The sequence below is a fragment of the Suncus etruscus genome, chromosome X, assembly GCF_024139225.1.
Source record: "Suncus etruscus isolate mSunEtr1 chromosome X, mSunEtr1.pri.cur, whole genome shotgun sequence".
In the NCBI taxonomy this organism is placed as follows: Eukaryota; Metazoa; Chordata; class Mammalia; order Eulipotyphla; family Soricidae; genus Suncus; species Suncus etruscus.
In genome coordinates this window covers 42,979,968-43,121,627 of record NC_064868.1, presented here as the reverse complement: position 1 = coordinate 43,121,627, position 141,660 = coordinate 42,979,968, and the positions used below count along the sequence as shown (strand labels likewise).

The window sequence follows — 141,660 nt, the reverse complement described above, 5'->3', positions numbered from 1 at the left end:
ATTGTTATCCTAGTGATTTGGAAAGGTTCGTTTTATTAAAGTATTCATCACTTAAATAGCTTTACACACTAGTATCCTAGGCAACAAAGGGTCAGATTTTATATTGGGATGGGTATCCTAGGGAGTGGATCCTGTAAGTGGGGTTCTGCATTAGAAAGGAAATGTGGCTATCTCTTTTTCTTGATTTGATTTTTGGTCCACACCCGACTATGCTCAGGGCTTAGGGCTTATTCCTGGCTCTGCACTCTGGGATCACTCCTACCAGGTTTGGGGGACCATACTGGGCCTGGGGGTTGAATCCAGGTCAGATGCATGCAAGGCAAGCACCTTAACAACTGTATTATCACTCCAGCTCAATCTTTTCTTGAATAATTTGCCCTCTGAACTACAAATACAGAAATCACCAGGAAACATTACCTCCTTTCCCTTACCAACTCTGCAATGCCATATATAGACAATTGCCTTTCACTGAAATACAATACTCAAACAAAGAAAACACTCTTAAGACAAGCCAATTTTTTTTTGTTTGGGGGCACACCCAGCATTGCTCAGGGTGTCTGGCTCTGCACTCTGGAATAACTCCTGGAAGGCTCTGCAGACCATATGGGATGTTTGGGATGAAACTTGGGTCAGCCACATGCAAGGTAAACGCCCTACCAAATGTGCTATCGCTCTGATCCTGGCCTAAAATTTTTATTTCTACTCATATAATCACAATGGAAGGAGGAAATATCCCTTCGTTTTCGTTATGATCTTGAGAGAAAATTATGGTTCATTTTATTTTTTAAACATTTATTTTGGTTTTGGGGGCCACATCTGGCAGTGCTCAAGGGTTAGTCCTGGCTCTGTACTCAGAAATCTCTCCTGGCAGGATTAGGGTTATGGGATTCTGGGAATCCAATCTGGGTCCATCCCAGGTTGGCCACATGTGAGGCAAACGCCCTACTGCTGTGCTATCTCTTGGGCCCCAATTATGGTTTATTTTAGAACCTGAGGTATAAGGCACTTGACCTGCATACAGTTGACCCTGGTTTGAGTACAGAGCCAGGAGTAGTCCCTGAACAGTGCTGCATGGCCCAACCCCTACCCCACTAAAAAAGACTTTTAAAAAAAAATTAGTTCTTTTTTTAAATTTTATTTTATTGACCCCATTGTGACTCACAAAGTCCTTCATAGTTGGGTATCAGACATACAATGTATCAGGGCCAGTCCCACCACCAGTGTCAACCTCCCTCCACCAATGTTCCCAGAGCATATCCCATACCATCACCGTCTGCCCTCCAGTCTGCCAGTGTAATAGGCCCATTTTAAGTTTAGATTGTTAAAATGTGGGTCTCTTGATTCCAATGTTGTTGCATTTGGCTTGGATATTTAGTTCTGTCCCTTTTTAACACTACCAGTGCACCTGAGACCACTTGTCTCCTGATCCCCATCCTTGCATATATATGTTTCTAATCTTCCACTTAGTTTCTTTCCTTCTCCTTGGTGTGGATCAATAGTTTCGTGATAACTCCCATTTAGACCATTGTGTTTCTTCATGCAGTTGTTCTAAACACCACATGTAAGTGATATTCTGTATTTAACATATCTTCCAGTTCTATCCATGTTGTAGCAGGTTGCATGATTGTATCATTCTTTACAGCTATGTAGTATTCCATTTTATGTATGTACCACATCTTCATGATCCACTTGTCTGTTGTTGGACATCTCAACTGATTTCAAGTCTTAGCTATTGTACTGAATGCTGCGATGAATAGTGGTGCGCATACATCCTATTGAATGAATATTTTTCTGTCTAAGGGATAGATACCCAGCAGTGGGATTGCTGGGCCTTATGGCAGCTTAATTTTGAGTTTGCTGAGAACCTTCATACTGTTTTCCATAGGATTGGATCAGGCAGCATTCCCACTAGCAGTGGATGAGAGTTCCTTTCTCACCACAGCCCACCAACACAGATGGTTTCCAGTAGGCTTTTTAAAACCGCTTTGGGTCCGAAGCAATAGCAAAGTGGATAGGGCACTTGTCTTGCTCACAGCCAACCCATGTTCTATACTCAGCATCCCATATGGTTTCCTGAGCCCACCAGAAGTGATTCCTGAGTGCAAAGCCAGGAATAACCCCTGAGCACTGTCAGGTGTGACCCCAAAATCAAAAACTGACTTAGCTGGAGAAATAGTGTAGCAGGCAGGGAGCTTGCTTTGTGGTGATGACCCAAGTTTGATCCCTGGCTCCCTGTATGGTCCCATAAGTACCACCAGGAATAATCCCTGAACACCCCCAGCTGTGAACCCCAAACAAATAAATAAACAAAAATCAGATTTAGAGCTGCTCTGGTACAACAAAATCCCTTTATAACACATTTGCAGTTTGGGCAGGACATAATGGAGACAGTTATGCTCAGAACTGGAAGATTCACTTTCCAGATGGCTCTAACGTGGTTGCCAGTTGATCCTGCTTGTTGGCTGGAAGCTTGGCTGGGACTGTGGGCTCTACTCTTCAGAAGCGCTTGGGCTTCCTCCCAGCATGGCAGCCCAGCTCGTGACCCAGCACAAGAGATTCAAACAGAAGCTCTGTGGGAGGCAGAATTTTAAGACACTTGCATGAGTGTGATTGGGGAGCTCTGAACGTGATAAGATTGTTGCTCTGATGGTCATATGACAAAAGAGATTTTGTTGGAGTTTTTCTTGTTTGTTTACTTATTTTTGGGTCACGTCCAACAGTGCTTACTCCTCAGGGCTTCTCACTCAGGGCTCACTCCTGAGGGTGCGCAGAGGACCCCAGGTGAGATCAAATGTAAGCCAGCCACATGCGAGGCAAGCCTCCTGCGTGCTATACTATCTCTCCAGCCCACAAAAGGGATTTTGAGGCTGTAATTAAGGTTCTAAAAACAGTTGGCCTTCAGTTCAGGGGATTCTCCAAGCAGCCCTAGACATGAGCTGTGGCAATCTGGATATAGGAAGCACTCAAGCATAGGCAGTCTGAGATTCAACACCAGGGGGAGTTTTTTGTTTGGAGGTCATACCCATCAGTTGTCTGGGCTTACTTCTAGCTCTGTGCTCAGAGTATCCTGTGGGGTGTCAGAGGTCAAACTTGGGTCAGCTGTGTACGAAGCAAGTGTGCTACCTGCTGTACTGTCTCTCCAGTCCCCACACAAGAGGGGAATTATGAGGGAATTGCCACACAGTAATGAGCTCAGGGAGTCTCCACCTGCCAGCCTGCAAGGAGTGACTTCCTTAACAGAACTGAATTCTGCCACCAGTGTGAGTGAAGTAGAGTTGGAAGTAGAGTTCCCCTGGACCCTCTGAGAGTCCGGTCTGTTCAGTCCCTTCAATACCTTGAAGTTACACCCCAAGCAAAAAGACCCCAGCCAAGTTGAACCCAGAATCTAGGCTGTGGACTGTGCTAATATGGGATACTGACTCAAACCACTGCTTTGGTGATGAGATATTGTGTAGCCAAAGTAATAGCATCTCAGTTGGCTTTTCTGATCTCATCTCGGGGGACACAGGGTATCTCATTTACCCAAAGGAATGACAGGACACAACATTTGTCCAAGCCACATATAAGATGGAAAACACTACAGTGACTTTTGGAAAATACCTTCTATAGATCATGGTAACTTTACTACAGAACATGGGAGTTGAAAGGCTAGAGAGATGGTCCAGTGTGTAGTGTTTGCCTTGCACACAGCTAACCCAGGTTCAATCCCTGGCACCTCATCACTATGCCCAAGCTCCATGAAATCTGATCCCTGAGTGCAGAGCCAATCGGTACTGAGCACCAATGGGTGTGGCCCCAAAACAAAACAGAACAAAACTGTAGCTAATCACCTTAAGCACACACCCTGTTATAACATGCAGAGCACATACCTTCTTTTTCTAATCCCCTCACCCTGTTTTCCTTAAACACAGAAACACACACCCTGTTTTAATTCCCTCTCATGTCCTGCCTGATTGGCTGCCACAAAGCCCACACCCTACTCTTCCCTAATATAAATATCCCCTTCAAACATGAAATAAAAGGAGTTACTCCCCCGAAAATGGCTGACAGATGCTCCTTTGTGACTTCTTCTATATCCAGTGTCTCTGACCTCACCAGTGACCTCTACATCTTGGGATCTGACCTTACCTGCCTCATTTACACAAAATCAAAAAAAATTCAGAAACTGGGGCTGGAGCAGTAGTACAGTGGGTAGGGTATTTACCTTGCATGCAATCAACCTGGGTTTGATCCCTGAGCACCGCCAGGAGTGATTCCTGAGTGCAGAGTCATCATCAAGTGAGGCCCCTAAACAAATAAACAAAAATTCATAAATTTCTTTCATTGAACTTGTCCCAGAATGTGGACTAGCATTTTCAAAACGCCTGTTCCAACTCTGGGCTATGCAAGCTAAACATTCAAGATTGGGGTATTTTATGAAGAAAAAATTGCCACATCCTCTGCCGTTGTCCTTGGAATATTGTTCCTAAATTCTACCAAAGGGAATAAATAGCATAATGCCTCAAGAGAAACTGGATGAATAAAACAGGAGGCAGATACATGGCTCAGCTCTTTTCAGTTACTGCTGAAAGTAATTTTAAAGCCATCTGGGGCCCTGATTGGAATCTTTTGCGTCCTCAGCTGGTTTTTCCTTTTATTTCTCTTGCTTATTGGTTTTTGGGCCACACCTGTTAGTACTCAGGGATTGTGCCTGACTGTTCTGTGGTGTCAGGGATTGAATTTTGGTCTCCAGCACACAAAGCCTGAGCTCAGCCTGTTCAGGCCCCTCTCTGGCCCACTCTTTTGGTTTTATTTCGGGGGATGAGGCTGGGCCACACCCAGTGGCTCCCGGGTGTTACACTTGGCTCTGCGATCAGAAATCGCTCTTGGGGGGCCGGAGAGATAGCACAGCACTAGGGCATTTGCCTTGCAAGTGGCCAACCTAGGACCGATGGTGGTTCGAATCCAGGCATCCCATATGGTACCCTGAGCCTGCCAAGGGTGATTTCTGAGTGCAGAGCCAGGAGTAACCCCTGACCGTTGCCAGGTGTGACCCCCCCCTCAAAAAAAGAAGAAAAGAAATTGCTCTTGGCAAGCTCGGTGGAGCATATGGGATGGTGGGAACAGAACCAGGGTCAACTGGGTCAGATGTATGCAAGGCAAACGCCCTACTTGCTGTGTTATCACTCTTGACCTCTTTTGGGTTTTGTTTTGTTTGGGGGCCACATACAGCAATGCTCAGGGATTACTCCTGGCTCTACACTCAGGAATTACTCCTGAAGTTGCTTAGGGGACAAATGGGATGGCATGGGCCAACCTAGGTCGGCCACATGCAAACCAAGTGTGTTACCTGCTATACCTCTCCAACCTCCATTTTTTATTTAAATACTATATTTAAACAGTGTGGTTACAAAATTGTTCATGACTGAGTTTGAATCATACACTGTACACCACCAGTGCACATTTCCCACCACTGATATGCCCAGTTTTCCTCCCACCCTTCCCCCTGCCTTCCTTTGTGGCAGATTTACTTCTCGCTCCCTTTTTTCCCTTTAGATACAGTAGTTTTCACTATCGTTAATGAAGAGGTACCATGCATATCACTTTATCCCCTTTCAGCACCCAGTTCTTGTCCACGGTGATCAGTTCCAACTATCATTGCCATAATGGTCTCTTCTCTACTCTTAACTGCACTCACTGCTCTTTGTGGTGAGCTTTCTACCTTGGACTGGTCCTCCTGGCCCTCATCTCTATTGTCTATGGATATTATTACCATACCATCTTTTATTTTTTATATCCCACAAATGAATGAGATTGTTCTAAGTCTATCCCTCTCCCTCTGACTCATTTCACTCAGCATAATTTTCTCCATATCTACTCATGGATAAGCAAATTTCATTATTTCATTTTTCCTAACAGTTGCATAGTATTCCATTGTGTATCACAGTTTTTTTAGTCATTCATTTGTCCTTGGACACTTGCGTTGTTTCCATATTCTAGCTATTGTAAATAGTGCTGCGATGAACATCAGAATGCAGAGAGCTTTACTGCATGGTGGTTGGGGTTCTCTAGGTATATCCTCAGGGTGTATCCTAAGAGTGGTATTGCTGGATCATATGGAAGCTCAATTTCTAGTTGTTTTTTTTTAAATATCCATATTATTTTCCAAAAAGGCTGGACCAGTCTGCATTCTCACCAGCAGTAAATAAGAGTTCCTTTCTCCCCACTTCTGCACCAGGACTGGCTGTTCTTGCTCTTTGTAATGTGTGCCATCTTTGTGGTGTGAGATCTTACCTCGTTGTTTTGATTTTCATCGCCCTGATGATTAGTGATTATTATTTTTTCATGTGCCTTTTGACCATCTGTATTTCTTCTTTGAGAAAATGTCTTTTCATTTCTTCTCATTTTTGCTGGGGTTAAATATTTTTCCCTCTTTGGGGTTTTTTGGTTTTGTTTTTTTCTGCCACACCCAACTGTGCTCAGGACTTCTATGTTTAGGGAGAATTCTTGGTGCTGCTTCGGGAACCGACTGTGGGGCCAGGTAATCCAGGGTTGGCCACATGCAAAGAAAAGCACCTTAACCCTGTACTCTAGCTCTCTCCAGCTCCTCTTTTATTGGTTTTTATAATGAAACATCTGTTGGTGTTTGGGGGCATTGCACTGCCAAGGACTGAACTTAGCGCCTTCCCTATTTGAGGTCTATCCTTTAATGCTTAAGCCATATCCCTGACCCCTGGTACTATTTTTTGTTTTATCTTGCTTTTATTTTATCTGTGACTAGTATCCCACTATCTTTCAGAAGCTACAAGAGCATCAGCTGAAGTGTATTATTCCTTTCACTCAGCAGTAGACACTTAGCTTGCTTGTATATCACCCTGGATTCAGTCCTCAGAACTTTCCAAAATAATACATGATAAAGGGTCTCGGATATGGCTCAATAAGACAAGCCTGAGGGCCTGGGAAACACACACAGCTTTATTTCAAACCCTCTTTGTAAAGATCCAAGAGAGCTCAATGAACTGAGTGTCAGCTTTGCATGCAGGAGCCCAGGGTTTGCTCCTGCACATCACTTGTTCCTCTCCAAGCATTGCTGATGTAGCACAAACCAAAGCATCCCTGATTCAGGACCAGTAATGTAATCAAGTGGCAGGTTAGAATTGACATGCAGGGGACTGACAGAAGTAACTATGGGCCATGGATGAGGTCACTTTGGGTCTGTAAGCCCAGACACCAGGAAGCTGGCTGGGATCAGAAAGAAGTTGCTAGAACCTGCCAGCTATCAGTGCTTGCTGCATTTGCTTGTTCCAGGAGATGGAGGCTTTTCCAAGGGGTGCCTAGGCCAGTCCTGATGAGACTTGGTCAACCAGGCCAGGTGCCACGGGCCATAAAATGGGCTCCAAAATACTACTGTGGCATGGGACTTAATGAAGGCACTCACCTATGCCTTCCAGATTCATGCAGATCAGAAAGCCCTGAGCAAAGAAGAGGGGGGACTCTTTATATTCAAAAAGGGGAACTAGGGAGTGACCTAACACTGTTACTAAGTTACACAAATCATATATTTAAAAGCGGGTGATTTTCCAGGGTGTCACAAGGTTGGGTCACAGAGGTATGGTGGTCTACACATCAAGGTCAGATCGCAGGAGCCACCCATCATGTGGAGGGTCCGGCGATTGGCACATCCTGTTCAAAGTACATTCTGTTGTACTTGCTTAAAAGATGGGGAAATTCCAGGGTGGGGTGGAGGACAAGAGTCCAGAAACAAGAACCAGAGACTTATATTTGATCATTAACTGAATTATAGCTATTGTCCTTATATCCCTTATCACTAGACACCTGTTAATTCTACTCCGACTTATAGTGGGTAAGAAGCTTACCTTGCATGTGGCCAATCTAGGTTTGATCCACAGCATTTCATACGGTCCCTCAAGCCATGAGCTTTGCAAAGTATGACCCAAAAACCAAAGTGCTACTTGCAGCAAGCGCACAGTGCTCCCAGAAAATGTTGCTACTTGGGGCCCAGGGGAGAGAACATTGCCTAACTGCACCAAAATGCAGCTGTGCCATCTCTACAAGCCACCTGGCAGCAGTGGCGCTATCTGTTGCTCTAAGCTTATATAATGCCTTGCCTTCACCCCAGTGCTCTCAGTCTTGCCTCAAGAAATGTTTCCTTCTTGCTTCTGCTTTAACTTAGCACATGAATCCCCTCTCCTGCCCTTCCTCTATCCACTGGTACCTAGATACCAGCAAGGCACAACCTTTGCTGCTGGGGGCTTCAGGGTCATGTGGTGCTGGGGATCAAACCTGGGTTCTCGCACATGTACTTTGACTCCTGAGCTAACTCTCCTGCTCTGTTCCCCACTGCTGGGTCAGATCTTATTTCCAGATGCCAAATCTCTTGAACCATGTCCAAGAAACTCTGACCTGGAATCCTCTGGGCAGCAGCTGCGGGGCTTCAGCTCAAAGCTCTGCAACCAGTTTTATACTTTTTCATGAGAGTTTCATCATTCTTTTTTTTTTTTTTTGGTTTTTGGGCCACACCCAGTGACGCTCAGGGGTTACTCCTGGCTATGCACTCAGAAATCGCCCCTGGCTTGGGGGGACCATATGGGACACCGGGGGATCGAACCGTGGTCCATCCTACACTAGCACTTGCAAGGCAGACACCTTACCTCTAGCGCCACCTTCCCAGCCCCGTAAGGAAGGAGCGCACTCCTTAGAGCAAGTGGTGTCTCAAAAGAACCTCTTAGACCATCATTCTTTATAGATGTGAATGCATGTGAATGTGTATGCATGTACAAATATATATATTTCTAAATTGTAATAAGTATTATGTATAGATGTTCATAGTTAATATATATCCAAATACACATAACTTTTCTTTTTCCATTTTGGGAGAGGGTTTGCCCCATACCTCAGGGGTTAGTCCTGGCTCTGCACTCAGGAATTACTTCTGTCAGGGTTCAGGAATGCTATGGAATCAAATCTGAGTCTGGTATGTGCAAAGCAAACACCCTTCATGCTGCATTATTGCTCTGGCCCTTACACTTAACTTATTTGGGGGGTGTGCATACCCAGTAGTGCTCATGAGCTATTCCTGACTTGAGACTTGAGGTTTACTCCTGGTGTTGCTCAGAGGGCTATATGGTGTCAGGGATTGAACCTGGGCATCCTATATGCAAAGCCCGTGTTCAACCCATCTCTGGCCTATTTCTTTTTGTTTGTTTGTTTGTTTGTTTGTTTGGGGAGCACACCATGGTTATCTTGGCTCTGCACTCAAGAGAAACACATAGGGTGTCAGGAATCAAACCCAGGTCAACATGCTTCAACCCTAAGAGGGACATTTTGCTCTCCTATATGCTAAGGCTAACTACCTCTTGCAATTTTTTTTCTTTTCTGTGTTTTCCCCTATAAAATTTAGTATCAACTTGTTTAGCTCCATAAAAATACTTTACTTTTTAGGGGCATCTCATGCAATTTGCAAGTTAGGAAGAAGTGACATTTTGTTAATGTGAAATAGTAGCTACTTTCCACCAAAAAGCCCCATTGACGTTTGACTCTCAGTGTATTGGGATGTGACCTGATTTGGAAATAGCATCTCTACAGATATCATCAGTTAAGATAATGTGAGCCCTTACTCCAATGCCAGTTCTTGGGAGAAGAAACACTGTAGCCTGCTCCCATGATCAAGAGTCCATTCTTCCACTATCCAGAGCACGCTGACACAGACATGTTTTTCCACTTAAAAAAAGTTTTCTCATTTGTGAAGTAGATATTTTTATGTCCTTTAGTATTTCAAAATGAAAACTCATTTTCTCTATACATGATTTTTAAAAGGGCAGCCAGATTAGATGTAAAATTCTTGGCTTCTCTTTCCTTTGGATTTCTTGAAACAGCACTTCCTTTCCAGCATAGCAGGCAAATCTTATTCGTGGAGCTTGACCTTTCACCTGGAATCCCTTAAAAGCTCTCTTTAAAGTCTACAATTTGTGGGTCAGAGCAATAGTACAGCATGTAGAGTGTTTGCCTTGCATGTGGCTGACCCAGGTTTGATCCCTGGCGTCCCATATGTTCCCCAAAGCAGTGTTGGGTATGATCCTCCAGAATAAAGTCTAGAACTTGGGTCACGGAGACAGCTCAACAGGCTGTCAGCTTTGCTGCAGAAGACGATTTTTTTTTGATTTTTGGGTCACACCTGGCAGTGCTCAGGGGTTACTCCTGGCTCTATGCTCAGAAATCACTCCTGGCAGGCTCAGGGGACCATATGGGATGCTGGGATTTAAACCACCCAACCTCCATGCTATCTCTCCGGCCCCAGGAGACGATGGTTTGATCCCTGGCACTGAATGGTCCCCTGAGCATCACCAGTAATGACACTTGAGTACAAAATAAGGAATAGAAAGGTTCTCAACACTGCTAAATGTATCCCAAAATAATTTGGGGGGGGGGGCCTCACCTGGAATTGCTCAGGAATTACTCCTGATGGTGTTCAGGGGACTATATGGAATGAAAGGGATCAAATCTGGGTTAGCCGTGTGCAAAGCAAACATTCTACCCACTGTATTGGCTCTCTGGCCCTCTATTCTAGTTTTTTTTTTTTGCTTCATTGTTGGCTTTGTTTTTTGTTCTTGGGCCAAACCCAGCAGTGTTCCAGGACCGCTCAGTGTTCAGGGGTTGCTCCCAGCAATATTTGGGGTACCTTGCAATACGAAGGATTGAATCTGAGTCTCTTGCATTCAAAGCCTGTGCTCAGTCTGCTGAACTATCATTCTGGCACTCAGGGTTGGCTTTTTTTGGGGGGGGGGGACTTTTCATCAGTTTTTCATATTGTTCTTGACATAGGGCCACAACCAGCAGTTCTGAGGTCTTACCCCTGACTTTGAGCTCAGGGATCATTCTTGGTTGCGCTAGGGGGACTATATGGGTGCTAGGGATCAAACTCGGGTCAGCATCATGCAAGGCAAGTAAGTGCCTTACCCGCTGTGTTATCTATTTTCTTCTTAAAGGTTTTGTTTCTTTGTTTCTGGGTCACACCCCGCAGTGCTCAGGGGTTACTCCTGACTTTGTGCTCAGAAATCGCTCCTGGCAGGCTCGGGGGATCACATGGGATGCTGGGATTTGAACCACCGTCCGTCCTGGGTTGGCTGTGTGCAAGGCAAATGTCCTACTGCTATGCTATCTCTCCATTCCCCCAAGATATGTTTTTTCTTATACCTGGTGACACTCAGAGGTTACTCTTGGCTCTGCGATGAGAAATTGCTCTGGGCAGGCTTGAGGGACCATATGGGATGCCAGGGTTCAAACCTAGGTTTGTCCTGGGTCTGCCACATGCAAGGCAAATGTCCTACCACTGTGCTATCACTCCAACCCCATGGTTTGAATTTTTATTTTATTTTTTTGGCTTGGGGGCCATGCCCAAAGGCACTCAGGAACTACTCATGGTCCTGTATTCAAATCATTACTGGCAGGCTCAGGGGACCATATGGGATGCCAAGGATTGAACCCGGGTTGGCCGGGTGCAAGGTAAAGCTCTACCAGCTGTACTATCGCCCCAGTCCCTGGTTTTAATTTTTAAATGCGAATCTGTGTGGACCAATATGTTTTCTTTCCTTTTTTAAATATAGGTCCTGTTATTTTACCAGTATGTTTTCTAAAAGGCCATGAAAAGGACTTGTTCTGAAAATGAAGATTCCAAATGACAAAATAAATACACACAACACACACTCAATTATGTTATTATGTTTAACTGATTGCATTTTATTTTGGAGGGTCAATCCCAGCAGTGCTTAAGGAACCATGTGGTACTAGGGATCAAACCCAGAGGCTCCTGAGCACAAAGCCAGTGAGCTGCCCACCCTCTGAGTGTCTCTCCAGCCCCACAGACTCCTTCCTTCTGTCCTTCCCATATTTTAGGCCTCATTCAGGGGTGTACAGAGCTTAACTCTTGACTCTCTGCTCAGAGATAACTTCTATTTTATTTATTTACCCATCATTCTATTTATTTGTTTGTTTTGTTTTGGGACCACACCCGGAGGTGCTTAGGGGTTACTTCTGACTTTGTGCTCAGAAATCACTCCTGGCAGACTCGGGGACCATATGGGATGCCAAAGATTGAACCCAGGTTGACCGCGTGCAAGGCAAACACCCTACCTCTGTACTATTGCTCCAACCCCAGGGATAACTTCTAGTGAGGATTGGGGGGCATAGGTAGTGCTAGGTCTTAAACCTGGGTTGGCTGCTTGCAAGGTTAAGCTCTTTCTCTGCTGTCCTATATCTGTAATCTTGATAGTTAATGTTTAGAATATGAATGAGCTCAGTTACTAACTTGTCTCATTGAATGAGTTTGGATTGTTAACAATGCTACATGGAGATTATAGCAAGTGTTTGTTTTTATTTACTTTTTGTTTTGGGGGCACACCCAGAAATGCTCAGGAATTGCTCGTGGCTGTACTTGGGGCACCATGAGGATACCAGAGAATTGAACCTGAGTCAGTGTCATGCAAGGCCAACATTTTACCTGCTGGGTTCAGAAAATCTAGTCTCACAGAGCTATGTTCACAGACACACACAGAGTAGTTAGTTTTGGGGGACACACTTGGCTGTGCTCAGGGCTTATTCCTGACTCTATGCTCAGGTTTCACTCCTGGCAGGCTCTGGGGACCATATGTTGGTGTTGGGGATTGAAACCTGGTTGACCACATGCAAGGCAGGCATCCTACCCACTGTGCTATCACTCTGATACAGAAGAGAAATATTTTTTAATTTTTTTTTGTTTTGGGGCCACACCTTCTGATGCTCGAAGTTTATTCCTTCCTCTGTACTCAGGAATTACTCCTATTGGTGCTGAGCATGCCATAGGTGGTTCCATGTAAAAGGCAAGTGCCCTACCCACTTAACTATCTCTCTGGCCCTAGAAGATATTTTTTGGGGGTCACACCTGGCTTTTGCTCAGGGGTTACTCTGGGCTCTGAGCTCCGAAATCGCCCCTGGCAGGTACAGGGAACCATATGGGATGCCAGGATTCGAACCACCGTCCTGCATGGAAGGCAAATGCCTTACCTCCATGCTATCTCTCCGGCCCCCCTAGAAGATATTTTAAAGTGATCTAGTAAACACAATGTATTCATGTTTTTTTGGGGTGGAGGCCACACCCAGCAGTGCTCAGAGTGCTCCTGGCTCTGCATTCAGGAATTACTCCTGGCAGTCTTGGGGGACCATATAGGTTGTCAGGGATCAAACCCAGGTGCCTCATGCAAGACAAACGCCCTACCTACTGTACTATTGCTCCAGCCCTTCAAGGCATTCATTTTTAATTTCAACCTTCCTCAAAGGCAATGATTTATTTATCCCTCATATGTCTAAATCTCATATAGTATATATATATGTATACATATTATACATATATATGTTTTTGAGTAATGCTCATCAGTGCTCAGGGCTTTCTCCTACTGCTGCATTCAGGGATTATTCCTAGTGGATTCAGGGGACCATATGGGATGCTGGAGATTAAACCTAGGTCAGCCATGTGCAAAGCAAGTGTCCTACCCACTGTACCATCACTCTGGCCCCAAATAGTTTGTGTGTGTGTGTGTGTGCTTACAGATGAAGTTTATTTTTTTGCAGATAAGGGTGGTTTTTTTTGCAGATGAAGCCCACAGTTCCAGTCACTTTGATATAAAAGTTGAGTTAAATAAATTCTGAGTTTTGTATACTTCTGGGTAACAGTTGGTCAACCTAAAAATATCCCCCGCTGTGCCGTAGTTCTGCAGTGTCTGTCTGAGGCGGATGCAGCCTGCTTGAGCCTGGACTGACTCACCCCGAAGGCTCAACAACAGCCACACAGGCTTGGTTAGATGTGCCTAATGAGCATGTGTCTGGCTCTCCCAGAATGTCAGACTGCTATAAAAATGTCCATACTGATCTCAATTTTTGTACATCTCCCATTACACACTGGGAACAGCCCACAGGCCAGCACTGTGCCAGGGACCACTTTCAGCAGCCTACTGGTCTGTTGGTGAGAGACTGCAAGATCCTTTCCTTCCTCAGCATTAGCTGGAGCTAAAGGAACACCATTGACAAAAAAGGTCACAAAGTCCAACTCAAATCTTGTTATTTTTGGAAGCCATCAACATATCTATCCTGAATTCCTTCTTCATTTGGTTTTGTTGGGATCTCCAAACCAGTACCACCTTATCTTGCATTGCTCTAGTCCATTCTAGCTCATCTTTCTCCCCATCATTTTTTGGGCAGGATGGAATTTGTGCCACATGGGCAATGTTCAGGGATAACTCCTGACTCTGCACTCAGGAATTACACCTGGCAGTGCTTGAGGTTCCACATGGGATGTCAGGGATCAATCCTGGGTTGACCATGCACAAGCAAGAGCCTTAGCACTGTATTATGGTTCTAGCCCCACAACACATAGTTTTACAAGTCAGCAGGTATTCAAAACATGTTATAGACATGTCACAAAAAAAACAGGAGCCAACAGGGTTATCAATGGCCAAATCTGAACAAAAATACATTTGAATAATGGATTGTCGCAAGATTAAAATATCCATGAGTTCATGCAGAAATAATAGTGGAATAAACTAATGAGGGGTGAGAGCTTTTCTTTATAGGATTCTAATTAATATAAAGAACAATGGAAATAAAAGACTATCATCTGACAATGATCACATTACTATTTCAGGCAAGAATCATCAATGGATACTAAAATTAATTGGATGAATGTGAGATGAAAATTGGGATAGTTATAAAGTATCTAAGGAAAAAAAGTAACTGGATAGAGAATAAATGTGTCAGATAACCCCTAACTAGAATTAAGATTTCCAAAAGTGGAGCCCGAGTCATAGCACAGTGGTAGGGCATTTGCTTGCATTCGGCCGATTCGGGACAGACCAGGGTTCGATTCCAGGCATCCCATATGGTCCCTGAGCCTGCCAGGAGTGATCCCTGAGCGCTGCTGGGTGTCGCCCCCCCAAAAAAAAAACAAGAAAAAAAAGACTACCAAAGTGAGACATATTGGGACCAGAGAAACTGATACTAGTGGGCGAGGTACTTGCCTTACATATGGCCAACCAGGCTTCAATCCCCAATACATCATGCCCCACATCAAAAGACTGCCTGAAGTGACTCATTAGTGCAGAGCCAGGAGTTAGCCCTAAGCGCTGCCAGGTGTGGTATCAAAGCCAGATGTCTTAAGATTACCAAGATGACGGAACTGGAGAGGTGGCGATAGAGGTAGCGCCTTGCAAGCGCTAGCCAAGGAAGGACCGCGGTTCAATCCAGGGGCGATTTCTGAGCGCTTAGCCAGGAGTAACCCCTGAGCATCAAACGGGTGTGGCCAAAAAAAAAAAAGATTACCAAGATGAAATCCAGCTGTCTTCTGATAGGGATGTGTAACAGGGACAGGCCTTTCTGTGGTCTTCTTTCCCCAAAATGTGTAACTGACTTTCACCAGGAGCCTTTATCAAACAAATCCCAATTAGGGACAATACATAGAAGATATAAGGAGGGACCAGAGCGGTGGCACAAGCGATAGGGCTTTTGCCTTGCACATGCTAGCCGAGGACACACTGCAGTTCCATCCCCCAGGCATCCCATATGATCCCCCAAGCCAGGAGTGATTTCTTTTTTTTTTTTTTTTTTTGTGGTTTTTGGGTCACACCCGGCAGTGCTCAGGGGTTTTTCCTGGCTCCGTGCTCAGAAATTGCTCCTGGCATGCACGGGGGACCATATGGGATGCCGGGATTCGAACCGATGACCTTCTGCATGAAAGGTAAATGCCTTACCTCCATGCTATCTCTCCGGCCCCCAGGAGTGATTTCTGAGCGCATAGCCAGGAATAACCCCTGAGCATCACCGGGTGTGGTTCAAAAACCAAAAATAAAAAAAAGATATAAGGAACAGTGCCTACTGAATGCCAATCTTCATAAACTTGGAATAATACCACCCCCCAATATATTAAAACTGATCCAGGGTGAGAGAGAGAGCACAAGGAATAAGGCACTTGCTTTGTCTATACTAACCCTGGATCAGTGCACAGCACCATGTATGCTTCCCCTGACCACCACCAAAGGCCACTCCTGGGCACACCACTGGGTATGGCCCCTCCTCCTCCTCTAAGCAAACCACCCCCCAACTCTGAAATTGAAGGATTTGTCCAAGAATATTCAGCTGGTAAGCACCTCACAGTGAAGTGAATCCATCTGGCTTTTTCTAGGCATTTTAATCACAATACTTCTATCTCTGTAGGGCCTTCTCTCCCAAGAAATGATGGCCTAGAAAATAATTCTGTCACGAAAAGCTAGATAGAGGCAACTTTACCTCACACAGTGGAAGACAATGTTACTGCATGACCCAAAAGATCTGACATTGACTCACTTCCCTAATCCCTTACGAATTGATCCTCCATTAAAAAGTAGGGGCTAGTTCAAAGCCACAGCACAGCGGGTTGGGCATTTGTTTTTGCAAGCCCACCCAGGTTCAATCCCTAGCACCACACGTGGTTCTTCAAGGCTCATCAGAAGTGATCCCTGAGCAGTCAGGAGTAAGCCCTAAGCACCTCCAGGTGTAACTCCAAAACCAAAATAATAAAGACTATTTTTCATCAAAAAAGAAAAATCAAAGTATAATTTTATATTGTTATTGCTAGTAATAATGAGCTTGTTCTAAGTATCGACCCTGGGTAGAATCTCAGATATTTCACAAACCTGAACTATCCCAGCAATGACATAGAAAGTAATTGAGCTCTATCCCTCAATGTCGGTGAACTAGCCTGCCACAAGGCTAGCTTTTCTGCCTCTCATGCAAATCTCGACATTGTGATTTATGTTCCTGAACAAATTAGACTTCATTTAAGAGCAAATCATGAGCAACAGGTATAATAATCTTGGCAGAACATTTATTTTAATTAATTGCTTTCTGGCTAACACAGCTAGAAGGGGACTGATGCCATTTACCCTATAAGGATTAGTGCTGTCATGTAATTAACTTTTTCCCTTCCCCTAGAAGTTAAAAGTCTCATCAGTTTTAAATTACAAAGACACTGGTTTATTTCGTATTTAATCATAACAATCTAACTGGTATGGTAATGTTTACATAAGAAACATATAAAGGAAAAATGCATTTGAATTCCTTTGTAGCATTATAGATTTTGCTCCCCAAATTCAGCCTGCTCTTTTGGATAAGGCAACTGATAAGTCTTTACCCTCAGAACCTCAGCAGGAGGGAGCAGTGGAGTTCAGGCCGTGATGGTAGAACTTGTTCTTCCCAACAAAGGTAAGTGGGGCCGGAGAGATAGCACAGCAGTAAGGCATTTGCCTTAGACACAGGAGGACGGTGGTTAGAATCCTGGCATCCCATATGGTCCCCCGAGCCTGCCAGGAGCGATTTCTGAGCATAGAGCCAGGAGGAACCCCTGAGTGCTGCTGGGTGTGACCCAAAAACCACCCACCCCCCCCCCCACACACACACACACACAACAAAGTTAAGTGGATGATCAACTTTATGATTATACTTTACTGAGAGGCAAAGAAAAAAAACACACAATCGCCTCCATTTCCAAGAAGGGCTACATTTAACACTAACTGATACAGGGAAGTGGTAGAAAACAACCCAAAAGTCCAGATACTTTCATTAACAGCGTTGCTTTGGTGGGGGGTGTCACACTTGTAACAGGAGTAACTCCTGTTACTCTTGCCTCTGCACCCAGGAATTACTTCTGGTAGTGCTTCAGGGAACATATGGGATGCTGGGAACCAAAGTCAAGTCAGATATGTCTTGTAAGGCAAGTGCCTGACCCACTATACACCAGTGGTCCTCAAACATTTTAAACAGGGGGCCAGTTCACTGTCCCTCAGACCGTTGAAGGACCGGACTATAGTGAAAATAAAAACTATGAACAAATTCCTATGCACACTGCATATATCTTATTTTGAAGTGAAGAAACAAAATGGGAACAAATACAATATGTGGCCCGCGGGCCGTAGTTTGAAGACCCTTGCACTATACTATCTCTCCAGCCCCAGTAACAGCATTGCAAACCATAATGGCTAAAGGGGAAAAAGGGAAGAGAAAGAATCCTGTCTGCCATAGAAGAAGGCTGGGGTGGGTGGAATGTGTGAGGGACACTGATAGTAGGAAGTGTACATTGGTGAAAGGATGGAACACTGTATGACTGAAACTCAACAATCAACAACTTGGTGTATCTCCCGGTGATTCAATAACAAATTAAAAAAAATTAAATTCATCTGTTCAATCCTGCCAACTCCAAAGTTCCTTAGAAATAACAAATACAGAAATGCAAAGAAATAATAGTGTGCCCTTTACACTGCCAACCTAGGCTCGATCCTCAGCATCCCAAATGGGCCCAGTGCACCACAAGAAATTCCTGAGCATTACTGAGTATGACCCCAAACCAAAACCAAAGGAAAGGACTGTATGATCTTTGCTGGGAAGAAGTAAAAATTAGTATTAAACTGAGTATGGTTGCCAGGGAACCAGACAGCGTAACGCTCATGCTACAATCACTTTGGTACATATACATGAAATTCTTTTGGTTTTTGGGTCACACCCAGCAGCGCTCAGAAGTCACTCCTGGCAGGCACAGGGGACCATATGGGATGCTGGGATTCAAACCATCGTCTGTCCTGAATCAGCTGTGTGCAAGACAAACACCCTACCACTGTGCTAAAACATGAAATTCTTATACTTTTTTATTTTTTGGTTTTTGGGTCACACCTGGCGGCCCTCGGGGGTTACTCCTGGCTCTGCATTCAGAAATTGCTCCTGGAAGGTGCGGGGGGGGGGGGGACCATATGGGATGGTGGGAATTGAACTGGGGTCTGTCCTGTGTTGGCCATGTGCAAGGAATAACGCCCTACTGCTGTGCTATTGCTCCACCCTCATAGATACTTTTGTTTTGTTTTGTTTTGGTCACACCCAACAGCACTTAGAAGTTGCTCCTGGCTCTATGCTCAGAAATCACTCCTGGCAGGCTCAGGGGACCATATGGGATACCAGAATTCGAACTACAGTCCTTCTGCATGCAAGACAAATGCACTACCTCCATGCTATCTCTCCAGCCTCTCTTATAGGTACTTTTAAAAAAAGGCGAAAGATTTATGCAATCTGGAGAGAAAACAAAGTAGGTACTTTTAAAAAAAATTTTAATGTTGGGGCCAGCGGTAGGGTGTTTGCCTTACATGCAGCAGATCCAGGACAGAAGGCAGTACGAATCCCGGCGTCCCATAAGGTCCTCCAAGCCAGGAGCGATTTCTGAGGTATGCAAAGCCAGGAGTAACCCTTGAGTGTCACCAGGTATGGCCCAAACACCCCTCCCCCCAATTTTTAATGTTTAAGCCTTTACCTTAGATAGTTCCTCATAGTCTACACAATTAGTTGCTTGCCTACCTTTTAAAATGTTATAGGGAGGCTGGAGTGATAGTATATGGGAAGGCACTTGTAGTCAATTCAGGTTCAATCCCCAGCATCCCATAAGGTTCCCCCAAGCACTGCCAGGAATAATTCCTGAGTGCAAAGCCAGGAGTAACCCCTGAGCATTGTTGACCAGATGTGGCCCAAAAAGCAAAAGCAAAAGTAAAATAAAATAAATTATAATGTTATAGGAAAACGTAAACATTTCTTTCCAACCTAAAGTCCAATGTGATCCTATTCTATAGCCCATATAAATTCATAACCAGACAAGCAGCAGAAATGTCTTATTAGGGTGGCACCAAGTCTCAGGAGGCAGTAAGAAGAAACAAATGGTGTGTATATGTTACTTAAAAAAAAAAAAGCATGATATCGGGACCGGAGTGAAAGCACAGCAGTAGGGCATTTGCCTTGTACGCAGCCAACACAGAACAGACGGTGGTTTGAATCCCGGCATCCCATATGGTCCCCTGAGCCTGCCAGGTGCGGTTTCTGAGTGCAGAGCCAGGAGTAACTCCTGAGCACCATCGGGTGTTATTCCCCCCACAAACAAAGCATATCATCTACAGTGTAATAGCCAATTCTCATAAAATGAAGCTGCCTGTAGGTTTTGACAATAGAAAATGGAGTTAAGATGTAAAGGACACAATTTAAAATCACAATTAACTTTATTTGTCACTCTTGACAGACATTGGTCCACTTCTACATGAAAAGTAGGGAGCATTGGCTTCCACTTAATATCTTAAAGCGCAAGGTTGTACCACAAATCAGCATAACTGATACAGGGGAAAAACTGCTGAAAGAAAACGATTTTATTCTCATGCCCTAATATTATGCCCCCATACTTGTCTTGTATATATAATTACAAGCATATGTATATATATGTGAGTGTATATATGTATATATAGAGTTCTGTAAAGCTAGTTGCTCTTAGATTTATGTAGTATTTTTCATCTCTACACCAGAGCAAGTGGATCACCAAACTTTCAAAGTAAACTAAAAAACAGCTCTCTTCTCTGTCAATTAGAAATTCAAATTAATTAGAAATCCAAATTGGCAAATCAAAATCTAAGCAACAAGATAATAAGCATTTCATCATTTAAAGCTACTCCAAGTTAAAAACATGTTCTCCTTTTTCAGAGATATTTACATCAAATTATGACAAACATAAATGGTTTGTAGAAGATAACTGCCCAAATATTTTCACCTAGCCTGTGTAAGGAAGTCATTATTCACAAGTTTCTCTAACAAATTCAGTGCATTTTCCCAACATAAATAACATGAGCTACTCTAAATATCTTATATTTATTTCAGTGCATCCAAATAGTAAATGGAATGAAATGATATCAAATGGTTATCATAAGATTCAAGCATATTATGGAATCTATTATCACATACACCAGTTTACATCAATACTCTAATCCACTCTAAAAAACAGCACAGGCACACACAAAATAGAGAACAAATTTTTCCTTTTTTATATAAATTTAAAGTATGTTACCTACTTTAAACAACACGAGATTAATTTTTAACAAAATAGCAAATTCCAAACTTTTTCTGAGTTTGGTGTGTGGAAAGTTCAATCCATTCGAATCTTCTGGTTTGTCATCCTATAAATGATGCTTTCATATCCAGGATCCATGTTCCAAATGTTGTAGGAGGTAATAATCACGGCCAAGGCCAGGGCTATCATTATCCACAGGACCATATTGAAAATCACTGCGTATTCAATGTTATACTTATATGCAAAGTTGTAAGAAACTTCATTTTTCTACAGCAAATAAAAAGAAGAGAAAGAGACATTAATCCAATTTTGTCACCATGATTCATTTATCTAACACTAAAGCGCATCTTGTATGACTACCTTCATATAAAATTCAAAGACAAGCAAAACGCAACAACATTGTTTAACAAGAAGTAGTCAAAGTAAACAGAGGCAGCCAAATAACTAGAGTAATAATGTTCAGGATAGCAATTATCTCTAGCTGTGAGGAGAGAACTAAGCTAGAGGGAGTGCAAGAGAAACAACAGAGAAACGGCATTGAAATGATGTTTTCTTCTTTAAACAAATCATATAAATTATATATTATCCATACAGGCACAATCCACTCAAGAGTTACTTAATCCCTTCTGGCAAAGGCAATGTTCAGGAAATTTGGTTCATCCTTTCTGTCCAGAGGATGTAAAAGAAAATAAGAGGAGATGATAATGTGTAAGACCCTGGGTTCGATCCTTGGTATTAAAAGACAACAACCAGGGGCCAGAGAGATAGCATGGAGGTAAGGCATTTGCCTTGCATGCAGAAGGACAGTGGTTCGAATACTGGCATCCCATATGGTCCCCTGAGCATAGAACCAGGAGTAACCCCTGAGTGCTGCTGGGTGTGACCCAAAAACCAAAAAAAAAAACCCAACAACCACCACCCCCCCCAACTGGGTAAAGTGAGAGGTGGGGGAGGGGTGGGGGAAGCTACGGGGAATATGGAGTCTCTAGGCCATGGAGAGTGACTGCCTGACAAGTTTCAGGCAGGAAGTTCTGTCTTGTTTTGGTCTTTCTGGCCAACTTGTTCTTTTTCCACTCATTCTAAGTGTACGACAGTACACATTTTAGCACAGTTCTCAAGTTGCACCGTCATCACCACTTTCTAATATTAGAACAATTTCCTCGCCCTAGAAAAAAGTACAAGCTGAAGGCCTATTTTACTCAGCGAAGTGGGACAGCCAACGGGTGCAGAGGAGCAGACACTGGCTGGAAGAGTCTAGGAGAGCAGCCAGACAGTGGAGGGACAGGCCAAAGACAGCTCCTGAAATACCTGGTACCAACCGCCTATCTCCTGCTGCAGTTAACAGCAACTCATGAGGCTGGAGACAGTACAGTGGTTAGGTAGTGCTTTGCACATGGCCTCCAAATCCATATGTATTAAAGTGATTTCTGATCAAATCTGGGTGTGACCCAAGAACAAAATAAAAAACACAATAGCAGGGGCCGGGCGGTGGCGCTGGAGGTAAGGTGCCTGCCTTGCCTGCGCTAGCCTAGGACGGACCGCGGTTCGATCCCCCGGCGTCCCATATGGTCCCCCAAGAAGCCAGGAGCAACTTCTGAGCGCATAGCCAGGAGTAACCCCTGAGCGTCACAGGGTGTGGCCCAAAAACCAAAAAAAAAAAAAAAAAAACAACACAATAGCAGTCTTAAGATTTAAATTCTGTGAGAAAATACTCATTTGCTACCTAGAATGTAATATCACCTGTTCCTTGCTCCTCCTACATAAACCTGAGAAACCAGTCTCAGACAGAAACTCAGTTTCTCCAATGAAGCATAGCTGACATAAAAAGTCCACTTGAGGGGTCAGAGTGGTGGTACAAGGGGCAAAAGGTGACTGCCTTGCCTGCGCTAACCTAGGACAGACCGCAGTTCAATCCCCTGGTGTCCCATATGGTCCCCCAAGCCAGGAGTGATTTCTGAGCACATAGCATGGAGTAACCCTTGAGCACTGAAAGGTCTGGCCAAAATCCAAAAATATACCAAAATGTTATCTTGGTCAAGGAGATGCTGGAGCACACGCTTGACATATTGGGAGCCATTCAGTTACCACAGCCCATGATACCACTGTTATGCTATGAGCAGTCTACCACTGATAGCAGAGCATCAGATGTCACACACAGTTCAACCTCTCAGGATGTTAATGGAATTATTCCAGGCAGGCTCAGGGGACCATATGGGATGTTGGGGATTGAACCTGGGTCAGCCGCGTGCAAGGGCAAATGCCATACTAACTGTGCTATTGCTCCATCTCCCTGAACTCAATCTTTGAAGATGCAAAGCGTACATGCCACTTGGCCTAGAATTTTCTTCTTTCTGACCTCCCTCCTTCCTTCTTTTTGTTGAGAGTCACACCCAGCAATGCTTGGGGGTTGCTCCAGACTCTGTGCTCAGGGTAATATATGTGCTCATGTGATATAAGGTACCAGAAACAATCAAGGCCAATCACGTACAGGAAAAATGCTTTAGCAACTGGGATATTTCTCTGGTTCCTTCCTTGCTTTTCTTTGGATTGGGGGTGTCCACACCCAACAATACTCAGGGATTATTCCTGTCTCAGCAGTCAGGAATCACTCCTGGTGGTGTTAAGGGGACTATATGGGATACCAGGAATTGAACCCAGGACTATCATGTACAAAGCAAGTGTCTTACTCACTATACCATCTCTCTGGCCCCAGCCTTGCATTCTTGAGAACGATAACATGCATTCAAAAGAGCATGCGCTTTGCACCCTTCATGCTGGTTGGCCTACTTTAAATAGAAGTCCTTTAACTACCTGCTTCAAGACAAGGCTACTTCTATGCATGAAGTTAAATAGCTGGATTCTATGTGAGGACATACATGGCCCAGAGAGGCAAAATCCTGCTCTTCCCTCCTACTGAGCTCATGCAAGGAAGGTACTTTCTGCCTCTTAAGCAAAGGCCCTTCCCCTCAGAATGAAATCGTCCCAAATGAGTCTGATGGGCATTATCTTCACCAGGGCATTAGCCTTGGCTTTCTTATTCTAAACTGACTAGGAATCAAATGGCTCCTCAAGATGAAGCCCAATATCTACCGTGTTCAAGGCAGTGGGCTTCCAGTGGTGGTCCACAGGTTAGCATCAAGCCATAGAAATGCTTGGCCAAAGTGCAAAAGGCTACCACCACTTAACATGGCTCACCCAGATACTCATTTCATGTGACTTATTTAAAAATAAATACACCAATACTATCATAAAGAATTGATTTTCTTTCTGTTTGCTTTATTGGTTTTAGGCCTATTACAGCTGTACTCAGGGAACAGTCCTGTCGGGGCTCAGGAGAGCCTCTGGGATGCTGGGGATTGAACCCAGTTCAGCTGTGTGCCAGGCACGAACCTTGCCCATTGTACTCTGGCCTCCAACTGTCTTCATTTCTGCCTTAGCAATCCAGAAATGATTTCTCCTGTTTTCAACAGCCACAGGTATAAAAAGGTTGAAATCTGCCACTGTTCTTGGCCATATGATGCTGTACCACACCCACACAATTGCTTGTATATTTGTGCATGCTCACACACACACAACATAAACACACGTGATGCCAAAGCTAATGCTTTTGCCTATGTCCCTCTGGATGTTTAAAGTCAAAGCAAGAGCTTGGTCCTCAAACTAAGTAAGACGAAAGAGGGGTACACAAGATGAGCAGAAGGATGTGTACCCTGCATATGTGGGATTCGGATTCCACCCTAGTAGCATGACAATAAAGAGAACATAGGTACACAAGCAGACCCCAGAAAAGTTTGTTGTTGCTGTTTGTTTTATTGGTTTGGGGCCATAAGCAGTGGTGCTCAGAACTTACCCCTGGTGGAGCTAAGGAGACCACATGGAGTGCTGGGGGTCACACCCAGGTTAGCTGAGTGCAAAGCAAATACTCTACCCACTGTACTATCTCTCTGATACACATATCCTTGAAAATGAAGACCTGGACTATGCCACATTGTTATTTTCTGATATCTCCCGTAACACCAATAGCCGAATTCATCATCATCATAGCTTTGACAGAATGACTTGTACCCTTAACTCACATGCTTGTATAAGCTGATCACAACCCGAAGATTTGAACACCCCCCAGCCTGTTACAACCAACTATGACCCTTGTGATGAAGAGACCAAGGTTGTCTCTTCAGCTTTCTTGACCTTCAGTAGTAGTATACTCTTTTTTTTTTCTTTGGTTTTTGGGCCACACCTGGCTGTGCTCAGGGGTTACTTCTGGCTATCTGCTCAGAAATAGCTCCTGGCAGGCATGGGGGGGAACATATGGGACACCAGGATTTGAACCAACCACCTTAGGTCCTGGATCAATGCTTGCAAGGCAAACACCGCTGTGCTATCTCTCTGGCCCAGTAGTGTACTCTTTTTAAAAAAATGATTAAAAAGAGGGCTGGAGAGATATCATGGAGGTAAGGCATTTGCCTTGCATGCGGAAGGACGGTGGTTTGAATCCCAGCATCCCATATGGTCCCCTGAGCCTGCCAAGAGCTATTTCTGAGGCTAGAGCCAGGAGTAACCCCTGAACGCAGCTGGGTGTGACCCAAAACAAAAACAAAAAAATTAAAAAGAAAAAATGAAGTTATTTATGGTTGTTTAGTCATATAATATTCAAGCACGGTCATTCAATATATTAAAAAATAAAGCACTTAGGGGAGAGATAGTACAGTGGGCAGGACATTTGACTTGTATGCAGCTGACCCAGGTTCTATCCCCAGCATTCCAAATAGTCTGCCAAGCACCATCAGGAATAATTCTTGAGCACAGACTTCTGATTATTGATGGGTGTGGCACAAAATTAAAAAAAAGCAAGAGCTTTACTACTTAAAAAGATTTTAGATGCCCATTCAATTTTATAACTCTAAAGCAAGATCTGAAGGGTGGGGCCAGAGTGATAGCACAATGGTAGGGCATTTGCCTTGCACACAGATGACCTGAGATGGATCTGGGTTCGATCTCGGTCATTCCATGTGGTCCAAGCCTGCCAGGAGTGATTTCTGAGAGCAGAGCCAGGAGTAAGCCCTGAGCACATCTGGGTGTGGCCAAGAAAAAGAAAAAAAAGACCTGAAAGGTGCACTTACCTCATCCTTCAGCTGAAGAATGGTCCTCGCCTTCCTCACAAGGGACGTGTCAAAAGCTCTGACAGTCACTAATTCTACTACTGCATTGCCACCATAAAGGCTGTACATGTCATCTGCAAACTGAAGAGTTGTCAACATTAATACAAATCACAAACTCACACATCAAAATTAATGGAAGGGCTGGGGAGGTAGGACAAAGCTGAAGGCACATGCCTTGCAAACACCCAGTCCAAGTTTAAACCTACTGCCACACAGGCCTCAGTGAACCATCGAGTGTAGCACTGGCCACTCCAGGGTCCAAGGAGCACTGATCCTTGTTGTCCAATTATTGCCAGTCTCCTTGAGCACTTACTACTAAGGAGTTCCCTCCAAAATATTAATGAGAAGCTTCTGTGCAGCTACAAAAGCTTCTATTTATCTCTTAGCTCATTGAAATATAGCATGTATATTTCAATGTATATGAAATATACCATGTAGAGATGCTTGTCTTGCATGTGGCCTACCCAGGTTCCATCCCTAGCATCTCATATGGTTCTCCAAGCACAGCCAAGAGTGATTCCTGAGTGCAGAGCCCAGAATTAATCCTGAACATCAGAAGATGTGCCCACCCACCCAAAATACACCATGTCTTAAAACAGGCAAGTCTTAAAGGCTGTGGTTATTAATATAGTCATAAGTATTGGAGCTGGAGCGATAGCACAGCAAGAAGGGCATTTGCCTTATATGCAGCTGTCCCAGGTTCAATCCCCAGTATCCCATATAGTTCCCCAAGTGCCTCCAGGTGTGATTCCTAAGTGCAGAGCCAGGAGTAACCCTGAGTCTCATGGGGCGTGGCCCCCCCCAAAAACAAAATAAAATTAACAAGTATTAACCTACAACATCCAATCCACTGTTCTGAATGAATGACACAGTGTGCTGGGGGCAGGAAGAGGAACAAAGAGCAAATACTATCATCCTAGGTAGTCTGGTTAATCCCAAACATCTGCAAAGACTTTTTATCTTTGAGGGTTCACACTAAGACATTGCTCAGGGGTTACTTCTGGCTCTGTACACAGGAATCACTCCTGGAGGTGCTCAGTAATCAAACCCAGGTTGGAGGCATACAAGGCAAATGCCTGACCCACTGTGCTATCTCTCCATCACCCATATGCAAAGATTTAACTCTGGAGCATCACTAAAGATTACCGGTGGGTGAGTTCCAAGGAAAGGAACTTTACTACAGATCCACTCAATGTCATGGCCCAAGTGTTGTCTTTGGACTTGGTCAGTGTTAAATGGGTACAGTTACAAGTAGAAGCAACAGAAGGTCATTGTGCCATGATGCTACAGAACTGTGCCCTTCAAAATAGGTGAGATGGCCATGTTCATTTTCTATCTGTTTTGCCATATACAAAGTGAACAACTCAGTACTGGCGATATTCCGATGGAAGTGTTCTTTTCCGAAATAGCCCTTCCAGCAATAGAAAGAGGCAGCCCAAAAGAAAGAGGACCCTGGATCAACCTCATCCTTGTTGATGAGAAGCAGCAGTCTCTCACAGGTCAAGATTCTGCCACCAACAGTACTGCCTCACCTTCCTCCACTAAGATGCTAATGGCAGGGGCCGAAGCAGAGTACAGTGGGTAAGGCACTACTTGCCTTGCAAGAGGCTAACTTGAGCTTAGCCCTCAGCATCCCAAAATAAACAGAGAGAGAGAGAGAGAGGGAGAGAGAGAGAGAGGCCAATAGCAAAACAGCCTTACTTGAACCTCTCAGACCCCATCAGTAACTTACTTTTTGTAGAGCATCTGCCAGGATCTTGGATGCATCTTGGAACTGTGGAGACTCTTCTCCATAATGCTTCCCAATTTCATCCAAGCCTGCCAGCTCCAGTGAATATAAATCAGGAGAATGATCCTTGGCTAGATGCTTATGTCGAGACAACTTAGGGGAAGGAACACCAAAATTAGTGGGGAAAGCAACATGTCACAGTCTACTACAGGTGTAGCTTAACACTAACCGAGTCTGACCAGAACCACACCAACACGGAGAAGGGACGGTCTAAATGATGGTGAATGATACTGGTTTACATGAGAATTTCCTTTCTTTTTATTTTGGATTTTGGGGCAATACCTGGCAATGCTCAGGGCTTACTCCTGGCTCTACACCCAGGAATTCCTCCTGGTAGTGCTTGAGGAACAATGTGGGTTGCTGGGGATTAAACCCAGGTCAGTCATGTGCAAGACAAACACCCTATCTCCTGTACTATCACTCCAGCCCCATACACAGGAATATCTGATGCAACAAATCTCATTTTGGGGGAAGTGATTATAAGACTTTGTATTTTTAAAAATGACTCAGTTTAGGGGCTATTGAGACAGCACAGAATGTAAGGAGTTTGCCTAGTACATGGCAAACCCAGATATGATCCTAGGCATTCCATATGGTCCCTTGATCTTGCCAGGAGTGATTCTTGAGTGCAGCACCATAAATTAATTTAATTTATAAATTAAAAAATATATGGGCCAGATTGTGAAACCAATCAGATTTCAGTTACAGAAAGATTAAAAAGATGTTAGATAATCTTCAGGCAGATTTATTTCTTTCCTATGATTTAGCTGATAGCATTGGCTTACATAATCAATTGTTTATAATTTTTTGGCCACTCACGCTATGATCAGGGATTACTCTTGGCAGAACTTGGGGGACCATATATACTGCTAGGGATCAAACTGGGTCAGTCATATGCAAGGCAAGACCGTCCCTGCTGTACTCTTTAGCCCTTTAATTCTACTTTTTTGTTTTGGGGTCAGACTCAGAAATGCTCAGGGATTACTATTGACTCTGCACTCAGTGATCACTCCTGGTGGGCTCAGAGAAGCACATAGGATGCCAGAGATTGAATTCAGGTTGGCCGTGTGAAATGCAAATACCCTACCCACTGTACAATCACTCTGAACTCTCTAGTCTATTTTTTTTTAGTTTTCTGGGGTCACACCCGGCAGCGCTCAGGGATTACTCCTGGCTCTACACTCAGAAATCACTCCTGGCAGGCTCGGGAGACTATATGGGATGCCGGGATTTGCGTGTCATCCTTGCACAGGGGCCATGCTAATCTCTGTATCGTTCCAATTTCAGTGTATGTGCTGCCGAAGCGAGCACAAGGGATGCCGGGATTTGAACCACCGTCCTTCTGCATGCATAGCAAATGCCCTACCTCCATGCTATCTCTCCAGCCCCTCAATTCTATTTTTTACTGAAAAATTATCTGTCTCTTTATCTATCTATCTATCTATCTATCTATCTATCTATCTATCTATAATCATAATGTATGACAAGAAATAAACCCAAAGATGATCTATTGATCTACCTACCTACCTACCTATCTACCAACCAATAATCTTATTGTCTGAAAAAAACAGTAGGAGTTGGAGAATTAACACAGGTGTAGGGTGCTTGCCTTGTACAAAGCTGATGCTGGTTTGATCATGGTCCTCCAAGCCATGCCAGGAGTGATCCCTGAGCACAAATGAGTGTGTCCCTGTTCCCACCATAAAAAATAATTAAAAAAGAAAAAAGAGGAGGCCAGGGAGATAGCATGGAGAGAGGGCATTTGCCTTGAATGCAGAAGGATGGTGGTTCGAATTCTGGCATTTTATATGGTCCCCTGAGCCTGTCAGGAGTGATTTCTGGGCATAGAGCCAGGAGTAATCACTGAGTGCTGCCGGATGTGACCCCAAAACCAAAAAAAAAGGGAAAAAGAAATCAACAACTAAAATAGGAATACAGCTAGGGAACCCTGACTCCCCAAGTTGACCTTCATGAAAGATACCCTTAATACTTTGCCTAAGAGTCAAAATGCAAAAGAATTTGAATGTACGATAAGTTTAAAATTCCCAACAATACAAATTTCTTAATTTTCAAAGGCCATCAATTGAAGAGAAACTTATCCACCATTTTAACTGGTTTCACTATTGAAGGATCCTCTATCAATCATCTCCTGAAGCAAAACAAACTACTTACCAAACTGGAAATATCATGCAGCACTTGCAGCTCCGAAAGAAAGAGCAAATCCACCTGGAGAGAGCACAGAGACATAGATCATCTTTGGGTTTATTTCTTGTCATACATTATGATGATGATGATGATGATGATGATAGATAGATAGACAGACAGACAGACAGACAGACAGACAGACAGACAGACAGACAGACAGATAGATAGATAGATAGATAGATAGATAGATAGATAGATAGATAGATAGATAAAGCATAACTAGTCTTGAAACCCTCTATTTGCATGCTGGCTAGGGACCTTACACCCAATCACCTGGGTAAACTGAGGCAACAACATTCACCCTCCATCTGATAGGTCTGTTTTAATAAAAAAATGAAGTAAAATGTTCCACTGGGCCCTGCCAAAAATGAACCCTGAGCAAAGAGCAAGAGTACGTAAGCCCTGAGCACTGCTGGGTGTGGCCCAAAACCAAAAAGAAAATGCACATAAAACATTATTTCCTGGGGCCGGGCGGTGGCGCTGGAGGTAAGGTGCCTGCCTTGCCTGCGCTAGCCTAGGACGGACCGCGGTTCGATCCCCCGGCGTCCCATATGGTCCCCCAAGAAGCCAGGAGCAACTTCTGAGCGCATAGCCAGGAGTAACCCCTGAGCGTCACAGGGTGTGGCCCAAAAACAAAAAAACAAACAAAAAAAAAAACCATTATTTCCTAATTAAAGTAATTGTTATTCCCCAGCATGATGACTACTACTCAACAGTGTCACTTATTATATTTTTTGGTTTGGAGGCCATACTCAATGATGCTTCAGCGATCATGTAGTGGCAGGGATAAACCCTAGACCCCCACTTGGCAAGCATGCTCTTGGCACTTTGAGGCCTCTCTCTGGCCTAATACCTATATTTTGGACATGGCTATGATAAAGGGACTAGAGAAATAGCACTGATGGCAAAGCATTTGCCTTGCATAGGGGCTGACCATGTTTAATTACTGGCATACCACATGGTCCACCAGTTCCCCCTGAAGTGATTTCTGGACAGAGCCAGGAGTAAGCCCTGGGCACCAATGGCCCAGAAACAAAAATATTTGGACTGGGAGAGATAGTACAACATGTAAGTGTGCTTGTCTTGCACATAGCCTATCCAGGTTTAATCCCTGGCATCTCGTATGATCCTCCAAGCACTGCCAGGCATAACTCTTGATTGCAGAGCCAGGAGAATTGTCAGGTGTGACCCCAAAACAAAACCAAAAATTGGCTATGATAAAGGTAGAATTTCCCTCAAAGCATCAGAACATTCTGGTCCATTGCAATGAGTTTCCACCTGAAGACCAGTCTGTTCTTTTTCCTAGCTTGCTCTCCACTCAGACTAAAAAACAGTATGGTTGCAGTCACCTATGGTCGGTGAAGTGGGGAGTCTGTGACAAAGATGGCATGCCATGTGGTTAACAGGGTGCATGAGCAGGTGGTGAGGCTGACACAGGCTGACAGGAGGCAAAAGTAAGGGCCTCCATTATACTGTCAAGAGTGAAGTAGAAAAATGAGGCAACACATCCAAATTGGCAGTGAATAAAGGCCTCCACATTGCCACTTCAACACAGCTCCACCACCCACCAAGGGGATACCGAGAATTCTGTCTTGTCAGGATTAATTGGTGGCAACTCACGTTCTAGAATACGCTGTTTAGGAGAGCTGAGCTCACAAAGGAGTCCGCTATCTGTGCAGGTTGTAAGAAAATTAACCAAGGAAGAATATATGACAGCAGGAAACATTCAAAACATCTCAGTGCTGAGTTTACCCTCAAGTGAGGTACCCAGAACTGGGAAATTAGCAATGACACCCATTTAGACATTCCACAACTGTACTTCTTACTTCATTGTTTCTACTCAGAGAATTGAGGGGAAGGGAATTGAGAACGGAGTTTTCTTGAAATAGGCGACTGTGGAGCTGTCGCAAGGTCACCGAAAGGTCTTCAAACACTGAATTGGCCTTTCCCACCATATACACTCTCTGAAAGAAAAAATCCAAAGGGTAAATTACGGTCTTACAGATTAATCCCAACATAAAGAAGTCTGATGCAATTTTTTTTATGACATCAGTTTTACATTACCATCAAAGTGCCTTTTAAAAAAAAAGGTTATCACTTACTTCTTCGCTGGGAGCCAACTGCAAGACCACTGGAGTTTCTTCAGAAAATAAGGAATGAATGGCATTTGCAACACTGTCAAGGCTGAAAGGAACTGCCTGGAATGCAAAAGCAAGACTTTCATTACTGGGCTGAGCCAGTGCTTGCCTTGCAACCAAATTTGATCCTGGCATCCCAAATGCTCCCTATGAGCACTGCCAGGAGTCTTGCCTGAGTGTAGAGCCAGGAGTAAGCTCTGATTGCTGCTGCTGGGTGTGCCTTTCCCCAAAAAGACTTTCAGCACTACCTGAAGCCAAATGGGAAAGACTATCATTCAGGTGCTACCAATAAAAAGACCTCAAGCCACAAAAAAGTCCGAGCATTTTTAAAGGACCCAAATCACTTCCAAAGACAAAGATCTCTTTTGAGGGAACAGAGGATTGACAGCCCCCTGGTGTGCCGATGAGTTTTTAATCTCCCAATGTGCCTGCATGCGAAAGAACCTGCTAATAACACGAAGAACACGACAAGAGCTAGCATAAAAACGTGCATTTACACAGCAAAACATTTGGGTTCATTGCTAAGGAAGCAGGTGGCAACTAAAGTCTATTCTACAATGTATTACACTGTGTTCCCAAGTTCACAGGGGTTGGAATAAAATTTAACTGAAAAAGAACAGACCTCAGTGTTCATGTATAAATGAAAAAAATGTTCAAGAAGATTTAGTATTTGTCTTCAGGTAGACTGAAGATTCTGTCTCAAGGCATGAAGGATGTCATAAGATCATAAAAATTTTGAAACTTGGGCTGGAGTAAGAATACAGCAGGTAGGGAGTTTGATTTCCATGAGGCTAACCTGGATTGGATCTCCAGCATCCCTTGAGTCCTGAGCCTCATCAGGAGTGATCCCTGAGCACAAAGTCAGGAGTAATCCCTGAGCTGGACTGACTCAGAAACAAACAAAAATTTGAAACCATCAAAGAATTTTAAAAGGGGCCTGGAGAGATAGCACAGCGGAGTTTGCCTTGAAAGCAGCCGATCCAGGACCAAAGGTGGTTGGTTCGAATCCCGGTGTCTCATATGGTCCCCCGTGCCTGCCAGGAGCTATTTCTGAGCAGACAGCCAGGAGTAACCCCTGAGCACTGCCGGGTGGGACCCCAAAACCAAATAAATAAATAAATAAATAAAAAGACTTTAAAAAGAACTTTGAATTCACAGGGTAATATCACTAAACTAAAACCACCCATGGTATAATCTACCTCTATTTTTCTTGAATGCTTTTATTAAAGTGCAGAATATCATGTATGGGAGATCAACTTCAGCAATGCTTATAAAAAGATACATTCCACCTAGATCAAGACAACATTATCATACACTGCAACACCCCACCTTCATCACTTCACACCCAATGTCTTCTAGCCCTCTAAATCTCTTCTAGTCCTACATTCTTTTAAAAAAGAAATTATGCTTTTTTTTCCCTTTCAAAAATATTTCCATCTCAATCTGATTGTAGAAATCAAGTGCTGTAGTAAATCAAGCAGTGCAACGATAATGGTTCTACTATCGTGGTGATTCAAGTGTTTGTCTTTTTCAAGTAATCCCCTTTCCTAAGATTAAAAGGTTCCTGTTTGGAGCAAATGACTGTGAACACGGCACAGGCAGAAATGATATGTAAAGCTGATGACATTCAAGTATCAAAATTCAGTGGCTCAATTTCAAGATCTAGGAAATGAAATCCATTTTTTCTCTACTCCATCGACGGATGAACCCTCCCATCCCAAAGTCTTTTGTTCAAATGAGTTCCCGAGTAATTGAAGACAAGAAATGTGTGAAACATTTGAAAACACCTTGTTACTTGCTTCCTGAATCAGTCTCCCAAGAGCCCTCCTCTTTGGACTTTGGATAGAATATGAGACCATGTCACACAAATGCTCCCACCTCACCTCCCTCAAGAGAGTTGAAGATGAAAGCCATTCAATTGAAGAAGCAGTCAGAGGTGCACCAGATTGAAGAGAAAGCTGGAGAACTGAGTGCAACTGCTTAAGATCCAATGATAGTTTTCTTCCCCTGAATTATAAACTAAGCATGTTAGTCCTAGAGAAAAATAGCATCACCATACCTGCAGGACCTGTGATTATTCTTTTTGAGAGGCCAGGGAGGAAGTTTGAGGCCAACCCCATGGGTGCTCTCAATGGGTTCTGCCATTTGTGTATATCTTTCTCCCACCAACTACTAGCAAGCACATTGGATGCCACTGATCAGGGCCCAGCGTTAGCACCAGCTGTTGTCACAGCTGCTGGTCAGGTCGAAGGTATTTATGAACATTGGTGATGATGTGTTCAAGAAAAATCAATGACACTCTAAAATTTGGAGGCCACACCCAGTGGTGCACAGGAGCTATTTCCAGACTAGGAATCCAGGCTCCCATATGCCAAGAATGTACACTAGTGTTATGAACTTCCTCCCCTACTCAACAATTTTTTTGAGGTGCATACCTGGCAGGGCTCAGTGCTTCTTCCTGGCTCTGTACTCAGGGATCATTCCTGGTAGGGCTTGAGGGACCCTATCTGATGCTAGGAATTGAACCTGGGCTAGCTTCATGCAAGGCAAACACCTTAATCACTGTTGTATCTCTCTCTCTCTTTTTTTTTTTTTTTTTGGTTTTTGGGCCACACCCGGCGATGCTCAGGGGTTACTCCTGGCTGTCTGCTCAGAAATGGCTCCTGGCAGGCACGGGGGACCATATGGGACACCAGGATTCGAACCAACCACCTTTGGTCCTGGATCGGCTGCTTGCAAGGCAAACGCCGCTATACTATCTCTCCGGGCCCACTGTTGTATCTCTATGGTCCCCGTCCCCATTTTACAATTTTTGTCTTGCCTTTTTGCTTGTTTGTTTGTGGGTCACACCTACCAGTGCTTAGGGGCTTTCTCCTAGCTTGGTACTGGAGACTGGGGTCACTTTTGGTGTATAGGGTACCATGTAGTGGCAGGAACCAAACATGTGCCTTCTGCATGCAAAGCACATGCTCCAGACCTTTGTGTCATGTCCCTGGCCCAACATTTTTAATTTTTTTTTTGTGGTTTTTGGGTCACACCCGGCAGTGCTCAGGGGTTATTTCTGGCTCCAGGCTCAGAAATTGCTCCTGGCAGGCACAGGGGACCATATGGGGCGCCGGGATTCGAACCAATGACCTCCTGCATGAAAGGCAAACGCCTTACCTCCATGCTACCTCTCCGGCCCCACATTTTTAATTTTTAAAATTTTTTAATTTTTTTTTTGGTTTTTGGGTCACAACAACAACGCTCAGGGGTTATTCCTGACTCTATGCTCAGAAATTGCTCCTGGCAGGCTCGGGGAACCATATGGGATGCCAGGATTTGAACCACTGACCTTCTGCATGCAAGGCAAACACATCACCTCCATGCTATCTCTCCAGCCCCAGCATTTTGAATTTTTATATACTTATTTTAGAGGGATCTTCCACAATGATTTTCTGGAAAAAATATGATAAATTATGTAATAAGTAATTCTCCCCCCTTTAAGGTTTTTGGGTCACACCTGGCAGTGCTCAGGAGTTACTTCTGGGCCCAGAGAGATAGCACAGTGGTGTTTGCCTTGCAAGCAGCCAATCCAGGACCAAAGGTGGTTGGTTCGAATCCCGCTGTCCCATATGTTCCCCTGTGCCTGCCAGGAGCTATTTCTGAGCAGACAGCCAGGAGTAACCCCTGAGCACCACCGAGTGTGGCCCAGAAACCAAAAAAAAAAAAAAAAAAAGAAAGAAAGAAATTACTCCTGGTAGGCTCAGAGGACCATATGGGATGCCAGGGATCGAACCCAGGTCAGCTATATGCAAGGCGAATACCCTACCTGCTATGCTATCACTCCAGCCTTTGTAATAAATAAGCCTTGTAAAGACAACATATTTTTAATCTGCTCATTGATTTTTACTGTCTTCTTCCTTAAATACTATGGGAATTAATGTGTTATAGAAATCAGAAAAACTGGGGCTGGAGAGATAGCATGGAGGTAAGGCAATTGCCTTTCATGCAGAAGGTCATCGGTTCGAATCCCAGCGTCCCATATGGTCCCCCGTGCCTGCCAGGAGCAATTTCTGAGCATGGAGCCAGGAATAACTCCTGAGCACTGCTGGGTGTGACCCAAAAAAAAACCACAAAAAAAAAAAAAAAAAAAAGAAATCAGAAAAACTTAAAAAAATTTTTTTTTGGTTTTGGGCCACACCTGACAGAGCTCAGGGATTACTCCTGGCTCTATACTCAGAAATCGCTCCTGGCAGGACCATATGTGATGTCGGGGATTGAACCCAGGCCTGTTCTGGGTTGGCAGCGTGCAAGGCAAATGCCCTACTGCTGTGCTATCACTCGGTCCCCAAGAACTTAAATCTTTAAATAACATTAACATATGCATTAAAGGTACTAAATTGGACCTTCGTTTAAAAGTAATAAAAACTTTCCTCTTCTGACCAATTCAGCTGCACCTCAGTTTGATATAGCAGCAAATTCATTGATATTATTTTAGGTTTCTAAACTTCTACTATGATTTTCTCCTCACCCTATGCATTTTTTTCAGTATCAAGGATCAAATCCAGGCCCTATACAGGCAAAGCACAGGCCACCTCCAGCCTAACTTTGAGAAGTCAATAGGGATGGAGAGACAGTATAGTGGGGTAGAATCCTCAGTCTACCAGAAGTGATCCTGAGCACAGAGCCCTAAGCATGGTCAAGTGTGGCCAAAAACCCAAAATAAAACAACCCCCCCCAAAAAAGATAGTCAAGTTCTATATAGACAGTTTCTATATATATAAAGAATTCTAAAAAATGGAAAGAAAAATCAGTTGGTCCCGTCTCTGAATTTTCTATTTTTTTCTATACTTTCCAATCCATAGTTTCCATTTTGCCACTATCTTTAAATAGCATGCCTCAGTTACTCCAACATAGCTCTTTCATTTATTTTGGGGAGAAGGTTTGGGTCACCCACAGCAGTGTTCAAGGTTTACTCCTGCTGCTGTGCTCAGGGGCTTTTGGGACTGAACTAAGGCTGGTCTCGTGTAAGGCCCGTGCTTTTAAGCTTGTCCTCTTGAAACATTATCTAGGTACTGTCATTACAACAGATGAGAATTTAGTGTGCCCACATCACAACCCAGTCGCAGCCCCTGCCCCATACATGTGCGAGTTTTCTCCACCTTAATAGCTATACCATCATTTTAACCAGATCAGTATCATTTCACATTTATGACTATGTAAATAATCATTCCAGTCAAGCCCTCTAGTATGCAATTACTGCGGTTCCGTTCTTGCTTTTGTGGCAGAGAGGAAAAAGCTGCCATCGTCCCTGACTTGTTCTAGTGCTGAGGCAGTGTTTTCGCTCTCTGAGAGCTTTTGAGATGTTCACTGTCCACAAAGGCTTTCAATTTCCCTGTTTCTAAGTGTTCATTTGGCCTTAGCCTACTGACTGCTCAGTATACTTGAAACCTGATGACTCATACATTATCCTTGACTGTTATCCACATTTCCAAATACATTTTTAAGGACTCATTTTGTTATTCTCTGACTTAACAGCATTGTGGTCAGAGAGCAATGGTTTATAGGATACTGACTGTTTGTTGCGATTTGCCCTTCATGGCCTCGTTTGTAAGCATGGAAGTTGTTTTGGTAAGCATGTCGTGTGTGCTTGGAAAGAGTCCTTACTAGACCAGATGAAAGGCTTAAAATACCCCCCTCAACTCAGCACAATACAGACCACAATGAGTCAGTATATTCAAAACTGGATTTCTTTTGTTATTTATTCTCTGACTGTGGCTTATTAATTTTTTTCTAGAGGGGAAGAGCGGGGCAGTGAGACCTCACACATTCATGGCATGTGGTGGTCTATCTCTCAGCTATGTCCCTGACCCTGCTGTTGCTTTGGAAAATTTATTTTAAAAGAACTTCCACATTACATACATCTAACTAATGGGTTAGGGAAATCAATAGGAGTTGGGGAGATGGCTCAAAGGACTACTATGCACGATACAATTCAAGGCTTGATCCCTGGCACTGCATGGTTCCCTGAGCACCTCAAAAGTGAGCACTGACCCAGAAGTAGCCCCCACCACTGGCAGGTGTGAGCCAATTCCCTCCCCACTAATATAAACTACAGAATGTTTTTGAGGGGGTTGGTTTTTTTTTGGGGGGGGGTCAACCCATCGGCACTCAGGAGTGCTTGCTTTGCACACAGCTGATATGGATTTGATCCTAGTAACCACTTATGGTGCCCCATTATTACTTCAGGAGTATGGCTGAAAAAAACAAAAAAAAAGTGCAAGCAATTCAACCCATGTACTATCTCTCTGCTCTTTACTTATATATTTTAATGCAAGTTATTTTTTGATTTCTTGCGGGGACTGATCTATTATCTGTAGTGTTTTTATTTAAGGAGTGGGTGGTGGGTGTTTGGGCCATACCTGATGGTATTCACAGGCTAGTCTTGGCCCTGTAGTCAGCAGACCCATGGTGCTACTGGGGGGACCATGTGGTACCAAGGATTGAACTGGGGTCAACCTTAACCCCTGTTCCATCTCTCCAATTCCAAATAACTCTAATTTTGGGGGGTGGAGGTCAAATTCATGTTGGTTGTACCTGCTGACTTTCTCTTATTTCTTTCCTCTCACCTGCATCACGAATTTCAAAGCCAAAGGAGCCCCAGGCTCCAGTGGAGTGGCTGGGATTAGGAGCCTACCACACAGCCCACCACAAGCTCATAGTGCATTTCTCTTTGGGCATTCCTTGTGGCCCAGCCCACTTTCAGTGGTGGGGTGGGAGAGGCCAGCTGCCATGTGGGCGCCCCTGGACAGCTACAGTTCTATGAATCTTCTTCCTGAAATTGGAGTCATAGGACCACATATCGGGCAGGCAACTGCCTGGTATGTAGCTGACTTGGGCACCCAGTAGTGTCCCTAGAGTCCTGTCAGAGTGATCAATAAGATCAGAGCCAGGAGTAAGTTCTGAGCATTGCCAAGTATGGCCCCTCAATTTGGGATGTTCTTTTGGAGCCTGTTTTCCTGAAAATAGGGCAGTTTCTCTCTTACCTTAGAAAGTCCTCTTGTCAATAGAAAACATTCACCCACCATGTCATTTGTGTGTGTGTGTGTAGATGTGTGGGTGTGGGTGTGTTTTGGGGCCACATCCAGTGGTGCTGAGTGTTATTCCTCACTTTGTACTCAGATCACTCTGGAGGTTCCTAGGGGACTTTACTGGGTACTGGGGATGGAACCCAGGTCAGCTGCACACAAGCTCAGTGCCGTATATACTGTACTCCCTATCTGAACTCACCATGTCATTTTCTTTATTAAAAAAAAGAAATGGTTTTGCTTATCAAGAAGTGCATTTAGGGCCCGGAGAGATAGCACAGCGGTGTTTGCCTTGCAAGCAGCCGATCCAGGACCAAAGGTGGTTGGTTCGAATCCCGGTGTCCCATATGGTCCCCCGTGCCTGCCAGGAGCTATTTCTGAGCAGACAGCCAGGAGTAACCCCTGAGCACTGCCGGGTGTGGCCCAAAAACCAAAAAAAAAAAAAAAAAAAAAAGAAGTGCATTTAAAACAAAAATTGCTTAAGACATCATTCACAGTGGCAGCCAACAAGGCAAACTGTTGAATGCTTGTTTTTCACTGGTCAAAAGAAATACTCACATTCTCCAAAGGGTATGAAATGACAGTACTGGGGAGCAGGGTAAGTTTGTCCACTCCCTTCACCATCACCATTACAGTGGCCCGGGGACGATGAAACAGGTTCCCCACTGCCAGACCAGGCCACGAAAGGTCCTAAACATGAGAGAAGCATAAAATGAGGCACAGTTATCCACATGGGAAATAGTCCCCGATCCCAAAACAATCTAGCTTGTGGGATGCAGGGACTCTGAGATGTTGCAAGGGCACTGATGTCACAGGGAAGGTGGGCATCTTTGCAAAGGTAGCAGCTGCCATTTGACCCAGGAGGCCAACTGCTCCTTTCCTTAATTTCTTAAAAGTTCCATAGACTGGAAACAATCAAATCTCAAAGCAAGTCCACTTAAAAACACTTTGTGTGAAAAGCAGGAAAACTGGTCTTCAGTGGGAAGCTGGAATGGGGTAGAGGGTAAGTTAGGGACGGGAACACTAGGATAATGGCAAAGGGAAAGTGCCTGCTCTAGAGGCAGGCTGGGGTAGAAGGAAGGAAACTAGAGACAATGGTGGAGGGAAGTGGACACTGGTAAAGGAACCAGTGTTTAAACACTAAAATATAATAATGAATAATTTTGTAACTCTGGAATTCATGGTGATTTTAAAAATATATTAAAAAATGATTTGGGGGAGAAAAGTATACCAGTAAACAAAACAGGGACTGTTCCTATTCCAGATTACAAACCAGTTTCTTTTTTTTTTTTTTTTTTTGGTTTTGGGGCCACACCTGGAGGCGCTCAGAAATCGCTCCTGGCAGGCTTGGGGGACCATAGGAGACCAAGGATGGAACCTGGGTTCATCCCAGGTCATCTGCATGCAAGGTAAATGCCCTACCGCTGTGCTATCACTCCGGCCCTACAAACCAGTATTTTTCTAAAACCAGGACATTTCCTTCCCTCACACTCTTTTCTGTCTTTACTGACAGCATTGCTTCTCTTTCAGAGACATCCAGGCACTATGAATAAAACAAAACTGCTAGAAGGAACTTCTATTGCTTTGCTAATCACTGCAGCTAAAGGTTATTTTGACAGTTCTTTACAGTCAAATTTAAGACTACAAGGTACAAGGCAAACATGTCCTCCTCAATTAAATTAAAGTAAAAAGGAGAGCAGACTGGCACCCCTACTAGCCACAGGGAGGCAGCTCCCCAGGAGTCTTCGGGTTTCAGGGACACTCAACCTAGGGTGTATATGCCTCTGAGTGACAGATGGGATTGGGAGACCCTGTCAAAATCCTTCAGTTTCACCTAGTTGGAGACGGGTTGAGGATAAGCAGTCTCTTCTTCCCAGGTCCTGGCTCACCCATCTCTTACAGGGACTGACTGGCTCCTTGTCCCATGCTACAACCAAGTTAAGCAACAAATTACAGTGCTCAGCTTCCTTCTAGGAAACCAAAGTCAGACTATTCCATAGTTCTGGACTATATTCATTCCCTAAGCATAGGCCACACACAGTTTATAATTAAAAGAAACTGCGATGGTCAAACCACAGAATCAAAACACTGAAATCATGAGATCCAAACTTCAACAGACAAACAAAAATGTGCCTGTCAAGGTGGCAGGAGGCGGGGGCAGAGGGGTTAGGGTACCTGGGGACACTGGTGAAGGGAAGCTGACACTGGTGGTGGAATAAGTGCTGGACCATTGTATGCTTAAACACTCCTATGAATAACTAAATCACAATGCTTTGATAAAATTAAAATAATTGTTAAAAAATAGAAAAGAAACAGCAGTGGACTATTTATGAGTGTCTCCACCCCAATTTCCTATGTTTACAAGCCTCAGTATGCTGGGAGTAGGAGGCAACTAGGTGGGACGAGTAGACCTTATGAATAGAGTTCCGGTCCTTATAATAAAAATAAGGGGTCAGAGAGTCAGAGACTATGAGAAATCAGCAGCCCACAGCCTGGAAAGGGGTCTCAGCTGACCCAACCACGAAGGAACTCTGACTTCAGACTTCCAACCTCCAGAACTGTGAAAAATCAACTTCTGCTACTTAATAACCACACAGATACTAGTAACACCAGCCTGAACTAAGACAAATCTTTATTGCAAGTACTGGGGAAAAACCACCAAATTATATATCCCATCATGAGGACAGACACATTCTCTTCTATACAAAGACTTCACTACAGTGAGCAAGCAATTCCATGATTAAGGCTTTGTAATGATCTCACAAGCTTAAGGCACTTACCGAAAATATCTGCAACTAAATTTGACTTCTACAATGTGGACCAAATAGAATTTTCTTATCTGCTTTCTTGGTCTGTTAACAAATATTAATAAAAAAGGCAGATCCAATTACATATTTTAAAAAAAAAACACATACTTCTTTCACAGAGAAGCCCATGGACAATGCCGCCACATCTGGAATCCGCTCTCCTGGTATAGGCCAATTTCCATCTCGAAAAACAACAGATCCTGGTGACCGTAAAATACTAAACTCGTTCCCCCAAACACCTGAGAAAAGAACAAATTCAAAAATCAATAATCAACATAACAAGCCTCTAGAAACACATGTTTCTCCCTTCTAGTTGAATTAGCATACTAAGTTACTGGACAAAATGATAACTCCTAAACAATAACTGATTATTTGAATGATCTAGATCTATGGCTTTCAAGTTGTAGATGTTGATGGACCAGTCCTTAGAGCAGTGTGGAAAAGCACAGGTCCATATCTTCTTACAATGAATCATTGGTTACGGAGAAAATACATGGCTAAGATTCTTGCCTTACACCTGCCAACCCAGTTTGATCCCCAACGGTTCCTTAAGCATGGTGAAAGCATCCTCAGCCCTAGAGTTGGAAGCAACCTTCAAGCATCAGTCAAGTATGGCCCCAAGCTCCTCCTGTCCCCTGGAGGAAAAGGCCCCTTATGGGGCATTTTGGCATATCTGATCATTAGAAGTCAATGGCTTATTTGCAGAATTTCAAAAACAAAACCCAAAGCCTGGCACAAACTTTTTTTTGGTTTTTGGGTCACACCCGGAAGCACTCAAGGGTTACTCCTGGCTCTATGCTCAGAAATCGCTCCTGGCAGGCTCGGGGGACCATATGGGATTCCAAACACCATCCTTCAGCATCTAAGGCAAACACCTTACCGCAGTGCTATCTCTCCAGCCCCCTGGCATAAACTTGACACCTTTCAATTATTTTTATCCTTGGCCCCTGTTTAAAATACATATACCCGGGATTCCAAAATTCCACTCTACAAGTTGAGCAGGTTAGCATACCTTAGGCTACAGCTTATCTTTCCTTATGTCTCACAGGCAAATCTAGAATGACATGAGGCCATGCAGATGATGGGCAATCAGATGAAACGGGGGTCAGCCACACACAAGGCAAATGTCTAACCCCCTTATCTGATCTTTCCAGTCTATTCTTTCTTTAAGTGTTCTGAGATCCAATTTCCAAAGTCTTGAGAAGGGTTTCCACACCAACAAGCAGCTCTTGGGACACCAACCTGCATCATGTCTGAGAATTCATCTCAATTCCAATACTAAGAACCCAGAGTGAGCAGCAAATTCCACACGTCAAGGGTTCAGGCTTTCCAGACACCACTACCTCCCCCCCCCCATCTAATCACAAGTTATCACAGGTGTTTCAGACTAACAGGCTAGAGATTGGAGGGTCGCAGGACCCCCTTCCTTCCTTGGGTTCAATGAATTTCCTAAAGCCACTCACAGAATTCAAGAAATACTGAGAAAAACTTAGATCATTGGACCATGTGATAAAGGAAGGGCCAGATGCCAATGGCACATTGAACAAGATATGGGGAAAAAGCTTGGTAGTTCCTTACCCTCTCCAGGCCCATCATGCTCCCTGCACTGACATGTTCTCCCAAAGCTCTCCAAACGCCCTTATTCCATGGAACTCCAAGGCCTCATTAGAGACAATGATAATTATCTGGCCACTGATTTTGATTTAACCTACAGCTTTCCTCCCTGCCCCAACAAATCAGGAGAGGAGATTTAAGACTTCCAACCTTCAATTTGGGTTTGGTTCCCAGCAGCCAGCAGCCAGCAGCCAGCCCCTAACCTTAGGTGCAGAACCAAAGTTCGCTGTGGGGAAGGGGGCTAATTTTGAGTACTGAGTCCATGCCACGTTGATGACTCTGCAATTGAGACATGACAAATATTCTAACAGAAAGTGCTCACTCCTTGAGTCAGACAGGCAGTGTAGAATGGCCAATGTTTGCCTTACAGCTGACCTGGTTCCATCCCTGCACCACATTGTTCCCCAGAGCACCAAGCTTCAAGTAGACTCAAGCAGTGCCAACTCTACCCACACTATCCCACCCCCCAAAAAAGATGCTTTAAGTACCTCACAAATTTTAAACATTTGGGGAGTTATAAGCCAGTGAGACTTGGGGATCATAAGATGTCTGGGGGATCAAACCCAAGTAGACTTCATATAAGGCAAGCGTGAAGTACCTACCAGTACTACTGCTCTGGCCCCCAAAGACCATGTATCCTCTAAATAACAACAATAATAAAAAAAACTAGCCTAGGAGTATTGAGACTCGAATTTAAAAATGGAGGAGATGAAAATGATTATTTTCTGTGCCCCCCAAGTAAAAGGACAAACTTTTTTGACCTCTTCATCCATGATATATTAGCCCAACAAAATCTAGCTTACACGAAGACAAGTAGCCAATGGCAACTTTGGGGTTCCTATGAAAAGATTAATACCCAGTCTAAACTAAATCTGGCCATGCCTGGTAAATAAAAATTAGCCTTTAATGAAGCCTCGCTGTCGCTTGACCTAGGGAACTTGGGTATGGGAATAAGAGCTGGAAGCAATAGCAAATGTTTTTGGTGCGGCAGTATTGATAGTAAATAAAAAGCCTCAGGATGGTGCTGATACAACATGAAGAGTTATGAGTTTCAGTTCAGTGCAGCTGCCAAAACAGGAATTTCCAAAGTGTTCTCGCCGAAGGCAGAGTGAGAAGCATAACAGAATGGAAGTCTGTTGCTGATAGATATATCTTGGTTTACTAAAGCAGAAGTTAATACAATCTATGGGAAAGTGGGGTAGCAAGAGACGTCTATGTTCCAAGCACCCTTACACATTTAAAGATACATGTATGGACCTAGAGACATGGCCAGTTTTGAGACGTGGCCTGACTCATAATTCACAAGCCCCAGCAAAGCTAGATGAAGTGATTTTGCAGGACAGATTCTGCTGCCATGCCAGCACCCATGAGCCTTACGCTTTGGATTCCTATTCTGAGAAATGGTAATTTGTCCTAATGCTGCTGCCTTTTGGGGGACCTGACTGAAGCCCCCATTCTTTATCTTTATGTGACAGTGAAGATTCATCACTCCACATTCAAAGCAGTATCATCTGCTGGCAACTATCCCTGTGGTCCCAACAGCCTAGTCCTATGCAAAATTTTCCTTTGTACTGAAGTGAAATTAATTTCTAGGGACTTTCATCCTCTTTATCACCCTCCTCAGTCTCACTACATATCATCTCCAGCTTCCAGAAAAAGGAAAGGAGTTCCTCCAACTACCTATGGCCTCTCCTGCACAACCATGATTGTCTCTCCCTCTACATGGGGAACTGGCGGGGACCTCCCATACACTCACCTATTCACCTATTTAGTCAGTTTACTAAACCACTATTCTGGAACATACAAATGTAGTCATAGGCACAAAAAGCTGTCCTTGGTAGAATGTAAACTCCATAAGTGCCAGGATTTCAGTTGGTCTGATCAATATACTACCCCAACCTGATAACAGTGCCTGATACATAGGTGCTCGATGAATACCTGCTGCATGGTTCGAGAGTGTACCACGAAATGCACTGCCCATTTCACCTCTAACTGGCTCTTTTACTTCAGCATTCAAATCACTTGGGGTGCTCTCATTCTTTCCCTTTTCTTTTTGGTTTCTGGACCACCCTAGGTGGGCTCAGGAGATACTCCTGACTCTGCTCAGCTATAAACCTTGACTGTGCTCAGAAACCCATATATGGGGGCTGGCGAGGTGGCGCTAGAGGTAAGGTGTCTGCCTTGCAAGCGCTAGCCAAGGAAGGACCTCGGTTCAATCCCCGGTGTCCCATATGGTCCCCCCAAGCCAGGGGCCATTTCTGAGCGCTTAGCCAGGAGTAAAGCCTGAGCATCAAATGGGTGTGGCCCAAAACAAACAAACAAACAAAAAGAAACCCATATATGGTGCCAAGGGTTGATTCAGCTGGGGTGGTGGTGTTAGAGCACAGTCTCTCTGGCTGGGGTGAGAGTGTTCCTATTTAAGGGCTGGAACCTTGGGTCCCATGCTCAGCATGACATGGTCTCTTGAAGCACCAGTGGGGGCAATTTGCAAGCATTTAAAGGTGTGGACCCCAGGACACCACACAGGCAAGAAGTCTAGTGCTGGCTTTAAGAGTCAGAGTTCACAAAGATGTTTTCCATGAAGTCACATATAATCATCACAGAAAACAGTAATTTAATTCACCTGACAAGCGCAAGCAATGTGGAAGCTGTTAAGGTCAGAATCTTGGTTTATATGAACTAGAATATTCTCATTAGGGAAACACATTCAACCCAAGTACAGAAGCAACTTTTCTGCCTCCAACCAAAAAATAACCTCCCAAACCCTACGCCACAGTGAATCCAAGTATCAAGCCTAACAGTAAAACATGCACTTTCACAAGCTTTGGATGCAGGTGGCCTGAGTGTCACTGCTGGTATCGCATGATCCTCTGACCATCACAGAGTGATGTCGGAGTACCAAATCAGGAGTAGTCCAAGTCCACCCTATCAGTCCAACATTTTCGCACAGTAATGGCATGTCCACTACCTTTGCCAGAACACAGGAGACTTGGACAAGCCCTGGCTCTGCAGCCAGCTCTGGATTCAGTTCCAGCTTCACTACCTGTGTAGTACTGAGTGATTTTCTTAAGTGTGGTCATGAAGAACTTGAGGGGAAGTGCTCCAGGTTGCTCCAAGCTGTAGTACCACGTGGTGCCGGTGCACACAAAGTACAGGCTCCAGTTCACTGAAGCAATGCCTAGGGTCTTTTTTATTTATTTTTTAGGTTTGGAAAGTGATTTTTTTGCTGTGATTCCTGGAGATGGAACCCAGGACCCCACACCTGGCAAGGTTGCTTCTGCTGAGCCCCGCCCTGGGTCCTGAGCTTGATCACTTGAAAACAAAGGCTGCGGCAAAAATGACACGAATTACATGATACACAGTCAGAAGTGAAATATTAGCTGACCTGTATTCCCCTTCCTGAATGCCAGGGCACTTCAGTTCCTTCCCTTCGGAAAGCACCCATTTATTGGCTACGTGATCCGAAGCACATGACTGACATTTTTAGTTTCTAAATCCTTAAAATTGAGAACTGGGGCAAACTATCCGAAGGTAATCTAAGTATGCCTCGAAAATTAACCACACAACTTTTGGGTCCTGTACCATACTCGAGGGAAGGCCGGGTAGAGAATAAATTTCTGACGCTAGAAAGGAAGACACCCCAAATTGCAAAAATAACCAAACCAATCAAACACACACACACACACACACACACACACACACACACACACACACACAATCCCAAACCCGCCAGCGCCACCGCTTTGGTCTATCTTCTTGGCAGAGGGCTCAGCCTCAGCCTTAGTCAATTGAGAAATGCACCCCCATTCTCCACCGCCTCCCCAGCCGGAAGAGGCCGGGCGGACCCAGACAGGTGACACCTCGGGCGGACGCACCTTCCCCGAAGTGACAGAAGGTGGAAGCCGGCTCAGGTGCCCCCCCCCCCACGCAGCCTGACCCGGGCTGCTCCAGAGAAAAGGGGGGGAAGGAGGAGGCAGGGGCGAGGGCAGCGACGGCTTCCCGCACTGCGGCACCGGCTCCGCTGTCTCCCACCCACGTCGCCAGGACCCCCGCGGCTCAGACCCGCCCGGAGCGCGCCCCGCCCGCGCCCGGGTCCTCACCTGCCACCGACAAGGACAGGAGCACGACGAGCCCGGCCATGGTTCCACGGGGGCCACAGCGGCGCGGGGCAACCCGGAATAGGCCGGCGGGACGCGAACGATCACCGCAGCAGAGGGGGGGTGACGCGCTCCGGCTCTCCCAGACTCCAGGAGCCCGCCCCGTCTTAGCCTCCGCCCGGCAGCTGCCGCCGTGTTCACCAATCGCCGGCTACGCCGTGGTCGACGAGAGAGGCGTGGCTTGGCTTCGGCTTCTCTGATACGCGAAGCCTGGCGTGATGGAAGGGGAGTTGGACCAATCGTCAGCGGCGATCGAGCCCCCCCCCCGTCGTCCCGCCCCTCCGGCCCGTGACGACCGGTCACGAGATGGAGGCTCGGGCCACTGGTTTGTAGTCGGGGGCATGACTGGGCTCCTGAGAGCCCGCGGGGTGGGATTGCTTCCTGGGTACGGACCCTTGGGACGTTCTTGAGTCTCCCACAGGGGTGTCGTTATTCCGGTGGCGGGGCTGTGCCCCCCCCCCCACTCAGGGTACAGCTCTGGGAACTGCGGGACTAGTGTGGGGTTCGTGCTTCACAATTGCACAGATGTTGAGCAAGCACATGCTGGGCGGGAGAAAGTCCCAGCGCCCCGGGGAAGCTCTGCCCTCCGACTTGAGCGGCAGACAAACCCCCAAAGTGTGAAATTTTCAATCTTAGAGAAGTAACCAGTCATTTTTAGCGGTAAGCATGTCGTGAATATTTCTTGGGACGTGTTTATGCAAATTGGAAAAGCTATTCATTGCCTAGCAGAAATTCAGATATAACTGGGTGCCCTGTTATATATCATCTGGCCACCCTGCCCCCCCCAAGACTTCCTGCTTTCCAGAAATTAGGACACATGGACATTAGTCAATGACTTCCTTTATCGGTTTTCTCAGGATCATGTGAGGATTAGAAATGCCCCCCCCCACTTCCCACAGCTCATAGTTTCTGCCAATGGTTTGAGAAGTGACTTCATGTTGCATCTATTGTCAGAAAAGGATTCCCCAACTCCCTACCTTGAGGTTTCAATATGCAAGGATAGGAGGTGCTGAGATAATCCTAAGGAGTAGAAATTGTAAGGTGTGGCAGGGAGAAAGCCTTACCAAAGTGGAACATTAACTGTTTGGCTAAAGAAAAGATGTGGAGGGGTGAAGTACTCAGGAGATTTCTAGAACCAAAATTTTTTGTTTGTTTCTTTCATTGGGCCACACCTGGTGACGCTCAAGGGTTACTCCTGGCTATATGCTCAGAAATGGCTCCTGGCTTGGGAGACCACTGTGCTATCCCTCCAGCCCCACATGATGCACTTGTTAATAACCTGGCTTTTCCCTATTTTTCTTTTTTTCTTCTTTTTGTTTGTTTTTGGGTGACACCTGGCAGCGCTCAGGGGTTACTCCTGGCTCTGTGCTCAGAAATCGCTCCTGGCAGGCACAGGGGAATATATGGCATGCTGGAATTTGAACCACCGTCCACCCTGGATCGGCTGCGTGCAAGGCAAACGCCCTACCTCTCTGCTATCTCTCCGGCCCCTCCATATTTTTCTTGAGGTATGTATGTTTGTTGTCCAGGTTAGAACCCACATATCATATATGCAAGGCATGTACTTTACCACTGATCCACGTTCTTGGCCTTCTCTTGAAAATGCATGTGGTTTGGGGGCCATATCCGGTGTTCCTCAGGACCTATTTTCAGCTCTGCAGTGGCGGCACTCCCAGTGGTGGTTCAGGGATCCTTTGAAGGAAGACTAGGGATCAAACCAGGGTCAGCTGCATACATGGCACAAGTACCTTAACCCCTGTCCTATTTCCCTGACCCTTCCTGTGGATGTTTTATCAGTCTAATTAATAAGAATCAAACATCAACTTTGAAGGAATTGTTTTCTGTGTGTGTATATTCTGCAAGGCATAAAATGTAAGACCTCATACATGCAAGGCAAAGTGCTCTGCTGCTCAGCTATATCCACAGCTAACACAACTCCTTTTTATCACACCTGGCAGTGCTCAGGGGTCACTTCTGGCTCTACGCTCAGAAATCGCTCCTGGCAGGCTCGGGGAACCATATGGGATGCCGGGATTCGAACCACCATCCTTCTACATGCAAGGCAAATGCCCTACCTCCATGCTATATCTTTGGTCCCCTAACACAACTCTTTTACTTAGAGAAACACCAACTTTTTCCTCTGCCAAAGGGTCAAGAAAGATTTTTCTTCTTCCTTATAAAAGCATGTCATCCTGGAAAGGAGGGTCTTGCATGGAGTATCCTGATAATCACTGGGATCTAGACCCCTAAGACGGGTCTGCAACCTTTAAGATATAAAGAGCCACTTGGACTCATTTCTGAAGGAAAAAAAACCCTGGGAGCTGCAACCGAAGGAAAAAAAACCTGGGAGGCCCCAATCCTTCGCAACATTAAAAACAAACACAGCACTGCATACGTTCTTTCCTATCTTAATGCTATATACAGTATTGTCTAGTTAGCTGTCCATCTGAAGAAAAAAAGAACTTTTTTCACTTGACAATGTAAAACATATATTTGTGCAAATTAAACGCCAATTAAAATATTAAGTTCTACTGCTCCCACCCCCCTGCTATCAGACCTGCTGTCAGAGCCGCATGCTGGAGCCACGGGTTGCTGGCCCCTGCCCTAAGAGTTATCAGTGGTGCAATTCATCATTTCTTAGGAATACCACAGGAGCCATAGGTAAAAGCTGCAAAATCAGGACACCACAACATGAGGCTAAAGGGCCATCCAATAGGATAGGTAGTTGGGGGCATTGTGTGGAAGCAAGTTTGGCCCCAGTCAGAAAAGGGTGGAAAAAAGTAGGCATCATTGATAGAAACCTGTTAACTTTACCTTATTAAACAAATAAATAATAAAATAATAAACAAATAAATAAATTCTGTCGTCTGTACTTCCATGGTGACCAAAAAAGGAAAGAACATGGTTATACCAAAAAAGGGGTACATCCACAGATATCCCTTTATTTGCTGCATCAATGGTGCCCCACTGTGTGCCCAAGGACAAGGCTATTAATATTAAGTTCCTCACTGGAAAGAGTTGGGGTGAGAGCCTTCAGGGCCATTTCTGCTTTGGGGCTCTTATTGTACTAGAGTAAATAAAATGTATGGGTTATGGTGTCATTCATAGCAAGGGAATAGAATAGTACTAGAGAAATCCAGAAGGACCCAGCACCCTTCCAGCAACCTTGGGGTTGCTGACTACTGAGCTGAGAGATAGGATAATGGATAGGGCACTTGCCTTGCACTCAACTGACCCATGTTTAATCCCTGGCACCATATATGGAACAACCCTTCCCTTAGGACCTCCAGGAGTGATCCATAAGCACAGAATTAGTAGTAAGCAAATTGTCCCCCCTTAAAAATAAGTCTTTAGGGGCCAGAGAGATAGAATGGAGGTAGGGCATTTGCCTTGCATGCAGAAGGACAGTAGTTCAAATCCCTGCATCCCATATGGTCCCCAGAGCCTGCCAGGAGCGATTTCTGTGCATAGAGCCAGGAATAACCCCTGAGCACTGCCCAGTGTGACCCAAAACCCCAAAAAAAGTCTTTAAGGGTTGAAGACTAATCTAACCTCAGAAAAATAATGGACAATTATATATTACAATATATATAATTATATATAAAATATATAATATTATATGTTATATATTGGTTTTTGGGTCACACCCAGCGGCGCTCACACTCCTGGCTCTGCACTCAGAAGTCACTCCTGGCATGCTTGGGGGACAATATGGGATGCCGGAATTGGAACCGGGGTCCGTCCTGTATTGGCCACGTACAAGGCAAATGCCTTACCACTGTGCTATCGCTCTGGGCTCTGGCCCCCAATTATATATTTTTTTCTTGTTTGTTTTTGTTTGGGGGCCAACGGTGGTACTTGGAGGCCACTCCTGGTTTTGCACTCAGGAGTTATCACAGCAGGCTTGGGGAACCCTGTGAGATGCTGGGGATTGAACTGAAGTTGACCGCATGCAAGGCAAGAACCCTGCTCATTTTACTAGTTCTCTGGCCCCTGGAAATTCTTTTTTTTTTGGGGGGGGGTTTGGGCCACACCTGTTTGATGCTCAGGGGTTACTCCTGGCTATGCGCTCAGAAGTTGCTCCTGGCTTGGGGGGACCATATGGGACACCGGGGGATCGAACCGCGGTCCATCCGCTTGCAAGGCAGACACCTAACCTGTAGCGCCACCTTCCCGGCCCTGGAAATTCTTTTAATCAAATCAGTATTTCATTTGGTAAAAAGTGGGAAGCAACTGGGAATGTTTGAACATTGTTTTGGGACAAATATCAAACTTGTTTGAGTGAAATGCCTTGTTTCATCAGTTCCAGTTTTCATTTTCTTCTTAGGGTCAGTTGAGAATAATGCTAGAGAAGGCACAAGAGAACAAGAGAAAATAATTCCCTTAGGGATCAAGAAGCAGACATAGCCAAAGAAAATTTGGCCAACTAAAAACTGAAATCAGAATACTCCCATTGGAACATTCTAGAACCCTTTAGAGTTACCAAATCCACATTCAGATTTGGTAATATGATTTGGGCTTTCTCACTTGTGGGAAATTATTGACTCTCAATTTTGCATTCTTTTAGAGAAGAATTTGCACAAATGTGGCTTTTAATCTGAAAGAAGAGAGATTTTCCATCCGAAACATAAAATTGGAGATTATTAAAAAAAATGTCTAGGGGCCGGTGAGGTGGCGCTAGCCAAGGAAAGATCATGACTGCGGTTCGATCCCCCCCAAGCCAGGGGCAATTTCTGAGTGCTTAGCCAGGAGTAACCCCTGAGCATCAAATGGGTGTGGCCAAAAAAAAAAAAAACCAAAACCAAAAAAAAAAAGTCTAATGCAGATAATTTCCAGAGCCTTGGCTCTAAGGTGACTGATTAAGATGACAGAGTTGTAATCATTTAAAAATTATTTTAATTTAAATTATGGGGCCAGAGCAATAGCACAGTGTTAAGGCATTTGCTTTGCACATGGCCAACACAGGACAGAACCTGGTTTGAATCCTGGCATCCCATATGGTCCCCCGAGCCTGCCAGGGCCAATTTCTGAGTGCAGAACTAGGAGTAACCCCGAGTACCACTGGGTGTGACCCCCCAAGGCTCCCAAAATATATTTTTATTTGGGGGCCACACCCAGCAGTGTTCAGGGGCTTCTACAGATTCAGTGTTCCCTGCGGTGCTCGGGGGACCATATAGTACTAGGGATCAAACCCACGTCTCTTGCATGCAAAGCATGTAATGAGCACATTGAGCTTTGTGTCCAATATCTAAAATTCTTTTTTTGTTTGTTTTTGGGCCCAACTGTTATTATACTATCTTCAGCTTCTCAAAATTTATTTATTTATTTATTTATTTATTTATTTATTTGGGTTTTGGGTCACACCCGGCAACGCTCAGGGGTTACTCCTGGCTCTGCGCTCAGGAATCACTCCTGGCAGGCTCAGGGGACCATATGAGATGCCAGGATTCGAACCACCGTCCTTCTGCATGCAAGGCAAATTCCTTACCTCAATGCTATCTCTCCGGCCCCTCAAAATTTATTTTTAAGTACAATAAAGTCATTGTGGAGCAGAGATTGGGTCACATCCAGCTGTGCTCTGGGTTTATTCTTGAATCTGTCTCAGGGATCATTATTGGTTGTGCTCAGGATCTATATGTAGTACATGATCAGTGACATGCAAGGCAACCCCTGTACATCTCTTTGGCCCAAACTAATTTCTTTTCATATCAATTACAATGCTATTCTTTGTCCATCTTGCTGCTAATTTCAGACTACATTCCAGACTATGGGCCCCTAAAAGGGCTTGTCTAAATAAACTTTATATGGGGACATAATCAGCTAAAGTGTAATAGAGTTCCTGCAATGTCATCTAGCATGAAGGAAGGAAATTGAAGTGAATGTTTCTGTTTTTGAAAGGGTCTTTGGGCATTCTTAATTCTTTTTACTTAAAGAACAAATGTATTTGAAATAGACTGAAATATAAAATAATCCCCTGCCTTCCTCTTCTCTCCAAGAAAACCTCAGTATCTCACTATCTTCTCATATTCTGACTTGAAAAACAACATGCTTTTTTGGAGGGAAGAAAGGATAAACAGTTTATCCTTTAAATCTAAAACCCCGTTTTCAGAGTTGGAGGAGAGATCAAAACCTGAGAAAGGGCAGATGGAGTAAAGGTCACATTCTCAATCAGCACTTCTGCTTTATGAATGCAGTCCCTCTGATTCACTCTTAGTGCTCAGTAAACAAGCAGGGCTGTGTGGGAAAAATATTTTCACTGAAGCATGGAGAGGGGGATGTGGCTGGCAGGATAATAGCTGAGTAAATGATTCATCTGCTAGCCTAAGGCAAGCTCCATCCCCCTCCACCATTTCTCTCAGGCCAAATAGCTAAAAATCCTGCCATTCCTTATTGGGAGGAGAAAGGATCCACAATGTTAAATCCATAGCTTCTGTATTTCAAAAACAGGTCTAGAGAGCTTTGAAAGGAGACACAATTTTCTCGATTCTTGAGGTCAGACATGTAGCTTAGTGAGAGAGTACTTGTCCTGCATGTTTAAGACCCTGGGTTCGATTCCTGGAAAATATGTATAGATATATTTATTTAAGTTTCTTCCTTAATTCTGGCCACTCCCTCACCCCAGCAGTCAGTACTGAGTTATCTAGATGGCCTGGTCCCCACAAATCAGTCATCAGATAGCCCTGTGGTTGCAAAGATTTTCCTGATCATGTAGCCCCTACTTAATTAAAATGAATTTTTTTTTTTGGTTTTTGGATCACACCCGGCAGCGCTCAGGGGTTCCTCCTGGCTCTACACTCAGAAATCGCTCCTGGCAGGCTCAGGGGACCATATGGGATGCCGGGATTTGAACCACCGTCCTTCTGCATGCAAGGCAAATGCCTTACCTCTATGCTATCTCTCCGGCCCCTAAAATGAATTTCTTTTTTTTTTTTTGAAAAGAAAGGCTATGCTATATGCACCTACTCAACAACACCAAAAGCATGAAATCAAAACAACAACTATCAAACTTTAAAATGTGCCTGTCAAGGTGGCAGGCTGGAGGTTGGGGCTGAGGTGTGAGGACCTGGAGTTGGGGTTGAAGTTTGAGGACCTGGGAACACTGATGGGCAGATGTTGTCACCAGTGGTGGGATTAGTGCTAGGACAGAGTGATAGTACAGTGGGTAAGGTGCTTTCGTAGGTTTGATCCCTTGTACATCATATGATCCCCCAAGCCTTCCCAGAGTGAGTGATTCCTGAGCACAGATCCAGGACTAAACCCGGAGCACCACCAGGTGTGGTCCAAAAACAAAAAAGCAAACAAAAGAACATTTTATGTCTGAAACTCAATTATCAATAACTTTCTAAATGATGGTTCCTTAATTTTTTTCAAGTAAAAGAAAAAGAGAAAAAGAGGGGTTGGGGAAATAGTACAGAGGGTAAATTGCTTACAATGCATGCAGCAGACACAAGTTCAATTCCCCAGCACCCCATATGATCCCCTAAGCACCAGCAGAAGTAAGCTCTGAGTGAAGAGCCAGGAGTGATCTTTGAGTATTGCTAGGTGTGTTCTCAAATCAAAAAAGCTTTTATATTTAACATATATAATAATATATATACTATTTAGGGAAATCATACCCTGCAGTTCTCAGGACTTACTCCTGGTTCTGTTTAGGAAACGCTTGCAGTGGTACTCAGGATATCATATGGGGTGCAGAAGAGATCAAAACTGAGTTGGTTGCATGCAAGGCAAGAGCCCTATGTGCTATAGACCTCTCATACCACAGGTTCATTTTTTAATCACCTATCTACAGAACACTGATTTGGTTCTGTGTACTGTATCTGAGAGTAAAAGATTTTAGAAGTCTAGTTTCCTTCTTTTTCTTTTCTCTTTTTATCAAGGTCTAGTTATTTACAATACTGTTAATGATACTTATCATTCACAGATTGTTCCAACACTGTACCTGGCCCCACATGCCCAGCTTCCTTTCCTCCACCGATGCCCCAAGGACCCTCCCATCCACTTTCCATCTTTTCCCTAGGTAAGCTCAATTCTGTAGATGAAATCTTGAGCTCTGATGCTTTGGGCCATTTGTGGTTCTCTTATTATGTTTCATTAAGTTTGCTTTTTTAGATCTTAAAAGGGCATATTTTCCTTTGATTTGTTTGAAATTATTTGTATGTAATTTCAGTTTATGTTTGGAGATTTGATGTTTATAAAACATGTCACCGGTGGGTGTGAATGTTTCCAAAAGAAAGGTCAGTGTATAGTTGGCATGTTTACTGCCTTCTCCCCTGCAATTGGAGGGACTCCCTTCACTGTAGTAATGCACTCCAAGACAGAATCTAGTCCTCTCTCTAGTCCTCTCTCCTAGTTCTAGCAGCATCCCAGAGTGAATCGGACTCTGTGATACTGACCCCCAAAGAATCAGCTCCAAAGACCATGTTGCAAATAGAATCTTGTTCATTTATGATGAGATAGAAAATTACAGGGTAGTATGCATATTCTTGTCAACCTGGTCAGTGTATTTTCTCCAGAAATACAAGTGACTCTCCATGACTCAAAATTAACTTGGTGTTAGACTCTGTTCTACCCCATCTTCATTTCTGTGAGGAATGGGCATTTGTGTCAAACTGATAGAACAGTTTCAGAAGCAGTCTTTTGGAAGTGCTTATCCAAACCATAACTCTCCATTTGTGAGAATGTCCCACCATAGAACAGGTTCTGACTGCCACTTGTGTTGGCCTATGAGTTCTGCTCACAGGCTGACTGTACCATGGTCACATGTCCTAGCCTAGACCAATCAGCTCCTCTGTGCTAGCTATTTGCGGATAGGGCCAAAAGATGCTAAAGATTCCCTGCTAATAGCTGACCTGTAAGTTACCATGTTTTTTGGTTTTGTTTTGTTTTCGTCTATAATTAAAGGGTCAAAGAAATGAGAACAGAATGGTCCCCTGATGCCAGGAGTGATCCAGGAGTAAGTCCTGAACACAGCATGGTGTGTCCCAAAACAAAACAAACAGCAAAAAACAAAAACAAAAACAAAAACAAAGAAACTGGACAGAAAGGAAAACAAACACCCAGAGCTAAGGAAACACCAGAGACAGGAAAGAGCAGGTATATACTCAATGCCCAACATCTTGGAAAATTCTGGGGTTTTAGCGCTGCAGAGACTCAGCTGCATTCCCTAACTTGGGAATGTCCAATGTCCACAAATTTTTATAAATCAATTTTCTCTTTTTTGTTGTTGTTTTGGGCCACACCCAGAGTAACCCAGGGGGTAACTCCTGGCTCTGTACTCTGGCCCTGTTGAAACCTCCTCTTTTTTTTTGGGTGGGGGATCACACCCGGCAGCACTCAGGGGTTATTCCTGGCTCTGTGCTCAGATATCATGTGTGGCAGGCTCGGGGGACCATATGGGATGCCGGGATTCGAACCACCGACCTTCTGCATGCAAAGCAAACGCTTTACCTCCATGCTATTTCTCCGGCCCCCAGAAACCTCCTCTTTTAAAAAATGATTTTAGGGGCTGGAGTGATAGCACAGCGGTAGGGTGTTTGCCTTGCACACAAACGACCTAGGTTTGATCCCCATTTAGCATGCCTTATAGTCCCCAGAGTAGTAAGGTTACTATTCTGCCAGGAGTAACTTTTTTTTTTTTGGTTTTTGGGCCACACACAGTGACACTCAGGGGTTACTCCTGGCTATGCGCTTAGAAATCGCCCCTGGCTTGGGATGCAGGAGAATAGAACCACAGTCAGTCCTAGGTTAGCGCGTACAAAGCAAATGACCTACCACTTGCGCCACCACTCTGGTCCCATGCCAGGAGTAGTCTCTGAGCATAGAGTCTGGAGTAACACCTGAACACCACCAGGTGTGGCCCCAAAACCAAAAAAAAATTGTTTTAGGGACTGGGTAGGCGTGTTTGCCTTGCAATGTCTGACCTGGATTCAATCTCCAACACCTTATATGGTCTTCTGACTGCTCCTGGAGTGATACCTGAACACAGAGCTAGGTATAAGCCTTGAGCTTTGTTAAGTGTGACCCAAAAATTAAAAAAGTTTTATTATTTTATGCATATGTTTCTGCGCCATCACTACCATCAGACTCTGAACTGAAATCACGTATACCCCTGCAACTTGGATGAAACTGGAGAATATCATGTCAAGCAAAATAAGTCAAAGGGAGGACAAATACTGTATGATATCACTAATCTGTAACATATAGAGAAACAAAACAAAGGAATAGCCAGTATCCAAGGATGAGAAACTCATGATCTTGCATCACAAGAAATGAGATTATAAAGTGGTGGCAGGGAGGTGTTACGGGGCATGAAGGTACAGTTTAGAGGTGACATGAAAGAGTGGTAAAGGAGGGTTTTAGGCACTTTGTTTGGAATACAAATGTTATTTTATAATATCAAAATAAAATGTGGAGCCAAAAAGATAGCACAAATGCTTTGCATGTGGAATATCCAGGTTTGGTCTCTAGCACTGCATGGTCCCCTAAGTAACAACCTGAGTGACTCCCGAAGAGTGATTCCCAAACAGTACCAGGTGTGGCCACCAAACAAAATGATAATAAATTATGAAATAAAATAGTTTGTGAAATAATTTTTTTTTTTGGTTTTAGGCCATGCCTGGTGACGCTCAGGGTTTACTCCTGGCTATGCACTCAGAAATTGCGCCTGGCTTGGGGGACCATTTGGGATGCCGGGGATTGAACACAGGTCTGTCCTGGGTCAGCCACATGCAAGGCAAACACCCTACCACTGCACTATCGCTCCGGCCCCTGTGAAATGATTTTATTGGTGATTTTGTTCATTTATCAGTGGACATTTCTGATCTTCTGAATAATTTTGATATGAATGATGTTGGGTTTGTTCTTTGGGCTCTATACCCCGAAGTTGAATTGCTGGATCACATAGTATTTCTACTTTAAATTTCTTCATTAATTCTTTCTTTCTTTCTTTCTTTCTTTCTTTCTTTCTTTCTTTCTTTCTTTCTTTCTTTCTTTCTTTCTTTCTTTCTTTCTTTCTTTCTTTCTTTCTTCCTTCCTTCCTTCCTTCCTTCCTTCCTTCCTTCCTTCCTTCCTTCCTCCCTCCCTCCCTCCCTCCCTCCCTCCCTCCCTCCCTCCCTCCCTCCCTCCCTCCTTCCTTCCTTCCTTCCTTCCAGAGGTAAGGTGCCTGCCTTGCCTGCGCTAGCCTTGGATGGACCGCGGTTCGATCCCCCGGTGTCCCATATGGTCCCCCAAGCTAGGAGCGACTTCTGAGTGCGTAGCCAGGAGTAACCCCTGAGCATCACCGGGTGTGGCCCAAAAACCAAAAAAAAAAAAGGATTACTCCTGGGTATACACTCAGAAATAGCCCCTGGCTTGGGGGACCATATGGGATGCAGGAGGATTGAATCGCAGTCTGTCCTAGGTTAGCACATGCAAGGCAAACACCCTACCTCTTGCACCACTGCTCCAGCCCCCATTTTTTTTCTTATTTTGTTTTGTTTTGGGGTCATACCCAGCAATGCTCAGGGGATACTTCTGGATCTTTAGTCAGGAATTACTTCTGAAGTTTGGAGGACCATATGGGGTTCTGGGGATAGAACACAGGTTGGCCATATGCAAGGCAAATGCCTTATCTGCTGTACTTTGTTTTTGTTTTCTGAAGAACTACTAAACTATTTTTCTATTTTTTGAGGGAAGATCTCTCTTAGCAGTGCTCAGCGCTTGCTCTAGCTTTGTGCTCAGAGATCCCTCCTGGCAGTTCTCAGGAGATCATATGCTTTGTCAGGAAGGGAAATGGGATTGACTACATGCAAGGGACACACTTTAATCCCTGTTCTATTTCTACAACCCATGTCATACTGTTTTTCCAGAGCAGATGCACCATTTACATTCTTAGCAACAGAGCAAAAATGTTCCAAATTTTCTGTCTCTTCATAATTTACTGTTTTCTGTGGTTTTGATAGTACCCATATTTTATATGTTTTTGTTTTGTTTTGGGGTATACACTCAGTGATGCTTGGGAGTTACTACCAAATTGATGCATGGGGTCACTCCTGGCAGTACATGGTGACTGTATTGAGCTGGAATTGAATCCTAGGCTTCTCCATGCAGAGCATGTGCTCCAGCATTGAAGCTACTCTCTGGCTCTATGGCAACTATCTTAATGAACATGAGGTCAACCTCCTCTTTTGCACCTATTCCTTTGATTAGGTTTTGGGACTTATAATCAAAAGAACACAGACGAGGGCCAGAAGCACAGCACAGGGGCTAAAGCACTTTCTTTGCACACCACTAACCCCAGTTTAATTCCAGGTCCCCTGAACCAGGACTATCCCCAGGTATATCCCCACAGCACTGCTAGTGTGACCAAACACCAAAACAGAAAATAACAATGAAAAAGACCTGTACTAAGATGAGCATTTTTTTCCATTGAATACTGCTTGTGGAACCCTACTTATCTCCCTCAGTCTCCTTTTCTGAAGGGGTTTGCACAACACTTGTTGGTGCCTAGGGGCTCCTCCTCCTTCCCCTGGGTAACTTCACAAGCTCTTGTGCTTCCACTAAAAACTTCTGCCTTGTAACAAATACCTGTTTCTTGAAGTCTATCAATAATACTTTTGATCTATGGGTAGTAAAATCTGATGACATAGAAGCCATTCACTATCTTGGATGTGGCTATTCTTTTAGCAAAGACAGGTCATGCATATTTAGAAGCTGTGCCAGAAACTCACTATTCATTTCCACCTCCTTCTGTGGTTCTTCCCATATCTCAGGGCTTAGCCATTCAGACTTCCTTGCAAAGGGAGTTTTATGGATGCAATTAGGATTTCACCATCAATTACATGAGTCATAGTTTGGAAAGTAAATGACAGATAAAAGTTGGTGTCCTGCTCCTGGGGTCCTGACCAACAGGATCAGACACACATGCATGTTTGAGGGGGCCAGATTTCTCCTCTAGCACCCAGTGGTCAGTTTACTGCTGAGGCAGTAGGGAGAACATGAACCATTGTGGTGGCTAAGGAGCAATTCCCTAATCTCTGGGCTGCAGCTGAGATGGTATGAGTTTGTTTTGTTGGGTTTTATTTTTTGGTTTTTGGTTTGTTTTTTGTTTGTTTTGTTTTGGTTTTTGGGCCACACCCGGTGGCACTCAGGGGTTACACCTGGCTCTTTGCTCAGAAATTGCTCCTGGCAGGCTCAGGGGACCATATGGGATGCTGAGAATCAAACCTGGGCTCATTTCAGGTCAGCAGCTTGCAAGGCAAACACTCTACTGCTATACTATAATTCCGGCCCCTAAGATATTTTCATTTTTGGGGGCCGGAGAGATGGCATGGTGGTAAGGTATTTGCCTTTCATGCAGAAGGATGTTGGTTTGAATCTCGGCATCCCATATGGTCCCCTGTGCCTGCCTGCCAGGGGCAATTTCTGAGCATAGAACTAAGAGTAACCCCTGAGCACTGACGAGTGTGACCCAAAAACCAAAAGAAAAAGATATTTTTATTTTATTTCTATAGTAATATAGGTAACGTGGCTGCATAGTGTTAACATTTATGGTTTTTGACATGCAAGGGCTAATTTGGGGCCACACTGAGCAGTACTCAAGACTTACTCCTGGCTTTGTGCTCAGTGAATACTCCTGAAGGGGACTTGTGGATCATTTGGGGTGACAGGGATCAAATCCTGGGTTGGCCACTTGCCAGGGCAAGTATAGTAATCTTTCTGGCTCCAACATACAAGGTTATTGCATCTTTGTTACAATGGACCTGACCAACTTTAGGGTTCTTGCTGATTGTAAGATTAGCATCCTAACCACCAGATGTCTTCAGTGTTATACCACTCTATATTTTTGTTTGTTTTTGTTTTTTTGGGTCACACCTGGCAGCACTCGGGTTCCTCCTGGCTCTATGTTCAGAAATTGCTACTGGCAGGCTCAGGGTACCATATGGGATGCCGGGATTCGAACCACCATCCTTCTGCATCTAAGGCAAACGCCTTACTGCTGTGCTATCTCTCTGGCCCCTATACCTCTCTATTTTGCAGTTCACATAGGTAAAGCTTTGCTGGCTGACTCTTTGATGTAATCTTTAGCAGCACCAGTATTAGCAACCTTTGCATTTGAGACATCTCTGATCAGCATACCTCCCTCTTCTTCCTCTTTGCCTTCAATCTACTATACAGTGAATAGGTTTCAGATTCCTGCCTATTAGATGTTTGTACTGTATGATTGGTTTTAAATCAATTTCAATCGGGTTGTGTATATGTATATGAAGGGTCAACTGGAAATCCCAACTGTTATAACAGACATGCTTACTATAGAGTGACCTGAGATTCCTGCCCCCTGAGTTATTTCTCCTAGTTGATTGGTAACACATCACTCATATTTGTAATGCTCTTTGCAGATGAGGGTTTGTGGGACCAACCAGTAGGATCACATATGTAGATGAGGAAGGCAGCGTGATATACATCTTTCTGATCATTTCCTCTTTCTTTGGCCTTTCTCATTATTTCATCTGTAATACCACAACCTATTTTGGGGGGAACCACACCTGACTGAACTCAGGGTATACTCCTGGCTTTGTCCTCAAGGATCACTCTTGGCAGTCCTTGGGGAACCATATAGGGTGCTGGGGATTGAACCCAGGTCAGTCTCATGCAAGACAAATTCCTTACTCTCTGTACCATGGCTAGGGCTCCTAATGATACTATTTTGGTTTTGGACAACACCAGGCAGTGCTCAGGGTTACATCTGGCTCTGTACTCAGGAATCATTCTTGGTGGGCTCTGGGGACCAAATGGGATGCCAGAGATCGAACCTGGGTTGGCTACATGCAAGGCAAGAGTCCTATCTGCTGTATTATCACTCCAGTCCCTATTTAAAAATATGCATATTTGCCTACCAACAGAATACAAGGATCCCTACACCATTGTCCTAAGGTCCTTTCCCTCCCCTTTCCACACCCAGCACCCTCAGATCGCGGATCTATTTAGCTTATCTCAAGATTCTTTTTTTTTTTTTTGGGACACACCCGATAGCGCTCAGAGGTAACTCCTGGCTCTACGCTCAAAAATTGCTCCTGGCAGGCTCGGGGGACCATATGGGATGCCAGGATTGGAACTACTGTCCTGCATGCAAGGCAAACACCCAACCTTCATGCTATCTCTCTGGCCCCTTATCTCAAAATTCTTTTCTTTGGGTACTATTTAATCTCTTCCTGATGCTGTAATTTTGAAACCAATAACCAGGGACATTCCTGTGACTTTTGTTTGTTTGTTTGTTTGGGAACCACACCTGACAGTGCTTAGGAGCTCTTCATTCCAGGATCAGACCTGGCCATGCAAGCTTAGGGGACCAGATGTGGTGCTGTGGATTAAACCCAATTTAGCTGCATGCAAGACAAGTTCTATAACCCCTGTACTATTTTTTGTGGGGAGGGGGAATACTCTGTGGCATTCAGGGTTAACTTCCTTGCTCTATGCTCAGCAATTATGCTGATGCTCAGGGTACCAAATGGCATGTTGGGGATCAAACTCTGGGTCAGCTGTATGCAAGGCAAGCACCCTACATACTGTACTATCTCTCAGGCCCTATCCCTCTACTATTTCTCTGGTTATCCTGTGGTTTTGACATTACTGACTCTTCTAATGATTTTAAAGTACCTTAACTCTCATTACAGAATTATTCTGCTTGAAATACATTGTTTTCCTGAGCATGACAGTGGCAAGCTTGTTTCCTCCAAGTTTTAGTGAGCCCTTCATCTCTTTGAGCCACTAGATACCAGGTCCAGTGAATTTGGGATAATTCTCTCCAGCATCCTTCATGAAAAACCTAATCAAAAGCATTGTGTCCTCTTAATCTATGATGATAGAAGTTAGAATATTTATTGTCTGTGAGGCTGGGGGAAAGCTCAGGGGAAACTTTCTGGGGTACTAGAAATGTTCTGAATCTTTTTTTGTTGTTGTTGTTTTTTTTGTTTTTGGGCCACACCCGTTTGACGCTCAGGGGTTACTCCTGGCTATGTGCTCAGAAATCGCCCCTGGCTTGGGGGGACCATATGGGACGCCGGGGGATCGAACCGCGGTCCGTTCCTTGGCTAGCGCTTGTAAGGCAGACACCTTACCTCTAGCGCCACCTTCCCGGCCCCATGTTCTGAATCTTGACCTAAATGGGTTGCTCTATAGAGGGGAATACATGCAGATGAAGACACAATAGACTCTTAACTTAATATTTATGCATTTCACTATCCCTCATTTACACTTTAACATCTTTAGTAGTGAACAGGCTTATTCCAACATGATTAAAAGACATTTCTTGTTTTCAGGTTTACACTCACACGTGTATCCAATGTTGCATGTTTACAATTTTTCTGGAAACACTGGGCCCTGCTACCTTGGAGCTGAACCTTGGGGAAATAAGCTGAGGATTTATGTCTTATTTGAAGGGGGATTGGGAGAAAAGCTCCTTTTCATATGGTTCAGCTCCAGGGTAGTGGGAACCTTTGTATGCTCACAGATAATAGTGTAAACAGACAACATTGGATACCGGAGGGAGGGAAGGAAGGAAAGGAGGGAGGGAGGGAGAGAGGAAGGGAAGTAAAAAGAACCAAATGGGAGGTAGGGAAGGAGGGAAGTAAAAAAGGAAGGAAGGGAGGGAGGAAGAGAGGAAGAAAGGAAGGAAGGAATTCACAAATGATGGTTTCTATTGCAGGTAGAATGAAATGGAGAGAAGGAATTTTTTTGTCAGATGATCATAGTCAGTTCAACTTAAACATAATCACAAAGGCAGGACCATGCCTTTACCACAAATGCCTTCAAAACGGACTTGAACTGTCTCTGCTGCCAACAGGAACTGGTTGGAATGCTGGATCACCTAAGCAGAGCCTTAGTCTGCTGTATCCCCTATCAGTGTCCTTCTTGTCCTTTTCTCCTTTCCTCCTCTTCTTTCCCTTCCTCCTTGACTCCTTTCATTTTCTTTTTTTCCTTTTTGTGTGATAGGGGTGCTTCTGGCTTTGTGCTCTGGGTGGTGCTCAGAGTACCATACAGTGCTGGGATGGAACCCAGGCTTCTTGCATGCAAAGCCTTTGTTGTTGTTGTTGTTGTTGTTTTATTTTTATTTTTGGACTACATCCAGTGACACCCAGGGGTTACTCCTGGCTTTGTGCTCAGAAATCGCACCTGGCTTGGGGGACCATATGGGATGCTAGGGATGGAGCCAAGGTCCGTCCTAGGTCAGCGCATGCAAAGTAAACGCCCTACTGCTTGTGCCACTGCTCTGGCCCCACATGCAGATTGGTCCTTTGAATCATCTCCCTGGACCCATCATTCTTTCTATTTAAAATTTTTTTTATTATAACAGCATTATTTACTAAGTTGTTCATAATACAGTCATTTCAGGCATTAAGTATTCAAATACCGGGCCCGGAGAGATAGCACAGCGGTGTTTGCCTTGCAAGCAGCTGATCCAGGACCTAAGGTGGTTGGTTCGAATCTCGAATACCGGTGTCCCATATGGTCCCCTGTGCCTGCCAGGAGCTATTTCTGAGCAGACAGCCAGGAGTAACCCCAGAGCAACACCGAGTGTGGCCCAAAAACCAAAAAAAGAAAAAAAAGTATTCAAATACCAATCCCACCACCAGTTTGATATTCCCTTAACCAATGTCTCCAATACCCACCCACTACCCATCCTGCCTTCTTGCACAAATATAACAAACTTCATATTGTTTGTTAAAGCACAAAAGCAGATAGAATTATCAAAACTTAGATCAACAAGGGTCAATTTGAAATTGTGGGCTGGATTGCCTTCTATTGACTGTTCCTGGCTGTCAGGAAGATTTCTGAGCATTTTCCTTGCCAGCAGTGGAGCCCAGTTAGATATCCAACACTGCATAAGGTTCCTGGAGCCTTGAGCTCCCTGAGCATGGCTGGTTGTGCCCCCCAAATCCAAAAAGATTCATGAGGCCCCAGAGGGAGGCATCTGAGTCTGGCTTGGTGCTGTCTGAATTCACACAGTACCTCTTCCCCTTTTTAGAGATTCTAAATTGACCTGGGATTGTATGGCCTGAAAGCACCCTCTTCCTCTCCTCCCCTCCTTCCCATCTCTCCCCTTCCTCTCCTCCCCTCCTTTCTGTCTCTTATTCTTTTCTTCCTCTCCTGGCCAGGAGCTTCCTTTTATTTGCTGTTATTTTCCACCACTAATACTTTCTAGTCTTGATTGGATACAGTTTGGGGTGGGTGAGAGTAAAGTGACCAATCACATTAACCTTAGATTAGCTAGTTTATCTGGACCTCCACCCTTCCACTTCTATTCTATCACTTCTATGCTCGCTGGGTCATCCCTTGGCCTGTTTGCTTGGTCAAGGCAGATAGCAAGGTTGGCCAGAGTTCAAAGAATGGCCAGTGAGTGTAAAGGAAGCCCAAGAGCTGTAGGAGGGAGCCTCAGTATCGAGACAGAACTACTGTGCTGGAACCTAGGCCACAAAGATATTGTGGGCAGATAGTGTGTGAAGTCAGGATGGTAAAATCCACCTGCATTTCCAAACCTCTCCAGGTGCTCTGGTTCTGACTCACTCTGCCAGCTGCCATGCTGCCCCCTGTTGATTTGAACTACAGGAGTACTGGTCCTTTTCACCTTTTCTTTCTTTTTTTTTTAATATGGAATGCTTCACGAATTTGCGTGTCATCCTTGCACAGGGGCCATGCTAATCTTCTCTGTATTGTTCCAATTTTAGTATATGTGCTGCCGAAGCGAGCACCCTTTTCACCTTTTCAGGGAACCAGGGATCCCAGGAAGGGGTGAGGTTATATGAAGATGCAACTCTGCATAGCAGCATCCCTGGAAAAAGCCCAGAAAACTACTATAGCTAGGAAGGATGTCCAGCGGTCCAAAATTAAAAATAGCTTCAAAGATATGGGAACTAGAGAGATAGGACAGTAGGTAAGGTGCTTGCCTTGCATGCGGCTGATCCAGGTTCAATCTTCAGCACTCATATTGTACCCCCCATCACTGCCAGGAGTAATTCCTGGGCATTGCAAGATATGGACCTCCCCCCAAAAATAAAAGACAGGGGCTTGAGGTCTGGTTTGATTTCCCACAGAGCTAGAGTGATATAACCACTTACACATAGTCTAGGACTTTTTTGAGGATGCATATTCATGATGAGAATAATGAGCATACACAATTAAGAAACATACAATGGACATACATGCTGTGCACAGAAAATGGTGGAATAACATCCTGGAAGGGTGTTTAGTATGGTAATGAAAAGTAAAGAGACTAAGGATGGGGAAGGGCTCTTTTGCACAGTTTCCATGAACTGGTCCTGTCTGGCCTGGGCCCTGGGGATTTCATCAGTGCAAGAGTTCCCAGAGTTACTATTTGGCCTCCTCAGAGTCAAGAGAACAAATTGGACAGCTTCTCCCAGAAAGATAGTCACATCCTTCAAACCACGGGCCTCTAAACCATTTTGTTCCAACTTATAACTCCAGAGAGTCCTTATACATTTTCAGAAGTGGGAAGGGGAGAGAAAGGACAAAGTCGCAAAAAGCTTTGACAATAGAAACAGGGAAAGCCAGTCCCACGTGCCACCCAGATTTTTCCAGGTTCATTTTTCTGTCTCGAGAAAATGAGTTTCAAGAGAAGACAAATAGTGAAGCAGAGACATTTTATTAAAGAGGAACCAGACTGTTGCACCACAAAGGAAATGATGATCAGAATAAAGACACCCACAGACTGGGAGAGTTATCTGCCCACCACTCATTAGATAAAGGGTTGATACCCAAGATATATAAAGTATTCTATAAGAACTTTAAAAAAAACATAAAAAAATTAATCTCCATACAAAAAAATAAGGGCAAGTGATATATAGGAATCTTCATACAGATGACAAAAGGTCTATGAAAAAATGTTCTACACTACTCGTCATCAGGGAAATGCAAATCGAAGCATGACCGAGATATCATCTCACACCAGTGAGGTTGGCACACATCACAAAAACCAAAACAACCACTGGTGGTGTGAATATAGGAAGAAAAGGATATCTCATTCACTGGTGATGGGAAAGTCACTTGTGAAAACTATGCACACCCTCAAAATAGTAAGAATTGAGCTCCCGGGGCCGGACGGTGGCGCTGGAGGTAAGGTGCCTGCCTTATCTGCGCTAGCCTAGGACGGACCGCGGTTCGATCCCCCGGCATCCCATATGGTCCCCCAAGCCAGGAGCGACTTCTGAGCGCATAGCCAGGAGTAACCCCTGAGCGTCACCGGGTGTGGCCCAAAAACAAAAAAAAAAAAAAAAAAAAAAAAAAAAGAATTGAGCTCCCACTGGACAAGTCCCCCTCCCCCCAAAAAAGTCTCTTTAGAAAAGGCACATGGGCTCTTATGTTCACTAAAGCACTACTCATGATAGCTAAAATCTGGAAACAATGCCAGTATTCAAGAACAGATGACTGGACAAAGAAACTGGTATATATAGATATAGATATCTGTATGTATATATATGTATATATATATATAAAATTAATGAAATTCTACTTAGCTATAAAAATATGAAACAACTCAATCTGCTGCTACATAAATGGGTCTAGAGAGAATCAGGCAGAGTGAAGTTAGTCAAAAGAAGCGAGAAAGAAATTTTGGGGAAGATTGAGCCTTCTTAGCTAACAGTTTAAGCTAATTGTGGTTGCAGTTTGTTCCCCATTTCTTTGTTTGCTTTTGGGCCATGCCCAGCAATGCTCAGGATTATTCCTGGCTCTTTATGCAGGAAATCACTCCTGGTGGGCTTGGGGGACCAAATGGGACGCCAGGGAGTGAACCCAGGTCAGCCACATGCAAAGCAATTGCCCTATCCACTGTACTATTATCATTCCAGCCCTGTGTTTCCCAGCTCTTACTTGGGAATCCCACTCCAGTTCTCTGTTAACTTTTCACCTCCCTTGAAAATAAGTGCATTGCTGAAAAAATAGCATAATAGGGCACTTGCCTTGCATATGATCGATTCAAGTTTGATCCTTGGCACCATGTAGTGTCCCCTGACCCTTGCCAGGAGTGCTTCCTGAGTACAGAGCCAGGAGTAAGCCCTGAGCACAGCCACATGTGCTCCCTCAAAAATAAAGAAATGAAAAAAAAAACTTTTTTTTTTTTTTTTTGGTTTTTGGGCCACACCCAGTAATGCTCAGGGGTTACTCCTGGCTATGTGCTCAGAAGTTGCTCCTGGCTTGGGGGACCATATGGGACACCAGGGGATCGAACCGTAGTCCGTCCAAGGCTAGCGCAGGCTAGGCAGGCACCTTACCTTTAGCGCCACCACCTGGCCCCCAAAAAAAACTTCTTCGCCTCTTGATATGGGTATGATTTCTTGAGCAAACACAAGAAATCCGGTGGTTACAAGTTGAATCTTCAAACTCAGGAAGGTGCAAATCACAGATTGTCAGTATGTGGTGTTAAATATAACCTCATGCATGAAGCAATAAATTTAATGTCCTAATTAATAATTCAGAGCATCCAGTGCAGGGTGGAAAGCTATGATGTCTGCACATACTGTGGGGAAATTTGCTTTCTTACCTGTATTACACTCACCTTTCAGTCATCAAACCAAAATCAAACCTGAGACCTTTGCCCAGAAGCAGCAAATTTCTATAGACAATGGCAAGAATCGTCGTATTCTAATTCATCCACTGGCTGCTGAATAGTAAAGGGCTTCTTTAAATCCCATCTTTTGAGACAATAGAAATTTTGAAGTGAATTCTTGCCTTCATTGTAATGTTTTATAGTCTGTGTTTCTAAGAACTGGGTCAGATTTTGTATTATATCTGTAATCTGTTTTGGAGGACCCAAATTTACATTCCTAGCCAAGCAGTCTGTAAGATGCCATTTTTTATGGAAGGGTGGGAGTTAAATAAGAGGAGGGCTTTGGTTTTGGTTTTGATTTTTATTGACATAACAGCTCGTCCTCCTCTCTAATGTATATTCTAGACATAGTTCAACATAATTTGGTTTTTCTCTAAATGAATGAATCGATGATTTTCCCTCCTGCAGATTTATTCAGGGTTTTGAATGCCACATAGCTCTTCTCTAGGGTCCCCATCCCGTGCAAAATAAGTTCTGCCTGCACAATGCTGATCCCCGAGAGTATTTATCTTTATCTTATCCAGCATGGTGCCCGCCTTAGTTGGAATTTTAATTTGTTTACAAGGCAAGAGAAGTTGCTCGTTAAAAGCTGCTTGGCTCCTGTTTATAAGCTTATTCTGGGAGCCAGGAGAGATAACACAGAGGTTAAGACATTCACCTTGCATGAGGCCAACCCTAGGTCGATTTCTGCTCAGTGCTGCATATAGTGTCCCAGTACTGCTGGGGGCTGCCCACTGATCAGACTTTGGTCTGAAATGAAATCAGAACTGAAATCCCTCAGAATAAATTGTAAAGCTGTGCTGTTATTTAAATAAGAACAGGGGCTGGAGAGATAGCACAGCGGTAAGGCCTTTGCCTTGCATGCAGCTGAGTCGAACATATGGTCCCCCGAGCCTGCCAGGAGCAACTTCTGAGCACAAAGCCAGGAATAACCCTTGAGTGCCACTGGGTGTGACCCCAAAACAATAAATAAATAAATTAAATTAAAAATAAATAAAAAATAGAACAAACTCTGGGCCAGGCTTAAAGGACTGGAGCACAGGTTTTGAGCAGTGGGTAGAGTGCCCATCTAGTTTTGCTGCAGTAAAAGAATTGACCAAAGGATAAAATAGTTTCTCAACTTTTTTTCCACGTGTAATCTCTTATGACTTTATGTCCTGTGCCCGACCCCCCCATTGGTTGCTACCCTAGTCTCCTGTTTTACCCCCCAATGACAAGATTTTCACCTGCCTTGGAGTATCCTCGTGGACTACAGGGCTATATGGTTGAGACCAAGAAGAGACATTTATTGAACCCATTAGTAGAGGGCAGTGGAGAAAGTGAAAAGAGCAGGTAGGTCTTGTGGAGGCTGATGGCATTGTCCAATCTTGGAGCAGAGGGCTGCTATTTCTGGCTTACAGATGGTTTTCTGAAGTTTTCTTATCAATGTGCTATCACTCCAGCCCCCAATGTTTGTTTGGTTTGAGCCACTCCTAGCAGTGCTCAAGGGTTATTCCTGGCTCTGTACTCAGAATCTTTCTTGGGGGGCTTGGGAGACCATGTGGAGTGCTGGGGATCTGACCAGGGTTGGCTGCCTGCAAGACAGAAGCCCTATTCATTCACTGTACTATATCTTTTTGGCCCCAAAGCTAGAATATTTGAAATAGGCTATACCTATCCTCTGTAATAACCTCCTAAGAGCCCCTCTATTATACCCCCAAAATAAATGAACAAAATTAAGTTAAAACAACACAGGGAACTAGGAGAGGGTAGCTTGGAACAGATCTCAGTTCTTTTTTTTCTATTTTTATTTTTTGGGGGTCACACCCGGCAGCGCTCAGGGGTTACTCCTGGTTCTACACTCAGAAATCGCTCCTGGCAGGCTGGGGGGACCACATGGGATGCCGGGATTTGAACCACCATCCTTCTCTATGCAAGGCAAATGCCTTACCTCCATGCTATCTCTCCAGGCCCCCAGATCTCAGTTCTTAAACATTCCTGCCAGGGATCCATTTGCAGTGGGTCAGAGGAGGCTAAAACCTTTCTTTAGGGAGGGGAGGGGATTGGGACTACACCCAGAGCAGCTCAAGGCTAATCTTACTCTTTGCTCAGGGCTTACTTCTTGGCAGATCTCCTGGAGCCAAATTCAGAGTCTGGGATAGAACTGAGGTTGGCCATATGCAATGCAATGGCCCTAACCACTGCACCAATGGGAAAAGCTTTTCTTCTTATAATATTTCTCCATTTTTAAAACTCTTAAGTGCCATAAAGTGAAACAGTTGTCTCTGGCAGCATTTCAGGAGACTTTGCAAGACTGATACCCTTCCAAGACAAATTCATGTCTTGGAACTCAGTAAGTTCTTGAAATGAAAGGAAACCAGGTTCAATGTTATATTTATTATTGTAAGTTTTTTTCTGTTTGGGGGCCACACTGGGTGTTGCTCAGGACTTATTCTTACTCTGCTTTAGGATCACTTCTGGTGGGGCTCAGGGGATTATATGCTGTGATGGAGATTGAACCAGGTCATCTGGGTGCAAGGCAAGCATCTTAGTCCCTGTCCTGGCCTTGAGGAAGGCCTTTGGAGGAAGTTCCCTTGTCTCACAGTGGAGAGGCTCCTGGTGGGGTCCTGCTGGTCAGAAAGGCACCTGGGGAGGAAGCATGCCTGGGCTCCACCTCAGTTCATAACAGAAGTGGATTCTGACCAAGAATGGAGCTGGATCCACCACCCCCAGGGCTGTTATGCAAACAAGGTTGAGTGTTTCAAGGGAAAATAGAAAGCCAGTTTCTTGAGATCTGACCTCTAGATCCCTGAGCCCAGAGTTTCCCAGAAGGAAAGGTTTGCCTTTCTTAGAGAGCCACTAGGGTCTGGACAGGAGTTAGGGCAGCAGTTGTCAAAGCTTTTGCAATATTGTCCTTTCTCCCTCTACCCACTGAAAAGATAGGAGGATTCTGAGGTTAGGAAAAGCTGGAACAGACTGGCCTGAGGCTTGTGGTTTGGAGGGTGTGACCACCTCTCTCTGGGTGAAGTTGTCCCATTACATTCTCTTGGCTCTGATGTGGCCAAGTAGAAACTCTAGGGACTTTTGCACTAATGAGGCCCCTAGACCCGGACAGGACTATCCCATGGAGACTGCAAAGTAGGGCCCTTCTCCTCCTCTAGTCTCCTTGCTCTTTATTATCATACTAAACACCCCACCCGTGTTTTTGTCATTTTCTGTATATGCGATGTATTGTCTTTGTATGTTCCTCAATTACACGTGGTTGCCATTCTCCCTCATTAATATGCATAACTTTCTGAAAAACTACTAGAATGTGTATAAGCCACTACTCACTGTAAGTCTTCAGTCCCCTTTCTTTGAACCTGTTCTCCAGCCTGAAGTGGTTTCATTGTCAACAAATAAATTTACTTTTCTTTTTGTTTGTTTTTGGGCCATATTCAGTTGTGTTCAGGATTTATTCCTGGCTCCACTCAGGGATTACTCCTGTTGGGGCTCTGAGGACCTTTTGTGGTGCTGGGAATTGAACTGGGGTCTGCTGCATGCAAAGGTTTCATTGCTTTTCAAGCCCCTCTTTCTCTTGTAGTCAGTTGTTTCTATACTTTTTCTAGAAAGACCAAGTAAAGGTGACTGAATTAAACAGAAAGGCTGGGTTCAATTTGCAAAACTTGGGGCTGTCTAAGGCTGCAAAGGATTAAGTAATTTATTTTTTTGAGAAAAGGGCATTCCCATTGTTCTCAGATCTTCCGCTTCTTTGCGTGTTTGGAAGCAACCCTGGGATGGAGCTAGACCAGTGTCTTTGTTTGTTTGTTTGTTTTTGGATCACACCCATGGTGCTCAGGGTTACCCCTGGCTCTGCACTCAGAATTTGCTTCTGGCAGGCTCAGGGGACCATATGGGATGCCAGGAATCCAACCAGAGTCCATCTGAGGTTGGCCGCATGCAAGGCAAATGCCCTACCACTGTGCTATAGCTCCAGCCCTCGACCAGTGTTTTGATAGTTCACCACAGGAAGGAACTCACACTTTTTATGCATTGGGCTTCTGTATTCTCAGGCAGTGACTCTGCATATCGAAAAGCAATGCTGGGGCTCAGTGGTGATGCCTTAGGTTCAATCCCAAGCACTGTCCAAGAGAAAGCAACTGAATGATATTGAAGTATCATTGTTAATTATTGAGGGATAGGAACACAGAACAGTACTTTGCTATCTCTGTTTTTGAGGGGCAACCAGAGGTGCTCAGAGCTTACTTCTGGCTCTGCTCTCAGGAATCTCTCCTGAAGGACTGGGTATGAAACCCTTGTTGGTTATGTGCAAGGCAACTTCCCTATCTACCACAAAAGATCCAGAAGCCTGTGCTATGCTTCAAAACATGTAGGGAGGAGTTTGGGGAGGGGCAGGTATAAGGGGCTTAGGTGAAATGGTATTGGACCTCAAGTGGCACCAGGAACAGTGGGCTCGTTATTCTACTCTCCACTTGTGGACATTTGAAAATCTTCACTTCTATTTGTTTATATTTTGGGCCACACCCAGAAGTGCTCAAGGCTTATTCCTGGTGGGGTTCAGGGGACCATATGGGGTGCCAGGGATCAAACATGATTGGTTGTGTACAAGGCAAGTGCCCTGCCTGTTGTACTATAGCTCCAACCCTGTCCATTTTTAAGGTCTTGTGAACTTATTGAAGCCCAAACTGTCAAAGCTGTCTGAGCAAGAATGCGCCTTTCTCTGCTCTTTGCTCTTGTGCCTCCAGATGAGCTCTTTGATCTGTTCAAGTCTAAGAGCACCTCCCCGAAGTGAAAAACTGATCTTTATATTTTCTCCTCTCACTCAGAGTTCCCTGCTGGGCACAGGGAGGCAGCAAAGGACAAATGGTTAAAAGAAAGAATTCTGGGGGTTCTCACGAATGCTCAGTCTCAGCATGCAGGAGACCCAGGTTCTATCTCTGGTACCACAGTGACTTCCTAAGCATTGAACCAGGTGTAGTCTTCAAGCACTTATGGTTCTAGCCCCACAATATAGAAGCAAAAATTAAAAAAGACTTTGGGGGGCTGGAGAGATGATAGCACAGTGGTAGGATGTTTGCCTTGCACGCAGCCAATCCAGGGCAAACAGTGGTTCAAATCCTGGCATCCTATATGGTCCCCTGTGCCTGCCAGAAGTGATTTCTGAGCATAGAGACAGGAGTAACCCCTGAGTGCCGCTGGGTGTGACCCAAAAACCAAAAAAAAAAAAAAAGACTTTTGGGGCTGGAGTGAGGTACAGTGGTTAGGGCGTTTGCCTTGCATGCAGCCAGCCTGGGTTTAATATTTGGCACCCCTTGGCCCCTGGCAGTGCCAGAAATGGTTCCTGAGAGCAGAACCAGGGCATCGCTGGATCTGGCCACAAAACTAAAACCAAACAATAAACACAAAATGAAGACTTTTGTGTACAGAGAGATAGTAAGTCCTGAGCACTCACTGCCAGGCATCTCCCTCCCCCCCCCCCCGCCAAATAAAAACAAAACTAGAAAAAGTAACAACAAAAAAATGAGCGATTGAAAATAACAGCAATCAGGATCAGGGAGAGAACTTAAAGGCCTGGGGTACATATGCCTTGCATTGTGAGGCCTTCAATTCTATCTCCAGTGCCTCTATTCTCTCCCTCCAACTCCACAAGCCACACCTATACTCAGGGGTTGGCCACATGCAAGCCAAATGTGTTAACCTGTGTCCTGTCTCTCCAGACCTTAGTTTCAGAGTGAAAATCTTGTGTTTCATGTGTTTCATCCTTCAGTCATGCTAGCTGTGGTTTTGGTATATATGGCCTTTATGATGTTTGAAGTTTGTGATTCTCATTCCCAATATATTGAGCGTTTTCCACATAAATGGATGTTGAGTCATGTCAAAGACCTTTTCAGCACAAGTGGTATGATTATGTGATTTTAATCTGTTTGTTGATATGCTAGATTGCATACTTTATTTGCATCTGTTGAATCATTCTTGCATCTCTGGGATGATTTTCACTTGGTTTGGATGAATGATTATCTTGATGTGTTACTGGATTTGATTTGCCAAGATTGTATTGAGGATTTTGCTTCTATCTGTTTTCCTAGTTTTCTTTGTGTGCTGTCTTTTACAGGTTTGAGAATTAGAGTGATATTGGTTTCATAAACTGGATTTGAGAATGTTCTTTCTGTTCAGTGTCTTGTAAGATTTTGAACAGGATGGACATTTTTCATCAGGTGTTTTGTAGAATCCACTGGTTGTTTGCATCTGTTCTTTGGGAAACTTGTAGTTACTCTTTCAATATGAATTTGTGTGTGGTTGTATGTGTGTAGCTTGGAGGTCATACCTGGAGGTTTCTGGGGTCTATTTCTGACTTTGGGGAATGAACACAGGTTAACTGCTTGCAAAGCCTGTACTCAGCCCACTGAACTATCACTCTGGTTCCAACTGTTTCCAATTTTGCACTTGCAATCAGTCTGTTGAAACTTTCTCTTCCTGTTTCAGTCTTAGAAAGTTGTAGAATTCTGCAATACTGTTCATAGCGAGGGGTGTGGCTCAGTGGCAAAGGGTATGCCTTGCATGCATGAGACCTGAGTTTTGCTCAGATTTTGTCATTAAGAATAAAATAGTCCATTTCTTGTAAGTTGCCCTTTTTTGTATATAGATATTTATAAAAGTCTCAGGAGCAATTGTATTTCTATGGTATCAATTGTAATTTCAGTTCCTTAATTTTAATTCTTTTTTGTGTTTTATTGGAGATGCTACATCGAATAGTGCTCAAGATTTACTTCAGGCTCCATGTTCATGGGACCATATAGGGTACCAGGGATCATAACTGGATCAGCACAATAAAAGGGTCTCTTGAAATTTTATTCCTTTTGTAAATATACACAGTGAGGCAGAAACAGAGATCCAAAGGCAACCTAACAGGAGAACTGACACACAATTAAGTTGGGGGAGGGGAGCGAGAGGGAGGGGAGGGCACACGTACACTAGTGAATTGGTGATGACTGGTGTCAGAATAATATCATGAGAAATAATTTTTATAATATTTTAAGCAAAAATATTAAAATAAAAAATTATACTTTTTGGAAAGATAGCACAAATTGATGCTCTAGATTCCACTCCTGGGGCCAGAGAGATAGCATGGAGGTAAAGCATTTGCCTTGCATGCAGAAAGATGTGGTTCGAATCCCGTCATCCCATATGGTTCCCCGAGCCTGCCAGGAGCGATTTCTGAGCATAGAGCCAGGAGTAACCCCTGAGCTGCCGGGTGTGACCCAAAAATAAAAAATATTTTTTTCCACTCCTGCAATTCTCCAACCAGACTGATGATGAAGGCCTGATGATGTGGTGCTGCTCTGGCCCTGGGCTTAGGAAGATTACCAGGGGATATCCTCTGGTTCTTTGGGAACTCCAGGGTTGTACCTGATGATACACCATTGACCATGTCGTGCTGGGGATGAAACTGGGGTGAGTCACATGCAAGACAATTGCCTTAAGTTCCAGGGGTCTCAAACTCAGCGGGCCACAGAAGGCTCTCCATTCAACATTTGTGGCTCTGCCCTAGAGGAATCTTTTTTTTGTTTTGTTTTGTTTTAGCTGTTTGGGTCACACCCTCCAATGTTCAAGGCTTACTACTGACTTTGCACTCAAGGATCACCCCGACTTTGCCTCCTGCAGTCCCCAGGTAAATTGAGTTTGAGATCCCTGCAACCCCTGTATCATCTCTTCAATCCTTTCTTCCATCCTTTCATTCTTTTTTCATCCTTCTTTCTTTCTTTTTTTTGAGTGTTTTTTCTATTTTTTGTTTAAAAATATGGAACGCTTCACAAATTTGCGTGTCATCCTTGTGCAGGGGACATGATAATCTTCTCTGTATTGTTCCAATTTTAGTATATGTGCTGCCGAACCAAGCACTCTTCCTTCCTTCCTTCCTTCCTTCCTTCCTTCCTTCCTTCCTTCCTTCCTTCCTTCCTTCCTTCCTTCCTTCCTTCCTTCCTTCCTTCCTTCCTTCCTATTTTTTTGGTTTTTTGGGCCACACCCGTTTGATGCTCAGGGGCTACTCCTGGCTAAGCGCTCAGAAATCGCCCCTGGCTTGGGGGGACCATATGGGACGCCGGAGGATCGAACCGCGGTAGTGATCTTTCCTTGGCTAGCGCTTGCAAGGCAGACACCTTACCTCTAGCGCCACCTTCCCGGCCCCTTTCTTTCTCTTTCTTTCTTTCTTTCTTTCTTTCTTTCTTTCTTTCTTTCTTTCTTTCTTTCTTTCTTTCTTTCTTTCTTTCTTTCTTTCTTTCTTTCTTTCTTTCTTTCTTTCTTTCTTTCTTTCTTCTTTCCTTCCTTCCTTCCTTCCTTCCTTCCTTCCTTCCTTCCTTCCTTCCTTCCTTCCTTCCTTCCTTCCTTCCTTCCTTCCTTCCTTCCTTCTTTCTTTCTTTCTTTCTTTCTTTCTTTCTTTCTTTCTTTCTCTTTCTTTCTTTCTTTCTTTCTTTCTTTCTTTTTTGTTTTTGGGCCACACCCGGTAACGCTCAGGGGTTACTCCTGGCTATGTGCTCCGAAGTTGCTCCTGGCTTGGGGGACCATATGGGACACCGGGGGATCGAACCGCGGTCCATCCAAGGCTAGCGCAGGCAAGGCAGACACCTTACCTTTAGCGCCACCGCCCGGCCCCTCTTTCTTTCTTCCTTCCTTCCTTCCTTCCTTCCTTCCTTCCTTCCTTCCTTCCTTCCTTCCTTCCTTCCTTCCTTCCTTCCTTCCTTCCTTCCTTCCTTCCTTCCTTCCTTCCTTCCTTCCTTCCTTCCTTCCTTCCTTCCTTTCTTTCTTTCTTTTTTGTTTTTTGGGCCACACCCGGTAACGCTCAGGGGTTACTCCTGGCTATGTGCTCCGAAGTTGCTCCTGGCTTGGGGGACCATATGGGACACCGGGGGATCGAACCGCGGTCCATCCAAGGCTAGCGCAGGCAAGGCAGACACCTTACCTTTAGCGCCACCGCCCGGCCCCTCTTTCTTCCTTCCTTCCTTCCTTCCTTCCTTCCTTCCTTCCTTCCTTCCTTCCTTCCTTCCTTCCTTCCTTCCTTCCTTCCTTCCTTCCTTCCTTCCTTCCTTCCTTTCTTTTCTTCTTTCTTTCTTTCTTCTTTCTTTATTTTTCTTTCTTTCTTTTTCTTCTTTCTTTATTTTTCTTTCTTTCTCTCTCTTTCTTTCTTTCTTTCTTTCTTTCTTTCTTTCTGTCTTTCTTTCTTTCTGTCTTTCTTTCTTTCTTTCTTTCTTTCTTTCTCTCTCTTTCTTTTTCTCTCTCTTTTTTCTTTTCTTCTTTCTATGAGACTAGTGATGGATTTATCCATTGTATTGATCCTTCCAAAGAACCAGTTCTTGGTTTCATTAATATTTGGTATTATTATCTTTTGGGCTTTGTTTTATTTAATTCTGCTCTAAGTTTTGTATCTTTCTTCCTTTTGCTGACTTTTGGGATGGGGGGGGCCTCACAATTGGTGCTCAAGGGACCCAAGGGGTCACTTCCAGTGATTATTCATACCTGAGTTTATCTGGTTCAGTGCAAAGACCCAAGGATGAAGATTGTTCAGGTAGAGTGGTGGTAGGGATAATCAAAGCCACCCCAACAATGCTCAGGAGGACCCATGGGCTGTACTCACAACTGCAGTAGACCAGGTGGTGCCAGGGATCAAAACCTCTGTATTATCTCTCTTGCCCCTCTGCTGACTTAAACTTAGGTTTTAGGAGCCAGAGCAATAGTGCAGCAGGTAAGGTGCTTTCCTTGCATGCAGCAATGTGGGTTTAATCCCTGGCACCCATATTGTCTCCTGAGTCCATCCAGAGTGATTGGCATAGACTCTGGAATGTCAGTATTGTTTTGATTTAATTTCCCTGATGATGTGATGCAGAGTATATTTTCATGTATCGTTTGGCCATCTGTGTGTCTTCTTGTAGGGATGGGCATACCTACTGATGCTGAGGGATTCTGTCTCTGTATTCAGACAATACTCCTGGCTGTGTAGGGGACCATATGGAATGTCAAGGATTGTACCCGGGCTGACTACTTTTAAGGTGAGTTCCTTGACAGTTGCTATACTATCACTCTGGCCTTGTGTGTCTTTGAGAAAGTTTTTGTTCATCTCTCCCAGCCTCCCTCTTTTTATTGTAAAGTTCTTGTAAAGTGTTTTTTTTCTTATAAAGTACTTTATACATCTTGAATATTAACCCTCTACAGATGAGTGGTGGAAAAATATTCTTTTCTTTACTGTGGAGTCTCTTTATTCTGGTCCTTATTTCTTTTGTGATGCAGAAGTTTCTTACTTTTTTTGGGGGGGTTTTGGTTTTTGGGTCATAGTCGGCAGCACTCAGGGGTTACTCCTGGCTCTGCGCTCAGAAATCGCTCCTGGCAGGCTTGGGGGACCATATGGGATGCCGGGATTCAAACCACAGTCCATCCCGGATCGGCTACATGCAAGGCAAATGCCCTGCTGCTGTGCTATCTCTCCGGCCTAGAAGTTTTTTACTTTGATGTAGTTCCATTTGTTTATCTTTGTGTCCATTTGCTTGGTGAATCATTGAAGATGCCTCTAGATTGAAAGTCATCGAGTGTTCTACCTATGTTTTCCTTGATGTAATTTATGGGCTCAGGTCTGATATCAAGGTCTATAATCCATTTTGATTTGGCTTTTGAGCATAGTCTTAGAAAGGGACCTGTATTATTGTTTTTTGCATATAATTGACTGGTTATGCCAACAACATTTGTTAGAGTCTTTTCTAGCTGTATTTCACAGTTTTATCCTTTGTCATATGTCTCAGGATCTGTTTCTGAACTCCCAATTCTATTCCGCTGGCCCTAGATTCTGTCCTTATACCAATACCACACTGGTTTAATTAATGCCACTTTATAGTACAGTTTGAAGGTGGGGAAAGAAAAATCTTCCATTTTCTTTTTTCCTAGTACTGCTTTGGCTATTCAGGATATGAGTTATTAATCCATATGAATTTACAGAGCATTTGATCTGTGTCTTTTAAAGAATGTCATATGTATCTTTATAGGGACTGTATTGAATCTGTATAACAAGACTTTGTCAAGATTGTCATTTTTTTATGTGCACCCTTCCTGGAGGTACTGCAATACCAGGTCGATGTGTGGAATAGATGGAGCAAGCTCCTATTCTAGTTCCTAGAGGCAAAATTCCATTTTATATATTGTTATATATATATTGATATATATAATATATATTATATATATTAATATATATTGATAGACGATGTATCAGATATTAAACTGATAAGAACAGATACTACACTTGATCTTAGCCAAAAGGCTGAAAAGCGATGATTGTCATTTTGACAACATTGATCTTTCCGATCCATGAGCAGGGGGTGTGTCCTCTTTCATTTCTTTTAGGCGAGATTTTTTGTTTGTTTGTTTGACTTTTGGGTTACACCCGACAGTGCTCAGGGGTTACTCCTGGCTCTATGCTCAGAAATCGCTCCTGGCAGGCTCAGGGGACCATATGGGATGCCAAAATTTGAACCAATGATCTTCTACATAAAAGACAAGCGCCTTACCTGAGATTTTTCTTTGTATAAGTCTTTCACCATTTCATTAAGCTGATTCCTGGCTACTGAAAAAAAAAATTTTATATTGGTTTTGGGATCACACCTGGCAGCGCTCAGGGGTTACTCCTGGCTCTATACTCAGAAATTGCTCCTGGCAGGCAGGCTCTCGGGACCATATGGGATGCCGGGATTCAAATCACCATCCTTCTGCATGAAAAGCAAAGGCCCAACCTCCACACTATCTCTCCGGCCCCATGGTTACTAGATTTTTTGAAGCACAACTGTGAATGGGATGCTTGTTTTCATTTCTCTCTCTTCTGTTTCATTACTTGTAAATATAGAAAAGCCATGGGTTTCTGTACACTGACTTTGTAGCCTACTTCTTTTGGTGCCAACCCTATTGAACCATTGGCTGGCTCTGAATCCTGTTTCTTTATTCTCATCTGCCTTCCTTCTGTCTTTGTTATTGATGTTGTTGCAATGAACATACAAAGTGGGGAGTGCACATCTGGGTGTTTGCATAGTTTTAGTAAATTAACTTATGTTAGGATAATGTTGAATCAAACCCAGTTATCAGTCATGTATGGCATTGCACTTTGCCACTGAGTTACATCCCCAGCCATCACACTCAGAGGTGGAACTCTTGAAGAATGGGACACCAGACTGTAGTGCTTGAATGAACACTCAACCCTGGTACTCACCAAGGTCTGTACTCCTTTCACTGAGCTGCTTGCATGCATACTTGCTGGATGTCACACTCTTACTAATGGAGCACAGGCTATGGTTGTGATGCTTGCCAAGGGCACCACCCCTTTATGCAAGTAATCACAAACTAGCCTGGGATGCAGAAATCACCTTTAGTTCTGAGAATGGCAGACAGCAGAGTTGCCAGGTGCATCCTGCTTGACTCTTGTGGGACACTAGGGGTTTAAACTCATAACCACATATGCATGCAAGACAAGTGGTCTGTGTCTCTGCACAATTCCTCAAAGCACTGGATCCTTTGCTTTTTTTTGCCATAGCCTGTGGTGGTAAGGGCTTACTTCTTGCTTTATACTCAGGGATCACTCCCAGCAGGGTTGGGGACCATATGGGGATTCTGAGTGTAGCAGGTCAGCCCCTGAAGAGGTTGACTGATGGAGGGATGGAGAATGAGGCCCTTTTCTTCCAGCTCGGAGCACGCGTCTGCCACCCTGTCTAGCCCACGGTTCTGAGGTGAAACGGCGGGTAAACAGCTCGCAGACAATCAGGCTCGTGGAAATATTTGCTTTATTCGGATGGACAAAACTGAAGTCCAAAGACTCAGATTCAGTTCCAGCCAGCAAAAAGCTTCTGGCCTTCCACAGACTCCCGTTTTTATACTCCAGAGTCAGGTCCCACCCAATGGTGGGATCAGATACCAACCAATGGTGAAAGCAGAATCAGGTCCTACCCTAGGGTGGGGGCAGAATGCCAGGTCACACCCTAGGGTAGGGCACAATCACCAATCAGTTTAGGGTGAGTAACATAGTAATCCCCCAAAATATTTACATATACAACACTGAGATTGAATTAGTATAGACTGCATATAATACTAGTGCATTACCTGTACTATCTCTCCAGCCCCTATTTTTATTTTTATTTTTTTGTGGTTTTTAGGTCATACACGGCAGTGCTCAGGGGTTATTCCTGGCTCTATGCTCAGAAATTGCTCCTGGCAGGCACCGGGGACCATATGGGACGCCGGGATTCGAACCGATGACCTGCATGAAAGGCAAACGCCTTACCTCCATGCTATCTCTCCGACCCCTATTTTTAATTTTTTGGCTTTAGAGCCATACTCAGCAATGCTCAACACTTAGGGCAGGCTTCGGGGACCTTATGGGCTGCTAGAGGTCACACCTGGGTCAGCCACATGCAAGGCAAATGCCCAACCTGCTGTGCTCTGACTCCAGCCATAACCCCTACTTTTTAAAAATTAAGCACTCTGTGAATCTTGATTGATGAGTTCAAACCATTTATATTTAGGGTGACTAAATAGGGTGACATATGGGCATCCTTACTGTCATCCTTTTGCTTTCTGATGGTTTATACTTCTAGATCTAGCTCTACCCCCATCCACTTGTTTGAATCTGTTTTTTATTTGCATGCTTTTTATCCAGGTGATTCTATTTCTTCATTTTCCCCTTCTCTGATTGCTTTGTGTGTGTGTGTGTGTGTGTGTGTGTGTGTGTGTGTGTGTGTGTGTGTGTGTGTGGTTACCATGGGGATTGTATCATACATTTTATATCTAAAAAAGTCCTTTTTCTTCTGGTATTGACTTATATCTTTTGACTATAATGGTTCTGTCCTTTTCTTCCTTCGCATTTATCTTTTTTGTTGCTGCCTCCTTTCACCCGTGTTTGCTCTTTTGTCACTATATGACTATTAATCCCCTTGCTCAAGATTTTGTGATCTTTTGCTTTTTCTTTTCATGTCAAACTTCTTTCAACATGTCTGGTAAGGCAGTCCTGGTGTGGTGCTGGTAAGCTCTATTATTTGTCTGAAAAAGACTTCATTTTTCCATCATGTTTATTTGTGTTCTTTTCTTACATATGTGTATTTCACCCCCTTCCTTTCACAGTGTTATTGTCTGGTTGTCTTAGGTTTTCACACATGGTTGTGGTGCTCACGTAAAACTGGTTGTGGTGCATGGGAGATCGCACAACTTGCATTGCACTGTGCATCACCTGTCAGCATGCAGGCTGGTGTTGGGGATTGAATTGGGGTCATCTCTGCAAAGCAGATTCTAATTTTTTGGGGGGTTTTTGGGCCACACCCGGCGCTGCTCGGGGTTATTCCTGGCTGTCTGCTCAGAAATAGCCCTTCGCAGGTACGGGAGACCATATGGGACGCCGGGATTCGAACCAACCACCTTGGGTCCTGGATCGGCTGCTTGCAAGGCAAACACTGCTGTGCTATCTCTCCAGCCCCACAGATTTAATTCTAACGTGATCTCTTCCATACTATCTGACTATAACTGGGCCCCTCTATCATCTTTACTTTTATTTTTTGTTTGGGGGCCACATCTAGCAGTACTCAGAGATCCCTCTGGGTTGTGGATTGGGAAGATATTCAGTTCTGGAGATTAAAATGGGGTTAGCCACATGCAAGGCAGGTGCCTTGACCTGATCTACTATGGCTTCTGCCTCCCTTCCTCATATTTGAAATATTATTTTTCTGGATAAAGTATACTTGGATGGAAGCTTTGCCTTTTATGTAGTATGATTATGTCATTCCATTCTCTTCTCACCTATCGGGCTTTTGATGAGGTTAATAAACTGAACAAAGTGCCATCTATTATTTTCTTTTTTTCTAACAGGTTTTGATGTTATCCTTATTATTCTTATTGTTTAAATTTACCAATGATATGTCTTGGTCTAGGCAATCTTGGATTAAATGTTTTGGATGTTTTCTCAGTTTTCTGGACATCTCTGGTGAGTTCTTTCCTTATGCATGGGAATACCCCTCTATTATTTTTTTGAGTGTGGTCATGCTTCCTTTCCTTCTCTCCTCCTTCTGGTATTCCTCCAAATCAGATATTTACCTTTCTATATGTTGTTTGATAGTTCTTATACATTTTCTTTATTTATTCTACATTCTTTCTCCTCTTCCATGTAAGTTTTGCCTTTAATTTCCTATATGCTTTCTTCTGTAGAGTACATCTATTTGTGATGATTTTCTTGTTAGATTGAATATCATTCGATGTCTCTTCGTATCCATCATAACTGTTTGCAATTTTTTGGGGGGGTCACACCCGGCAGCGCTCAGGGGTTACTCCTGGTTATACATTCAGAAATCACTCCTGGCAGATGCCGGGATTCGAACCACCGTCCTTCTGTATGAAAGGCAAATGCCTTTCCTCCATGCTATCTCGCCGGCCCCCTTCTGTTTGCAATTTTCAACCTTGAGCCAGAGAGATGATGCAGGGGTTAAAGAATTTGCTTTGCACGTGGCTGACCCTGCACTGAGCACTGAGCTGGGAGCATCCCATGGACACTGCTAGGTATACCTCAAAATTTCAGCTCCCCCAATATCTTAAATATTTTGGAAAAGGTATTCCTTATACTAGTGTATCTATCTCTCACTTTCTCTCTCTGTCTCTCATGTGTGTCTGTATGTGTGTGTATGTGTGTGTGTGTGTGTGTGTGAGAGAGAGAGAGAGAGAGGTCAGTCTCTCAGTGTTTAGTGGAAATTTTTCTAACCACTAAGTTTTGTTAAGATGCCTTTTCTTCTCTTTTTCTCTCACCTTCTTGAAGACTGTTTCTTTAAGTTTGCCTCATGAGACTTGTCATTTTCTTTGATAAATTTCTTTTATTTATTTATTTATGATTTATTTATTTATTTATTTATTTATTTATTTATTTATTTTTGAGCCACACCTGGTGATGTTGAGGGGCTACTCCTGGCTACGTGCTCAGAAATTGCTCCTGCCCGGGGACCATATGGGATGCTGGGGATTGAGCCCAGGTCTCTCCTGGGTCAGCCACGGGCAAGGCAAACACCCTACCGCTGTGCTATCACTCTGCCCCCCCCCCTTTTTGTTTTTTTGTTTTTTTTTTTGTTTTTGGACCAAACCCGCTGATGCTCAGGGGTTACTCCTGGCTATTAGCTCAGAAATCACTCCTGGCTTTGGGGACCGTATGGAACGCCGGGGGATGGAACCAAGGTCCGTCCTGGTCAGCTGCATGCAAGGCAAATTTCCTACTGCTACACCCTAACTCTGGCCCCTCTTATTTATTTTTAATATTTAGTTTTAGATTTTATGGCCAGACCTGGCAATACTCAAAAGTTACTACTGGTCCTACACTCAGGAATTACTCTTATTGGTGCTCAGGGTATCATATGGGATACCAGGGATCAAACTTCAGTTGGCTGTGTGTAAGGCAAGCACCCTGTCTGTCTACAGTACTATCACTCTGACCCCACATCTTTTTCTTCCTTCTCCTCCTCTTCTTTTTTTTGGGGAGGGAGAGGCCATCCGGCGGCGCTCAGGGGTTACTCCTGGCTATCTGCTCAGAAATAGCTTCTGGCAGGCACGGGGGACCATATGGGACGCCGGGATTCGAACCAACCACCTTAGGTCCTGAATCGGCTGCTTGCAAGGCAAACACCGCTGTGCTATCTCTCCGGCCCCTTCTTATTTATTTATTTGTTTATTTGTTTATTTATTTATTTATTTATTTATTTATTTATTTATTTATTACATAGCTTACCTGTGAGATTTTTCTGTTTCTGCATTGGGGTTAGCTTCTTTTTTTAATCCTGCAGGTGGTGCTGTGGCTTTAGTGTTTGAATTTAGATTTGACTCTGGATATGATAGGAAAAGGGTGGGGGGAGGTGATGTAGAGATGGGAAACCTCCAGGCATTCCCAGAGTTGCCAGTGAGGTAGGTAGAAAGCAGCTCAGTGTGAGCTCCACACTGGCCCTTGGCCACTGTGGCCACTTTGATCCCCTAGACTTGCCAACTGTCTCCCAGTTTTCACCTCTGGGCTATGGCTGTATGTTGTATCTAGTACTCCAGCTGTAGCTACTTTTCAGATTGGAAAGGGTTCTGGGTTTCTAGCTAACCGGAATGGGGAGGATGGAGATTTTCTGTAATATGGACTTGATTTCTGGTTATACTTTGGTGGGGAGTTTTACTTGCCAATGTCTACCTCACTTCTCTGCTTGAAGGCCTTGTGCATCCCTTATGGAAACCTCTTCAGAAAGATGCTGGAGTTTGTTTGTGGTCATATTATGAGCCAGTGCTCAGCTGCTGAGTCATCTCCAGGCTCCAATGTTTTCTCCATTTTTCCTGTAAGAATGAAGATGCTGGCCGAATTGATAGTACAATGTGTAGGGCATTTACCTGCACCAGCCAACCCATGTTCATCCCAAGCACCACATATAGTCCTCTGAGTGCAAAACCAAGAGTAACCCCTGAGCATCAAAAACCATGTGTGTCCCAAGAACCAAAACCAAAACCAAATCCCAGACAACTTAAGATGCTGAGATGAAAATCTTTGCTCATAGTGTAAGTTATTCTCTCTCCCCCTCCACCTTCTTTGAATTTTTTGCTTTGTTTTTGTTTTGGGGCCACACCTGACTATGTCCAGAGCTTCTATTGTCTCTGTGCTCTGCTGGAACCACTTTTGAACATTCTTAGGGACCATATGTAGTGCTGGGGAGTGATATCCTGGATCAGCTGTGTACAAGGCAAACACTCTACCAACTATGCTATTGCTCCAGCCCTTGCACCAGATATCCTTACCATAGTCTTTAGGATACATTTACAGAAGTACATATGATCTATTTATTTCATTCTTCTCTCCATTTTATCATTGTTGTGCCAGTGGTGATGATTGGGGGTTACATGCACGCTGACTGGGATGCGCACCTTTGTAGGTGTAGTGATGCCAGGCTTCACATATCAGGTTATGGGGCTTGCTTATGGGGACGCAGTGCCCCCTAAGATTTGTAGGCTTTAGTTGCTGTGCTTTATGCGTCCCCACCAAGAGGTGTTTTAGCAGAAGCACAGGTTATGTTGATAGTGCTGGCTAGGGCTTACAATCGTATTCACACATGGCTTCACAAGGGATTGGACTTCCTGGCCATGAGCTTTTTTTTTTTTTTTGACAATTTATTTGAGTTGAGCAATTCTCTAGGGGTTGCACACTTTTAGTGGTGATGCTCAGACATATTTGGCTGCGATTGGAGATGCCTTGTGGCACTGGGAACCACAGACAGCAGAGCTGCCAGGATCACAGTATGGGTAATGAACCTATGATTATCTGCTTACAAAACAGCAAGCCTACACTGAGCTATTCCTATGGGCCCCATGATAGTTACTTTTGTATGTTATCTTGATACAGAAGAGGACCCGCTCCATTGTTTGTTCAAATATTAGTTCTGGGTGTGTCTGTGAGTGGGTTTCAGATGAGAGGAACATTGGAAGCTATAGATTGAGGACATCAGATGACTACTCTCCACCCCCACTGTATGGGTGGGTTTAGTCCAACTGGTGCCAGGAATGCTGTAGGGCACTTACCTTGCATTTGTGGGGCCCTAGGTTTGCTCCTCAGCAAAACAAACTAAATAAATAAATAAAAAAGAGGAGAAGGAAGGGAATATTTGTGGTGTGATTACTAACCTGGAGAATGCCAGCTTTCCGTTCCTCAGTTAGGACGGGCACCACCCTCTCCTGGGCCTCCGCTTTGGAGAGCAGAGATCATGGGATTTCTCAGCCTCCAGGGTTACATGAGGCAATGCTTTGTGAGAAATCTCTTTTATGGGACCTTTTGTGTTCCTTCACCTTATCTTTATCTACTAGCTTTGAAGTCAGACAGACGCAGTTCAAATTCAAGTCCTATCTCTTAATTGCTGACTTGTTTCTGAACCTGATAGACCCTTAGTCTCCATGTCATAAAAGCAAACCCACACCTTACCTCCTTGAATAAGGACCAACAAGCAGGACCTAGACATTGTGCACTGACCACACACCCCTAGCACCTCCATTTCCATCACCCCAAAAGCTACAATCATAGTGTTGATATAGTAAAAACATGTTTTCCCTTCCCTTCCTTTCTCTTCTTTTCCTCCTCTTCCTTCTACTTTCCTCCCTCTCCCTTTCCTTCCCTCCTCTTCCTTTTGCTGTTGCAATGACTGGGGGGGTCATATACATACTTGGTGGGGTGCTTACTGGGAGCACACATGGATTGTGATGCTTTCACATACCTGATTGAGATTGCATACTTCGTTGGAGGTGCTTGAAGTTTCCAAAAGCAGGAGCCACCTGGCCCTCTCTGGACACATGGGCAGCACTGGGGATCAAACTCATGATTTCATTTATTACTGAGTCATCTCTGCCTTTACTACTTGTATTATGAGGTCAGGGATTGAACCCAAAGCCGCATGCAAGCAAAATATGCATTTTACCACTGAGTTAAATATCCAAGTGAGTAGCCGGAGCAGTAACACAGCGGTGACCCCAAAACAAAAAACCCAAGTGAAACCCCAACATTTGCTATACCTATGCAAAAAAGTTGCCACCCCTTTTTAAAAATTCTATTTGTATCTTTTAAATAGGGACTCCCACCTTTTTCATAGAATCTTGGGACACAAATTACTTTTGTTGTTGTTGTTTTGGGGGGAACCGGACTCGGTAACACTCGGGGGTTACACCTGGCTATGTGCTCAGAAATCGCTCCTGGCTTGGGGTACCATATGGGACTCCAGGAGATGGAACCAAGGTCTGTCTGGGTCAGCTACGTGCAAGGCAAATGCACTACTGCTGTGCTATCGCTCCGCCCCCACAAATTACTTTGTTCTTTGTTTTGCCTCATACTAATGCATTTTTTACAAAATGAGGAGAGACAGAGAGGGGGGAGAGAGGGAGAGAGAGAAGAGAAAGAGAAGAGAGAGAGAGAGGGGAGAGAGGGGCAAGAGGGGAGAGAGAGGAGAGAGAGGAGAGAGGACAGAGAGAGAGAGAGAGAGAATGAGGCCCAGGGGGAAGTGGTCTCAGGTGCATTGGAGAATAAAGGTCAGGACTAAATATCCAAGCCCAAGTCAAGGATAATAGAATCAAGAGACCCAAACTAGCCTTGCAAGCGCTAGCCAAGGAAGAACTGCGGTTTGATCCCCTGGCGTCCCATATGGTTCCCCCCAAGCCAGGGGCAATTTCTGAGAGCTTAGCCAGGAGTAATCCCTGAGCATCAAACGGGTGTGGCCCGAACCCCCCCCCCCCAAATAAACAAAAAAAGAGACCCAAACTATAGCAATCTAAACTTAAAGTGGGCCTGTTACATGTGAATGAATGAGGGAAGTAGAAAGCCTGTCTAGAGTACAGGTGGGGGTGGTGTGGGGAGGAGGGAGATTTGGGACATTGGTGATAGGAATGTTGCACTGGCGAAGGGGGTGCTCTTTACATGACTGAAATCCAACTACAATCATATTTGTAATCAAGGTGTTTAAATAAAGATATAAAGAAAAAAATTGGCCTGTTACACTGGTAGGCCCTAAGGGAGGAGGTATGGGATGCATGCTGGGAACTTTGATGGAGGGAAGTCAACACTGGTGGTGGGAATGGCTCTAATTCACTGTTACTGTGCTTGAAATTTAACTATGAAGGACTTGAATTCACAATGGTCTCAATAAAAAAAATTTTTTTTTTGGTTTTTGGGTCACACCCAGCGGTGCTCTGAGATTACTCCTGGCTCTGTGCTCAGAAATCGCTCCTGGTAGCCTTGAGGGACCATATGAGATGCCAGGATTTGAACCACAGACCGTCCTGAATCAGCTGCATGCAAGACAAATGCCCTCCTGCTGTGCTATCTCTCTGGCCCCATTAATAAAAAAATTTAAAAAAAAATTCAAGTGAAAATCCAAATCTAAATGCAATGTAAATTAATATTTCAATCAAACACATACTATCCTCTGATTTTCTGAAGAATTCTGAGCAATACAGAAGAGTAATGCCAATTCCCTGCAAGGACAGAGGTGAACATGCACTCACAATAATAGTGTAGGTAGAAGTGGTTTTCTTTGACTTTTGCTTGCCAACATAGAATATTATCACTCAAAAAAAAAAAAAAAAACAGGGCTTGCTTCCTCCTTTTTTTCAGTAGATCAAAGTATTATATATATATATATATTTAATTAATTATAAAATCTTTAAGCACCATAATTACAAGCATGATTGTAGTTGGGTTTCAGTCATAAACAGAACACCCCCCTTCACCAGTGCAGCATTCCCACCACTGATGCCCCCGATCTCCTTCCTTCCCCACCCCTGCCTGTATTTGAGACAGGCATTCTATTTCTCTCATTCATTAACTTTGTCATGCTAGTTGTTAGTGTACCGTATTTTCCGGCGTATAAGACGACTTTTGAAACAAACAAAGTCAACCGAAAATCTGGGGCCGTCTTATACACCGAGTATATCCTGAAAAATGTTTCAATATGCCGCTAAACGAAAATTGTCTGAATATTGCCACAAAACGAATTTTCCAACTCGATCCTGCACCAATCACTGCAAGGCTGCTCGGACTGCCTCTCTAACTCAGCCAATCCAAGCAGGCTTTTTATGCATGCAAATTAGACAATGTTCTGGACCCGAATATACACTGTAAAAAGCTTGCTCAGATTGGCCAGAGTCAGAGAGGAAGTCTATGACAGTATAACCTTTGAACCTTTCCGTGTTGTGATTGGCTCACTGTGGTACATACAGTTGCAGCACAGGAACGTTCTGTCTGATACAGCGAATATAGGCCTAAACCTATGTTTTAACTGCAAAATTAGGGGGTCGTCTTATTCGCCGGCAAATACGGTAGTTATTTCCCTAACAGCATTCACCACTCTTTGTGGTGAATGCTCCCTCCTTTTAACTTGTAATCCATATACTTGGAATGTAATTTAAATAATATAAAGTGTTTATGGGCTTGAGATGTGACTCAGTAGTAGAAAGCATGCTTGGCATGTGTAAGGGAGGCCCTGTATCACAGCCTCAGTGCTCATGCATGCACACAGAGATAAATCTTAACATTTGAAGATTTGGGGCTGGAGAGATAGTATAGGACTTAAGGATGCTGGGAGATCATAGCATACTTAGTGGGGGTGATCATTGAGAACATACATGAGTTGCAAATTTTGTTATTTTTTGTTATTGTTGTTGATGCGGTTTTTTGGTAATGCAACAACATACTTTTCATCATTTAATTTAGATTTGGATTTTAATTTGAATTTTTTTCTTTGTAATGCTCAGGTTACTCCTGGCTATGCGCTCAGAAATTGTTCCTGGCTTGGGGGGACCATACAGGACGCTGGGGGATCGAACCATGGTCCGTCCTAGGCATTCAAGGTAGATGCCTTACTACTTGCACCACTGCTCTGGCCCCTTTAACTTGGATTTTAACTTGTGCATATTTTGCACGCACGAGGCTTTGGGTTCAGTCCCTGGCCCCATAATACAATTATGCACATGAGCACCCCCAACAGTATTCATATGTTCCTTAAGCCTTAAGGCTTACCTTGTGTGTGGCCAACCTGGATTTGATCCCTGGCACAATGTGAACCATACAAGGCCCTTCAAGAGTGACTCCTGAGCACAGAGCCAAGAGTAAGTCCTGAGTACATCTGGGCGTGCCCCCCAAACAAACAACAAAAACAAATAGACCATTTAGGGATTTATAGATAAAAGTAAGGCTTTCATCCCTGTTACCTAAGTGTCCCTTAGTTCTACTCCTGAGAGGCATCCCATATTATTTCTTTAATTCCCTTTTGGAAATACGCATATTGATACAATATGACAGCAACTACTATGTAGCTACAGAACACTTGAAATATAGTTATTCTGAATTGAAATGGCCTGTAACTATCTCTTACAAGTGTCTTTCCTGTAACTATGTAGTCCAAGCTTTTATATAAACTTTTGTCTTGGAACTCTGTAGTCCAAGTTTCTGCCCTGTAATATGTAGTCCAAGCTTTTGTTCTATAATATGTAGTCCGGGCTTCTGTCCTGTAACTGTCTTGTACAAGCTTTACTCCCAAGATATCGTATAAAAGACAGAATGTGAAATGCCTTCTCTGTAACTGTTGATAAGGACTCCATGTGGAAATGTTAGTATTTTGTTATGTTGAGCTAAAGTATCATATTAAAAGTAATTTTACTTATCTTTTAAGTTACATAAGTTACTTATTAACTTAAAAGTATTTTATTTTTTTATATTTAAATTTTATTTTATTATGTATTTTATTTTTGAGGGGCTCACATCTAGGGGTACACAGGGTCAATCCTGGTAGTGGGGTGCATGAAGGCCTGACAGTAGAAACCAGGGTCCCTGCAGGCCAAGCCTGTGCTCAGTCAGCTTTCTCCCTGGGCCCTTCTTTCTTCTTACAAAATGTGATTTCAAGGGGCCAAAGTGATAGTACAGCAGTAGGGTGTTTGCCTTGCACGTGGCCGCCCCAAGATGGACCTGGATTTGCTCCATGGCATCCCATATGGTCCTCCAAGCCTGCCAAGAGTGATTTCTGAGCGCAGAGCCAGGAGTAGCCCTTGAGTGCTGCCGGGTGTGGCCCCAAAACAGACAGACAAACAAAGTGATTTCTAGGGGCTGGAGCAATAGTACAGCTGGTACAATGTGCCTAGCACACAGCCAACCCAAGTTTGTCCCTCAGAATCCCATATGGTTTCCTGAGCACTTCTAGGAGGGATTCCTGAGCATAGAGTCAGGAATAACCCCTAAATATCACCAGGTATGACCCAAAACCCAAAACCAAAACATAAAAATGTGGTTTCTAGGCTGAGGATGTGGCTCAATGATAAAGCACTTGTCTTTTTCTTTTAATAATATCTTTATTTAAACACCGTGACTACAAACATGAATATAGTTGGGTTCCAATTATAAATAGAACACCCCACTTCACCAGTGCCACATTCCCATCACCAGTGCTCTGCATCTTCCTCCCCCACCACATATGTATTTGAGACAGGCTTTCTACTTCCTTCACTCGTTGACATTGTTATGATAGTTGTCAGTGTAGTTATTTCTCTAACCTCACTCACCACTCTTTGTGGTGAGCTTCAAATCGTGAGACGGTCCTTCTAGCCCTCATCTCTGGGAAAAATTTCAATAATGTCTTTTATTTTTCTTAAAATCCATAATTAAGCAAGATTATTTTGTATGTGTTTGTCTCTCTCCCTCTAACTTATTTTACTCAGCATAATAGTTTTCATATCCATCCATGTATAGAAAAATTTCATGACTTCATCTTTCATGACAGTTGCATAATATTACATTGTGTATATGTACCACAGTTTCTTTAGCCATTCAGCTGTTGAAGGGCATCTTGGTTGTTTCCAGAGTTTGGCTATTGTAAATAGTGCTGTGATGAATATAGGTGTGAGGAAGGGATTTTTGTATTGCGTTTTTGTGTTCCTGGGGTATATCCCTAGGAGTAGTATAGCGGGATCATATGGGAGCTCAATTTCCAGTTTTTTGAGGAATCTCCATATTGTTTTCTATAAGGGCTGGACTAAATGGCATTCCCACCAGCCGTGAATGAGAGCTACTTTCTTCCTACATCCCCGCCAGCACTGATTGTTCTTGTTCTTTGTGATGTGTGAGGTGGTGTGAGGTGGTACTTCATAGTTATTTTGATTTGCACCTCCCTGATGATTAGTGATGCGGAGCATTTTTTCATGTGCCTTTGGTCATTTGTATTTCTTCTTTGGGAAAGTGTCTGTTCATTTCTTCTCCCCAGTTTTTGATTGGGTTAGATGTTTTTTTTTTCTTGTAAAGTTCTGATGAATATTGGGTGAATAGCTTCTCCCATTCTGTGGGTGGCCTTTGTATCCTAGGCATTATTTCCTTTCAGGAGAGCACCTGTCTTTAGTGTGTGAATTCCTGGGTTCAATCCCTGGTACTCCCCCCACACTCACACTCAATGTGGCTTCTGGAAAATTGTGAATGACATTTGCGGTTGCCATATGTTTTTATTGGCCAGAGTCGTTCCATTTCATTGATGACTTGGCTTCTAGGTCTTTCTCCCCAGTGATGGCTTCTCTTCCCATATAGCAGTAGAGAAACTAGAATAAAGTCAGGCCTGTGCATCTCTGTACAGTGCTGGATGCTTGCTGGGCAGCCCCAGTGGCTAAAGCTCAAACATTCTGGCAAAGGAGGACAGATCAGTAGATCAGACACCAGAGAAGGGCTTCTGCTCCCTTGGCCAGGCTACCAGACTACTTGTCCCCTGCAATCTTAATTGCTTTTGGTTTTGAGTATTTTTCCCAGTGGTGGGTATCCAACTTAGGCCTCACAAATGCAAGTCCAGTGTTCTATGCTAAAGCATCTCCCCAATCCTTTGCTTGCTTTGGGAACAGTTCTCATCTTTAGCTACCCTAATGCATTCGTTTCTTTTAAAGGCAGAAGAAAATCAGAGAGATCTCCATGGACTGGAGCACTGGCGTTGCATGCAGGAGACTAGAATTTCATCCTTGGTACCATTGCTTCTCAGAGGACTACCAGGAGTAACCCTTGAGCATAAAGCCTGGAGTAGCTCTGCCTACTGTCCCCAAACAAAATAGAAATTAATAACAATTTTATTTCACTCAGAAAAACAACCAAATAAAAGAGCTTTTAAATTCATATTGTCCTCTGGGTCACTAAATCATCAACCTGAGGTGGAGTATGTGGCAGGAGTGGCTTTCTTACTTTCTGCCATTGAGAAGTTTTGTTAGGCCAAACCTTGTATGCCCAGGAAGGCCAAAGTCTAGTGGTTCAGAAGTGTGAGGTGAGCTGGATTGCAGCAACAGTGAAATGGAAAATCATGTCTGTTGTCATTGTTCTGTTTTATTAAATAATTGGTGGTGTCTTGCTGTGAAGTTCCATTTTTGTCCTTGAAAACATAAGTTATTGATCCACCCCTCCTCATATATACAAATCCATTTTCTCCTGTTCAGACAAGTAAAAGCTTCATGGAGGAAGGAAGAAATAAAGAAAATATAGTAGTCAGGGAAAAGATGCAGAAAGATACAGAACACATAAGAATTGTGAAGGTTCCAGTAAGTTCCAGAAAGAAGCAGAGCAGGCTTGGAGTGTGAAGGCAGGGAAGACTGGCAAGAAAGGATTAGTTGAAACCATCTGTTTCTAAAAGAGAGCCAGGTGCCACCCTGCCAGATGGTCAGGAATACTAACTTGGCACTGGGCCAGCTGATGGCCAGACTAATGGCAGAAAGCAGTTTCTCCTTACCATGTGTGGCAATTTGGTCAAGGCAGGGCCATGGGTACATGCCACTTCTGTCCTGATTTTGGAAGCAGAGACTTAGGTCCTTCAGTTTAGGTTCCTCTAAGACAGGCCAGACCACACAGCTGAAAGCTGGCAAAGTCAGGAGGAGAGGTGGGCCAAATCCCTGTCCTACCAAAGCCACCCCCGTTGCAGTTACCACCCACAATCGCCACTTCGCCAATGGCCCAGCTTCACCACTTAACACTGCTGAGATGCCAAACAGACAAAACTCCAGTTATGCTGGTATTTGTGCTGATGTCATCAAGACTGTTTTGGAGTGAGTGCAGGCACCCTCCCCTCCCCTCCCCACTTCTTCTACTTCTGGAAATTCTGGCAGCAGAAAATCTTGTACCACAAAAGCTGCAATATCAGCCATAAAACTTGGAATTCCTGCACCATGCAGTCACATATGTGGCCATGTGACAACTCCACATTTTTCAATACTATCATCCCAGTAGGACCATAACAATTTCAGTTTTTTGTTTGTTTTGGTTTTGGCGCCACACTGGCAGTGTTCAGGGGTTATACCTGGCTTTGCACTCAGAAATCACTCCTGGCAGGCTCAGGGGATATCAGGGATCGAACCATGTCTGGTCTGGGTTGGCCACATGCAAGGCAAACACCCTACCACTGGGAACACAACAATTTTGATGCCAATGTGGGTTTGAAGCCAATTAATGTTTAGGAACAAAACAAGTAACATAAGGATTGACTAGCAACAAGAATTTAGTAAACCTTCTGACAAGACAACAAATTTTCCTGTTGTTGTACCCCCTTTTTCTTCTTTTCTTTTTCTAAAAATAATTTTGTTACCATTTACCTGCAAACAAATATATTACGAGCAACTATGTAATACATGGTATTTAAATAAAGTAATATATATCATAATATATATATATATATATATATATATATATATATATATATATATATATATATATATATATATATATATGACAGTTTAGAAGTTGCTATGGGCCATCCCCCTGACATTGTCTAGGACAGGGTACACTGAAAACACATTCCTGCTTCACCTTTGATCAAAATTGCCCCTATGAATTTAGTCAAACATTATCTATGACCTTTGGCCTAGGAAGTTTTCCAAGAGGTGGGGAGGAGCAGTGTTTTGACATAAGCCTTGATAATCTATTCTCCCCATCAAAATAGCTGCCTCATTTATGTTATTTGTTATGGCCTTCCCTCTCCTATTCAAGAAAATTATTCCAATTTCTTCTTACTGTGGTAGCTCACACAGATGGTCACAATTCCAAAAGACCTCCTTTCCTTTGTGCCCTTGGCTATGTGACTTTGCTGTGCCTTCTCAATGGTAGAGGGGTGATCTAGCCCAGCTGTGAATGGGGAAGCTCAATCATGTGACTTGCTTAGGCCCACAGGCCTTTAGTTGACAGCTGGAAATAGCTTATGGGTTGGCATTTGTTCTCCTAGGCATCTGCTACCTCCAGGATAATATGCCCAGGCTAGCTGGTTGAATCGTGAAAAACATAAGGAGCAGAGGGATGCCAATGCCAGCCTAGATCAGCCACCCACCAGCTGTGAGTGAGTCCAGCTGAGATCAGCTGAGCTACCTTGCCAACCATATGGATGCATCCATCATTGGATGCTTCTCGCTGAGTTTTGAGCTATTTGTTAGGCAGCATATTTGTAGCTGAAGCTAACTGCGATATCAGAAAGGCTACAGGGCTTGAATTTGCCTTTGGCACTAGGGAAGGAAACCCCATTTTTCATATGTTTTAGAGGCAAGACTTTCCCACTTTTAATATTTATAGATGAACTTATGCAATTGTTTTGGAGGGGGCACATTAAGTGGTGTTCAGGAACTGTCCCTGGCTTTTTGTTTAGGAATTAATCCCATTGGGGCTTGGAGGAATCCTATACAGTTCAGTTTTCAAATTGGAGTCAGTGGCATATAAGGCAAATGCCTTATCCTCTGTACTATCTCTCTAGTCTTGGAGATGGTACAAATTTATTCCCAATTGCAGTAACCCCCAAATCTTGAGACATTTCAGTCACTATGAGCAGATAAGATTTTTTCCATATTGGAATCATGCATGATAGTATGTCATCCACTCACAAAACCTTCATAACTCCTTGAGAAATATGTTCAAAACTCACATGTGGGGCTGGAAAGATAGCTCAGTGGTAGGGCTTTTTTTTTTTACCTTGCATGCGGTTGGCCCAGAAAAAAACCTTGGTTCGATCCCTGATGTCCCATATGGTCCCGCAAAGCCAGAAGCAATTTCTAAGCACATAGCCAGGAGTTACCCCTGAGCCTCACCAGGTATGGCTTCAAAACAAAACAACAACAACAACAAATTCACATGTGAGCCAGATGTGTAACTCCAGCCACTTTCCAGTTCCCTGAATTGCAGACATTCTGCTATGCAAAATCAGTACAGCCATAACCCTAGCATGTGCTTGAATGCCCCATGCTTCTAACAAGCACTCACATTGGAATCTTTTCACTAGTTGGCACAATGGGGTCATAATTTTTAAATACTTAAACTATGACATACGGTATCTCCTGATGAATGGGACATTCTTTTTTTTTCTCATCTTGCTGTTGACAAACTTAGATTCTGTCAAGTGATTGAAAAGTATTCCATCTGCTAAAAGTTTGAGAAAAACCTCTAAGTAACAGTAACAATAAAATCTTATTAGCCATTTCAGACTATGAGTCAAGATTTCCAATCCTTGTCATCTAATTAAACGTTTTTACTTTTGCAAGGCACACACAGCATTATACCTCTCTCCAAATGTTTCCGTTCCTGATTAGGATTAGAAAATTGCTCCAGACTTCAGCACACAAATGTAAATTGAAATAAAGATGTTGTCAGTGTTTCTGCAAAATTATTTTGAGTGTGAGTCCTGTCAATTAATATTATTATTTGGTTTTGGGGGTACACCTGGAGGCACTCAGGGGTTATTTCCTGGCTCAGAAATCACTCCTGGCAGGCCTGGGCACCATATGGAATGCTGGGTATAGCACCCAGGTCCATCTTGGGTCGACAGCGTGCAAGGCAAATGCCCTACCGCTGTGCTATCACTCTAGCCCCCCCCACATCGGCTATTATATAGGGGTTTATGAGGAACAATACAAAAGCCATTAGGGTCAAAGAAACAGTACAGTTGTGAGGCTCTTATCTCGCATGTTGCAACTCAAGTTTGATCCCTGGTACTGGATAAGGCTTCCCAGGTCCTGCCAGGAGTGACCCGTGAGCACAGAAACAGGAGTAAGCCCTAAGCACTGCTGGGCGTGACTCCTTGAAACAAAGCCATTGTTGGGGTGGGAGATAGCATAGTGGTTAGGGTGCATACTAAGTACCTGACTCAAATTTGATTTCCCACACCACATGGTCCCCTGAGTATCACTCGGCATTAGGTTCCCAGTACTACTGAGAGTGGTCCAGGTAATAATCCCTGGTACTGCAGGCCTTGAGTAGAAATGCATCCTTGGGCTTTGAATCACTGGCTGGTAGGCAGAAAATTGCTGTTGTGGTCCCCAGGGCCTCCAGAGCATGACATGGGGACACAATCCCCCAAAAGAAAGCTATTGCTTGGGGTTAACTTACTTCAGCCCATTTTTCCCTAAGACAGACAGAAAGAAAGTAGACAGAAGAAAGCAGACAGCTTTCTTCTCAGTGAATGAAGGAACAAGAAGTGAGGGCCAGAAAGAACCTTTGCATTCAGGCTTACAACTCATCAGTCTTCGAAATGGCCATGTTTAGCTATACCATCCTAACTTTTGATCCATTTTATTCTTCTGGAAAAACAAAGCAACCCACTGGGTTCCACTTGAGTTGGAGAAGCAAACAGATGAGCCTCAGATAGATTCATAGAAGAAAAAAATAAATTCCTGCCTAATGTGTGCAGTTAGCATGGAAGGAGGCAAAATGGGGCAAAAGGAGATAAGGAATAGGGTGAGGGTCTGGGGTTCCAAAGAGAATGGAATGGGAGTCACATGATGAGGAAAAGAGAACTCATAAGAGATAGGGTTCTCCCATAGAAATATTATTTCTGGCAAAACCTACCCTAATTTTCATTCTTTAAGGTAGGTCAGGAAGTCATAAATATTTCTTCCAAACTGCTGGAGCCACCATGGACCTCAATTGAAATAACCCAATGTACTCAAGTGATTTAGGAAATCCTATTCTAAACTTCTGGGACACAGGGGCAGGTGGGGGTTAGATTTTCTGGGACACCATTCACTTATCATCTACGTGTATGTTCTCCACCATGGTGAGAGTTGAAATTTGGAGATGTTAGGTCAACTCCACACCAGGGTTCAAAAGATGGTACAAACCACAGGATGCTTGTTGTCAACCCCCTTGAGAGTTTATTCACATTAGGCCAGAGAGAGAGAGAGTTCAGTGGGCTGAAGTGCAGGTTTTGCCTGTGGGAGGCTCATGTTCCAACCCTGGCACTGCATGGCTCCCCCAAGCACCACAGGAGCAAGCCCCAAACATAGAGCTAAGCATACTGTCTAAGTACCACTGGGTGTAGCTTCAAAACTCAAAACTGGGGCTGGAGAGATAGTATGGAGGTAAAGCATTTGCCTTGCATGCCAAAGGAGGGTGGTTCGAATCCCGGTCCCCCGAGCCTGCCAGGAGCGATTTTTGAGCGGAGAACCAGGAGTAAACCCTGAGCGCTGCCAGGTGTGACCCAAAAACAAAAAACAAAAAAACAAAAACAAAACCAAAAAACCCTCAAAACTAATGCGCCCCCCCCCATTCTTTCACCTCAGCTACCTGTTGAAATGCTAACCTCCCAAATGAGTTAAGATGATTAACAACAATTTTACCTTTTCTTTTTAATTATGTGTGGCTACTAGAAAATTGAAGATGATGAGCACGCCTTGGATTTGCTTTCTGCAGGGCAGGGCTGCTCCCTAGAGAGAACCAAGTTGTGCGTTAGACAACCTCCACTGGGGGCAGCCTACTTCCCATGTATGACTCTCAAGAGGAGGGACAATCCCTTAGAGCTAGCAGATGGTCCTGATAAGCAAACCCTGGATCAAAGTGGAATTAACAGTCTGAACATAGGCTTTGCACGTGGTAACCTCTGGTTCTACTCCTTTATGGTGTCTTTAGCACTGTCAGGAGTAATCCCTGGGCAACTAGCTGGCAGTAGCCCCTTCTTGCCACTGGGTGTAACCCCCAAAACTAAAAAGAAAGCAAAGATCACTGTGCTCTTTTGAGGAGTATGCCCAGTGGTACTTAGGAGTTACTCTTGGCTTTGTATGCAGGAATCACTCCTAGTTGTGCTTGAGGGACAATTTGGGATTCTGGGGATCCAATCCCAGTCAGCCATATGCAAAGCATATGCACTACCTACTTTAGTATCACTCTGACCCCAGCATAGCACCCTAAAATTAGGGTTGAGAGTAACAGTATCTGGGCCCGGAGAGATAGCACAGCGGTGTTTGCCTTGCAAGCAGCCGATCCAGGACCTAAGGTGGTTGGTTCGAATCCCAGTGTCCCATATGGTCCCCTGTGCCTGCCAGGAGCTATTTCTGAGCAGACAGCCAGGAGTAACCCCTGAGCACCGCCGGGTGTGGCCCAAAAACCAAAAAAAAAAAAAAAAAAAAAAAAGCATCTTAGTGCTGCTGGTAACTGGCTGCAGAAAGCAGCCACTTTTGTGGACACACATTGAGACTGCCTTCTTGGGTTTCTAAGAGCTGTTGTGGGCAGCAGCAAATGATAAACTTTGAGGGGGTCTGGGAAATGTGGCAACACATACAGACCCATGGCTCATGGATAATCTCTTTTCTAGGGTGGTGGCCTCCCTCAAGTCATGTTCAGGAGATTCTAGGGGCCATTCTTGTTGGTTCTAGGACAACTAGTCTGGATAGTCCAAAGTCTACCAGGGCTGCCCTAGGGGTGCTGGAGAGAGCCAAGTGGTGCACACTAGGCCTGGGTTCGGCCCTTTGAGTAAATGCAAAAATCTCAGAAAAAAGGGGATTTATCTTGGAAGGGGCACATTTGGTGACGCTCAGGGTTACTTCTGCCTTTGCATTCAAGAATTACTCCTGGTGGTGCTCAAGGGACCATATGGGATGCTGGAGATCAAACCCTGGTTAACTGTTTGCAAAGCAAATGCTCTACCTACTGTACAATGGTTCTGTCCCCAGAAAGGGATATATATTTGCAAAGGTCACTGTTTCATGTTGGGGAACCCAGGATGTTTGCTGGGGGATCAGCCTTCTGGTACAAGGAGCAGAGAACCTGAGAGGTGAGGAAAGTTTTAGCCAATTCCACGGAGTGTTAGATAGATCCTGGTATCTAGGTGGGAACAGAGACCCAGCCATCACACCCCTAAGGCAATTGAGGGGAAAGGAGGTATTCTTGCTGGACTCTCTCCTAGGATAGGATAACCTGGGGGTAGATGGAAGAAGTCCTCCATTTCAGAATGCCCATTACACTGCTGTTAAAGTTCAGTTTCCAAAAGACCACACAAAGCAAGTGCTCTGTATCAAAAGAATTTATTTAGCACAATTTAAGCAAGTAAAGAGTCCAGAAGTTGACCGGATCAGGGCTGTCTCCACAGATAGTGACCCTGGCTGATGGTTTGAAGCCTTTTTAATATTTTATTTTAATTTTTGGAGTTTTGGGTCACACCCAGTGGCCCTCGGGGGTTACTCCTGGCTCTGTGCTCAGAAATTACTCCTGGTGGGTTCAGGGGACCATATGGGATGGTGGGGATTGAACCCGGGTTTGTACCAGGTCAGCTGCATGCAAGGCAAATGCCCTACTGCTGAGCTATTGCTCCAGCCCCTGAAGCATTTTTATAAACAAAACCCACAATGTCCGTTTGTCAAGCAATCATTGGTTTCTAGGGAATATCAAGTGCCCACTGGCTGTTCACACCTGGAGGAAGTTGATTCCTAGAATTTGGGGAATTGAATCGACTTTCTCCCTTGGAATCCTAGGCTGGTGGTTAGATTATTTGTGACTGAGCAGCAGAGGAAGAGATGCAAAAGTGATGCAAGCAGTTCCTCACGTGGACGGGGCAATTGCGATTACAGGTACTGCCAGCTGTCTAGGGTTCTCGGTTACAGTAATTTCCCCCTGAGCTCTGCATATCTCATAAAAATGGCTGTTTTACTACTATGATGTCTACACTATAGTTAAGCTTGGTTATATACTTAAATTTGGACTCTTCAATTGCTGGTATTTCAAAGCTAGTGCTCCCTATCTTGTTCAGCTGAACTTTCCTGTTCCTTTTGCTCCAAACTGTTGGTCAAAGCAGGCATCTTCTCCAAAGCAAAAGAATAACCAGGGTGGATGCTATGGCCTTTTGAAGGGGAGACAACCCATGGTGTGGGATGTGGCGGTGGGGTTCCTCTAGCTTCTTCGCAAAAGCACTTATTGTCCTATGGGAATATGCTAAGTATGGTGCAGCCCCTAAAAGGGGGGGAAGGAGACCAGCTAAGGCTTTACGATGGGGGTGATCGTGGTCTCTGAGCTCTGTGGGTCCCTAGGTTTATTTCCAAGCACCATCATGCTTAGTCTTAGCGGCCACGACAAGCTTGTGGTCCCCGAATGGGGGAGAGACAAAAAGGCTGGCTGCTTGGCTATCTTGGGATGGGGAACATTGGCCTTCCCCTCCTGCAATACGCAAAGTAAACACAAAGCTCTCTCTAAAGAGGTCAAGAAGATGGTCTGTTAAGGTCACCACCTGGTGCTTTTGTGTGATTTGTTCTGAGTTAATGGGGTTGGCTTAAAGGGCTGTCAAAATCTTGCGAGAGGGGGAAAAGAGGGTGGGCCGAGGAGAGGAACCAACTATATCCAGTGCTGGAAGGGAAAATGGAGCATAGGATCTGGGAAGCCTGACTTCGTCAATTTTCCTCATTCTCTCTCTCTCTCTCTCTCTCTCTCTCTCTCTCTCTCTCTCTCTCTCTCTCTCTCTCCCCTCTCTCTCCTCTCTTCTCTCTCCTCTCTCCTCTTTCCTCTCTCCCTCTCCTCTCTCCTCTTTCTCTCCTCTCTCATTCTCTCCTCTCTCTTCTCTCTCTCCTCTTTCCTCTCTCCACTCTCTGTCTCTTTCTCTCCCTCTCCTCTCTCTCTCTTTCTCTCCTCTCTCAGTTACCACATGGGTTTTGGTAGTTTTTTGTTTTGTCTTTTTATGGTTAACATAGGAGTAATTCAGCCCGCTCAGGGCCCCAGTAAAACTAGATGAAACCATATCTCTCCCAGCCAGATGGGGCTGGTATTTTAGTTTGTCTCTCTGTACAGAGCCAGATCTGGGGAATGGAGGGTGGCGGGGATGAAAAGTGATGGTGGGGTGGGTGGGTAAGAAGAAATGCCTATGAAATAGAAGGCAGGTAATGAAAGTTCCAAGCTCAGCATCAAATTATCAGGCAATTATTGAACTAAGACTATATAGCTTTTAGCCCTGAAACTTCTGAGTCAGAAAATTCTTCTAATAATGGTTAAGAATATAATCCTGGGGCCGGGAAGGTGGCGCTAGAGGTAAGGTGTCTGCCTTGCAAGCGCTAGCGTAGGACGGACCGCGGTTCGATCCCCTGGCGTCCCATATGGTCCCCCCAAGCCAGGGGCGATTTCTGAGCGCATAGCCAGGAGTAACCCCTGAGCATCAAACAGGTGTGGCCCAAAAACCAAAACCAAATATATATAATCCTTACCCCTAAGAAGCAGGGGAAGTTGTCTAGAAGATGAACAGCAGGTACTAGTTGAGTTAACAAAGAAACACGCAGATTTCTGACGACTTCAACCAAAATATGAAACAGCAGTAAGTGCACTGAGGCATGGCAAAGGGGAGAAGGCACCGGTAGAAAACATGAAAACCCTGCTTTACCTTGATTAGCTCTTAATGAGTTTTTGACGGAATGGAGGGGCCCGCTCTTCTACTGCCATCATGTGGTCAAATGTAGAACTGCAGTCTACTACTCTCGTCTTCCTCCCCCACCTCCAGCCCCTTTCCTTTCTGTTTCCCCTCTTTCTATTTGCCAAGCATCTCTGTGCCTGGGTCCCCAAAGTGGGAATCGGCTGATTGAATTTGCCCCACCGTTTCACCTCTGTGGTTTCCAAGTCCCAGCTCTATTACATGATAGAAGCGTAGCATTAAAAAAAAAAAGTGGTCCTTTCTTCTCTCTTTTTAAAGATTCGCCCAGCATGCCTGACTGTGGAAACGTGTATGGCTCATGTGTGGGCTCTATGGGGGAAATCAGAAGGAGGATCCAGACTTTGGGAGGCCTGAAAACGAATGCAGTTTTGAAGGGGAGAATCCTTCCTGAACTCAAAGTTTCTAAGAGTGCACGTACTGAATTGGGTGTGTTAAAAAAGCACCTGAAACGCTTCATTTCAGACAGTGGACAAATACGGGATCAGCCTCCTCAAATCTTGGCAACGTGATTACCATATTTTTATAAACTGCCTCACACATCTCTGTAGTACTTTAGTCTTTCAATTTTGGCTGCATACTCGTTGATTGATTTTTTGTTTGATCAATAATTCCGAAAAAAATATAAAGTTAATAAGAAATTAGGACATACAAGAGCAATTCAAATGCCTTCTTAAATTGCCACTACATTGTATTGGGCTCTATAATTATGTAATCGAATTACTCTTATGGGATAAAAATTGACTTATTGATAAATACGTTTCTTTAGGGTATTTTGCTGTGTCAGGGGCAATTTTGTTCGCTGTTTTCTCCAGGCCTGCCAGACCTCATCAGCACAAGAGACGTCAGAGAGTCGAAGAGGCGGGACGATTCACTGGGGTAGAGAAAACAGACGATTTCACGCCGAGCCCAACTCACTGTGACTTGTATTGCTTATGGTTTGTGGCCTACACATTAAGAATTCAGAGACATCTGCTTTCAGATGGAACAGAAGAAATATATGGCACATAATCATTGTGTGTGTTACCTTGCAGACTATTTCCCAGTAAGAGAGAATTTCCTCTGTAGAGGTCTGGATAAAAAGGAACATCCCACTTACAATTTTTCATTTTTGATTCGTAGAAGGATTTGTTTTTTTGGTTTTGGGGCAACACTCAGTGACGCTCAAGGGTTACTCCTGGCTATGCATTCAGAAATCACTCCTGGCTTGGGGGACCATATGGGATGCCAGGGGATTGAATCAGGGTCTGCCCTAGGCTAGTGTGGGCAAGGCAGATGCCTTACCACTTGTGCCACAACTCCGGCCCCACTAGAAAGATTTTTTGGGGGGGTCATACCCGGCAGTGCTAAGGGTTTACTCCTAGCTCTATGCTCAACCACAGTCCTTCTGCATGGAAGGCAAACACCTTACTTCCAAGCTATCTCTCCGGCCCCTAGAAGGATTTGCTAAAGTGACTTTGGATTCCAGACTTTGCAAACCTTGTTTCTCTTCCACTGCCCATATGCTTCCAGGCACTCTGTTTTCACACTTCTGGTACTGAATTTTTGTGTGTGGCTGTGTTTTGTTTTAGGCCACACCCAGCTTTACTCATAGTTGACTCCTGGCTCTACACTCAGGGATGACTCTTGGCTGGGCTTGGAGAATCATGTGGGGTACCTGAGATCAAACTTGAGTCAGCTACATGCAAGGCAAGGCAAGTACCCTACCCACTATACTATATCTTCAGCCCTTGGGCCTGAATCTTTTTTTTAATTTTTTTTTTTGGTTTTTGGGTCACACCAGGCAGCGCTCAGGGGTTACTCCTGGCTCTATGCTCAGAAATTGCTCCTGGCAGGCTCGGGGGACCATATGGGATACCAGGATTTGAACCACCGACCTTCTGCCTGCAAGGCAAACGTCTTATTTCCATGCTATCTCTCCGGCCCGTTTTTAAAATTTTGTAAAATTTATTTATTTAGGGGCCAGAGCTGTGGCACAAGCGGTAGGGCGTTTGCCTTACACAAGCTAATCTAGGACGGACCACTATTCGAATTCCCCGGTGTCCCATATGGTCTCCCAAGCCAGGAGCGATTTCTGAGCACATAGCCAGGAGTAACCCCTGAGTGTCATGGGGTGTGGCCCAAGAACCAAAAAATAAAAACAAAACCAAAAAATTTATTTATTTAGGTTTTGGGGCCATGCCCGGTGGCAGCGCTCAGGGGTTACTCCTGGATCTGAGCTCAGAAATTGCTCCTGGCAGGCTAAGGGAACCATGTGGGATGCCAGAAATCAAACCCAGGTCTGTCCCAGATTGGCTGCATGCAAGGCAAATACCCTACCTGCTATGCTATTGTTCCAGCCCCCTGAAACTTGATGTTATGTTTCTGGGGAGTTAAACCAGTGTTCATTGAATAAGTGTTCCTTTCTTAAATAAGTGTTCCTTGAAGCCACACATACACCCAAAGGGGTAGCAATTTCTTAAAAGTGCACACAAAATAGTCCACCAAATCCAAATTAAATATATTCTTTTTTTTGTTTTTGGTTTTTGGGCCACACCCAGCGGTGCTCAGGGGTTACTCCTGGCTGTCTGCTCAGAAATAGCTCCTGGCAGGCACGGGGGACCATATGGGACACTGGGATTCGAACCAACCACCTTTGGTCCTGGATCGGCTGCTTGCAAGGCAAACACCGCTGTGCTATATCTCCGGGCCCATTAAATATATTCTTAACTTGAGAGTAGTATACATCCAAAGCACATACTTAACAGCTATGAAAATATGAAATCTAAGCTGAAACCACCATACTTTATAATGCTCCTTCCAGGTGTCAGGTGGGGGATAGGGGTAGGGAGTGATGGAGTTTGGGAGCACTGGCAATGGGAGTTGACATTAGTGGTGGGATTGGTGTTGAAATAGTATATGCCTAAATCTCAACTATCAGTAATAACTTTGTAAATCACAATTCTTCAACTAAGTAAGAAATTTAAAAAATATTCTCAACTCAACTTCCTCTTAGGTGGATGGATATCAAAAAGTTCCCCAAGCTACTCCCATGCTAGCAGACCTGACAGGAAGTAGGAGAGAAAGGAGATAGTGGTCATAGTTATGTAGTTGAGTAAGATTTAAATCTGCCTTCAGTAGTCATTCATTTCCTTTAATTTCCCTGTGTTGATGTTGCAACCACCAGGGGTGGGGGTGGTGCTCCCACACTCGTAAGCCATGATAGAAGAAGATGGGTGTTGATGAGGATATAAACAAGGGTAAGGAAAACAAAAGCATCAATAAAAAATAATAGTAAAGTCATTTAATTCTTACTATAACCCAATTACTTGGTTAAACATTTTGCAAGTGCAGTGTCTTGTAAACTTTATAGTAGTACTCTTGAGTAAGTGCTATTATCACTAGTCCATTCTATAGGTGCAGAAACTGTGACAAAGAAATATTTGACTGCTCATATCAGGTCCTATGGCCATTGGAAAGCAGAGCCAGGGCATGGGGAGGGTGAATGTGTTGGCTGGTCCTGTTGGAACTAGGATGAGCCGATAGGAGAAACTGGGAGGATGGGTCAGAGATTGAGTGACTTCCAGAAAGCTGGCTTTGGAGAAGACCAATAGTCATGCGATTTGCTGTGGAGGAGACAGTGATTTACAAAAAGGTAATGAGTGTAGTTCCGCCTTGTCAAGTTGAAGCACCAGTGGAACCTGAGCAGAGAAATAGCTAGGAACCAGTTGGATCTTGGAGCCCAGAGCTTGGGGGGATTAAAGGGGCAGGAGACACACAATGGGGTCAACCCTCTGTAATTAATGGTGGCCAACTTCAGGGGCTGACCGACATCACCTGGATTATATTGTGTGTAGGAAAAGGCCAAACTATAATTGTGGCAGTGAACAGAGGAAGATCGGAGGGAAAAGTGAGGGGCCAGAATACCCAGCAAATGGAGGGAAAAAAGCTTTTCCAGAAGGCCTGTTGGCACCTGGATGAATACTTAGGGGCTGCAAATGCTTACCTTGCAATCATATGGTCACAAGTTCAGTCCTTGGTGTCACCACATGTGGGCACAGTCCTGAGTCTGGTAGCTGCCAGTGATTTCTGGCTACATCTCAGCCAGGTGTATGTGAGAGCAGCACGAAAGGAGTATGAATCCTGGGGAGCACTGCAAATAGAAAGATGGTGGTCCAGAAATATGAGCCCCATCATGGTACAGACATATAAGCCCCAGAGAGCACATATGCAGAAGCACAGACCTCAGTGGACACCATTGCCAAATGTGTAACCTTCAGGCAGCACAAAGTTAACAATATGTGAATACTACACTCCATCCTCACTAATGTAACATCAGCCAGGTCAGCAAGAAAGCAAAGGGGTGTTGGGGGCATGGGGAAGAAGAACTCAGGGCCACAGCAGCTATTTGGAAAAGGTCGGCCATTTGCATTTTACCAGAACATTGCTGTTCTCAGACCCTCTGGGTGCTTTGTTCTCAAGGAGATTTTTGTTTGTTTGAGGACCACACCCAGCAATGCTCAGGGGTTGCTCCTGGCACTGTGCTCAGGAATTACTCCTGGTGGGACTCAAGGCATCAAACCTGGATTGGCTGCGTGTCAGGCAAGTTCTCTACCCATGGTACGATTGCTCCAGCCCTGTTCTCAAGGAGAATTGAGGAAATTCAGAGCTATGAGAAGGGGGGAAATGAGGCAGAGAGGGAAGGAAGGCACCAAAGGGAACATTAGCAACCTGGTTCCCCCTGTGAGCAACTGGCGCTCGGGCCCCCCAGGGACCTCTGGGAGATGGGCTAGGACACAAGTCAGACAGAGCTGTCACAGGTTGGGCTCTCTGGAGGCAGAAGCTGAAATGGAGTTTGGCAGGCAAGATTGTTATTAGGGAAGGCATCTGTGGAAGAAGGGGAGGAAGCAGGATTAGGTGAAAGAGGATTGGCACTGTCAAGCTGGCCCTGGGGATTGGGGAACTTTTTTTTGGCCAGGGAATGAGGGACTTTTCAGAGTTGCCTCCCCCTCATAAAATGTCTAGGACTAGGTGTGGGCTGCCCTGGGAAGGCAGAGCTTTGAGGCAAGTGGTTTTCAGCTGCTGGAGGCTGGGAGTGGGGGAGGGCAAACAAGTTCCTTTTTGGAAGGGACCTGTACCTGCATCTCTGTGGCCCCCACATTGATCCTCTGGAGCACTGAGGCAGCTGAGCTCTTTGTGCCCCCTGAGGTACAGACTGAAGTCACTAGGAGAGTGGTGGTCTTATGTTGTGGCCCTGTGTGGACAGGCTAGGCCTGAGGAAGTGAGGCCTGAGTAGCCACTGCTGAAGAAAGGATATTTCAAGTGTCTGGCAAAACACAGGAACAACTGAAGTGGGTTTGACTTCCCACAGAGCTAGAGTGCTGGAACAGCTTCTATGTATTCTAGTAGTTTTCCAGGAAACTTGTGCACATCCTTGAGAAGAACAGAGAGCATGAGGAACATAAAATGCACATACATGCCATGCATAGAAAATGGTGGAGATACACCTTGGAGGGGTATTCAGTATGGTAATGAAGAGCAAGGAGATTAGAGGCAGGGAAGGGCCCTTACTGTGCAGTCTCCATGGGCTGATCCATGGGCCTCATCTGTATAAAAGTCCCCAGAGTTGTACTTTGGCCCCATCAGAACCAAGAGACTTCATTAGGGCATTCCAGGGAGAAGTGCTTGCACCCTCCAAACCTCAAGCCTCAGTCAGGTCAGTCTGTTCCAGTTATCATAGCCCCAGAGAGTATTATAAGCCTCAGCGATATGGGTAGGTGAGGAGGAAAAGTTGCAAAAAAACAAACAAACAAAAATAAACAAACTTTGATCCAGAAGAAAGTACTGAGGGTTGAAGAAACTGAGAGGCTGACTCTTCCATTCTCCTCTTTGTAATCTGACTTTGTTCAGTGTTTGCCTTCTTATGCCACAGTGAATTGATCCCTGGGCAGATAACTCACCTAGGCTGGACCAATCAGAATCTTTCCCTGGGATTCTTACCTAGGAAGCAAGCAAGATGACCTTTTCTTGGGGAAATGAGCAGTAGAAGCTTTGGCTCTGGCTGAACTAAGAGTTACATTTAGGGGCCTGCGAGATAGCATGGCGGTAAGGCGTTTGCCTTTCATATAGAAGGACGGTGGTTCGAATCCCGGCATCCCATATGGTCCCCTATGCCTGCCAGGGGCGATTTCTGAGCATAGAGCCAAGAGTAACCCTTAAGTGCTGCTGGGTGTGACCCCAAAACCAAAATAAAAGTTACATTTAAAAAAAAGTGGTGTCACTGTCATTCCCAAGACAAGCTTAGAGAAGAGGAGAGTGGGGATACCATTCAAAAAACCCCAGGAGGGGCCGAAGAGATAGCACAGCGGTAGGGCGTTTGCCTTGCAGGCAGAATGATGGCAGTTCAAATCCCGGCATCCTATATGGTCCCCCCAGCCTGCCAGGGGCGATTTCTGAGCATAGAACCAGAGTAACCCCTGAGCACTGCTGGGTGTGACCCTCCAAACAAAACAAAAAAACCAGGAATCCTGTTGGTCCAGCTGCATCCCTTTGTCTTCTCACAATTAAGGGAGATTCCCAGCATCCTGGTCACAAAACCATGCTGGACAATTATGAGAAGGATGTCTGTATCTGGAGAGAAAAAGAGAGTGGGGAGAGAAGAGAGATAGAAAGTGAAAGAGAGAAAAGAGAGAGGAGGAGAGAGAAAAGACTGAAAGTGAATGAGAATGTGGGGCTAAAGCAGGTTTTTATTTTATTTATTTTTAAATGGTAGAAAACTTAAGCACACTTATGTGCTGAGGGTAAAGAGCCTGTAAAAGTAGCATAAATTATAACAGTGGAATATACTAAAATGAGGCAGAGATACAAAGCCATGAAAGCCTTAAAGATAAGAAAATATGCCCTCAATAAAATTTAGGAAGAAAAGCAGCAGTAAAATTAGGCTTCTCGGGGTTGGCGAGGTGGCGCTAGAGGTAAGGTGTCTGCCTTGCAAGCGCTAGCCAAGGAAGGACCGCGATTCGATCCCCTGGCGTCCCATATGGTCCCCCCCCCAAGCCAGGGGCAATTTCTGAGCGCTTCGCCAGGAGTAACACCTGAGCTTCAAATGGGTGTGGCCCAAAAAAAAACAAAACAAAAAATTAGGCTTGTCATGGACCATGGGCGTTGGCACTAATTCCTATGAAGCAAGCTTAGTCCTAAGCAACCACTTTCTCTGGGGCCACTATCTTGGTCTCACCTAAAGTATGGGGGAAGGCATATTAGAATGTGTGATTAGAATGTGACCTTTACACTCAGTCCAGGAGCCTTGGTTGCTCACTCAACACTATAGTTGGGAAGGACTAAAAAACTAAAAAAATTTTTTTTGGTTTTTGGGCCATACCTAGTGGCATTCAAGGGTTATTCCCAGCAGGGGTTACTCCTGGATCTGTGCTCAGAAATTGCTCCTGGCAGGCTCGGAGGATCAAATGAGATGCTGAAGATTGAACCTGGGTCAGCTGCTTGCAAGGCAAATGTCCTACCTGCTATGCTATTGCGCTTCCCCAGGACTGAAATCTTAAAGATTTTTAGTTCTGCTTATCTAGAAAGAAGTCTGCACATAGGTAGTTTCTGGGTTTGCCTGTTAGTTCATTGATTATACCCAGGACCTGGCTTTGTCAGCCCCTCTGTTCAGTCTTCACATTGGTCCTTTCTCTCCCAGTGAACTACCTCATGATGCCAAGATGGCTGCCGTGGCTCCTGGCATCAAGTGCCTGTGTAAGGAGAGAAAGGGAGGAGTAAAATTAGGCAATGAGAACCCTCCCCACTTGTTTCTTCTCAGGAAGAAAATTTTTTTTCAGACCTCTCTGGAGACTTCCCCCTGTTAGCCACAAGTGGATTACAAATGCATTATAGAACATAGCGCCACACGTGCCTTAATGGCTTTTCTGTCGGAGACAGTCTCCACCTATGAGTGTGTTCCAAATAATCTAGGTGTGGCCTGGCTCTACTCCCTAGTATATGTTCTCCCTAAGACGTTTCCACAACGGCGACATCATGTAATGAGCCGTGTCTCAGGACAGATCCTGGTTGTTAAAGCACCCCATGAGTCTATTACCTACAATAAGGCTGCTTTGCCTCCAACTCAAGCGAAATTGAGTTCTGTCAGCAGGGAGGAGATTCAGAAGATGTCTGGGTGTGTGTGGGAGCCTTTGGCTCCAAGAAAGGAGGAAGTAGAAGACAAGGGAAAATATTTCCAGCTAGCTGGGGAAGGGAAAGGAGAGACATAGAACTTTGCCCTCCTAGCAGCAGACAAACAGCAGGAAGGGGACCCTGAGGTGGAAGGGGAGACAGAGGAAAATAGCCAAGCTCCTATTGACACAGAAGCTCCAGCACAGCCTTGGAGAGTGGAAGATGCTCCAGCAGTCTCCGATTCCCAAATAAAAGTCTTGCATGTTGGAAAGATCAACTCACGAAGCAGCTGCTGGTGTGACTGTAACTGAGGAGCAATGCTCAAGGGTGAGAGATGGGAAAGGTACTGTCCAAGAGATTTTTCAGCAGAAAGGGGTTGAATTCAAGGGGCTGGCTATTTGAAGCTTGCCTGAAAGGGAGGAAGAAGACTGGGCTTGAACTGTCCCTGCAGCAATGGCCCTCTCCAGGCCACCATCCTGCTGGTGGCGGGTCAGGGAGTCTACTCCAGAAAGTGAGGATTAGAAGCCTTTATGGCAACAGTTCCGAGGGGCTTCAAGCTGCGACCCAGGGGCAAGAGAACTCTTGCTGTGGCCATAACTGCACACAGCCATCCAACAAGGCTGGGGAAATTCTGCTCAGTTCCTGCGATTCCCTGAGTCCTTCCAGGAGTGAGCCCTGAACACAGCTGGATGTGGCCCCCAGAGCAAAAATTATCCACTTCTTCCATTTATTATTCATTGTCTGTTTTTTTTTTACTTTGCTTTGTTTTTGAGTCACACTGAGCAGTGCTCAGGAGCTACTCCTGGTTCTGCACACAGGGATCACTACTGGCAGCCTCAGGGAACCATATGGGATGCTGGGGATCGAACCTTGGCCAGCCACGTGCAAGGCAAACTCCCTACCCACTAAGCTATCACTCCGGCCCCTATTAGTCAGTATCTTTTGATGGAGTTATTTAATCCCTTAAGACTCAGTGTCCTGGGAATACAATTAAGGTATCTGATAAGCTTGAGAGCATCAGCTCTGGTGGTGTCTGATGTGGGCACAGGGCACTCCAGATATTTGAAAGGCATGCATGGGCCAGACCTGGAGCAAGATTGGACAGATTAGAAAGTAGTAGGAGGGCCAGAGAGATATCATGGAGGTAAGGCGTTTGCCTTGCATGCAGAAGGTCGGTGGTTCAAATCCTGGCATCCCATATGGTCCCCTGAGCCTGCCAGGAGCGATTTCTGAGTGTAGAGCCAGGAGTAACCCCTGAGCGCTGCCAGGTGTGACCCCTCTTCCCCAAAAAAAAGAAAGAAAAAGAAAGCAGTAGGAGAGACATTTTCTATAAGATGAAATGGATGGAATCTTCAATGGGTCTTAATGCCTTTGGAGATGTCAACACTTGGAAAAGCATACAGTTGTGTTATGATAAGAATGTTGAGAACTGAGAAATGAAACCCAGATAGCTCTTAACTCCAAAGGAAGGATTGTGCAAAGGAAACTAAAAAACTCATAATTTTTGTTATGGATGTAAAACATTTAAACATGGAATAAGATCATGCCTGAATAATGATCCCATCAAAGGCAACCTGTAAATATTTGGGGCTCCTGGTACATTATTGCTAAAAGGACATGAAGGAGCAGTGAAAAAAAAAGCTAACAAAAAAGAATGGATTAGTGAGGAGGATCAGAGAGAGTATGCCAGGTATGGCCCTTGCCTTACAATGGCCAATCCTGATTCTGCACCGACCAGGGTTCAAACCCCGGCACCCCATAGAATAAGTCCCACCAGGAGTGACCCCTCAATGCAGAGCCAGGAATAAGCCATGAAAACAGCTGAATGTGGCTCTAAAACAAAACAAACAAAAATATAAGTTCTTGTTTTATCTAGTACAGTAAATAAGGCACTTGCCTTACATGTGGCCAACCTGGGTTCAAACCATGTAGTCCCCTCAGCCCCTCCAGGAGTGATCCCTAAGCACAAAGCCACCCTGATCACCACTGGGTGTGAATTAACTAATAATAAGAACCATAAGTAAAGGAGCACAATCTTGGTTAGTTCCACGCAGCCAAACATGGGAACACTGCAGTGAAAACAACAGAGGGAAAAGAAATTTGTAATCCTTGAAGGAAAAAAAGAACAGCAAGATGGAGGGCTAGCTGCAAGCTCTATTTTTTTCTAAAAATTTTTTTAAAAAAAATTTTTGGCTGATATATATTTTCTTTGGGATGATGGAAAAAGAATAGTAAATAAGTCTGAAGGCATCCGGCTGTGTCAACCCATGATGGAAACCAAGCAATGTGGATTGGGGGGGGGGTGCATTTCATTTTCTCCATCCTCAAACCCAGAAGCAATGCTGGTTGCACCCACATATAGTTGTTTTAAAGGGTGGAAGAAAAGGGGGGAGATTTTCAGTCTCTGGTGAGTTGATGGGAAGTCATCTCCTGTGGTCAAAGTTTGGGGAGCGAAATATAGAGCAGTGCCTGCCTTGTACATGGGTGACCCAGGCACTGCCAGGAGCGATCCCTGAGAGCAGAGCCAGGAATCCCTGAGGATAGCTGGCTTGGCCCCAAACCAAAAAACAAACAAACAAACCAAACCTAACAACAGCAACAACAACATAAAACAAAGTCAAGAGGATTATTTTTAATATGACAGTAACGAGCTTACCCTTTCTAGGTCACTTTTCCACTTTCAAAATGCTTTGTCAGACCTGAACTAACTTTTGTTTTTTGTTTGTTTGGGTTTTTTTGTTTGTTTTTGTTTTTGGGCCACACCCGGCGGTGCTCAGGAGTTACTCCTGGCTGTCTGCTCAGAAATAGCTCCTGGCAGGCATGGGGGACCATATGGGACACCGGGATTTGAACCAACCACCTTTGATCCTGGATCGGCTGCTTGCAAGGCAAACGCCGCTGTGCTATCTCTCCGGGCCCCTGAATTAACTTTTATACACTAATTTTTATACACAGCCTGCAGGCAGGCAATGAGTTTTGTTTCGTTAAGTGAGAAGGTCAGAGAGGGTCAGCACCAGACCTTTGGTGTCACAAACACACACACACACACACACACACACACAGCTGACTAGAGGCAGGACCAATATTGGAAACAAGATATGTTCATTTTCCTTTGACTATACTACAGATTCCACACATCCAGTGACTTCATTTCAAACCAGAGCCATTTATTTGCTCTAGAGGGCAGCATTTGGAACATTTTTTCCATGTCATCCTAACGTGGCACCACCTATGATCTCCTGAGCCCTGAGCACAGAGTCAGAAGGAAGTCCTGAGCACTATTTGGACTTCAGCTCTTCATAATCAGTAGGGCAGGTGGCAGGGGGATTTGTGTCTCAGGAAATAGGTGCAGTCTTAGTGCTAGTCAAGGAGCCTATCCTGGCTTTGAGGCTTGAAATTCTTGCAAGTTTCTGGAGCCAGGGATGCCCAGTTACTTTTTTTCTTTTGGTGGGGGGGTTGTTTTGTTTTGGTGCCACACACAGTGGTACTCAGAGATTACTCCTGGCTCTGTGACTGCTCAGAAATCACTCCTGGCAGGCTGGAGGGGACCATATGGGATGCCAGGAATTGAATATGGTTCCGTCCCTGAGTGCAAGGCAAATGACCTACCACTGTGCTATCTCTTCGGCCCTGCTTCCCCCTTTTCAAAGACACCCACATTTTGTCCTGGGAGGTGAAGTGTTTTAAAATCTCTATGGAGACCTGAGGGCAACTCCTTCTGCCCCCAGTTCTCTGGGAAGCCTCCAGTTTACACCTAGCAAGTAGTTAGGGTTAGGAAAGTGTAGTCTGGCCCCCAAAGTCCCCAAAGCTGTTTGTAAAGCTAACAAACAAATCACAAGGCAAATTGAGTCCAGTCAGTGATGGGTTCTTTCATTGTGCCTTTAAGGTGGGTGGCCAACGATAAGGCCCTGGGGTCACCCACACAAAGCCTGGAGGGAAGGTTTATGGGCCTTTGGTGGACCAACAGGCTGGCTACAATGAACAGAGCCAACAAAGGGGCTCTTTAAAGAAGAGAAGTTTTATGGCCCTCAGCCGCAAGCTGGGGCTTGTTGCCTTGGGGAGGAGGTGAGGGAGCAGGGAGGGGGGTGATTTACAGCCATGGGGCCCCTCCCTGCCAGTGAACTTCTCCAGGTTAAAACCTGCATCTGGTGGTCCTCAGAGGCCTGCGGGTCTGTCTACAGGGAACAACTGGGGGTGACAGCTTACAACTGTGAAGATGATTAAGAGTCGAGAGAACAGAACCGATGAGCATGCTTTAAAATAAACCAGGGTTATTCAGCCTGGGGACATCAAGATTAATCCACCCCGCACTCAAGTATATTGGGGGGGGTCGTGCTCACTTGCACAGAAGTTGGTGGTCAGCTTTTCTCCAGCTCTCCGAAATAGGAAAAACAAAAGAGTATAAGATGATGAAGGGGTTTTTGCTTCTAGCAGGAGGGTTGAGAGGAAAATGCAAAGGTCTGACAATGAGAATGAATGTAGCCCTGGCGACAGGGGTGGGGGATGGGGGGCTAGAGGGATTAAGGGGACCTTGATTTGCTTGCAAACAGGACAGTCTCCTCCAGCAGGGAATTTGGACGATGCTCATACCTAAAGGGGAGACGAGGTGACTTCTCAGGTCGCTTTATTTCTGTGCAGCTGCCCTACCGCCTGTACTATCTCCTGCCACTGGAATTCATGTGAATTATCAAGACCTCCAGAATACCATTTCCTGCTCAGCAGGCCAGATGAGCATGTTGCCATGAGGTATTGCTGCCTCCCTGTGCATCTTTGCAGAGTATTGAAGTGGTCAGAGTAAGACTAGAGCTTCTATATGACCCAGCAATTTGATTCCACTACTTGGCATCTCCTCCCCTTCTCAAACACAAAGCCATTCATTTGAGAAGATATGCATCCGTTGTGAGCTGGAGAGATGGTGCAGGGTGTCAGGTGATTGCTTTGCAGTCTGCTGACCTGGCTTGATCCCTGACACCATATATAGACCCTAGAAAAAGGAGAGAAATTTACATATGTACATCTAAGTGAATTGCAGCACCTAGTGTGATAGCCAGGATATGAAACCAACCCAAATGTCCAGTAGGAGATGCGTGGATATGGAACTGGTGGTATATGTACATAATCAAATACAATGCAGCAGTAAGGAAAGATCAAATCTTCCATTTTGCTGAAACATGGATGTAACTGTAGGCCATCGTGTTAAGTGAAATAAGTCAGGGAGAAAAGATGGTCTCACTCATCTGTAGAAGACAGAGAGACAAAACATGGGAACAGAAAATAGCGAATGGGCATGGGTTCCAAAATCCAGGTTACCAAATCTGGGTGGGACAAAATGAAGATTTGAACTAGGAGTGCCATAGGGACAGTTGTGGAGGGTCTTAGGCAGTTTGGTTGTGGAAAAGGCTCAGTCTTTGTACAGTCAATCCATAAACATGAGCACCATTATAACCATGTTACCTAATAAACTATAAATTTAAAAAATGACAAAAATACCATAAGCTTGAGCAGGTACAACATTGTATGATGAGAATTGTTCCTGGATTAGGTCCAAGAGCATCAGAGAGAACAAGCCAGCTGCTCAAACATGTGATTTAGATGCCCATGTCAGACGTTACTGCCATACTAGTGTCTTTCTTTTAGCTGACTCTAAATGGGGGTCTAATATGACCAAGTGATGAGGAGAAGAAAAGGCTGTGTTCAAACCAAAGACAGGTCAAATTTAGTGCAAGGCAGGAATGGATTGTTGGAGTATGAAAGCCTTGATCAGAAATGCTCTTCAATGGGGCTGAAGATATAGCATGGAGGCGTTTGTCTCGCATGCAGAAGGTTGGTGGTTCAAATCCGGGCATCCCATATGGTCCCCTGAGCCTGCCAGGAGTGATTTCTGTGCGCAGAGCCAGGAGTAACTCCTTAGCGCTGCTGGGTGTGACCCAAAATCCAAAAAAAGAAATGCCATTCATTGACAAAAGTGGGAAATCACAGTGGGTAGAGATCAGATAATAGCAAAATAATTGACCTGGTACAGAAGTAGAAGTGGCCAGAAATCAGAAAATTCATATAATCATAGGGAGTAGCAAATAGCCAAGCAGTTTGGTCAAGATTCTGGAAGATATTGATTAGATCAGGGACAAAAAGATCGGTGGAGAGAGGTTTTGGGAAATCACTGCTGGCTAGGAGAAGAGGTTCATCTGTGCAAAGTACAAAGATCTTTGCATCACCCATAAATAGCCACCAGAGAGCATCTATCACAAATAGGGCCCTAAACTATCAAGTAAACAAAGCCAGTGAACATCCATTCAGACAATGACACCATTCCCTGTCATTGACCTACCCAACACAATGGCACCATTGGCATATGGATGATAGTCATGGTAGCAGAGGTGGAGGACAATAATGGGCCCCACCTGTACTCACACTGGGACCAATGTAACTACTATCATCATTGATTATCCAACCTATCATAACACAGGTCATTGCTTAACTGCCAACATGGAGCTATTCCTCAAAGAGACCAGTCATTCACTTGGTAAGCAGTGATTTCTACCTTGAAAAAATCATCATTTAACTTGACTGGGATGAACATATATTTATGGAGTTTCCTTTTCCTGTTCACTGGCTTCTGTTAGCATCTGTTAGGCCTTACAGAACATTTGACTCACTCATTTGGAATCTAACGTAATATCATTTCCAGGGACTCTCTTTACTGCAAATGGAACAAACACATGACTACAGGTTTCTCTGGTTCTAGAACATACTGTCACACCAAGGTGTTGATAGGATTAAGCAGATTAAATGGGTGTCAATGGGGCGGTTGACACATCAGTCTAGAGATATTAGTTTATAAAGATATGACACCATGATCCTCCAGAACGTTTTACTAACTTTAATTGACAACTATTGCTATAATCTAAATTAGTAGAATATTTGTATTTGTCTTTTTTATGGCCACACCTGGTCTTGCTCAGGGATTTCTCCTTATTCTACACTTAGGGAGTGATCCTGCCAGGCTTGGGGGGACCATATAGGGTGTTGGGGATAAAACCTTGTTACCACCCGCATAAGGAAGCACGCACCAGACGTGGCTTTTGACTTTCTGGTGCAGTGCCTAATTTTCCTCCCAAGAGTTATCTGCCAAAAGGCCCACTCAGAGAAGTCAATTACTGACCCTTTGCATAGATTATTGGCTATAATTCTGACATGGCTGTGACATTACATTTTCTCTTTACTTTTATTTATTTGAATTTTGTCTCTTGCCACTACAGAAAATCAGCCTTAGCTATCTTGCAGTCATTAAAGGAATTTCAGTACCAAAGCAAGCTGCTAGAAGTTCACTGCTGGCTTAGCATATTTGCAACTTAAAGTCCAGCCAGCTCTCTCTTTCTGTCAACCTTCTCACTTCCGGAGGCCAAGTCAAAACATAACATCTTCAAGACAGTGGTCTTCTCTCCCTGCCTTTGAGCATCAAAGCAGAATGATTTTTAATCTCGGGAACTCTCCCTGTCACTTTGAATACCTGCTTGCAAACAGGTTTGGTCAGTGTAGAATTAGATTATTTCACTAGGTATAATTATTGTATCCCTTTCTTTAGTGTTATTCTCTTTCTATTTCTATTACCAGATCGTAGGAAAGTGGGTCTTAGCCCCTAGCTAGAATACTATTTCCCTCAGGTTAAGAATATTTGTTATCAGGAGTAAACCAGGATTCCTGCTATCCCTTAATTTACATCAATAATGACACCTAGGGCCAGGAACTTCTTTGATATGTAAGAATTCAGTCTTCCCTTTATCCTCTAACTCCTAACTGATACCTATTCTATTCTAAGGTTACAAACACCTAAAGCTATGTGTATTTGTTCTGAAATCAAACAATGTACATTGCATTCCTTTCATGATATGACTGCCTCTTTCTCCCTTTATATACTCCCTTTCCAAAAGATTAAATTTGTCACACTCCTGCCAGAGATGTGTTGACCCCACACATACTGCGTGTGGTATCATTATTTCATATTTCATATTCATCCGCCTTGTGTACCCGCTTATTCCCAGTGAGGATTACCCACTAAGGTTTTGCTTAGGGACGCAAACACATCCATAGCAAAACCTGGATTGAATGTGTGCAAAGCCAACACCTGCTCCAGCTCCTTGGTAGGAGATTTGGACCCAGGAGCCAAAAAGAAGTAGAACTGACTCCATTAATCAGTTTCATTGAGCCACTTGGAGAATTTGTGTTTCTGGTCTCTGGAATGGGAACATACAGGGCATGATTCTCTTAAGAGGAAATTTATGTCAGAAGATAAAGATTTTGGTTAGTCTTTAAGATCTGTTGCCCCCCCCACTTTTGTCTTTTTGTGCCCCTTATGCCAATGGTCAGAGAAAAGTATCAATATCCTGGTAGAGGGAGACCCCCTGGTCATTGGGAGGAGCTAGAAGTGCCACTACATAACCTGAACAGTGAGCCACTCAGGCATCTATTAGAGCCCTCAAGCCCAGTGCTAATGGTCCCTGAGTAAGTACTGCAGGTGACCTAATGATGAAATAAGGTTCAGCCCTTTTAAACCTAAAGGTCTTGATCACCTGATAGAAAAGGAAATTATGTTACAGGGGTGCTAGCGAGGGGAGTCTATGAAAGGGGGTGGAGGAGAGGTATCAATTTTGGTTCCAGACTCAACTGTAGTAGCAGGAGTTGTGATTCTCACAATCACTTGTTTCTCTGCAGTTTCCCAGAAAATTGAACTCAGAACGCTGGCTCTCTCCAGGTGGATAGATGCATTAAGTAAGTGAATGGGACCAGCGAGATACCAATAGGTAGGGTACTTGCCTTGTATGTAGCCAACTTCAGTTCCAACCCAACATCAAATGGCCCCTCTAGCATCATTGGGTATGCCGGAGGCCCAACATGGTGCTGGGATTTCCACAGGGTTGTTTTGGGGTTGGGGGCAGGCCTCCTGAGCCTTAAGAGTTTCTCCTCCACAAAAGAAATTAAGTAGAACAAGGTGTGGAATGTGGGGCATATTATCACCTTATTCCCATATATCTCTCTTAGGAACCAACTTTCTCTCATCTATAGTTGTGTCCTTTCTTGAATATTGGCCCCGCCCAAGGTGAAGTTCCTTTCTAAGGAAGGCCTGTAACCAATGAGCAGATGACAAAAATGGGTGGGGTGTCATCCAGTCAATGTCATACTGTGTCATATTAGCAAGATTGAGTTAGGGAAATAGGGTAAGAACTCCTGTCTCTATAATCTTTCTAATTTGCCTCTTGTTTTGTGGCAAACAAGGATGGTGAGAACTTTACACCTGAACTAAGAAATGAGAATCAGAAGCTCAAAGCACAAGCTCTGCATGCAGGAGTCCTGGATTCAATGCCCCAACAAGGTATGATCCCGAGTTCCAAGTTGGACCTCTGCAATAAGACATCTTGTTGCTGTTGTTTTTATGTGTCCTGGGCTACAGCCTAGGGTAGGGTTTTTCTTATTAGTCCCAAGGTAGGTTCTGTTCAGTCACAGTTGTCAAAGTCAGTTTTCTGTTGTTGTTGCTCTTATTTTTCACAGTTCAAAGGACGATATCTCTTTTGATTTCCATTTAGTGTTAAGTGATGTGATAGGACAGCCTGGTCTTAGGTCAGGTTTTCCTTTCCTCGTTGTCATATCAAAACTGGCACAAGTTGGTGCCAGAGCAGTGTTATAAATCTCTCAATGGAGCTTAGTTCCTGGTGGTGTTGCCCAGAGCAGTATCATTTCTCCGTCGGGGATCTGGGGTTTGGGATTGGACTAACACTGTCCAATCTCCTGGGGACTGCGTTGTATCCACATGACACATGTTCAGGATGGGAGGCACCCTTCTGCTATAAAAAGTGAGTTTTTATCTCTAGAAGATAAGATCTTGTTTCTGTGTCTATGGTTTCCCCTTTTTTTACTGTGCCCATACAAAAACGTACGGTGTCATACTGTGTTGCTGGTGCTATTCTGGGTAAGGATGACAGGCTGCACACACAGTCTCTGTCGTCTGGTTTTGTTCTGAGCTTTTATCCCAGTCAAGGCTTTTTGCACCAAGCAGCACCAAAAATGGTAAGGATAGAGAAAAATGTATATATTAAAATAGAACAAATAAAACTGAGTTTAAAAGAAAAGGTATTCGAATAAAACAAGTGGTGGAGGAGGCTACCTGTATATTTAGGAATACACTTTTTTTTTTTTTTTTGGTTTTTGGGCCACACCCAGTAACGCTCAGGGGTTACTCCTGGCTATATGCTCAGAAGTTGCTCCTGGCTTGGGGGACCATATGGGACACCGGGGGATCGAACCGCGGTCCGTCCAAGGTTAGCGCAGGCAAGGCAGGCACCTTACCTTTAGCGCCACCGCCCGGCCCCAGGAATACACATCTTAAGATGTATTGTTATACAGGTATTGAGCTTCCATAGGCAATATAAGACTCCCAATTAGGTCTTTTGATATATTCTTGTGGGGAGTAAAAGCCAAGGTACTTTTTGATTCACAGGCCTTGGAATTGAGTTTGAGAGATGCTTTGCTGCATTATGAGACCATATAGTGTCTCTGAGCTGGGGGTTTTGCTGAGGCTGATTCCTGTATCATGCAACAGTCCACGATTCGGTAGGGGTGAGAGGGGCCATCAAGCATGAGTCAGCAGGTGTGCTGGTTGTAGTTCTTTGCGAGGCATGAGAACGGGGACCCAGAGAGTGTCTTTCACTGAGGAACTGGAAGGTGGTCTGTTGGGGCAGGTCAATCTTGGTGCCTACCGAGTTAGGAACTGAGGGTAAAGAGGGTTAAATTAGGGGAAGATAATGAATCAGGATTGGGAGATGAGGGGATAGAAGAGACACAGGGGTAGGAGAGAGGCAATACATGACAGGGGCTATATACAATATCTATATATGAATTGTTTGTGATTTCGGCTTGAAGTCAGTACAGAAAGTCACATCCACATAAAGACTGACTTTAAAGATCCATTTGAGTGTTATCATCCAAATCTTTGGCATTCCGTTTCCTTTCCTAGGAACCGTCTAGAATAAAGAACATTTTTAGATAATGCTTAAAAAGTATATTTGTGCCCGTGCAGTTATGAAAGTGAGTATTAGTAAGAAAAGACACCACTGCAGGGGGTCCAGTATGAATATGGGAGGAGTTTCCCTCCTCCCCCCCCCTAGAGCCCAGTTGCCAGACCTGGCCCTGAAGACCCGTCTGGCATGGCGGGGTCTTGGTATCCTGGACTAAGTGGTCAGCCCAGGAGGCCATTGGCCAGCTGTCTGAACAGATTCCCAGCAATACCCGTAGGAGAGGAGCAGGAATCCTGGCATGTGGGATCTTCTGGGTCCAGCTGCAGCCTAATTTATGCTTTATTAATAGGTTCTCTTTATTGATCACTTTTTCTGGTTCACTTTTTTGCAAATTCATTTATTAGGTCATCAAAGCATATTCTCTAAGCAACTTCATTTCGATCAATATAAATTAAAAGTGACATTAGTCCCTTTGATAAGTTTTAATTTTGTTTTTGTTTTTTGGTTTTTGGTTTTTGGTTTTTGGGCCACACCCATTTGACGCTCAGGGGTTAAAGGGGTTACTCCTGGCTATGCGCTCAGAAGTCGCTCCTGGCTTGGGGGACCATATGGGACGCCGGGGGATCGAACCACGGTCCATCCTAGGCTAGCGCAGGCAAGGCAGGCACCTTACCGCTAGCGCCACCGCCCGACCCCTATAAGTTTTAATTTTGAAATGGCTCTTTCAGCTGATGAAATGGTTACTAGGGCTGTTAAGAGTATTTTTAAGGTGGTAATGGGCTGGAGTGATATAGTACAGCAGGTTGGGTGTTGTTGGCCTTGCACACAGCTGGCCCAGGATCCATCCCTGGTACAACATATGGTCCCTTGAGCTGACCAGGAGTGACCCCTGAGCTCAAGGACCCCCAAAATAAATTTAAAAAGAGTATCTTAAAGGCAGCGACAATATTGGCATCCATTCCTGGTGAATTATTTTAACATACATCATTCTTTGAAATTCAATATTTTCCAACTATCTGGAGCTGAAGAGTCTAATGGAGAATTTTTTTCTATAAAAGAAAATGTAAACTACAATCAGTTTCATGTGTTTGAATCGAATTTAAAATGTAAATGCATACAAAGACATTCTAATATTTCTTTTGGAACTTCCTGTAACATGTGGAGGTCATTGAAGAAATTGAAAGTGGTTTCATGATTTATATAGAACTCAAGATGCTGTTTATGCATGCGATTACTGTAACTTCAATTATAAGGAAAATTAATTTCAAAATTGTCTTCTTTGTTAACAATTGGCTCATCTGGAATAAAATATTGGCTCCTATGAAAAATAAGGTTTTTGCTGTTGAATTTGAAGATCTTTAAATTTAATTTCTCTATCTAAGTTCATGGTTACTGGTCACGCAACGTCGCTTGGGTTTTCAAAACCCAAGAATCTGAACTCTGAAATTCGCAACTCTAAGGGAAAAAAAAACCAAACACCACAAAACCCTCCCTGATGTGCTTTATCGCAACATCCTGTGTCTGCTTTTATGTTTTTAATAATCCGCTGACCAAGTTTACTATGTGTGCTGGGGATAGTTTCTGTCCAGGAGAGCTCAGGCGGGAGAATTAATATTTGTGCAGCCGGTGCTAAGGATTCAGGCATTGATTGACGGAGTGCACCTCCCACCGCGGGTCCCCGTGGTAACCCAGGCAGAGCCCCCCCCTCCACCCCGCAGCTGCTATTTCTGCAGCCCCTGCTTTCACCACATGGGGCCTTGGGGGCTCTGCGGTGCCCCTGACTCATGCATATGGACTCTGGGTGGCCAGGGGGTCGCTAGGCTATGCTGTGTGCAGAGCCTGAAACTGCCGACAGGGCCCTCGTATGCTGCTCACGTGCATGCTCCAGGGTCCCATCAGCTGTCACGTAGGAAACGCAGGTTCAAAGAGAAAATTATTAAGCATTTCAAGACGGAACCAGCAGGTGCATTTAACCCAGCATTGAGCCAGCTCTGTGCTACTGTGCAGGTGGCACGCCCACGGATCCCACCTGGAGACGGTTTGAGGTCCCTCTCCCCAGCCCCCTTAAAAAAGCAGCCGGTTCAGGAAGCAAGGATATAGGGGCAAGTTATCATCTGGGAGGTGATCACAGTGACCCGGTGAGGAAGTGAGAAAGGGAAGTGGGAAAACCAACCAAGATCAGTTAAAGGTTAGAGTTCCCCTTGGGCAAATAGGGGTGCTGCGTGGCAGGCGGGCGTATCCTGAAGACACTCAAACTACTCCTTCTGTTGAGAACCCCAGAAGCTAGCTGATGGATGTATCCCCCAGCTCCAATTTCCTCATCGGTTGAGGGTGGTTCCTGCACTTCTGAGACACTGCCGGCCCAACTTGCACCCCACCCCTCAGCTCAAGCCTGCTCCCTTGATTGGAGAATGCTTTTCTGTGCGGAGGGGGGACAGGGAGATACCCAGGAAGTTGGCAGGGAGCTGTGTGCAGACCACTTCCTGGGGCTTGGGCGCTGAGGGGTGAAACTCCCACCGTCCCAAGGCCTCTCTGTCCCTTCACCCACCCCATGGCCGCCACACACTTGCGCACAAACCACGTGGGGCTTTTCATTTCCCTTCTAATTAGCTCCCGATCCCCCCTTACATTAGTATTGCAAGTGCCTTCAACAACTTTATTTTCTTGCTTTATTTATACTCGTGAAAAGGCACTTAGAAGCAAATTACGTTCGCCTCCATATATCTTGCTACCTGTTTATCTGAGTGTTTATGGGGTGCCTATCACCATGGTATCTGGGCCGTTAGACAGTCCCATTAGATCAAATTCATTACCTCGGAGAGGAAGGAAAGCCCCTCCCCTCGCCCGGCAGAAGACAGCACCTCGGCAGCACACCAAGGGGGCTCTAACTCTGGGAGACCCTCCAACCCACAGCCTCTTGTTTTCTGAGCCGAGAAGAATCGCTTTGGCGAACCAGCGAGTTCCCTCCCGGAGCTAAGCAAGGAGAGCTCGCACACTAATTTGGAAGATCTATCAGAGGGTGGGGCTCAATATGGTGAGCATTTGAAATTTGAAATGATTTCAATTTCATTGCTCTCCAAATATCAAATTGAGCCCATTTTTCACAAACACAGCTTCCTGTGTGGAGCTGCCTCCAGCAGGAGATTTCGGGTGTTAACTCCTTCTTTCTCCCCCGGGAGTTAGGGAAGGTGCCAAACCAAAATGGGCTGAGCAGCATTTAAGTGCCTGGGTTGGTGTAGCCCCCAAGGACTCAGCTGCCCAGCATAATGTGGGCACCATTACAGACACCGCTGGTTCCTCCCGGCTAGTCCTGGCCCCAGGAATCCTGACCTGCTTTTCCTTCCCCTTCTCCTTCTGGGTTGGGGTTATAGTTCAGTGGTAGAATATGTGCCTTGCATATGTGAGATCCTGAGTTCTATCTCCAGCTATCCCCCAATGCATGCATGTGCGCGCACGCACACACACACACACACACACACACACACACACACAAAGTGCCACACTAGCCTGTGATTCTGTTATAGGTCCCTTAGCCATTGTGGGTCCTCCTGAACAAACACCCTGATAATTCAGGATCCCCAGTTATGGTTAACTCATCTTGAGTAGCCCACACAAAATGGAGCCTAGGTAAGAGAACCCAGATATCACTAGGGGCAAGGAAAATGACCTAATGATAAGTAGAGTCAAGAAAAATGACCTAATAATAAGTAGAGCAGAGCTTAGCAAGAGAGGCTGCAGGCTGGAGGTCTCAAGTCTAATCCCCACATTCCCAGTGGGGTCCAATAGCACTGCTGTTTGCAATTCCAGCACAACAAAAGTGGGTAATCTCCAGCATACAGCATCCTATAACAAGTGTGTCCTAATTCTCCAGCAGAGAGAGATAAAAAAAAAAGAGAGAGAGAATCATTCTAAGGTCCTTGTGGAACATTCTATGTGCCTATACATAATACTCAGGGCTTATCCCACCTCAAGCAGAATCTCTCAGGCTCTACAGGAGCCCAAAATGACAGTGTGCATATCTGCCATTGTGAGAGGCTCTGGGACAATCTGGAGGGTGTCTGAGGAAGGAAGCTCAGAGATAGAACACATGTTTTGCCTATGTGGAACCCTTATTTGATCCCTGGCACCCTTCCTCCTGTTAATAATCCTGAGATGGAAATCAAGCACCTGCCAGTGAGTTGGAGCCTAAGGCCTTGGGTGAGTCATGTGTGATCTGTAAAGATGAACAATTATTACTGCTATGGCTGCTCAGCTTGATCCCAAGTGGGTGCTGCAGTGCTGAGGCCCCAACTGCTGGGCTGGGGAACATCATTGGTTATATTTTGATTAGCGAAGCCCGAAGCCTCTTTTCACAAATGTCAATGGTTGCATTCATGCTGCTAAAGGCAACATCTCTTGATGTTTGAAAGAAATTTGGGGCCACACCCATTGGTGCTCATTTGTGCTTAAGGAACTATGTGGTACCAAGGACTGATCTCAGGACTGCAGCCTGTAAAACCTATGCTCAGCTACTTGAGTCATCTCCTGGCCCTGCTAGGATCTTCTCATTATTTTCCAATTAAAAAGTTATTTATTTTGGGTGTTTTTTGGCCACACCCAGTGGTGCTTGGGGATTACTTCTGGCTCCTGGTGGTACACGGGGGACCAGAGGGGTGTGTGACTAACCCAGGCTAGTCACATGCAAGGCAATAATCCTGCCCACTGTACAATTGCTCTGGAACCTATGTTTTAACTTTTAATGTTTTTTATTTGGGGGCCACAGCTAACAGTGCTCAGGGACTACTCTCTGAGCTGCTTAAGGGTTTCTTCTGGAAGTGCTTAAGGAACCATACAGTGCTGGAGAATTCAAGCCCAGCAGTCCTGGAGGCAAAGCCTTTGCTCAGCCCTTTGAGCCATCTCCTCTGCCTGGTTCTGATCTCTTTAAAGATCAGAATTTCATAATGGTTTCAATACAATCAAATTAAAAAAATAAACTGGTCACTTTAGTCAAGAAAAAAAGATCAGAATTTCATGTGCTATACCAAACACCTTGCTTTTCTCACCACCTTCCATTTTGACAGGTGAGGTCTGCTGTCCAGTGGATAGTTAATATCCAATGAATAGCCCTGGTTCAAGTGTGTCCCCCTGGACTGCTTCCACCTACCCAGGAGTGGCGGGACTGGATCGCCTTCATTTGAGCACTCAACAAACCCAGGCAATGCACTTATTCAACCTTCCCAACAGAACTGGCAGAACTGAAACTTGAACCTGATCTTCCCTGACCCCAGTTTTTGTATCCATTTGCACATCCCTTCACTTTGCAATGGGCTTTGCTGTAAGGAAGTTCACACACTTGATTTTGGTGCTTGCTGGACATCTTGCTCTTTAGTCATGGTGCTTATGTGTATTCTGATTGTGTATTTGTAGCTATGGTGCTTAAACATTTTGGCAGCAGCACTGCCTGCAGGTTAGACACATGTGGCTATGTGCCGGGGATTACACCCCCTTTTGTGGCCCAGGGTCCCAGATAGCAGAGCTATAAGGCTGGTTGGTAATAAGCATGTGGGTGGGTGCTAGGGGATCTAACTCATTGCTTCGTGCCTCAAGACAGGTGCTTTTAACTCTGGAGTCATTTCTATCATGGCTATTTTTCTTTTGGGGTACCTCCCCGGCTGAGGACTGTGGGCTAATACTCAACACTGCAGTGCAGAACTGAGAGTTCATTCTTTGTGTCTGGACCAGTCTAGCTATCCTGGGGGAGGGGGTACTAGGCCATTTCTAACAGTTCTCAAGGTTTATAAGTTGATGACTATTGAACTCAGGAACTCATGCAATGCAAAGACTGCACACCAGTCCTCTGGGAAATCTGCTTGACTCACAATGATTGTATTCTTTTATTTATCTTTCAGGTTTAGGGCCACACCCAGCCATGCTCAAGGATCACTCTTGGTTCTGCACTCAGGAATCACTCCTGGTGGGTTCAGGGGACTATATGGGATGCCAGATATCAAACTCAGGTCAGCTGCATACAAAGAAAGTGCCCTTCCCACTGTCCTATCACTCCAGCCTCATATTTATTTTGTGTGTGGTGGTGGTGGTATGTGGGGAGGGCTGAGGAACGTCCAGTGGTACTCAGGAGTTTCTTCCAACTCTGTGCTCAGGGCTCGTTCCTGGTGGTACTCAGCATCTTCCCCTGTGGTACTGGCAATCAGAACTGGCCTTCAGTATACAAAGCATGTGCTCAATCCATTGAACTACCTCTCTGACCCAATGCCTGTATTTATTCTTCATTTTTAGGATATGTGTGTGTGTGTGGGGGAAATCACCATCAGGCTCTGTGCTCAGGAGTTACCACTGACAGTGCTCAGGAAACTATATGTGGTAACAGAGATTTGAATCAGGATCTTGACCACAACTGCATGCCTTACCTCTTGTACTATCTCCCAGTCCCCAATATTTGTAATCCTTTTGTTTGTTTTTGAGCCACACCCATTGGGACTCAAGGGTTACTCCTGGCTCTGTGCTCAGAAATTACTCCTGGCAGGCTTGAGGGACCATATGAGATGCCAAGGATCGAACCCAGGTTGACCATGTGCGAGACAAGTGCCCTGCCCACTGTGCTATCATTTCGGCCCTAACAAAACTTGTATTCATAACCAGTGTATGAGCTGCTGTAATTAAGCCACTCATAAAGTGAGTGGCTTAAAATAACAGAATCTTTGAGATAATAGTATCTTAAAGTTCTGAAGCTCCAAAGACTGAATGAGTCTGTTGGGGCTATAATCACAATGGTGTTCCCTTTTAGAAGCTTGATGGGTGGATGCACTCTTTATTCTTTCCAGCTTCTAGAGATAGTTAGTATTCCTTGGCTCATGGCTAAATCACAGCATTCTCTGCCTCTGTGGCTCCTCTGTTCTCTGACCTCCCATTTGAAGAAATGTTGTGGAACTGGAACGATAGTATAGCAGGTAAAGCACTTACTAACCTTGCATATCAGCCCAGATTCGATCTCCATCATTCCATATGGATCCCTGAGCACTTCTAGTCGTGATTCCTGAGTACAGAGCCAAGAGTAACCCCTAAGCATCACTGGGTGTGGGCACCCCTAAAAATAGAGAAAAAAACTTTGTGACTACATCAGGCTTCTCCCTTAGATAAATCAGGCTGATTTATCGTGCACAGTCCCTCCCCCCTTGGCAGGCAAAGCGCCTTTCTCAATAATTGGGGCTCAATAATTAGCTCCATTATCTAGTCTAGCACAACCTTTCTCTATCACCTCCCTTATAAATAGCAATAGGATGCGTTAGTGAAGGTAAAGGTGATATGGAAGAGTATACTTATAGCTTAGGTGCTCTCCAAAGCAGATTAAGACTTGAGGACAGAGGTTTACTTGGAAGTGACCCCAGAAAACCCCCAGGGGGAGAGAGGAAGTGAGAAAGGGAAGAGAGAAGCTGAGAAAGGTATCTAAATGATGTGGCTGCCCCTGTGGGCCACTGGGACTCCATTCCACTAGGAACTCCTGGAGTTCTTGGAATATCTTGGAATGTTGGTTTTCTTTGCCAGGTTGCTGCCATTCCAGAAATGGATTTGGTCCCACTTCCTTCCGGAGGCTGAAGTTTGAAATCCGGTGTTGGTAGAATCATTTCTCTCAGAAGACTTGGAAGAAGAATATGCGCATCATTCTAGTTTCTAGTTTCTCATAACTGTTAGCAAGTGTGCAGTTCCTGGGTTGGGAGTTACATCGTTCCCATCTTGACCTCTGTCATCTTTCTTGCCTTGATGCTGTGTTGACTTGGACAGGGTTGGGGAATAAATCACACACAACTTTGCTGGTAGTACTTGTGGTGCTCCCTGAGGGCCCCAGCCCTTTCATTTAGTTGAGTAGTGCTTGTACACATGCTTGTTGGGGTCTACGGGTTTTACAAATTTTTGTTTGGTTTTGGGGCCTCACCTGGTGATGCTTAGAAATGACTCTTAGCTCTGTACACATGAATTACTCCTGGAGGTGCTTGAGAATCTATATGAGATGCCAGGGATTAAAACTAGTCAGCCACATGCCAGGCAAATGTTCTAGCCACTGTACTATCCTCTGGTCCCAGTTCATAGGTTTTCCTATTGCGGTCTTTCTTGCACATATTCTTGTTGTGGGGTTCCCACACATGCTAGCAGGAAATCACATCCTCAGTTGCAGTGCACTCTCATTCCTTCTTTCCCTTTTAAAACTATCTCTGCTTAGGAAAACATGATTTTCAAAGTTTCACATAGTCCAGTTGTTTCAGGCATGCCATGTTGCAATACCAATTCCATCACCAGTATGACCTTCCTTCCACTAATGTCTCCAGATTCTCTCTCCCCTTACCTCCCAGCCTGGCCTCTTAGCAGGCACAAAGAAATGTATTTCATATTCCTTGTTCCAAGAAAACTTAGAAGAATAGCAAATGCAATTATCAGAGAATAAATCAGTAAAAGTCAATTTGTGATGATTGATTGCTGTATGATATTAACCTATGTAAATAAAGAAAGTAGAATCATTTCATACAATAATCCTCTCATTTACATAGATAAGTTTTCAATCCTGGTATCTCAGACATATTGCATCAACTTTTATTTTATTTTATTTTATTTTATTTTTGGTTTTTGGGTCACACCCGGCGATGCTCAGGGGTTACTCCTGGCTGTCTGCTCAGAAATAGCTCCTGGCAAGCATGGGGGACCATATGGGACACCGGGATTCGAACCAACCACCTTTGGTCCTGGATCGGTTGCTTGCAAGGCAAATGCCGCTGTGCTATCTCTCCGGGCCCCAACTTTTATTTTATACTTGGGCCTCATTATGGTAATAATTCTGTATTCCCTGTCATTAACAAAACTCTTCTTCTGAAGTTGTGGTGCTTGCACAGATTTGGCTGCAGTGCTGCCGGACACTGCTTGTGGCGCTAGAGATCCCAGACAGCAGACCTGCCAGGAACATGCTGCAGGCAGCCCTGGCCGAACCAGGTATTGAAATCATGACCTCACACTTTCAAAGCAGGCACAGTAGTCTCGAAGACAATTCCCAGCCTTCTCAGAACAGGATATTTGACATTTGACCTGGGGTTTCCTACTCCTTTGGCTAAGCCACGACTTTTTCCTTTGCCAGTCTTACTTGAATCCATCCACAAAGACCCATTTCCCAATTAAGGCCTAATTCAAAGATGCTGGGCAGATGTATCTAGAGGAGGCACACCTGGCCGTGCTATGCACCGCTGGCTCTGCATTCCGGAGTCAGCCCTGGCAGGCTGGGGGGACCATATGGGGTGCTTGGGATTGAACAGGCTCAGCCATGTGCAAGGCAACGTACTATCCGAATCCAGATGTATATTTTTTTAGGAGCCATCATTCGGCTGCACAAATGCTGCTGAAGTTCTTATTATGCAAGTGCCCCTCCCTGGCAGGGTTTTCCCCTTGCTGCTGTCCCACTCGAGCACTGAGCCTGGTTGTCCTCTGAGCAAACTCCTGTGATTGTACAGAAAGCCTCACACTGGCCACAGGTAGCCAGAGGGTCAAAACAGCAGCCAGCCCGAGGAGGTGGGAGAGCATCAGAGATGAGGGAGCATGCAAGAGACGGGCAACAGGGAGTCCTCCTGCTTCCCAGGATCCTCTCTGCCCCTCCTGCAGTCCCCTAACCTGCCTCAGCCTCCAGAAGAGATGAATCAGCAGGAATCGCTTCTGTCTGGCGAGAAAGACTGAGAATGTTCACGGCCCAGGGTGTCTCCCAGCGCCTCGCACACAAGCAGGCCGGAAAGTCTGGCTTGGAAGCAGCCCCACAGAGGAGGCAGCGGGCCATCTTCCAAGCGGGCCAAGCGGAAAGGGGGGGCGGGAAGGGGGAGTCTGGAGGGGGAGAAATAATTAGTTTGATGAATCTTCTTTTCTGTCTACACGGGGTTATTGCGGCGTTGGAGGCTTGGTGATGCATTCCCCAAGTTTTATGAATCCTTAAACACGGGCTATTTTTCAAATGGAGAAGAGGTGAAAGTAATCATTTGTCAGCCCAAGCCCCAGGTGTCCCCAGGCTGGAGCAAGGACATCCCAAGAGGCCTGCCGGCCACAGTGGCTCTACTAGAAGTTCATTCTAGCGCCCCCGCTTCCTACTGGAAGTGATGTATGATACATGCTCCCCTTCCTCCACACCCCAAACCAGCCTGTGTCTGCAGGGGCTAGCCCCTGCTTAGACCCCAGCCTGGAGATAAAGCTGGCATCCACCCCTGTTCTATAGGATGGACTCTAAATTCTTCCCTGGCCTTGCAAGAGTGTTGACCTTAAACTTGGCCATTGGCTAACCAGGGCCAAGGAAAGAGAAGCTGAGGCTTCCAAAAACACTTCCAGCTGGGATGTTAGCTCAGTGGTTAGAGCACTTGCTCACATGAGCGAGACCCTCACTTTGATCACCAGCACCATGGCCACAAAAGCCCGGCAAGTAACAAAAAGATGAACAAGCATCAATAATTGCAAATGTGACCCCTAGTGAGTGCATGTGTAAGCACCATAAGGGATGACCCCTGGTGAGCACTACAGTTAGAAACTGGACTTCAACTAAGTGTGGGAACCTCAGCAAGCATGTGTGTGAGCACCTCGACTTAAAGAATGCAAACCTCAGTGAGCACTGTAGCCAAGTGTGTGAGCACCACAGACTGCTCAGCACCATGGCTAATTGGTGGACAGTTCAGCCAGGTGTACATGTGGCCACCATCATCAGTCACTACATCAACAAAACGAAGGAGGAGGGAAAAGGGAATGAAAAGAATTTTGCCATATCCCATAGTGTGATACCTGGTGAACCACTGGGGGATAGAACCTGGGATTCCTGTATACAAACTTATGCACTTCAGCCCTGAGAAACAACTCGTAGGTTCTAAGTTCTTTAGGGATTAAAAATAAATATACAGGGCTGGAGAACACAGTGGGTAAGGTGTTTGCTTTGTAGGAGGTTAGTCCGGGTTTGATCACTGGCATTTCATATGCTATTTCCAAGCCTGCCAGGAGTGATTACTGAGTGCAGAGCTAGGAGGTGGGTGGGCCACTTGGAGTGGTCCTAAAACCCAAAGAAATATATATCTACATACATGTAGGGGCCAGGCAGAGAACGTAAGTGGCTCAGGAGGTCAAGGTTCCATTCCTGGAACTACATGGTCCCCTAAGTACTTCCAGAAGTGATTCCTGACTGCAAACCAGGAGTAGCCCTAGAGCCCTGCTAGGTGTGACCCTCAAATCAACACAAGTAAATGAATGAAAACTAAAATTTAAAAAATGCTTACATAGTCTAGTCACTGGCTGCTGTGGGGATTTCTAGCCACCATATGAATAGACTCAGATCAACTAGAGGATGAGAGCGTGGTTAGCCCCCAACTAGTCCCCAAAGCAAAACTCAGGCCCAGATGGGAAGCAGGAGTGCTGTAGATTAGGTTCTTACTGGAGGCACCCAGAGAATGTACCTATCTGGGACTATGGGGAAACAGTGAAGGTTCCACACTTCAGAGTCATGCCCCTCATTCTTGAAGAGGTTTGGGAGTTAAGCATTCACCTTTTCCCAATTCCTTTAAGCCCTTGTTTGAGGACTGCTCCTGGGGAGAGCCGCTGACTTACTCCAGCAGTTCGACCAGGTCCAGAGTCACAGAGCTTGCCACTTCCTAGATAGCTGACAAACACCTGTTCTTGTTTACCCTGCATTCTGTAAGAGGTGACCTGCTGAGCCAAATGACCCATGGGAGATGTGGATGCTAAACAGATGGGAGTTGTTTGAAAGCACGAAATTTTGTGGGGATTGGGACACCTGGCCATGCTCAGGGTCTACTTTGGGTTTACACTAAGGTATCACTCCTGGTAATGCTCAAGGGACCATATGGAGTGCTGGGGATTGAAATGGAGTCAGCTGACTGCAAAACAACTGTACTATTGTGCAAAAGCAATATTGTGCAAAGCAACTACTTTACTATTGCTGCAGCTCCTAAAGGCACTGCATTTTTTTCTCAGGGCCTTGCAGTACTGGGGTTCAGTCAGGCCACACTGATGGTCTTAGGAGTCTCCTTTGCTGCGCCTAGTGGTGCTCAGAGACTACATGGTAAAGGCACTAAATTTTGATGAACATGCTATCTTAGCTTTTGGGGGACCCATGAGGTCCACAATGGGACATCTTGTAGTTTATTGTGATATAATTTCTCCGACAAGAAACCAGTCCCAATTTGCATCTTAATGCTCTGCTACCCAAAATAAGTTTATAAGTCTATTTTCCTTTCTGTTGTGATTCTGTTGGTTTGTTTTGGCAGTGCCAGGGATCAAACCCAGGGCATCACATATGCAAGGCATGTACTCTACCACTGACCCCAGCACACCTTTCGCAAACTTTTTAATGGTGGAACTGATGGATCCAACTCAAAAGGCTTTAATTTTCTTGTTTTGTTTTTATTTTAGATCAGTCTCCAAATTGTTAGCCTATTTTCCTGGATGGAAAGGATCTGCCTGGCAGTTGAGTTGAAAGCAGAAGGGTACCTAGAACAGGGTTTTTCCACTTTTATCACAAATGTGAAATTCAGGGAGGCATTGGGAGAAGCCATATCACCCCTGGGAGGTATTCTGTTGTTGGACCAGCGCAGTTTTCTTGGAGGGCTGCTGGACATTATTCCTGAGACAGCTAAACTTGCTCTTCACCCTATCTAAACTCTCCACCCACTGTCAGCTTGATAAATACGAAGCATTTGACCAGGGCTTCTGCCTTGCGAGCCTGTGGTTATGAGTTCAAGCCCCATCATTCCTACATATGCTAACTGCAGTCCCTATAGCTCTGATGCTTGAGCCTGGCAGAATAATAGAGTGGGTAAGGAGCTTACCTTGCATGTGGCTAATCTGGATTTGATTCCTGGCATCCCATTTGGTGCCCTGAGTACCACCAGGAGTGATTCCTAGATGCAGAGCCAGAAGTAACCCCTGAGCACAGTGGGCATGTTCCAAAAGCTAAAAACAAACAAAAAATTGGTTTATCATACACAAAATTCCAATACCACACTCATCTCCAGGGTACCCACCTCCTTTCCCCAAGAACTTTTTAACCCTGTCCAATTCAGTTGTGTGGATCCGTTTTCCCTTTGTGTTGCCTTTGACCCTTTGTTACTATCTTGCTGTGTCTCACACGTGAGAGAGATCATTTAATTTCTGTCCCTTTCCCTCTGACTTCAAGCAGAATAATAAGCCCTAGTCCATTCATGTTGCTACAAATGCTTGACTTTTTTCTTTCTCAGAAAAGTCTGTGGGTGCCTGGGAAGAGGCTTCAAAGAGGTGCTCAGGCGGTCCAGGGGGCTCCACAGGTGATTCTTGACCCGTTGGGCCATTGGTTTAGCACAAAGAACTGAGGATGTGGTGCTGGTCAGTGTTGGCCTCTAGTGTGGGGATTACCTGGGTCACACCCAGTGGTGCTGGAGGTCTCTAGGTCTGTACCCAACAATGCTCAGGGGACCAGGTGGTGGTGAGGATTATAGTGGTTGCTCAAATGCCAGGCACACACCCTAACCTCTGTACTGTCACCTGGCTCCAGCTTCCAACTCTCTTAAGATGAGATGTCAGGGTCGTTGATCCTAAAACCATAGCTCTATGGCCTTGGTTTCCCTCAATAACCTCAGCTCCAGGTCCCATTGCTTCTTGGATGGCTCTGAGATGCCAATTTCCTGACAATTTCCTAACTGGCATTAAGGGCCTTCCTTCTGACCTTTGTCATCTGACAGTAAGGCACATGTCTGTACTATTGGCTTATGCTAAAGCTTTATCCACTGGCCTCCAGTTCTCTGGCCTTTGCAAGGTAGTGGACACTGGGATTAGAAACGTTTAACTCTGAGTTTTTAGAGCCAAGCACAGACATGCCTGGATCATGGGGAGAGAGCCTGAGACACAGCAGAGGGGCCACCATAAGCTTAGGCCTTAGGGCCCCAGGGCAAAGCCAGTGTTTGGGCACCTCCTTGAGCTACATGCTTATGGGAGGCAGAAACTAGAGCAGGGCTGATTGCTCTCTGGGGTACCCATCAGGCTGAGGGTGAGGGGACAAAAGCAGAAATTACTTTATATCTGCAGAGGCCAATTCTGGTTGAAGAAGTCACAATATCCAGGCTGCCCTTCTATACCTTTTCTGCTTGATTATTTTTGGAGGTGTTGAGTCACATCTGGTGGTATTCAGGGCTTACTCTTAGCTTTGAATTCTGATATTACTCCTGGTGGGATTTTGGGAGCATATAGGGAGCCAGGTATCAAAATTGGGGCAGCTGCCTGTAAGGCAGATATATTATTTCTCTGTACTCTACACTATTTCTGCTTGATTGGTTTTCAGAAACTGTCAGGAAAATTAAGTATGTGTACAAGAATGGATATGGGGAGGGTGTTCTGCATGGTTGTGTATGGTGTAGGGGTTCACGCACCAACCTTATGAATTTCCAGGGCAGACTAATTTTGGACCACAATCAGAAATTTCCAGGTCTAGGAAAAAGAGGTTAAAATCTGGAGCCTGAAATTCTTAAGATTCATTTAGAAGGAAGGGGCTAGAGAAATAGTGTAGCAGATAGGGCACTTGTCTTGTATGTAGCTAACCTAGGTTCAGTTCACAGCATCCCATATGGTACACAGAGCCATGCCAGGAATGATCCCTGAGCACAGATCCAGGAGCAAGTCCTAAGCAGAGAATATCCCCAAAACAAAACCAAATAAATAAGACTCATAAAGAAGGACCTAGAAGATGGTTCAAAGGGCTAGAGTGAGGCTTTGCATATGAGAGTCCTGGGTTCAATTCCTGGCACCACATGGTAGTGGGTGCAACCTCACATCACTGAGCAGATGTAGCCCCTGACCCATTGCTGGGATCCCAGAACAAAGCAAAAATTTTCATTTAGGAGCTCAGGGATGTGACTCAGTGGTAGAACATGTTTTAGAGGCACAAAGCTGTGGGTTCAATCTGTTGTCTTAATATAAATTAATGAGTCCTGGAGTTGGTGTTGGAATGGTGAGGCTTTCTGGGCTCGACCCGGCTCCCATAGCCCCTATGGTCTGGCTGGTCTGAAGGTTGCGGGGTGAGGGTGGAGAGATTCACAGGGTAGTCAGATGAAGTTTCAGGAATCAGCCAGCTTTATTTCACAGTTTCTATCGCCATGTACACCTCCTTACATGGCCTCTCTACTAAGCCTTTTCCTAGCAGCTACTACTCTACTCCTTCTGGCTCTCTCGGCCTCTATCTCTGTTTCAGCTGCTTTTTCCAGGCTTCCTAACTGGCTTCCAGGCTGACTAACTCCCTTTGGTGATGCTACTATGTTGTGTCAAATAATTAAGGATGGACCTGGATGAAAGTGGATGCCATCCCAGGCCTCGTGGCTCCACAACCCCTATCCAGCCGGCGGGTCCCAGGTTAGGTGAACGGCGGAATCACTCATCCAGAGACGGGCATCAGGAAGCATCAGCTTTATTTATCCCTATCCACCACATGTGTGGTTTCTATCATAACCTTTCAAGCACAGCCATTCTTCGCTAGCCCTGCATCTTAACTCCTTTAGCCATCTCCCTTTGGGCTCCATCCTGGTCAAAGACAACAAGAGGCAAAGACCCAAAAGCCAGAGAGCCCAGCAGGGCGGACGCTCCTAATCCCCTGGCCCAAAGGCTTCTCTACCTATTCCAAGACCCCTCCCAGGAATGGGCGGGGTCTTGCAGGTAAAGTCACACCTAATATTCAGTTCCCAAGACCCCTCCCAGAAATGGGCGGGTCTCAGATAGGTACACCTACAGGGAACCATATGGGATGCCGGGGATTCGAACCACCATCTTTCTGCATGAAAGGCAAACGCCTTACCTCCATGCTATCTCTCCAGTCCCTTTTCACATATTCTATACTCAATGTTTGTAACATTCAGGTTAGTATTGAGAAATAATAATGAGGAATAGACTTGGAAGTTGAGCCGTGGGCAACACTGAATAACCAGCTGTCCGCAGCAGGAAAGTGCCTAGGCCAAAAAATATATCCAGTCTTGGCCTGTGACAAATGCCTGAAATTCCATCATTAGCAATGCATTCCTTTGGTTATGCCAGGCCATTCTTGGACCACACTTTTCAAGTGAAAATGCCCCTCTGGGGAATCACACATGAAGACCCTGACACTTATGATGAATGAGGGCTTCAGTTCATTCCTGAGAGAGAAGTTGAACCCAGGATACCTCCCTAAGAGGAACAAGGCCAAGGCAGAGAAGGAGTAGGGAAGAAGGGGTGGGAGCACAAAGGACTGAGGATAGATTTGTACAGCTGGCTATGGGGATGCTTGTCAGACATTGCCTGAAATCCCTAATATGCCTTCCAATGAGAGTGGTGTTTCTGGCTAGACTCCTCTTAAATTTGGGGCTGATGAGTGCTTCAGCCAACACACCCCAAGTAACCTTATAGGCAGGGGTCCTCAAACTTTTTAAACAGGGGGCCAGTTCACTGTCCCTCAGACCATTGGAGGGTCTGACTATAGTAAAAACAAAACTTATGAACGAATTCTTATGCACACTGCATATATCTTATTTTGCAATGAAGAAACAAAACAGATACAAATACAATATGTGGCCCAAGGGCCATAGTTTGAGGACCACTGCAGGTGTCATGGTCATAAAAGGCTTCTTCCTTGTTCTCTGGAACACCGGTTCTTGATACCTAGGTCATCAGGAGAGAAGGCCAGTCCTCTGCCACGCCAGCCTAGACAGGGCTCACTGAGCCTACCAGGCCTGCTATATTTCTCTGTGTGTGAGAGCAGACTCCAGCACCTCTCACCACACCACTAAATCACACCAAGAGACCATCTCAGAGACCGCAGAACAGAGGTGTTTGGCAATTCCACTCGAATTCCTGACCAACATGATTGTAAAATAGAATAAGAAAATATTGAAAATAGAATAAGAGGTTTTAAAGCCACTTTGAAGTGGGTCATTTATGATGCAGAAAGAGATCACTGGAACACCCAGAATTCATCTTATAAGAGTCAACTTCACAGACTATTGAGAAAGGCTGAAGCAAAAGTCCTTGCATGTAGCCTACCCAGATTTGATCCCTGACACCTCATAGGGTCTATTGAGCCAACAAGGAGTGATCTCTGAGGGTAGATCCAGGAGTAAGTCCTGAATACCTATGGATGTGACCTCTCAACCCCAAAAAAAGATACTTCTGGGACCAGAGTGATAGTATGATAGATGCTTGCCTTGCACTAGGTAAACCTGGGTTCAATCCCTGGCATCCCATGTGGTCCCCCAAGCCTGCCAGGAGTGATCCCTGAGTATAGAGTCAGGAGTAAACCCTGAACACACTGGGTATGCTCCCCCAAAAAAGATGCTTCTGGGGAGGGAGTGTGATTTGGGGACTTGCACATGGCAGGCTCACTCACTGGAAACCAAGCACTTCAAGTCCCTGCCAACAGAGCCCTTCTGGATTGCTTCAGGCCTTGGAAATTAGAGCCCACAGACCCTACTGAATCTCAAGTGGTGGGAGCTAAAGCCTCAGAAGAATCCTGTTCATATTCCTCTACAGACACAATGACAATAACAAAGACAACAACTCCAGAGATGCAAAGTGATGAGGGACCATGACAAGCCTGGAATTCTGCTCTCTGGATCCCTCAAGAGGCAAATCTCCCAGTGTCGCCTCAGAGGCCAGAAAAGCCTGCATTGGCAAGCCAGCTCATCTAATTCCTGCCTGTGGAGAGATGATTTCCTGTCCTCATCAAGGAAATTGGGACTCAGAGCCCCATTCCTGGGGTTCAGATGCAGCAGCTTTACTCCATCCCCTCCCTTCAAGTCCAGGGCCTTCTCTACTTTCCCAAACCCTTCAGGCCTCCCTCTCATGTCCTTCCTTACTTTCAGGGCTTCAAACC

General features: G+C 44.7%; 1 protein-coding gene, 2 non-coding genes and 2 pseudogenes across 3 annotated transcripts; all 5 read right to left on the bottom strand.

Moving 5' to 3' along the window:
• Nucleotides 1–20,065: 20,065 nt before the first annotated feature.
• On the bottom strand, nt 20,066–47,954 carry ATP6AP2 (ATPase H+ transporting accessory protein 2). The gene is made up of 9 exons (XM_049767310.1): nt 47,803–47,954; nt 42,197–42,327; nt 39,840–39,971; nt 32,176–32,271; nt 31,900–32,037; nt 30,041–30,094; nt 27,812–27,961; nt 26,041–26,160; nt 20,066–21,187 (listed from the first exon to the last, which is right to left on the bottom strand). The coding sequence occupies exons 1-9, from the start codon at nt 47,840–47,842 to the stop codon at nt 20,996–20,998; spliced, it is 1,053 nt and encodes a 350-aa protein (XP_049623267.1). The 5' UTR covers nt 47,843–47,954; the 3' UTR covers nt 20,066–20,995.
• Nucleotides 29,079–29,179, bottom strand: LOC126000372 (uncharacterized; annotated as a pseudogene).
• Nucleotides 47,955–66,480: 18,526 nt separating the features above from the next.
• LOC126000181 (U6 spliceosomal RNA) lies at nt 66,481–66,587 on the bottom strand. The gene has a single exon (XR_007492543.1). It is a non-coding gene; the product is annotated as a U6 spliceosomal RNA (small nuclear RNA).
• Nucleotides 66,588–77,231: 10,644 nt separating this feature from the next.
• On the bottom strand, nt 77,232–77,338 carry LOC126000152 (U6 spliceosomal RNA). The gene has a single exon (XR_007492515.1). It is a non-coding gene; the product is annotated as a U6 spliceosomal RNA (small nuclear RNA).
• Nucleotides 77,339–80,511: 3,173 nt separating this feature from the next.
• LOC126000024 (uncharacterized) lies at nt 80,512–80,747 on the bottom strand (annotated as a pseudogene).
• Nucleotides 80,748–141,660: the final 60,913 nt, after the last annotated feature.

What these genes read in the sequence shown, in the direction of transcription:
- ATP6AP2 (XM_049767310.1), bottom strand. Translation starts at nt 47,842, where the DNA reads ATGGCCGGGCTCGTCGTGCTCCTGTCCTTGTCGGTGGCAG. An exon ending in TGCATGATATTTCCAGTTTG is followed by an intron (nt 27,962 to 30,040) that starts GTAAGTAGTTTG and finishes CCTTCCCCTAAG; the next exon opens with TTGTCTCGACATAAGCATCT. An exon ending in TGGCAGATGCTCTACAAAAA is followed by an intron (nt 26,161 to 27,811) that starts GTAAGTTACTGA and finishes ACAACTCTTCAG; the next exon opens with TTTGCAGATGACATGTACAG.